This window comes from Eumetopias jubatus, unplaced genomic scaffold, assembly GCF_037043125.1.
Source record: "Eumetopias jubatus isolate StellerSeaLion01/CBP00866 unplaced genomic scaffold, mEumJub1_p1.0 scaffold_16, whole genome shotgun sequence".
Taxonomy (NCBI): Eukaryota; Metazoa; Chordata; class Mammalia; order Carnivora; family Otariidae; genus Eumetopias; species Eumetopias jubatus.
Window position 1 is genome coordinate 49,112,177 of NW_028274822.1, and position 144,179 is coordinate 49,256,355.

General features: G+C 44.3%; 1 protein-coding gene and 2 pseudogenes across 1 annotated transcript; 1 reads left to right on the forward strand and 2 right to left on the reverse strand.

Moving 5' to 3' along the window:
• Nucleotides 1–14,080: 14,080 nt before the first annotated feature.
• Nucleotides 14,081–14,185, reverse strand: LOC114200421 (U2 spliceosomal RNA; annotated as a pseudogene).
• A 5,254-nt stretch (nucleotides 14,186–19,439) lies between these two features.
• Nucleotides 19,440–19,763, forward strand: LOC114200417 (ATP synthase F(0) complex subunit g, mitochondrial pseudogene; annotated as a pseudogene).
• A 23,297-nt stretch (nucleotides 19,764–43,060) lies between these two features.
• GATA6 (GATA binding protein 6) lies at nucleotides 43,061–71,001 on the reverse strand. The gene is made up of 6 exons (XM_028092537.2): nucleotides 69,873–71,001; nucleotides 65,328–65,494; nucleotides 61,554–61,679; nucleotides 60,602–60,689; nucleotides 60,403–60,506; nucleotides 43,061–43,402 (listed from the first exon to the last, which is right to left on the reverse strand). Exons 1-6 carry the CDS (start codon nucleotides 70,999–71,001, stop codon nucleotides 43,235–43,237), a joined length of 1,782 nt encoding a protein of 593 aa, XP_027948338.2. The 3' UTR covers nucleotides 43,061–43,234.
• Between the last annotated feature and the right edge of the window lie 73,178 nt (nucleotides 71,002–144,179).

The following is a 144,179-nucleotide window of genomic DNA, read 5'->3' on the forward strand; positions in this document are numbered from 1 at the left end:
CTAAATTCCACGCCTGAAACTAACGTTACAGTGTATGTTAACTAACTGGAATTTAAATAAAAACTGGAAAAAAATAAAGTGATAAAAGAAGTCACACAAAATATATACAGTATGATACTACTTACAGTTTTAAAAATACTCTGAGTATAGGAGCGCCTGGGTGGCTCAGTCAGTTAGGCGTCCGACTCCTGATTTCAGCTCAGATCATGATATTGGGGTCATGAGATCTAGCCCCAAGATCGGCTCTGCGCTTAGCTCTAAGTCTGCCTGTCCCCCTCTCTCCCTCTGCACCTCCCTCTGCTCACACGCCCTCTCATGCGCTAATAAATAAAATCTTAAAAAAAAAAAAACCTCTGAGTATACATGTATACATACACACATGTATGTGAAGACATTTAAAAAGTTATGGGAGGGGAATGGAGAAGGAGCTTTCACTTTTTATGCTGTGTATTTCTGTATTATTTAAAAGCTGTATTCAGTAACTTAAAATATAAATTTAAAAATGAGGCAGCTCGGGACGCTTTAGCTCAGGTCATGATCTCAGGATCGTTAAGACTGATCCCCAAGCGGGACTCCACACTCCATGGGGAGTCTGCTGAAGATTCTCTCTCCCTCTCCCTCTGCCCCTCTGCACACCACCCCCCAACTCACATTCTCTCTCAAATAAATAAATAAATAAATAAATATGAGATAGCCCTATATGTGCTGGTCAGTTATCCTCTCTAAGGTACAGTGTTAGGTAAAAAAGGAACAAAGTAGTAAATATACTATACAACCATTTGTATGCGGAATTTGCATGTGAATGTAGAGGCTCTGAAAGGCTGTATGTGGGATTGGCACCAACTGTTCCCTCTTGGGAGGGGAAATGGGTGGCTAAGAAACAGATAAATGGGGACTACACCTTTGCATAGTGTATAATTTGCATATTTTGTAATTTTGTGCCATATGTACATGCTACCTGGTATTCTAGTCCAATTTTTTATTACTTTAATTTTTAAATATAGGGCTTCCTTATTAGGCTAGATTATGTCAATAATAAGATTAAAGCCTAGGGGCACCTGGTTGGCTCAGTCAGTTAAGCGTCTGGCTCAGGTCAGGATCTCAAGGTCGTGAGATCAAGCCCGCACTGGGCTCCATGCTGAGCATGGAGTCAGCTTAAGATTCTCTCCCTCTACTCCTCCCCTCCATCCAGCACATGCTCTTTCTCTTGCTAACTTGGAAAATCAAATGGCATTTCCTTCAACACCCATACACAATTCCCATTCTAGAATACTCTGTCTCCTTGAGAGCCGGTGCTCCAAAGGCACCCATGAAAACACCCCCTCAAAAGACCAAAGCACAGCTCAATTCCCTCAGTGGTCAGCATTCTTGTGATACCCAGCCTAGAGACCCCATGCTGCATAAAACAATACTAAAAGAAGACTAAAATCAAACTATCTCAACAAATACCGGCTCTGAGCAAATTATTCTAATCATTAAGAACTGTTTGTCAAGTGCCTACTATGTACATGGGCTGGTAGCTCACACCCCCATTTGTCTCTTAAATGTGTCCGGATCATAGACATTGAGGCCCACTTTTTTAAAAATCAGATTAATACAATTTAATCCTCCCTTCTTCAGACCATGGGTAGCAGGCAGAGTCTGTCTGTCAAAATTTCCAGAAATTTTATGCGTAGGTCCACACCTGACCTAGCTACATAGCTCCTAAAATAATTGCTCTAAAATATCCCTAAAATTGGCCCAAATGTTCAGGAGTCCCAGAGGAAGGTCCCTTCTGTTCCTGTTGTGCCCACCCCAAACCAAGCCCTGGGGGGTCAGCTGCTGCTCAGTCTCTTCCCTGGTCTCTTCACCCCTCCCAGCAATTCCCTCTTCTTCCCTCCGGGCGCCACTGACAAACAGAGTGATTCACAGTTCACTCCAGATACCTCACATTTCTGCCTGGATCAGTCCCACTGGCAGAATGTCTGCCCCTCTCTGCCAGTGTAAGGCCTAAAATCCCTGGTAACTTCCTTTTTCTAACCACCGGTCCTAGCCGGCTCTCTTCTCCCACACTATCATCCTTCAGCGATACTGACCACTGCTTTGGCAATTCATTGTGCACTACCCTGGGACAAACGACCCTTCTCTTATTGTCAATTCCACGACTCGTGTGTGCTGGGAATAATTACAAGGAGAAGGATATAGGCCCTAGGAGAGGGGAGAAAGAAGTGGGCTGGCAGGACAGAAGTCAGAGTTTGGCAGTACAGCCTGGCAAAGAAATGGGAACCTGGTCAGATGCCCCAGGGCCTTTTCACCACCTTCTATGATGGGAAGAACCCTGGAGATGAGAGGGATAGGGCAGCTTTGACTCCAGGGATCCTTCTGGGCCTGGTCAGCAGTCCACAACCCAAGTGCTGGAGTGGGGTCTAGTGGCAGAAATGTTGGTGCTCCAGGTGACCCTCACTTCCCTCCTTCCTTCCATCTTCACTACAATGTGCTTTCAATCCCACAGCAGCGCCATCTCCCCCCCCCACCCCCCCACCCCCCCACCCCCACCCCCCCGCTGCCTCTTCCCTAGAGGACCACCCCTCAGGCTACTGGAACCACTTTACCCAACTAGTAGAAAGCCAGACGGCCTGGGACTTCTTCCTCCAGGGACCCACAGGTGCTGGGATAATTCTGAGGCATAGTTTGCAGATGCAGAGTCAGGTCAAACTACCCCCTGAGGGGCTTCTGAAACCACGCCCTTTCCTGGAGGACCTCAGCTTCCCCATCCTGCTTCTCTCCTGCTCCTTCACCTGTCTCTCCAGGGAGCAAGCCCTTGATAAATCACGTGCCTTCTCTAAGGGCCTGCTTCTGGGGAGCATGACCTACGACAGGCAAGGTGGGGGCTGCAGGAACGCCCTTTGGCACACAGAGAAAGGAAGCAACATGGTTTTGTTTTGTTTTGTTTTTTAATTTCCTAAAATATCCAAGTTCTTTTGTGCGTTGGGAGTAGTAGCAACATGAGGAGAGAGAAGCTTAGAGGATGGTGCTTGACCTCCCTGGTACTTACATCTCATTGACTCAGTGACTGTGAGCAATCAAGGTCAAGAGCCTGGTGTTCGACTTTATTCACAATCATAACCTTCACTGGACTCTCCCATGTGCCAAGCACTGTGCTAAGACTAAGCCCATTCTCTCTCTCTTTTTTCATTCCTCAGACCAACCTTATATAATAGTACCCCCATGTAATAGATGAGACTGTGAAAAATGAAGTACTCGTCCCAAGTGCCAGGCAGACATCAGGCCTGCCTTCCTATGTTCTGTGTATGTTCAACCGTCACACTCACTGGGATCCTCATGGGCCAGCCGGGCCTTAAGATCATAACTGCTCAAAGCTCTTTACTGATGGCTCTGAATTGGGAGCGCACTGAAAAGAACAAGAACTAGCCCTCAAAACAAGCAGACTGCAAGGTGAAATCACCAATTTTCCTAAAATCAAAAGCAATCTCTTTGGGGAAGAAGGGTTTAAAAACAGTTTTGTTTTAAAACACTCTTAAAAAGGGCACAGGTAGAAAATAGGCCTGAGGTCTCCGTGGCTGATGTGATTTCAACTTAGTAACTTTAGTTTCCACATCTCCCCTAGTTCTAGATGAGTTTTACCTTCTTTCCCTCCACCCTCCCAATAGGCCAGGTAAAAATTTTTATAGAAACGTTCCTTGTACGCTTATAAAAAGAAAGAAAGGGGTGGGGGGGACACTGAGCTTTTCTGGCTGTCAGGAAACGGTATCTACTTTTTAAAACCAAACTCAAAACATTGTCAGTCATATTAAGAAACAGTTCCGCACACTACCACATGTGAAATTCTTATTAAAGTAGATTAAAATGCATCCCTTCGTTTGCTTTGTTTATTGGAGAGTAGTTTCATGCACTAGCTTATTAGGTGTTATTAACATAGTTTAAACGTTTTTTTTTTTTAAGATTTATTTATTTATTTATTTGAGAGAGACAGATAAAGAGAAAGAGAGGGAGAGGAGCAGGGAGCCCGATGTGGGGCTCGATCCCAGGACCCTGAGGTCATGACCTGAACCGAAGGCAGATGCTTAACCAACTGAGCCCCCCCCCGGGCACCCCTATTCACATAGTTTAAACAACAGCACAGCATCATTATCAAAATACTGAGCACTGTTCATCTAAAAGAAAAGAAAAAAAAGAAGGCTCCTCTTTATTTAGCAAGCTTGCTGCCCTTCTTACATAGCTTTGTTTGGGGCTCAAATTGTAGGTCTATCAAATAGGACTGAGGCCCTCTCTTCCCTGCACAGAAACAGAAGGAGCCACGCAACCAGTGGCTGAGGAGCAGTGGAAGTCGGCGGGGGGCAGGGCTGGGGGGAAGAAGGCAGCGGTGTGCCCAGGGAGTAGCAGTGACAAAGAAGGGACACTGCGGAGGTGGTGGCATGCCCAGTGGCCAAGCTGGAGGCCAGAAGGGAAAAATGGCGGACCAACAGAAGCAGTTCCCCAAAGAGGCATTTGGAACAGTCAAGAGATTGATGATATACAAGGGGGTTGAACAAATAAGTATATTGGGGCCCACAGGAGCCTATTTCTCATCATCAGAGAAGGAATCTACATACATTGAAAGGGAGAAGACCAGAAAGAAAACTGAGGTATTGGATTAGAATTAGATGTATCAGTGTGCACTCATTTTATAATACAAGTACAGAAACAGATATGTGTGTGTATGTGTCTGCGTATGAACCAGATCGTCCATTAAAAGGAACCAGAGCACCATCCTCCATTGAAAGGAACCAGAGAGCTCCCTGGAGAAATGGCTGGTTCCTGGACTGGGGCAAGGAGCTTGGAACACGTTGTGCCAGAAAATAAGGAAAAGATGGGGCGCCTGGGTGGCTCAGTCGGTTGAGCATCCAATTCTTGATTTTGGCTCAGGTCAGGATCTTAGGGTCCCAGTGTCGGGCTCCTCCCTGAGCCTGGAGTCTGCTTAAAAGATTCTCTCTCTCCCCCCTCTGCCCCTCCCCTCCACCCCCTGGCTCACACTCTCTCTGCTTGCTCTCTCTCTCTCTCTAAAAAAAAAGAAGAAAGTAAGGAAAAGCTAAAAGAATGAATGACGGAGACATGACAGGAGCCAGTTTGAAGACGTTCCCACTGGTCAAATGTCACTTTGAGCATCAAAAATAACTAATGATAATAGTCCCTTAAATAATGGAAATCCATGCATCTCTTCATATATGTATACAGAGCAAATAAATGGAGAAGGGAACATTCTGCTTACAGTAGAATGTCAGTAGTAGGCAGAATTAATGGTAAACCCAGAAAACCATTATTCAACAACCATCATAGTGGTGGTTGATTCAGAAGGGAGTCATCCGTGGAGACAGGCTGGTGAGAACAGGCTATTGTGGTCTCCTCCCCAAATCCTTATCAGTTATGAAGGGAAAAACGGGAATTTATGGTGGAGAAACCAAGTGATGGAGAATAACATCTCCAGTGGTTAGATAGCTGGCAACTTCTCAATGCACAGCATCATTTCTAGAGGATTCCTGCCAAGAATGCATGGCCTGAGTCTGGGCGTGAAGACATATCAGACAGACCCAGGGTTTGGCCATCTTACAAAATGAAAAGCTAGTACTTTTTCCACTCGAGATCCTGAAAGATAGGGAAAGACCAAAGAACCATTCCGAATCAAAAGAGACTGGAGAGGCTTGGCCACTAATAGCCACATATGACCTTGAATTGTACCCTGGACAAGAAAGAAAGAAGTGACATGGTGGGAACAGTTGGCAATATGTAAATGGAGTCTGTGGAGGACATGCTAATGTGTGAAAGTAACCTGCATGGTTGTGTACCGTTTATACAGGAGAGTGTCCTTGCTTCGGGGAAATACATACCTGCATAATTAGGAATGATGAGCGGTCTGTCAGCAACTTGTTCTCCAGCAGTTCCGAAAAAGACTATGTATTCCTTATTTATATATGTACAATATGTACAACCACACTATATATATGAAGAGAGAGAGAGGGCAAGAGAAAGAACCTGAAAATATAAAATATTAATAAATGGGTATCCTGGGGGAAATGGATAAACAAGATTTCTTTCTACTGTTCTTGCAACTTCTACAAGTTTAAAATTATTTTAAAACAAATTATTAAAAAAAAAATGGGATCCAGGCAAAACTTGAGGTGACCAGGAAAGGAATCAGAACAGTGAATGGGAGAGCAAATGAAATGAGAAGTAAAGAGAAGAAAGCAATAAAGCAATTTATTATTCTCTCCCCCAAATGCATTGGAAACTATCTGCAATATAGCTCCAGCTGGTTTCCTCATACATCAAACCTGATTCTATATATGAATATTGTGCAGGAGGACAAGCCGGGGCTTTGCTGCCAGACAGATCTGGATGCAGACACTACTTAGAGCCCCGTGCTTGTGGGCACATTATCGACCTTCTGAGACTCAGTTTCCTCAGGTGTAAAATGGAGGGAATCACACATTATCTCACAGATTGTTATGAAGATTGGGGGAAATCATTTACAGACAACCACAGAGATCATCCAGAAGTAGACGATGTGGGGTCAGTGGTTGAAGACAAGTTCTCACGGAGAGCCCACTATCATTTGGGGCTTACAATGCACATCGGTGACTTTTTTGAATACTGAAAGCTCAACTTCCATTCCTGAGTCTGTCGCTTAACAGTTTGTGTTTAAACAAAATGAAGCAATCCAAAAACTGCTGCAATTAGGGATCAGGGCTGTTGTCGACAGAGAACGGTATCAAAGGGGCCTCAGACACATTTATGATGCTGATACCCAGTGAGACACCCACTGTTTAAACAAATTCGTAACATGCTGCATGTTATTTATTGACCCTGTGCTTGGCAGAAGGTGCAAGGCAAAATTGCCTCCATCCACTTCTGAAACTAGTATGCATCAGTCACAGTGCCTCTGTTACACCTTGAAATTTATTATGTTGCAGAAAAATGTCCAGCCTTGCGATAGGCTTTCAGTATTGACCGATGTTGACTTACGGGCTTTCTTGACTTGTGAGCCCCTCAGATCCCATCTTGGGGAACCACAGAGATTGTAGCCAGTGATGGGTCCAGAATTTCCAGTCAGGAGAAGATGAGGTTAAAAGGAGAGAGACGTAGGGAACTTGTCTTTTTTTTTGTTTGTTTTTTTAAGATTTTATTTATTTAAGGGAGAAAGAGAGAGAGCGCGCATAAGCAGGGGGAGCGGCAGGCAGAGGGAGAGGGAGAAGCAGACTCTCTGCCGAGCAGGGACCCCGGTGCGGGGCTGGATCCCAGGACCCTGGGATCATGACCTGAGCCGAAGGCAGACGCTTAACTGACTGAGCCGCCCAGGCGTCCTGGGAACTTGTGTTGAAGGGTGTTTTTATGGCAAGCACACCTTTGAGACAAGCTTAAGAAAAATAGCAAATTTCCTTTAGAATTTCATACCAAATTGAAAAATAACCATTGTCCAGATCAAAAGACATCATTAAGGCCACTGTCTATGATCCTGGTTGCTGGCTAGCTGTAGCAGGGGCTGACGGGGACAAAGGAAGGGGACAAATAACACCTTTGGCTCAGCCCCCATCCTCAGTCCAGTACCTGGCACATAGCAGCCTGTAATGCTAGCCGACTCCTGTCTTGTCAGCTGAATTTTAGAAACTTCTAGACTCAGCTCTCCATCAGTGACAAGGCAGAGTCAGTCACGATGCCTTCATTGTGCTATCAGGTGTGACTCTGTCTATCCTGAGATTCTATACTTTCAGGTATCCTATACTTTCAGGTATCCTGAGATTCTTACATGCAAAAGTGGGAGACAAGACAGAGAGATGTGAGAAATAAAGGCAAATGTAACCCAAAGAAGGTATATAACTAATCACAGCTGTGTAGTGCAGGGAGGAGCGGGCCACAGGCATGACTGCGGAGACAGGACCAGCCGGGATTCATGTGGGAGAAGAGTGTGGGGTGGGGGAAGGTCAGCAGACCCAGTGCTCATTGTTGCTTGCAGCTAATTGAAAACAAAGGGAAAGGTAAATGTTATTTCAGATCCTCTCACCGAGATAGATGATTAAAGTGGCCATGAAGAGCCCTCTCAATTTTTTTTTAATTGATGACACCACCTCTCCAAGGAGTCTACATGGCTGAGCCACCCCCAATTTCCCAGGTTCAGCCTTCATTCTTTCCAGGGACTGCTAATAGCCTCAACTTGTCTGTCTGTGAATTTTCTTCCCACCCCAAGCAGGCTTTTGGAGGTTTAGGCAAGAAGCCCTGATGGCCAGGCCACCCCTAATGGCTACTCTGCATCCACATTTCCGGTCTGTGGTTGCAGGACCAGGTGCCCTGTGGGAGTCATGAGCCCTCAGGGAGCAGCCTCTCAGGAGCCACAGTTGGTCCCCCAAGGACCTCTGAGTCCGTGGATGCGCTTCTTGAAAAGAACAAACATGTCTGAGCTCAGAATATTCTCTCCTATCCATAGAAGCCATCGTGTAGATCTGAAACACTTAACGAACTGATCATTAATCACGAGGAACAGGCTTTGTGGGCTGGACTCCCGTACAAACACTCAGCTGCCATTAACTTGTATTGCAGATGTCGATATGCAAGAACACTGGTTCTGAATACCAGGAATGTGTCTCTCTCAGATTGGAGGCCGATGAGGTGAAAAGAGAGATTTATGCAATGCAAGCTATCTCTCTCTTCTCTTTCTTCCTTAGACTTTTCTCTATCTTGAGTAAAGTTCGGTTTTCAGAAGATCAATCCCGGTTGTAAACACGGTCTTTAAAACCTTTGCACTACTTTCCTGCAGAATTTATGATTTGTTTACATTTGAGACAAGGAGCAGCAACAGGGGTAATCCTGAAGCCTTTGGTAGACTACGCGAAAGAAAAAAGGGAATGCGGGACACATGAGTAAAAATACTTCCTTGTTCCAGCCATGATTTGTGGGTGCACAATTCTCCCAAAGAGAGAGGTCATGCCCTAAGGAAATTGGTCCAACCAGCCCTTTGTAACCATTAAAATAAGCCCCTCAGAGCTTAAGAGAAAATTCCAGAAATCCACAGATTTCAGGATTTGGAAAATGCATAAGAGAAAATTTAAGGCAGGTGCCTCAGTGGCGATTTGGGGTGTTGCTGGCATGACTGCCTCCTGGGAATTAAAGAACGCTGACCAGCATGGTGTGGAACTGGCCAGGCCACACACTGGACACCTGGAATGAGACTCTTCCAAACAGAAACCCAGTCATGAACTGTCCTTGTGGTGGGAACAAAAGTCAGAGGCCAAAGAGAATGGCTGAGTAGGAATCAAATAACCCAAGGTTTTTTCAACATAAATCACAGAAGATTTAAATTCCTCCCTCATACTTACAGAACTCTTGGTCATCTCCGTAACAGAAGTTTTAATATAAATGAATGGATAAAGGAGGGAAATTAAAAGACCTCAGGTCTAGTGAAGGCTAGAACCTTCTACATACTCATACCTACTGGGTACATGACCTCCAGCAAATAACACACCCGGCCCCGAGCTTCTCCCCAGTGATATGGGAACACTAGCACTTCCCCCTCAAGAGTTAAAATGAGGATAAGATAGTGCATGAAAGATAAATACAGAAAAGTGCTATGAAAAGGTAATCCTGGGGCGCCTGGGTGGCTCAGTCGGTTAAACGCCTGCCTTCGGCTCAGGTCATGATCCCAAAGTCCCGGGATCGAGCCCGAGTCAGGCTCCCTCCTCAGTGGGGAATCTTCGAGTCTGCTTATCCCTCTCTGTCTCCCTCTGCCCCTCCCACTGCTCATCCTCTCTTTCTCTCAAATAAATAAATAAAATCTTAAAAAAAAGTTAATCCTATAACATATAAAATGTTTATCACCAATAATGGAAATAATGGCTGTGATAAATACTTTTGAAATAAACTAACGGGGGCACCTGAGGGGTGCAATTGGTTAGGCATCTGACTCTTGGTTTCAGCTCGGGTCGTGCTCTCAGGGTAGTGAGGTGGAGCCTGTCGTCAGGCTCTGCACTCAGCACGGCGTCTGCTTGAGATTCTTTCTCCCTCTCCCTGCCCCTCCTGCTTGTGTTCTCTCTCTCTCAAATAAATAAATCTTTAAAAAAAAAAAAAGGCGGGGGGAGAAACTATCAGATCCTACTCTAGAGTGAATGGCTGTTAGAAAGGGAAACGTTCTCCTCTTCTTAGCAGGTCTCCACAGTGAAGGCACCCAGGAGGGTAACTGCAGCTTCCACAGGTCAACCTCAGCCCACAAGGAGCACTGTGAGACTTCTTTCTTCAGAAGGAGTGTTGGGGTTATGGCCGGGAGCAGGCATCTTAGCAGGGGAGAGTCAGTGGGGTGGGCTCAGAAAAATCGGGCCATTTCACGTACTATCTCTGAAATTGGGGGATAGTTCTTTGTTCCCTTTGGACCTCCAAGTGTTAGGTCTAAAATAAACCATAGGGGGGCGCCTGGGTGGCTCAGTCGTTAAGCATCTGCCTTCAGCTCAGGTCATGGTCCCAGGGTCCTGGGATCGAGCCCCTCGTCAGGCTCCCTGCTCCGAGGGAGGTCTGCTTCTCCCTCTCCCACTCCCCCTGCTCGTGTTCCCTCTCTCGCTGTCTCTCTCTCTCTGTCAAATAAATAAATAAAATCTTAAAAAAAAAATTTTAATAAAATAAAATAAACCATAGGTTTCCTACATCTTTTCCAGTACAAAATTCCTTTGATTCTCTATCAGGTAATAAGCAGATAAATTTGAAAATAATAAATAGGTGGAGTGCCTGGGTGGCTCATTCGGTAGAGCCTCTGACTCTTGTTCTCAGTCAGGGTCACAAGTTCAAGCCCCACACTGGGTGTGGAGCCTGCTAAAAAATAATAATAATAATAATAATAAAATAATAATAATAAATAGTTGACTTCAGGATAGTTTTTTTTTATTGCAAGTCATATGTTAAGTAACAAAAGGGATTACACAGATCTATTGTGAATCAACATCAGGCAAGAATTAACTTGGGTTTTGTTGAAAAGATTTTTTTAGTTACTTTATAACTCGTATCTCCACTAGGCTTGTCAGCCATTCTTACAGGCTACACTTTCAGTGTGCTGTTTAAAAGACAAGATTAAAAATCTTTAATCATTGATTTAAGGAATTTGAGTAATACTGTTTGGTTTTTTACCAGGCATCTTAAATATTTAAGAGAGAATGTGTCAATATTTGGACTAAATGAAAGAAAGATGCAGGAATACATGCGCCCCGTTGGTTATTGAGATGTTTCCCATTGTAGAAAAGGAGTAGATTTTGTTGCCAGCCTTAAGCTGCCTTGCTGTCAAGCAAGAAGAAACAGAGTGAGAAACAATCTGAATTCGCCTATGTTCTATCTTTGTTAAGGCATCTTTGAGTCTGCTAACATATGTTACATACAGTAAATCCGATTAGATCATGTAAGTTTGGAGGCAGCTGGTTGCTTAATGGCTTTAGCTTGTATCGTATCACTCTTAAACACAAAGGAGAATGTGAGAAATAGTAAACAATAAAGCTCTATAATAATAGAGCACTCATTTTGATATTTGATCTATAGCATGCCAAACTTCCAAATAACTGAAATTTCCAAGCAAACCTGAAAAGATTATAAATGACTTCCGAAACGTTTTCTGGAAAGCCACATCATTCATTCACAAGTGCATGCATTTATTCATGCTTAATAAACCATGTGCTGGGCTCTGCAAGGTCCCTGCTAGGTGACAGGGGTCGGCCACTCCATCCCACCAACTTTCTCTCAGCACTTCAGTGAATGAGAATTTGTTGGCATGCATCGTGTTTTAGGAAAGCAGTGTAGTGGGTGAATTCTCATGTGTTCTGTGCAGATTCTCTCACATGGCAGGGGAAATAAGTAAGATAAAGGCAAACAAGCTGTTGACTGCCCCCCAAGAATATGAAAAGTTAGTCAGTGAGGGCAGGCGGGGAAAGAATGCTAACAATGGAAAACTCTCACTTTCTAGCCCCCAAAGACAACCTTGTGTATTTCTTTTAGTAAAACATGTTCCCCACAATAGAATGAGGGGTTTTGTCTGCCTAGGGCACTTCTAGAAAAATATGTGATATGTTCACTTACGAGATGTTCAAATTTTGTTGAATATTGATAAAACACGGCTATTAAAAAAGTACAATTAGAGCATGGTCTTGGAACTTGATTTATTAACACAAGGCCCCAAGCGCACCCACAGATTCATCAGATGTTACAGCTACAAGGATCTTACAGCTAACGCACTGGAGGCCAAGCTCACTATAGTGACTACGGCAAGAGCACTGAACAGGGAGTCGTGATACTGAGTCTCTGCCATTTAGCTGGAGGGGCCTCTATAAACCCCTCCAGAAAGGAAGGAGGCAGTGCGGTATTTTGGTCAGGACTATGGGCTCAGAGTGAATTCAGGATTCACGATGACTAATGATTGGCCTGAAGTTTCTAATGATTGAGCCTTAGTTTCTCATCTGTAAAATGAGGATAGTAATAATACCTACCACACTGGACTGTTGTAAGAATAAATGAGGGAAGGCGTGTAATCCCACTGGCCCTGAGAAACCAAGAAAAGAAAGACAATTCTCTGCATACAGATATGTTGTACTGTACGTGCCACCCAAGCCTGCTCAAGGAAATTTTGTATCACTTGCACACCACAAAAAAATCATCACCATCCTCAGAAGCCATTAGGTGCACCTGAGAGACGTCAGGGCCAATTTCTGGGGATGGAAGGGACCCTCTACTGGGCTCACAGCCATTGCTTCTCCCTTGGAGGACAGAAGCCAGGAGACTGAGGTCTGGGGAGGATGGGACAGTGTCTCAGTCTCCCCAGCTCTCCCTATTACAGAAACCTGTTTGGGGGGAAAGATGACCCCAAAAAGTGACAAAAAGGCAAACTGGAGATTAAGAGCATAATTGCAGGATATTCCTAAACTCCAACACTAAAGCAAAAGGATTATTGAGTAACAAACTGTATGTAGCATTTTGGAGAAGGGCTCATAGGGTTTCACAGGAGGAAGAGTTTTCATTGCACCCGCCAGGAGCAACTTTCAAAGTCTTCATTAGGCATTTCTCTGCAACCTTCTCATCTGCCACTCCCCTCCACCACCCCGAGCATTTCTGGATCTGCTTCTACCCAAGGAAATTCCTGGTCCTGCATGGCTCCTCTCTATGTTAGATTTTTCCTTTTCCAAACCCCCAACTTTAAATTCTTTATGCCTCCACTGTCTAGAGCTGATCAGCCCCCACTACTTCACAGTCCAAACCTGGCATATTTCCAAAGGCAGCACCAGCAAGATGGCATCCATCTAATGACATCCAGCATTATTAGAAGGCAGCTGTGGTTACAGATGTTAGAGTGTATTTCCCCCAATACAGCCTAACGCATTGCTTGGATCCCATAGTGAATATACATGTTGGTCAACCCAGCATCCATCTGACCTCTTTTCAACTGAATGCATATTCCCCTTCTAGTATCTACGCCCCCTTCATGCAGTCCAATGCTTTCATGGAAGCTGACCTTTACCCCAGCTCCAGTGGTGAACCCTGAAGAATCCAAGCCAATTAGACTATTCCCATCAACTTTGCCAAATTTCTTGATTCAGGGATGGCTGTGTAACTCATTAGGGCCAATGAGAAGTGACAGGGGACTTTCTGAGTTTCTGAGAATGGAATTTCCTTGCTCTTCTGAGCAAGCTATGGGATGCCAGCGCTCTCCCACTGGACAGAGCCATCCTACAGCCCAAGATGAAGCAGCCTTGGGGTTGGCAAAGGGAAATGACTCACAGAACCTGGGTCTTAGCTAATGTTTTTAAGCCTCTGGACCTCTAGCTTAACACCAGTCCACCTCTGATGTCTGGTTCCCTGACTAGCTACTCATTTAAGCCAGCTCCAGCTGAGGTTTTTGTGTCCTGCAGTCAAAAGCATTCTAACTGAGATAGGCCCCATTGTTTCTTATGTACTGATCTTAAAATCCAACTAGACCACAAATTCTTGAAGGACAGAGACTTAGATTTCTTTTGTATTTCCCGCAGTCCTTGGGACAACATGGCAGGAGTTTGAGTTTCAACAATGGGCTGGTTTGTTATGTAAGATCCTTTAAGTAAGGTCCTTGGTTTTTGGACATTAACTCTGAAGTATAAGAATTCAGATTCCTATCAATAAACAATTATTACACTTGATCTTAGCCAAAAGGCCGAGAAGTGATGCTATCAATAAACAATTATTAATGAAAATAATGGCTTTGGATAGTTTGGAATTTTAACCACATGGGAGTCATAATTATAAATTACAACTCAGCCTGAGGGAATTCAAACATTCTTCTCCATCTCGTCCTCCATATTCCTAAGAATTGACTTCTATACAGGCAGCATCTAGTCAAACCCCCAAATCTGTAGAGAGTCTCGGTGGTTTTTAATAAATGTGTTCATGAATTTGGAAGCATAGATTTTTTTGAACATATTAACGAACTTTGAAGAAATAAGCCTTTCAAGAGAAATTCAACTGAAAATTCTCCAAGGTCAAAGAAAGAAAAGAAAAATTAGCTTAATCAAGCAACCAGCCAGTGAGTGGAAGCTCTTCTCACTCAGGGTGTAGACTGTATCGTTTCAGGAATCATACAAAAAGCAGAACATTCAGAAGCCGCCCAGAACTTGTGCCCAAATCACAGCACACAGCAGTGCTGGACAGTATGTATTCCGAGGACCAACTCTGACTGGCATCTATCTTGTTAGCAAATACATTTTTACTTGCAGGGAAACCCTACTCAGAAACCACGCACATTCCTCTTCAGGCCTTCAGTGAGACTCTACTGCACTAAAGCCCTGGCATTTGTGCTGATTTTAGAAAAAGAAAGACATATTTATTAGGATCTCTTATAACATATTAAAATGCTTCTGTGCTAACCCAGGACAGTGTCTTGGTCATTTATGTAAGATTTCCTGCATATTTCAGTGATCAACTTGCAAACTCTCCAAAGCTCCAAGTCCACTCTGGAGCCTCACCCTGTCCCCTACCCCACATCTAGAACTTCCATGCTGTCACCCCGAGAGCTCCTGAAGTCCACTGTCCCTAGGAAGCAGTCCCTGACTCCCTTTTCAGGCACCCTATCTGAAAATGAACTTCACAGAATTCCCCCATCACTCAACACCCCCACAGGCTGCATTTACCATAATGGAAATACTTTATTTATCATAGGTATTTATTAATGTCTTCAATATGTTTATTTATATCTCCATTGTATGAGGTTCTAAATGTCAAGGATCTTGTCAGATTCACTCAAATTGAACAACAAGGAAAAACCATAAGGCAAATGGAGTGCTCATCATTCCTTCTCCTTGGCTCTGGGCAAGCTGCTTTTCAGAATACCTCTAACCACAAGTCATCTGCTGCACCTCCTTCCTTTCCCCTTTCAAAATGCAAGTGTCCCTTCCTCCAGCCCCTCAAAACTCTGCTTCCTGCTAAATTTTCAAATCAGCTGCGTTATAATCAGCATGACTTACTATGTTATCCCATCCAGTTGTCATAAAAGGACAAATGATGGGAATCTGACGTGACCTGACAAGGAGAGGCAGTTTGGCTCTAGGAGGCTGAGTTCTTCCATGAGGCAAGTATCCAACTTAAAGTGTTAAGGCCCACCTTGGTAAAGAGCCAGCCATGACACCCCACAAAAAGCAAAGCTTTAATAAGTGCTGTTGGAACAAGAATCATTTCCTATAGATATTTCTTCCACTCTTTTTTTTTCTTAAGATTTTATTTATTTATCTGACAAACAGAGAGAGAGCACAAGCAGGGGGAGCGGCAGGCAGAGGGAGAGGGAGAAGCAGGCTCCCCGCTGAGCAAGGAGCCTGATGTAGGGCTCAATCCCAGGACCCCGGGATCATGACCTGAGCCGAAGGCAGACGCTTAACCGACAGAGCCACCCAGGCGCCCTTCTTTTTATTCTTTATAAAGCACTTTCACACATATTATTTTGCTAATGATGATGTGATACACACAAGTACGAAAATAGAGCCTTAGAGTCTAAGTGCCTCTCTAAGCATGACACTAGCATGTTATCAGACAGCACAATGAAGGTATTCGTAGTTTCTTTAAAGGCAATTTTTACAAATTTGGGGAAACTACTGTTTTGTTTGTAGGTTCACTCTTCTACTTCCCTGAGACAGGCAGAAAGGGACTTGAAGCCATTCTCGTCTTATTCTCTATTCTCTTCTCTCAACTATTGACCATCCCCACACCTTGGAATGTTCGTGGGAGGGAAGGAGAAGCTATTTCTTCCTGCTAAGAAACCTGATCGCAAGACAAGCAACATGTCAGGAAGCAGTGTTCTTCAGGGGAACTGCTTATGACTCTGATCTTCCAGGACTACAGAAGGGAGATAGCCTTCCTCATCCTCTTCCTCAGGACCCCCCGGCCCTCAGGCCCTCACCCCATCCAGGGTGGGATGAGAGAAGTGACCTCGGCGTGAGGTAGAGGCTGGGGACCCGGGAACTTGGGGATTGATTTCCCCGGGCATCAACAGCCTCTTAGACCCAACCCAAGAGATGAGTTTCTAGCCAGGACCTCTACACCTTCACACAAACATAAACATGGCATGCAGGGGTGTGCCTGCTCAGCCTCCAGGTGGTACTGCAATTCCTGCCTTCTCCCCAAACACGTACGTTCACAACTCCCTGGATTCCAATTGGGAGTAGGAGGTAGAGAGTGGAAAGGCAGGTCAATCAGATACTTAAAGATGAAAGATCCCAGGTGTGAGGCCAGAGGCCAGGTGGCTCTGCATGAAAGGAAGGTGGCAGTTTTTGTTTATCTAGAAAATGCAGGAGGGGAGGCCTGGCATTCTCAGATACCTGTTTCTCTATTCTTTTCATTCAAACTAAAAGTTCAACACCTCGAATCACTGGAGAAAGATGGGCTTTCACAACATCTTGTGTATTTAACAAATTCTAGCCACTGCTTACCCAAATCTTACTCTTTGCAAAATACCCCAGGAGATATATTTATTTATTTGACAGAGAGAGCACGAGCGCGAGCACAAGCCGGGGGGGGGGGGGGCAGAGAGAGAGGGAGAAGCTCTTTCCATGCCCAGCAGGAAGCCCGACACGGGGCTTCAGTCCCAGGACCCTGAGATCATGACCTGAGGTGAAGGCAGATGCTTAATCGTCTGAGCCACCCAGGCGGCCCCTACCCTAGGAGATATAAAGGCTCATCAGGTTAGGGTTATAGAAGAGGCACTGAATGGAATTCAAGGGCATTGCACAGTTCGTTGTTTAGTGTTTCCAAAACTTTGCTCCACAGAATACTTAGGATTCCACAGTGAGACTACACGAGAAAATGCTACATGGGATTCCCCCTCCTGAAAATTCCCAATGTCTGTGAGCATATTCAATGCTTTCTGGATGGATGGATGGATGGCTAAATTAAAATCTTTATATCAAAAAAGTCAAGCGATAACAAGTGTTGGTGAGCACCGGGAGCAAAGGGAACACTTGTGCCCCAATAGTAGGAATATAAACTGGCACAGCCACCATGGAAAATAGTATGAAGTTTCCTCTAAAAATTAAAAATAGAATTATCATACCATCCAGCAATTCCACTTCTGGATATCTATCTGAAGGAAATAAAATCACTATCTTGACGAGATCTCTGCACTCCCATGTTCACTGTGGCATTATTTACAATAGCTAAGACATGGAAACAACCTAAGTGTCCACTGACTGAATGGATAAAGGAAAGAAATATTATCCAGCCATTAAAAAAAAAAAAAGGAAATCCTGCCATTTGTGATAACACAGATGAACTTTGAGGGCATCATGCTAAGTGAAATAAGTCAGACAGAGAAAGACAAGTAATGTATGATCTCATTTTCATGTGGAGTCTAAAAAAATTAACTCACAAAAACCGGTGGTTGCCAGGGACATGGGGTGAGGAACAGGGCGGGAAACGGGCAAAAGTGGTCAAAGGGAACACACTTCCAGTTGGAAGATGAACAAGTCCCGGGGACATACCACACCGGATTGTGACTATAGTTAACAACACTGTATTGTATATTTGAAAGTTGCTAAGGGAGAGTAGATTTTCAAAGTTCTCAACACACAAAAATTCTAACTATGTGAGACGGACGGATGTGTTAACTAACCTTATTGTGGTGATCATTTTGCAATATCCACAGATCACGGCAGTTGTACATCTTAAGCTTACACAATGTTACATGTCAATTACATCTCAATAAAGCTGGAAAATAAAATGATAATCTCTAGGTGGTTGCCTCTAGGTATGCCCTCCTGGAAACTTTAGGTTGCCAATATTCTCTTTGTGAGCTCTAAGTAACAACTAGGGTAGCCACCTTGGAGACAATGATGCTCTTTGTTTCCAGTCTGCCAACCTAAGACCTCTCTCTCTCTCTCCCATGTATTTAAAAGCTTATGTCTTTTTGACACCTGTAAGCTAAACAGGCGCAGAAGAGCTAAATAACGAATTCAGCATTAGGGATAACAGGCACTTACCTGAAGAGTTACACGTTAGAAACTACTCACAATAAACCTGTTCTGGGGGAGGATGATATCATTTTAAGTACAATTCCAGTAAATTCTACAACCAACAAATTCAAGAAACAATCTCAGGGAGCTCGGGGTATGGACTTGCCATTTTTACTAAGTCTGTTTATTCTCACATCCTTATGACCTTCAGAAATTGATCTAAATTTCTGGCCTTGTCCATTTCAAGGAATGCAGTAAGATGACTGAGTTCAGTTCCACGCTTAATCCAGATGTCTAGATTAAGACCTGAGTCATGAACCTCTGAATTGTGGCACATTGCACTTCTAAATGTTCTCTTAGCCACTAATTTGCTGACATTTCAAACAAATGATGTCCGCAAAGTGGATCTGAACCCAGGCCTTTACTTCCCAGGATCAAAGAACTGACTGAGCAAATGAAGCCCGTGAAGTGGATAAAAACAAAGTGGAGAGATGACACGACATAAATATTTGAGTGTCAGCCTCTCAGTTGCTCACAGAACAGTTGGACAACGATTGCCTGGCTCTCCTCCGTATGGCCTAGTCACCCTGCTCGCTCCCTGCACTAGGCTGTGCCCAGAGCAGGACTCTGAATGCTGCAAACACAGTCTCCTCACCCATCCACAACCATGCCTTCCCTGGTCCACTCCCCACTGAAAATAACATATTCTGCACAACAGTGTGAAGAGACTTAAGCCACAGACCTAGACACTTAAAAAGGATCAAGATGGTAAATTTTATGTTATGTATATTTTACCACAATTTTTAAAAATGAAAAAGGAGATGTACTCATTACATTGAAGAGCGCACCTACTATCTACAACACAGTTGAAGAAAAGTTGGCCTTAATACTACTAATAATAATAGTAATAATAGCTAACATTTACTGAGCCCTCACTAGGGCTCTCATTTAAAAAATAATCAATCAGAGGACCTTCTAGCTTGGACCATGGCCCAGTTTGTCCGTAAGCTCGCGGGGAAGGCCCCGGCGCTGCTGAACGCTGCTGTGACTTACTCAAAGCCTCGACTGGCCACATTTTGGCACTATGCCAAGCCTGAGCTGGTTCCTCGCACCCCTGCTGAGATCCCTACAGCTATTCAGAGCTTGAAAAAAATAGTCAAGAGTGCTCAAACTGGTAGCTTCAAACAGCTCACAGTTAAGGAAGCTCTGCTGAATGGTTTGGTGGCCACCGAGGTGTGGATGTGGTTTTATGTCGGCGAGATCATAGGCAAGCGTGGCCTCATTGGCTGTAATGTTTGAAGACCAATCTTTAACATCTGTTTATATGTGGCTCATTATTTGAGTATTCTTGGACCATGTGTGATCAGACTGGTATTTGAATAAAAGAAGATAATGTATCAAAATAATCAGTCAGAGAGGGACAGAGCCATGAGAGACTCCTGACCCTGGGAAACAAACTGAGGGTTGCTGGAGGGGATATGGGTGGGGGCATGGGGTAACTGGGTGATGGGCATTTAGGGAGGGCACAGGTTGTGATGAGCACTGGGTGTTATACACAACTAATGAATCATTGAACTCTACATCAAAAACTAATGATGCACTATATGTTGGTTATTGAATTTAAATAAAATTTTTTAAAAAGAAAAAGAATAATAGAAAAAAATCACTCCACATACGTACACATACATTGTAGAGACTAGTATCATCTCCATATCATAAATGAAGCACAGAGAGATAAAGTCACTTTCCCAAAGTCACACAGTAGTCACAGTGGATGTACCAAGAGACTCTAAAGATATATGTAGGCCATTCATGTAATTTGATTAAAAGGTAATTTGAACACTTATGGATTATCTATTAGCAGTTGAAAAAAAATGTTCGCTCCTGGTAGGGCACCAAAATGTGTATCAAGGAGAACCCAAATCTGGAGATTCCAATTAGCATTCTCAGGGCAGCACGACCTGCAGTATTTCTGGGGCAGTTCTAGCATTCTAAAAAAGACTTCATAGTGCCAACTCACCTTCAAGTCACACGTCAGAATTACTCTGTTTAAACGCGTCACGTGGGCTTCACATGGTGTCTAATGGATGCTTTTAGCTGACTGGGCTCCCCTTTCCTCCCCTCTTTCAGTTCTGTTTCCTGAAAGTCCCTGAGGCTGCCATTTCCAGGCTGCAGGTATTGACTATTTCACTCATACAAAGTCCAGTGAGTTCTCTGGAATTTTAACAACACAAGAATGCCCACGAGGCGGGCGATAAGAAGAGATGATAAGGGCAAATCACTGAAATAAAGACAGAAAAAAGATGAGGTTGCACCAGAAATTACCATTATTTTCCATATCCAGGAGACAGCATGACCCTAGACAAATACATAATGCTGAGTTTAAATTCTGATCCAACAACTTATTGCCTTGAATCCTTTACCCTCGTTTGCCTCCCTGTCCACGTCTATAAAAAGAAGTAGACCTACATCTACTTCACAAGTTGTTATGAGACTTGAGAGAAACGTAGTATTAACGTGCTTGCCGAGCTACCCAACAATATGTAAACAGAGTTCTAGGTGTCCTTCCTATGCAATTTTTTATTTAAAAATTCATAAATTCATAACCATCAACACATTTCAAATCCAAAGACAGATTCTGCATTAAAAAGCACCCATTTGTGGAAACATTCTACTCATCTGTGTTGTTTGAAAACCTGATGTGAAAGGCCATGACCACATAGGATTCTGATTTCTATACTATTTGTAATTCCTATTTAACTAATGAAAGACCTTAGCTAAAACCATCAAGGGAGGCCAGGTATATGTCCCTAATATCTTAGAATAAAGTCAAAAAGGATAACCGTTTACCCTCTGTTGATGTCATGGAGAATGGACAGTCCCAACAAGATATTTTTATACTTGAAACATCCTCTGCCCTCCATTCAGAAACTTCAAATATTAAAACATAGGAACTGTTGAGCAGTTCCAGTCCCATTGTTCAGTGTCACTGAAGAAGTATCTCAGCCGTGTTTTTGTGTCACTCCCTTGTCTGAAGCCCTGAACCCTGAATTTAACTTGGGACACAAAATGCACCAGGAAGTGTGGTCCAAGTGCACAGCACCCCATCCAAGTGCCTACTTGGATGTATCTCCCAGTAGCAGAAACCCCAGACTCTCCTCTGAACATGTGGGTAAAAGCTCGGAATCACCCCCTTCTTGTGAAGACCTTTTCCTTAGTGGTCTTCCCAGGAAGCCCCATTCATTTCTAGCACAGGTTCTACCTCCGACAACATCTACTCACATCTTCCAGGCATTAACACCTTATAGCAACAACACTGTGGGCACCAGCAGCGCGCTCTGTTCTCCATGGTGCATGTAGAGGCATGGCCCTTGCCTTGAGGGCTTATGACATAAGCAGGACAAGAAACAATATTTAGACAAGACATCAGATCAAGAGGCTGGTAAGATTCAAATGTGAGCTGTTCTCCTTCCCTCTCCATCCCTCAGAGGGGAGTTCTTCAAAGAGGAGCCAGGACAGGAGAGAAGGATCGATCATTCAGAGGAGACCCTTCTGGGGATGGAGTGATAGATATTCACAGAGAGTCCAAGGGCTGGGTTGGGGCTGAGGAAAGATGGTTGGGAAAAGGAACAGGAGGAAAAGAAGGCAGAAGTATAAGTAGGAACTGAGGAGGGATAATTTTTTTTTTAAAGGTTTATTTATTTATTTGGCAGGAGGAAGGGCCGAGGGGGAGAGAGAGTCTTAAGCAGACTCCTCGCTAAGCACGGAGCCTGACTCAGGGCTCGATCTCACAACCCTGAGATCATAACCTGAGTGGAAACCAACAGTCTAATGCTTAACTGTCTAAGCTACCCAGGAGCCCCCTCCTCTGAGGGATATTTTAAAGGGACTGGGAAAGTATTTCAGAGAGCAGCCCCTGTGAGATGGCTCAAAAGCACTGAGCATCCCCATCCAGTGGTGACAGAAGCAGAAGACTAGAACCATCTTTCCAGCAACCTTTTTTCAATTGTCACTGCTGTTATTTCCTAGAGGAAACATTTTCAGAGAGGACAAAGTTTCTACACACCAGAATGTTCCTGGCCATTTCAATAATAGAAAAACTAGAGACAAACAAAATGTCCATCAAAGAGATTGGTTAGTACATGGAGGGTGTCCGTGTGGTAAGTATTGTGCAGACACATTGTGGAAAAGATCATTATTAAGACAGTATATAAACATGGAGAATATACGTGGTTAATATCAGAAGATACTAAATTGGTATGTTACAACGAACTTGCCACAATGCCCAACAAATGTATACATGGACAAAGACTAGGAAAAATGCAAATATAAAAAAAAGTACTGCAGTCACGTTAGGATAGTAGCATTATAGGTTTTTACAATTTTTTCAAACTCTGTTAGCATTGTTTTTACATGCATTTTTCCAGTTTAAAACTCTTCAGTGCTATGGTGGTTTCATTAATGGAAACATCCTTCCAGTGTTAATCCAAGTATCTCCGAGGGAGCAGAATGGGATGAGAGTTGTTCTTTTTAAGCATCCACCTATAACCTACACTGCTTCAGCAGGCGGAGGGGTGCTAATGAGTCATTTCGCACATTTGCTGGTGAAAAGAGCCACCTGGGGTGGGGGGCACCTGAGGTATGTAACACAGGTCACTGGGGGGCCCAAGGGAGTTACTGGCTTGGAATGGAAGCTGTGAAAGCCAAAGATACTAAACAGCCACTTGGGCCATTTGCTTGCAATTCTGATAACCCATTGTCAGCAACAAACAGGCATCCCTGAGGGCATCATGGCTCCTCACGAGCCATGGTTTCCTCACTGCTCAGATGTGACCTGGGCTGGGCATCCCTCAGCAGAGCCAAGCTATTTCACTCAGCTTTGTTTTCCTGTGTAGTTTGTTTCTTAAAATGTAGCACTATGGATAAAAATAAGAAAGGCTTGGTTAAGTGCTTGGCCACAACAGCACAGACAAATGCAGGGCGGGGGGGGGGGGGGGGGATAGTCCTCTGAAAGAATCATTTTGCCTACTGTTTTCTACCCGGATTCTAAATCTCCTGAGAAAGTGCTAACTTTGGGGAAAATCCCACAAATGCAAATACACAAGGTTAATTTTCCCCCTCAATGGCTACCAAGAAAAGTATCACCTATTTTGCTGACCTCGTTAGTACTTAAGCAGCATGAGTGAGACCCCAGGGCTTAAAAGGCCTGAAACCTTGGGATGGAAAAGAGTCCCGGAACCATGGTCCATGTTACCCACGTCGCCCTGCGGCACTGAGCTGAGGCAAGTCACTTAGCTCACTGAATTTTTCTGCAATCCGGAAGGCAAGCGTACGACCTCTCTAACACCATCATTCACCCATCCGTTTACCAGATGCCGTCATAAGACTGAAATGAGGTATAGAAATGAAAAGTTTTAAAAAGTTTTAGACATAGGCTAGTAATATTATTAAATAAACCAACCAAACAAACAACAACAAAAAAAACCACACAAGCAAAACACATAAAAGGCTGTGTTTCGGGCATGTTAATTGCCCCGAGAAGCTGCCAGTGAGGGCACAGCTTGGGGAGTGGGCTGGAATGTCTGTACACTGAGATCCAGGGCTCCCCGGTATCAGCAAAGCCCTTGAAAGAGCCACCGCAGATCACAACCATCTATGGAAGAACAAAGGGGGAAACACAGCCCAAAACAACAGAGAGAAGCAAAAGCCAGCGCCTGGCACTTCTGGGCAGGCAAAAGTCCAAGGTGGGAGCCTCCAGGCTCTCATGACTGATCAGCACAACCCGAAAAGGAACAGCACGTCCCCTGCCCCCTCCCACCAACTCCAAACCAGGGGCTGCTCACTGTCAGCGGTGTGGGCCCCTGAGTCACCCACACGTCAACGCCCTGGGTTTCCCTTGGCTCCTCTCCCACCGGTGTTGCCAGATGATGAGATCATGGCACTTGACAAAACCCTCTCTTTCAAAAGCACCTTTTATCCAAATGGATAAAAAAAGAATTTAACAGGCTTTATCTTTCTGGCTGTCCCATCTTTGGCAAGGCCTACAAGCTCACATATTCAATTGTGTTGTTTTGTTTTGTTTTGTTTTTAATATATATTTTTAGAGCCGTTTTGGGTTCATGGCAAAATTGAGAAAGTACAGAGAGTTCCTGTATACTCCCTCTCCCCAACCACCCCCACGATGGACAGCCACGCTGGAATGACACGTTTGTTACAGTCCTCGAACTTCCTCATCACCTAGAGTCCACAGTTTACAACAGGATTCACTCTTGGTGTTGTGCATTCTATGATATATTCAGTTTTCAAGGAAGGAAGTAGGCAAGAGGAGATCAGAAATTCACAAACCAGTCAGTAAGCAAGGACTCCAGGCTCCAAAAACAGAACTTCCCTCTCACTTCCTTAGTAGAAGGCTTTCCTTCAACCATCAAGCAAGGGACCACGTGATGTGTATTAACATGTAGGACAAGTTTTTTTTTTAAAAATCAGCTTGTCTAAGCCAGTGACTCTCAAACTTTCCCATGAATATATAACCCTAAGAGTTTTGTTAAATCCAGATTTTGCTTGAAGGGGGTGGCGCGGGGCCCAAGATGCTCCAACAAGCTCCTAGGTGATATCCATGCTCCTGGACATTGGACCCCACCCTGAGAAGAGAAACTGAATTTGAGGTGTGTTAAAAGGGTTGGGAGCTTTCAAGTTAAGTGTATTTGGATTCAGATCATAGCTCTGCCGCTTCTGCCGCTTCCTGGCTGGCCAGCCAATGATTGGATCTATAAAAATGAGATGATCAAACTTACCCTGCAGGATTTCATGAGGTAATGACTGCAAAGTTCAGTTAGAGCTGGCACCCAATGAACTGAGCAGTAATTACCATTATTTGTTTTCATTGCTTGTATCAGTGTTATATCTGCTTTTTTTTTTTAAGATTTTATTTGCTTATTTATTTAGAGAGAAAGTGCATGCAAGCAGGGGGAGGGACAGAGGGAGACAGAACTCAAGCGGACTGGCACTGAGCGCAGAGCCCAACCCAGGGCTCGATCTCAGGACCCTGAGATCATGACCTGAGCTGAAATCAAGAGTCGGACACTTAACCAACTGAGCCACCCAGGCGCCCGTTATATCTGTTTTGATCAGTTCTGCTTTACCCATCTTTGTATAAAAAGCATATTAACCCCTTTTAGACAAAAGCTATACAATCTCACTAAGAAAACCTCATAAAACCAGATTAGCATATGAGTTAAAAGAATCGTGTAACCCAGAATTTTAAATAGACCCCCCAATTTTTTCTCCCACTGTGGTTTTTGTGAAAAATCAAAAGAGTTTTCTCTCTACCCTTTTCCCTCAAGGCCCTGGTCTGTATATCAGCCTTTCACACTTGACCTCACACGTATTCATGTGAATTACATAGTGTTAGATTTGGACAAAATTTTGAAAGGTACCAGCCCAACTCTCTGATTTTAGTAAGAAAAGTAAGGCCGAGGAAGATCAGGTTATTTTCCCAAAGTGACAGTTACATTTTCTTAGGACCAGAAGAAATTGGGTTTGAATAGGTTAAATTAATTAGAGGCGGAGGCCATTAGACTGAGGTGATTCCTTCACCTTAACAGCCTCCGCAAGCAAACCAATCCCAAAGCCTGGAATGCCTCAAGGTTAAGAAATCCAAACCTGGACAACCAATCACAAATGGCCAGGCAGGGTTTCCACACAAGGCAACCACTTAAGCTTTAACCAATCAAATAATTTCCTTGCTTTGCTTCTGCATCTTCCCTATAAAGTTCTTGCCCTAAGACTTTAGGAGCACTCCTAGCCACTTCCGATCTGTTGTGGCCCAGTACCAATCGATTTTTGTTCAAAGAAAAGTCTTAAAATTTTTAACATGTCTCAGTTTATCTTTTAACCCTTTCTTTAAGACTGCTGTGCACCTAGTAAAAGGTAACTCTCGCATACAGGGGACAGATGGGGGAGGGTGACAGACAACAGCACACTCTGAAACCATATACAGGTATTAACAGCAAGGCTCTAGTAGTGATTCCCAAGATGTGGGAGTTCACCGGTCAGAAAAAGGAAAAGGAAATTATAATTGGGGGTGTTACCGACTTTTGACTTGGTCAAGAAAGAACTTTTTCCTGTAATTATCATTCACTATCACCACTATCCCATGAAAGGACAAAAACATTTCAATGCCAAAAGGAATAGAATGGACACAATCCCAGAATAAAGGGCATTCTTATAATTTTAGATTTATGAAAAATTCAATTATAGCTCCTATTTTTCTCATTTTATCGCAAATGAGCAACCAGAAGCGATCACTGATCCTTAATCTACTTTGAGTCACAAGTGCCTCTGAGAATATGATGAAAATAATGGACCTTTTCCCAGGAAAATGTACATACCTACATACATATATTTTTTTCAAATAAGTCCAAGTATTTGCAGGCCCTAGGTCAAGATCACCTGCTCTTAGCTGGTAATTTAGTCTCCACCTGACTCACTAGTGACCTCAGCCTCTGGTCAGGGGTCCTCTACAAACTGCAGGAGATGGGTCTGAGGGCCTCTACAAACTGCAGGAGACTCAGGACAAGGTCTCACCCTCAGGCTCTAAGGCTCTCAGGACTAACCTTCTGCACAGTGGCCTGAATTTTCATGAGAGGAGTACGAAGGAGTTTCTTCCTTTGCCTGGACTCTGCCCATCAATGGTAACACCAAATTCAAAAATATCGCCCACCCCCAAAAAAGCCCCAAGACCAAAAGTTCCTCTGGGTCCAGGACCAAGAAGCTCCACCTGGTAGTGTAAGGTCATGGGATTCTGGGAAGGAGACTTAAAAAAAAAAAAAAGGAAAAAGTCTCTCTGAAACAAGACCAAGGAATACAGATTCAGGTCTATCTGGGTCTCACATCCAGATCATTCTCAAAGCCCTGTGGAGCAAATACAGCTGAAGTCAGGACAGCTAAAACAGGTCCAGGTTCAGTCCATCAGTCCGTGCTATAGGAATGGGGTGGATGGCACCTAAATATCCTAGAAACAGTATCCGGTGTCACCCAGAAAATGATGTGGGTGACAAAGTCATTACAGCCTGCTTGTGAGTGATGAGCAACGGGAGAAGCTTCTTGACCTTCAGAGGCAGGCAGACTATTCAGAATGACTTCTCAGCCGTGTCTGTCTTAATATGATCAGACCTACCTGCACCATCCATCCACCCAGCTTGCAGTTACTGAGGTTGCCCATACAGAACATATGATATCATTCAATTGTATCCCTCTGAAATGACCCACACAGAACATACGATACCATTCTACAGTATCCCTCGGGAAAAGGCCAAAGAAAAGTGATCTTGGCTGCAAGCCTCAATGACTGTGTATTAAAGAGAGGAAAATCCAGGGGCGCCTGGGTGGCTCACTTCTTAAGCGTCTGCCTTCGGCTCTGGTCATGATCCCAGGGTCCTGGGATCGAGCCCCGCATCGGGCTCCCTGCTCCGCGGGAAGCCTGCTTCTGCCTCTCCCACTCCCCCTGCTTGTGTTCCCTCTCTTGCCGTGTGTCTCTCTGTCAAATAAATAAATAAAATCTTAAAAAAATAATAAAATACAGAGAGGAAAATCTACTTGCAACCTCTCCTTCCATCCCCCTACCCTGAAAGAAAGGCATCTGCTTCTTCCTTAAATCTGTAGAATTCCTAGCTCTAACATCTGCAGACTTTAGGGAGCGTCAGGTAGCTAAGTGGATGTTATTCATAGAAATGGTCTCCCTAGATGGATTATTAACCTGGTTTAGTTGTTTGTTTTGTTTTGCAGACATAGGTTGGGGAAAATCTCTAATGGTGGCTAGGGTCGGGGAGAGGCTAATGAAAAGATTTGGGGGAAGTCGGGAATCCTTCAAATCATTAAAACCAGTTCTTATCTGGGCTGCCTGGCTGGCTCAGTCCTAGAACATGTTACTTGTGATCTCAGGTTTGTGAGCTCAAGCCCCACTTTGGGAGTAGAGCTTATTGAACATAAATAAATAAATAAAATAAAGCCCATTCTTATCTGGAGAATGCCCGAAGAGGTGATAATCTGGCATATTTAAATGTAAATGTATGGTGGATTCAGTTCCTGGAGCCCCACGGGGATGAAAAAATACTGGTAATGCTTTATTTCTAAAGCTGGGTGGTGGGTCCCTGGGTATCTCATGGTTATTCTTTGAACTGAGTATATGCAGATACATATGCTCTTTGGGTTATATATTTCATTAAAATAAAAACATTTAATTAAACTCTTCTCTATTCCCACTGCCTACTCTACCTGAAGTTAACAGAATGAGTCAATTAGTGGATCAGATTTCAGAGTTTATCTTTCCTCTGTGAAGTGTCTCCCTCTGAACTTCTTTCCTCTGTGTGGCTTCCTGTTTCCGGACTCTCCTGGAATGTGAGCAGCAAATCTTGAAGAAGAGAATTTGTGAACAGGACTCAGGCCAGTCTCCATCTTTGTGCGTTCAGGGGTGACGCCCCTGCCCTCCACTGCCTGGAAGGAGAGACAGATCAGGTCGGTGGGACAGAGGACTCCCTCCTGAGGGCACACCTGCCCCAGGCGAGAGACTGGAAGCTAGCTGATGGACTGAAGGGCCACCAACTCAGCCTCTCGGAGCCCAGCCCAGGACCGGAAGGGACGCCAAAGGGCGCAGACTCTACAGAAACAGTTCATTCAAGGCATCGTTAGTGCTATTGCTCTCTCTTTTCTCCTTCTTTCTCTCACCACAAATAAATGGCAGCCATCAGTTTGGATAGAGCCGCTTGGGCTCGAGGCCTAGGGAAGCATCCACTGCAGGGAAAAGCGAGTTTGCCTTTCTACTTTGGAAAAGAAGAGCAAGGAGCTCCAGATCCTTGGCCCCAGGTTATAATCAGCCCTGCCGGAAACAGCTTTGTGTGCTCCATGTGAAAGTGGAATTGAAGCAAGTGGCCGGCCGTGTTGACCTGACTGGTTCGCAGTAATCAACCCAAAGCAGCCATGATTCTAATGGTACACGGGACACCAACTCCCAACTGCAGCCATTCGGGGCGTGTCAATGAAAATCACATTCAGGAAAAGAAAAATCACATTCAGAATGTAGTAAAGTGAACAATTTATCTTCTTTGAAGAGGAGAACAGTTGAAAGAAACTAGTCAATGGTAATTAACAGCAACTTAGAGCTTGAATGAAACCAGGTGCAACTAGAGGGTGAGTATGTCTTGGTTAGGCACAAATGCTATAAAGGAAGCGGTCAGACCCTTGGGCTCCGCTGGAGGGCAGCATGAGCCGGCCTCGGGTTCCAGAAGCAACAGAACTTCCCCATCTTCCCCGGCTGGAAAGGAGCTTTTCTCCAGCAACCCATAGATGCCCGTTTTTAGTTAGTTATTATTTGCCATTATTCCTATTGCTGATGGTATTCTAAGTCTTTTGCTATGAAGTAGCATTGAACAAATTTATTTTTCAATATACAAGCCCGTTGTGGCCTTGGAGACATCATGACAGGGATTAAAACTATGATAGGGGGCGCCTGGGTGGCTCAGTCGGTTAAGCGTCTGCCTTCGGCTCAGGTCATGATCCCAGGGTCCTGGGATCGAGCTCCACATCGGACTCCCTGCTCAGCAGGAAGCCTGCTTCTCCCTCTCCCACTCCCCCTGCTTGTGTTCCCTCTCTCGCTGTGTCTCTCTCTGTCAAGTAAATAAAATCTTTGGGGAAAAAAATAAATAAATAAAACCATGATAGAATTAAATAACTCTTAGGAGGTGAACTCCAATCCTAGGATGCCCATCTCCATTCTGACTTTTCTCAAATGAAGTTTCTAGTCTTAATTACTTTCATCGGTAAGGTACTCGAGGAAAAAAATACAGTACAAAACTATTTCCTCTAATGATTAATCACTTCTTCCTAGAATGGAAGAACAGCTGATTCCTGGAGTACAGCTTGTCTGTTTTTAAAAAAGCAAAGCACCCAACAGCCTAGCCCTCCCCTTTCTCATTTGATAGACTCAGATGGTAACCACACCTGATGTGGGGTCTTGGGGTTTTTTGTGTTTTTTGTGTTCTTCCACAGCCCTGAAAGTAAGCCTCTTGCCTCACACTTCCTAGTGGCACCATTGGGTTCCCGAACTTCAGAAACAACTGAGGGGAAGAGAAAGGGGCTCATCTTTATTTCAAGTTTACTCGGTGTCAGGTATTATGCTTGGCAGTTCACATATAGCATTTCATTTAATTTCACAACAACCCCAGAAGATATCCCATTGCTCTCAAACGGAGGCTCAGGGAAGTTAAATATTATGACCAAGTTCGCACAACTGGTTAAGTGGAAACACAGGGTTTAAGTCAAGATCTATCTTCTTCCAAAGCTTTGGTCCTTTCCAGTATACTCTATAGTTCCCTAAATTTCAAGAAAGCTAATACAGAGGGTGAGTCTGCCTATTGTTACCCTGGAGCTTGTGCGGGTACATGTCTTTTTAATGAGACATACTTTTTAAAAATATTTTTTAATCTAAAAACACCTCTCAAGCACTGACTAGATGAATGACATCATCACATCAGTGATAAAAAGACACCCCTTTTCTGGTTCATAAACATGTGATGCCATATCCAAAAAAAGTGAAGCAATCACAAGCTGTGAATTCCTAACAAGTCTCTGCAAATCTTGTACCAACACTAGAGGAGCAGAGAAATGCGGTGTTAAAAAGTGAGAAGAAAACGTAAGGTTCATCAAGTCTAAATGTCCAAGCGGAAGCCCAGAAGAGCCCAGTGACTTGCCCAGAGTCACAGAGCCTGACCATGGCAAGCCAGGCTCAGGACTTGACTGGACAGGAGTCAACAGCTCCTACACTTCAGGAAAACACCCTTGTACAGAATGTCCCCTGCCCAGTGAGAAGCCTGTGGGAGTCCCCAGTATTAGTCTACAGGTTGCTCTGAAGGTATTTTTTAGATATAATTAACATATAAACAGTAAACTGTGTAAAACAGATTACCCTCCATAAGAAGGGTGGGCCTAATCCAGTCAGTGGAAGGCCTTAAGAGTTTCCAAAGAAAAAATTCCTCTTCGGGAATGCCACATAGAAATGCTGCCAGAGTTTCCAGACTACTGCCCTGCAAAACTGAGACTCAAGATTCCAACATCGATTCTTTTTTCCATCTTCAACTCATTTCTCCTACCTCCCACTCCCTGCCTCTGGCAACCACCAATCTCGTCTGTATCTATGAGCTTAGGTCTTTTGCGGAGGGCTTTGTTTTTGTTTTAGATTCCATATATAAGATCAGATGGTATTCGTCTTTCTCTGCCCAACTTATTTCACTTAGAATAATGCCCTCAAGGTCCATCCATGTTGTCACAAATGGCAAGATTTCCTTCGTTTTTATGGCTAATACTCATAGATACATATAACCACATTTTCTTTATCCATTCGTCCATTGATGGATACTTAGGCTACTTCCACATCTTGGCTATTGTAAATAATGCTGCAGTGAACGTGGGAGTGCATGTATCTTTTTAAAGTTAATGTTTTTGTTTTCTTCACATGAATACCCAGAAGTGGAATCGCTGGATCATATAGTAGTTCTATTTCTAATTTTTTGAGGAAGCTCCATCCTAGTCTTCATACTGGCTGTACCAGGTTGCATTCCCACCAACAGTGCACAAGGTTCCCTTTCCTCCACAGCCTCACCGACACTTGTTATTTCTTATCTTTTGACGCTAGCCATTCTGACAGGTGTGAGGTGGTATCCCATGCAGCTTTGCTTTGCATTTCCCTCATGACTAGTGCCGCGGAGCACCTTTACATGTGCATGTTGGCCATCTGTATGTCTTCTTTGGAAAAGTATTTATTCAGATCTGCCTAGTTTTTAATTGGATTTGTTGTTTTATTGCTGCTGAGTTGTATGGGTTCTTCATGTACTTTGGATATTAGCCCCTTATCAGATATATAATTAGCAAATATTTTCTCCCATTCGGTGGGTTGCTTTTTCATTTTGTTTGAAGGCTTCCTTTGCTGTGCAGAGGCTTCTTAGTTTTTGATGTATCTTCACTGGTGTCTTTGATTTTGGTGTTAGATTCAAAAAATCATCATCAAGACCTATGTCAAGGAGCTTACCACCTATGTTTTTGGGTTGTTTTTTTTTTTAGGAGTTTTATGGTTTCAGTTCTTACATTCAAGTCTTTGAGTTAATTTTTGTGTACGGTGTCAGATAGTGGAAAAGAACAAAAAAGAACAAAACTTGTTGTTCTTTTGCATGTGGCTGTCCAGTTTTCCCAACATCATTTACTGAAGAGACTGACCTTTTCCCATTATATGTCCTTGGCCCCTTTGTTGTAAATTAATTGACCATATATGTGCAGGTTTATTACTAGGCTCTCTATCCTGTTCCATTGATCTACGTGCTTTTCTGCCAATACCATACTGTTTTAATTACTATAGTTTTAGGGCGCCTGGGTGGCTCAGTCGGTTAAGTGTCTGCCTTCGGCTCAGGTCATGAACCCAGTGTCCTGGGACCGAGCCCTGCATCAGGGCTCCCTGCTTGGTGGGAAGCCTGCTTCTCCCTCTCCTACTCCCCTTCTTATGTTCCCTCTCTCCTTGTCTCTCTCTGTCAAATAAATAAATAAAAATCTTTAAAAAAAATAAAGGGAATGCTTCTAAAGTTTAAAAAAAAAATTACTATAGTTTTGTAATATAGTTTAAAATCAGGGATCATGAGGCCTCCAGCTTTCTTCCTTCCCAAGATTGCTTTGGCTATTTGGGTCTTTCATGGTTCTACACAAATTTTAGGTATTTGTTTTATTTCTAAAGTGAAAAATGCCCTTGGAATTTTGATGGCGACTGCACCAAACCTGTTGATTGAGTAAATAGACATTTTAACAACATTAATTCTTCCACTCCATGAGTAAGAGATGTCTTTCATTTGTGTCTTCTTCAATTTCATTTATGTCTTGTAGTTTTCAATACACAGGTCTTTCACCTCCTTGATTCAGTTTATTCCTAGGTATTTTATTCTTTTTGATGCAGTTATAAATGGGATGGCTTCCCTAATTTCTCCTCCTGATAGTTTCTTTTTAGTGTATAAGAAACACAACAGATTTTTGTGTATTGATTTTGTATCCCGCAACTTTACTGAATTCGTTTATTAGTTTTTCGATGGAGCCATTAGGGTTTTCTATATGTATCATGTCATCTGAAAATAATGACAAGTTTTACTTTTTCCTTTCCAACCTGGATGACTTTTATTTCTTTTTCTTATATAATTGCTCTGGATAGGACTTCCAATACTACGGTGAATAAAAGTGGTGAAGATTCATCCTTGTCTTCTTCCTAACCTTAGAAGGAGAAGCTTTCAGCTTTTCACTGCTCAGTGTGATGTTAGCTGAGGGCTTGTCATACACGGCCTTTATTTTGTTGCAGTACATTCCTTCTATACCTGCTTAGTTGAGAGTTTTTATCATAAATGGGTGTTGAGCCAACATCAACTCTTAAACTGAGTTACCAGCTTGCTGGCCTGCCCTATGGATCTCAGACTTGTTATCCCCCACAAACACTGCATGAGCCAATTCCTTAAAGGGAGGGAGGGAGGGAGAGAGAAGAGAAGGTAATATACACACATAGAGATATATACACATGCACATGCAAATACACATATAAAAGTACATACATATGTACATGTACATATACGTATATGGTTGTTTCTCTGGAGAACCCTGACTAATAGATAGTGAATGAATGAATGAGGTTCTTCTAGGCTGCACATGGGAAATAAAAAGCAACTAAATCAGTGTCTATCTCATAAACGCACTGTAGTAGAACCATGCCGAGTTACATACGCGGCTCCTCCCTCCACAAAGCTCAAGCTGAGTGAGGCTTCAAGGCTGATGACAGGGCCATGAGGTGGTAATATCGCTCTCTTTTTTGTTGAACACTGAACACTGCAACCTGGAGAGTTCAAGCAATGTGGTCAAGCCACAGAGCTGGTGTGTGGAGCCGGGATTCAAACTCATGATTGCATGACTCCAAAGTCCACAGTCCTTCCCCCAACATCATGACAAGTCAAAAGGGGAGGTTTCAGGAAAAATGGAGCCGGCCACAATGTCAAATGCTTTAAAGAGGTCAAGGAAGGAAGACTGAACTGAGGAGCAGCTACCTCCACTGCCCCAGTAAAAGATATACAGCCACCAACCAAAGGCCTTCTCTGGTCAGTTCCATAATAAAAGAACCTCTCACTCATTTGGAAAGGAAAGGAGGGACCATCTAGGAATTTCTCTTGGAAGGACTCAACTAAAAATTTCACCCATGAATCTAGTGATATCAAAGTATCAGAAATATTTGTTGTAAACTCAAGTATTCAACAAAATGTAAATGGAAGAACAGAATAAACAAAAAGACATTTCTGGTAAAAGTATATAAGGAATAGTAAGTGTGTAAGAAAGAGTAAAGGGAAGGTAAGAGTTATAGAAATGTTAAATATTACATAATCTATGCCAGTGTGTTCCCCACAGACCAACTGGTATTCAGTATGTCTTATAGATAATACACAACAAATGCTCCCAACATCATTTTCCATGAATAAGATGGCTTGTGTCCTCAAAATGTAGGGTGCTCTGAATTAAATACACAGGGTATACAAAGTTCGTTTGACTGGAGTCATCACTCTCAGCCAGCCAAGCTACTGGTCACTGCCCAGCTGATTGGAGCCAGAGATCTTCCCTCTGCCAGATTCAACAAGAAGGGAGCATAAAGAATACAGTCTCTTATTTACAAGCTGTGAGGCCTACAAAAACTTCGCAGAGTGTATCTGTCCATTTGGTGATAAGTGATCTCCGGGGGCTCAGAAAGGGAAGCTGTTTGGGTTAGCAAGTGTAGGTGTTTGTCCTAATTTCCTGCTCTCACAATGCTTTCATTTATTCCAGCAAACACAGCCTGATGATTCACTGGAGACCAATGGTCATTTGTGCTACTCCCTGGAGGTAACTCTGAGCCGGTGTTTGGGGACATACCCAATCTTTGAACAACTCTATTGGCCCAAGTCTCAGTACCTTGTTAATTTCTAAACTGATTAATGAAGCAATGCTCAGAGTAGTAGAAGTTACTAGCCTCTGCCAAAGGCCAAATTTTTGCTCACAGTGTTTGGTTCTCTAGTTTAGTTTCATTTAGTGACCTCTCAGCCTAGCCCAGAGCCAAGGCCACTGAGTCAGGAGTCTGGAAACCCATGGTCCACACTAACCAGCAGGACTTAACCTCTCAAGAATCTGTTTCCTCTGCTGGACCTCAGGAAGGTCCTTCCATTTCTAAAGTTAAGTGAATCCATGATTTAAGTGAACAAGTACATTAGAAGGTATGTATTTCCTTATTCAAACACCACCAAGAGCAGGGTTTCCCACCAACACCCAAGCCATCAGCAGGGCAAACAGAAACTACATGTCCCCCCAGAAAACACCAGAGAATCAATTGAAAGAAGGTATGAAAATTCAGAATGATTCTGAGAAACAAGCTTAATATACACTTAGCACATGTAACAACCAATTAGAAAAGTAAGACTAACATCAGAAAGTGTGAAACACCTAGGGATAAACTTAACTAGAAACATGCACAGGATCTAAATGAAAAGTTTAAAATGCTAATGAGGGATGCAAAAAAATATCTAAACAAATGAAAAGGTAAGTCAACAAAATAAAGATATTAATTCTCCCTAAATTAATTCAAAATTTTAATATTATCCCAATAAAAATACCAATAGGGTTTTTTTTTTTGTTTGTTTTACTGAACAAGTCGATTCTAAAGTTTGTATGGAAAATAAAGTGAAAATAGTGATCAAGTTCTCATTTTTTAAAAGATTAATGAGAAGGGGTTAGCCCTCTAAGTATATTGAATAGTCAAAGCAATTTGGGATCAAAGCATGAACAAACAGATCACTGATACAGAATAGAAAAATCCAGAAATAGAGCCAAATATATATAAAAATTTATATTATATATATCCACATAAGAATTTATACAAGAATACATATACATAGGAGAATCTACATATTTTTTTAATTCCCATTTTGAATCACTGGGAGGTAAATGGATTATTAAGAAATGATGCTGGGACAATTCGGTTGCCATTTGGAAAAACACAAGGTTAAATATATACTATACATATTACAACCACCAAAAAGAAAAATTCCAGATGGAAACAAAATGTAAACCTCAAAAGCAAAATCATGAAGTACTAGAAGAAAACATGGGATTAAAAAAATCTTAACAGTGAAGAAGGCTTTCCTAAATATTACACAAAACTCCAAAGCCATAAAAGACAAGACTGATAAACTGAAATACCTTTAAAAAAGAAAACATCATGATTTTTTAAAAGTATAAACAAAGTCAAACGAAAAACCAGGAATAAATATCTTTAAAGTATATTTCAGACAAAAGGCTAATGTCCTTCATATGCAAAGAGCTTCTCAAATCAATGAAACGAATAACCCAATAGAAAAAAATAGGTAAAGAATACGAACAGAATCGGGCAAAGAGCTCACATAAATGGAACCACACACATGGCTCTTACTCATTGGAAAAAATGTTCAACCTCATTCGCAATAAGATAAATGAAAACAAAACTCAGAGATGCGAAAATGACAAAAATCAGAATGTTTGGTAACAAACATGTTTGGCTAAGGGAAAACATGCACTCTTGTATGTTGTGCATACAACATACATTGCCTGTGGGAGTGCAAACTGAACCAACCTCTGTAAGACCAATTTGGCAAAGCTATCAAAATTAATAGTAGAGATACCCCTTGAGTCAGTAATGCCAATTCTAGAAACTCACCTCATAGGTATATTTGCATATGAGTGAAATGACACAGATATGGGATAATAATTGCAGCATTGCTCAAATAGCAGAAGATGGGAAACAAATGTTCTTCAGTAAGGCACTTATTAAATAATGAACTACCCAGACATACTAAGTGAAAAAAGCAAAATGCAATGTGTATAGTATGCTACCAGATGTGTAAAAAAAAAAGTATATATACTTGTATATGCTTGTGTATGAACCGATAGTCAATGTGTATAATCAATACAAGAAATAAGAAGTTACATCTGGGAGAAGAACAGAGTGGCTGGGGAATAGGGGTAAGAAGGGCAATTGTTTTTCACTGTATTCCAATTTATAACTTTTGAATTTTGTGCTAGTCAAGAAATTTTAATTAATGCAAGGCCAAAAAATGCACATTCTTCAGCCTTACATGGGACCTGCACAATCAGATTCTTTGGGGAAAGAGTCAGGGGCTGTGCAATTTTAACAAACACTATGCATGATTCTCATGCAAATAGAAGTCTGAGAACCCTGACAGAGAGCATCATTAGTAATGTACACTTATCAAAGTAATAATAGCAACAATGATGTAAGCACTAATGAACACTTATTTAAAAAGATAAAGCCTAAGACACCACTGCCAACATCTTGCACAAGTTTTTCTGAAAAAAATTCCTTGGCACAACCAAGCATAGAAAGATTTGACACCACAATGAAGCATTCCTTGTTCTCTCGTGTTCAGTTTTAACCACTACTAATAATTTTACCAGCTTTTTACACTTTGCAAAATGCTTTAGCCTCATCTTTTGTGCCAGGTAAGGGCATAACAAGCCTTACTTGGAGTTCCATGAAAAGACGACAAGTAAATTGCTCAAACACAGCACAATACCTGCAAACTCCTGCCCTTCCTTTCCGGCTAACAACTACACCCTACCTTCTGTGGGTTCTAAAGAAACCTGTCGTTGGAAGAAACACATATATTTAACTAGGTGTCTTAAAAAGGCATATCTATATTGCAAATCACAATTACGTATTTCTGAGATGCTGGGGGAGAGAGGAAGGACATAGCCTCAAGTCTCAGGCAACTCCGGCTTCCCTTCTGCATTCTCCAATTTCTTCCCCTTTAAATCGAGATGAAAAGACAGTATGATGGAGAGATTAAGAGCATGTGCTTTGGAGCCGGACTGCCCGGGCTCAAATCCTAGCTGTGCCACTCTGTAACCTTGGGTAAGTTACTTCTCTGTGCCTCTGCAGACACATCTGTAAAATGGGGATAGCACCACTTCATTCATGACATAAATCGACATATGTGCAACACTTTGTATAGAAACCGGCACGTAGTCAGTGCTAGATAAATATTTGCTATTTCAGACCAGTGTTAAAGGAAAAGAATTCACAAAAACAGAGGTAAAACCCGGGGAAGGGGTAGAGAGACGGAGGAAAACTCGATGGCTAAAGAGAAGACACAGAAGGCAAACAATGAAAAGTCGATTGTTTCCAAGAAATAAAAAACCAACTACAAGATATTGAAGCAATGGGCCAAGCAAAGCAAAGCTGTTTTTTCCTTGTTCTGCGGACGGCTCAGCTGCCAGACGTTTCCATTTTCCGGTCTGGGTCCGTATCGCTGTATAAGTTTTGTATCAGGGGCCCCAGACCAAGCAGGTTTGGCATGAGGGGGTGGGGCAGCACCTCTTACAAAGCCCTGTGTTCATGAATATGACCAGGATTCTCACCCTCTGTGGCCTAAGGCAGCAGGATGAGCTGGTAAGTGTACCGGAAGAGGGCTAGAAGGGAAGTCGAACTCCACCAGCTTCCCACAGACACACCATTGCCTCTGCCTTGAATCTGCACCTGGGCCCGTGGGCAGCAAATGCAGATGGGAGGGACCTCTGAGCAGCCACACTGCCTGATTTTCTGCATTTTATGGCTGCTTCGGAGACGGAGGTCCAGAGAGAGGAAATGACTTGCCCCAAAGTGAAGGGATATCGAGATTATCATCCTACCACAGGGAACCGCCGATGACTGAAATATAAGCCCTTCCACTAATTAAAACATTATTTCATCTCTAACTGCTATATTTAAGCCATTTTTTAAATGCCCATTCTTTAAAAACAAGCACAAAAAAAAAAAAAAGCTTCTGAGCAAAGTATCTCTTTAACTAGAACTGTGTGAGCAGTCACCTCCCTGGGCCCGCTCCCGAGTGGGAAAGCACAGCGCAGACCAGCCGACCCACCAGTTCTCGGGTGCAGATTTGGGAGATGCCGGAGTACTAGGTGGGAGTGTGGTCGCTTGCTCGAACGTCTAACTCAGGGGTTCGACGTGTACCTGCCACATCCTAACTTTCCTTTAGAAGCTGTGCGTTAAGTATCAACCGTAATTTATTTTATCCAGAGCCCCTGTGAACTTACTTAGGCTTTCAGCCTCCTAGTATTTAACATTTGAATCAGTCACAGACACCATAGGATTCTTTCCCTTTGCAGGTCCTACAGCAGGCTACCACCTTGTCCGGACCTCCCAGCCCCCACCCACCTCCAGGGACCACAGCCGAGGGGTCTGCTTTCGTTGCAGCTAAAGGTTCAGCCACAGAAGATCTATCTCGAATGCCTCAAGGAGCCAGAGCTATAGGTACTGAATTTTTACCACAGACCCTGTTTTGAAAGATTTGGTCTAGCAAATGTATTGATGTTTCTCATTTAAAATATTATCAAATTCATACCTGACTGCCCATTAGAGCTTCCAAACAACAGGTGCCAAGCTGACTTGGTATTTCAACCCAGAAACAAAACGCATTTTAATTAGCAAGAGCTGCCTTACCCTGAATGTTTGATCCTGCTCCCCCACCTGGCCTTGCCTATAAAATTATTTACTCCTCAGAGTTATAGGATCTGAAGACCCCGTGGAAAATGCCAGTACGTAGAATTGAACGCACCAAGCTACCACACTGCCCCAAATTAAAAGCAGCCTGAAATCTGGCATAGCCACCAAAGACTTGCTGTATTGCCCTCCCAGCAGCGAATCTATGATCTGAAATTATTCCAAGGACTGAGGAAAACATTTCCCATGAGCAAGAAGTTAATTTATTTGCAGGGGGAAATGAATGGCTCCCTTTGCTTTCCTGACCCTCCCATAGGCACCAGGAAACAACACAAAGTGACCCCGGAGAGAGACCCCAGACAGAGCCTTCAATTATGTAAGGTGGCCTAAAATCAGCCATGGGTGACAGACAAATTCTGCAACCCACGGTAATGGGTCTGAGGACTCTTGAAGCTGAGATGAACCATCTATTTAAATGCACTCCCTCTTTTGAGATATGGCTTGTTTTTTGTAGGTCACACTTTGGGGGAGCAGTGCTGAGATCATGTATTTGGAACAAATTATCAAACTTCTTTATACAATCACAGGTGAGGTTAGCATTGAAAGGCCTAGTTTAGGAGAGCTCATGGTGTTAGGACAGGCTAGATTACAAGAAGCCCCGTTCCCCTCATTCTTGCCCCTTGTACTTTATTTTATGGAAGCTTGAATTCCTTCCCTTTTGTGTTCTTAAAAAAAAAAAAAAGCTTTAGCAACTCAGTGGTGTCTTGGGTTTGGAAGGAGCAACATCCGAGACCATCCCCAGAAAGAGATTATTCGGAAGCCCCAATTAGAAAAATTCATTTTCCAACCAAATCGTATTAACTCTAACAAACTCCCAACCAGAAAGCACTCAAAGTAATGAGAACTGGAAGAGGAAGGAGGGGGAAAAATTGGGTTAACAATTTTCTTCTGCTGTCAGACTAACCCTTTTCTTTTAAAATAGCCGAACTCAGACTGGTTTCTCTCGTGCGCTCCCTCCCTCCAACTCAGCCACCCCCTGGGCTAGGAGAATCCCTCATTTCACTCACCCCAGCCTTCTTCACAAAGTGCAAGTGAGTCAAGGGACACCAGAACCTCACAGACCATAAACTTCTAAATACCCCACAGGGAGTAAGGCATTCAGAACACCCATGTGGTAAAAGCTCCTGCCACCTTACCTCGAAGTCAACACACTTGCCCAAGGTCACAGAGCTCGTGCATGCCGAGCAGGGACCCAAAGCCTAGCAGTCTGAGTCCACACCCAGACCATGGTTCTAGCCCACCTTAATGGTATCCGGGTACATGTGGGACTCAGTGGCTTCTCCAGACACATATACCCCCCAGCTCTGAGTCTCACTTGCAATACTACCCACCACAAAGCAAGATCTCCCCTCTCTTGGGAGACCCAGACTGGCCCCCATAGAATGATAATCAAAGAAGCAAAAAAATGTCCCACACTTCGGGAGCCAAAATGAAATGCCACCATTGTGTCGTGAAACAGTCTCCTGGTTTTCTGAAAGCCACAGAGACCGTTCAGATCATTTCCTACCTTCTGGTGAGTGTTAAAGGACTTCAACCTCAGATGAGCTGGGAGACTTGGTGGCACTTCGCAAAGGAGGAATTAGAAAGTAAAACTGTTCTGTTGCTGGAGTGTATTTCATTCAGAGGGAAAGGAACTCTGGACTCTTTAAATGTTTTCAAGGATTAGCCCTACACAGAATGCTTATAATCTCAGATATTGTCACAGAATACTAGGTCCTTTTCACTTATAAAAAGTGTCCCCAATGCAAACTGAAGGTGATAACTCCATGTGCCAACTTCAAATAAACCAAGGTACAAAGCAGCTCCAAAAGAACAATTCGTTGAAAGGAAAGCCAAAAGGCAATTTGCAAACATCACATGCACTTGTTTTATATGAACATCTCCAGCCACATACAGTATCCAAATGAAACTAAAAGGGAAGGAACTCACTGTACAGAAGACAAAACAATACCCTTTTTATTTTTAAAACTTTGGCAAAAATAGGTTTCCATAAGACATCCCATTTAAAAAAAAAATTAATGTAAACCAACCTGCCTGTGGGTTAGTCACACTATAGACTTCATCGTAGTGTGTACAGATGCCTACAGTATTTACAAATGTTATCTGTTAGGTAGTAAAGTTTTGTTGCAATTTTTCCAGCACGCATTCCACAGTAAAATAAAGAGGGGATACTGGTGTTCTTGTATAAAAATTCTTAACAGATGGATAAAGGCAATTTTCCTGAGAGAAGATTTGTTCTTGAAGTATTTTTCTTTCACAATTGGAAATATAGAAATGGGATGTGGTTGTAAAAGAAGTATAAGAATGTCTAAGTTAACATTTTTTTCTTTTAAATTATTTAAGTACCATTAAGTTAAAATGTTTACATTCATTATAAAAAATGTTGTTAAATCTTATGCAAATGATTTAACACTGATTGCTGCAACGCAAATTGCACTTTTTAAAAAAATTATTGTTTACATGGAAGAAAAACATCTTGTTTGCTACCCTGTTTACAAATCCCGACTGACTTCAGATCAGTCACACAATATGCACTTTGAGAAACGTCAGTCACAGTGTACGTTACAGTCATAATGCAGTCTTGCAAACTGAGTCACAGTCCTGACTCAGCCTCCAGAGGTGTGTACCAAATGGTCTTCTCCATGAAAGCAGGTGAAATTCAGGTGTGGAAAAGGTACAAAGAAATTCTGGAACAACCAAAACCGATCAGAAGAAGCACATGATTTGGGGCAATACACATAAAACTTTTTTTTTTTTTTTTAATCTCTCTCAATATTCCTTAGCAGGCAAGGCCCCGGTCCTAGTCCCGCTTTCTGGAAGTGGCACGGCGGACATCAGATCCCCTGGCGGGCCCAGAGGCAGGTTGGCTGGCTGGTGGCTGGAAGGGGCCGTGGCCGGGGAGGAGGCGACATGCTGTGGGCTGCAGCGGCCCTTCCCTGGAAGCTCTCCATCTCCTCTCCCGCTCTTCAGAGATAGGGGCAGGGTGAAGGCAGAGCAGGCCTCTCGGGAAATACATCTCTTTCAAAATAAAGGCACGGAAATCACACAGAGGAATGTTCTGTCAGCATACTCGCCCTGGTGTGGCCGGCTTGACAAAATCCCCACAGGCCGCGCGCCCTCCTGCTCCCTGGCAGCAGGCTCAGGCCAGGGCAAGGGCGCACCAGGAATCCTGTCTCACCGAGGATGTGACTTCGGCCGGCGAGGCCAGGCTGACGCCTATGTACAACCCATCTTGACCTGAGTACTTGAGCTCGCTGTTCTCGGGATTAGTGCTCTCTCCCGCGCCAGACATCACTGAGGCGCCCGCCTGGCGGAAGAGAGGGACAGAGAGGGAAAAGAGAAGGGGAGAGACAGTTATCGATAAATTTGTCAGGCGGCACTCTCCTGCAAGGAAAACACCCGGGGACAAAGGAGATGGGCAGCGGGGCCGGCTGTGAGGCGCCACCGGCCTCACCCTGGAGAGCTCAAGGCTGGACCAAGGTAGGAAAGGGCAACCGCGGGAGGCCGATTTGTAAAAACGGCAGCAGAACTCTCAGCTCTCTGACAGCGAAACAAACCACACCACCTAGGTAAACGGGTCTCATGATGCCCACACTGATCCAATCATTTCCAGAGAAAACAGAGCGCCACACACACACACACACACACACACACACACACACACACACACACAGCGGAGCCACAACCTGAGCACTTATGCCAAAGTCTAAAATGGAAAGCTACACAGCTCAGCAATAACTAATAAATGAAATTTTTGAGCACTGACTTCGTACACAGGTTTTAGTATCTACCGCATTTACCTTTAATTCTTCGCAAGGAGAACAGGCCATTTTGAAAGCAAGCCACGTTATAAAGAAAATGCTAACATCCAGTATCTGTCACGGTTGTGGCAATATTTGTTGAAGCAAAAGATCACTGTTCTCTTATTTCATTCATTCCTTCCATCCAAATGAGAAAGGTCAAATAGAAAACATGATATAACTTAGTAGAATCAAACCAAAATAACTAAAATCATGTTTAGACTACAGTTTGAGAAAACAGTTGCCTTTGACTTAAAAAAAAAAAAAAAAAATCTAGCCATGACCAGTATGATGCCCAGGCTGCTCGGTATGCCTCTGAGGACAGGCAGGGGTCAGTGACGTGCACAACACCCAGAGAGACAGTGGCCGTCCACACACAGTGCCCCCGGAGGTTGAAGAAGCCCCAACGTGTCAAAAATAACACGTCTTCCTGGAGCATCCTTTACCAATCTGAGTTCAGGAACATGCCACCTCTGGTGTCAGAACTCCACCGGTACATGTGCATCGGCCACAATTTCGACCTGCAGAACATTCCACTGTTCTCTCCAGTGACACGCAGTGCTGACTGCCAGGTACAGGAAATGCAAGGGTGTCTCCCTCAAGATTTATATGTATGTTGTGCTTGGTTTAAGAAGTTACAGGATCTAGGGACGCCTGGGTGGCTCAGCCAGTGAAGCGTCTGCCTTTGGCTCAGGTCACCATCTCAGTAGCCTGGGATTGAGCGCCGCATCAGGCTCTCTGCTCAGCGGCGTGTCTGCTTCTCCCTCTGCCTGCCGCTCCCCCTGCTTGTGCTCTCTCTCTCCCTCTCTGACAAACAAAAGCTTTTTAAAAATAATTAAAAGTTAGAAAAAAATCTGGCCATGATTCCATACTTAAATCATGGTTTTTTCCTTCTAAAAAGCTCAGGGTCTCTTATTTCTTCCTAGGTTTCAGGGTTTCATCCCGTAAATTACTGGCTATTTGCTTTTTGACACAAGTAGAATATTTTGTGCTTTTCAAAAACATCCCTTTGTCTGTCTGAGCTGATGTGACATCTACTTCAGAGAAACATGGGGCACCAGACACAGGCTGAACTGAACGGAAGGCACCCCTTAACTCCACACAGGGGCCTGGAATCAACGTGGTCCTGGCTCTCTCTGGAACAAAACATCTGCTTTTCTCTCTCACCCTCAAGGTAACTGCATGAGGCTGGGAAGGAGGGCTCTAGGAGGTCTGGCTGTGGGAATTCCTATCCATTTGGAATGTCATCCCAACTTCCCAATCTAGCCCCTCTCAGGTAACCAATCCTTCTCTTTCCTGGTGAAAATGAGGATATATAAAAATCCAGCCACAACAGTACCACCACACTCCAAGTTCTTTTTAAATTAACACGAGACTTAAACTGAGGGCTCTGGGTGCATAAAAAAGCAAATTTCATGAAGTCACTGAGATGCCTAAAACTTAAAAACAGATTTCGAAATGGCTGAAATAATCCTGTCAAACACACCAAAGTGATGATTTGGTTACCCATAAATATGGTAATTAACAAGCCATTAATTCCAGAAACTCCACTGTGAGCAAATCCAACATAGACCCAGATCTATCCCCCAAAGAAATAAACAAAAGGGTGATATTCAATTACAAAAGGACTCATTTGAGAAAGGAGCTACCATACAACTAATAAAAAAGAGTGAGTGCAATTATAAATGATTTATGTCACATCCAATCTCATATTAATCTACCTATTCCCAGAAAAAGCACATGTGCATTTATCCAACTGAAGCTGACTTCACCACAGCAAGTGTTAATTTTCTGAAAGAAAAAGGGTACCTGAATTGGCCCAGGAAGCAGCCCACCTCACCTGGCCAGACATGCTGAGAGAGCAGAGGGGTCAGTCACCACCTCAAGTCAGCAACAGGAAACATTAGCAAGGTGCTTATGAAAGCCAGGCACCGTGACCATGAGCCCCAAAGAGACAGTCGCTCCCTGGATGAGCTCCTAGGCCACATACACACGTGAAAGTAACAATGAACAACTGCCTATCATTAATGATAAAATGAGTGGCCGAGATACGGAGGTGGAGAAATAGGTCAAAAAGGAATCAAGAGGGAAAGGATTCCTGGGGATGGGCCGCAAGCAGACTTCCAAGCACTACCCTGGTTCAGCCACCTACTGAGTAAGGTCACCTCTGCCAGCCTCCTCCTGGGTAAACTGGCCTTCACGTCACCCGTCAGGCAGGGTTTGGTGATTCAGTGATCGTAAAAGCATCAGCATGATGCCTTCCCATGGTCAAGATAGTGGTGAGGACAGGGTTTTCAGCATGGGAGGCACGTAGGACATACCAGAGGCCTTCTGAACCAGAAGGACAAGCAAAGGCAGCAAGGAGACAACGTGGGAGAGGCAAACTAGAAGGCCAGGCTGAAAACTCTCTAGGCCTCAGGTTCCTCACCTAGAAAAATGCAAATTTTTTTAAAGATTTTATTTATTTTAGGGAGACAGAGGAAGAGAACAAACAGGAGGAGGGGCAGGGGGAGAATGACAAGCTGACTCTGCACTGAGCACAGAGCCCAAAGCAAGGCTTGATCCCAGGACCCCAAGACCATGACCTAAGCCGAAATCCAGAGCCGACGCTTAACCGACTGAGCCACCCAGGCGCCCCTAAAATTCATTAACATACACAAAGCATTTCCAACAGTATCTGACAACAGGAAGGATGATACAAGTATACACCACTATTAGCATTTTATTATTCTTATTAAGGAGCATAGACCTAATTTAATCTCCCCAAGTCTGCCCTTCACCAGGTGAGTTACCACCCACCATTTAGTGGGAGAAGTAGAACTCATTCAGAGCTAAGTGAAAACCATCTACCTCAGCAGTGACCTTCTAATTGTTTCTGACAACTCTTCAGAACAAAAACAAAAAAACAAAACAAAACAAAAACCAAGGTGCTTCCTTAGCCCTTCAAAAGGTTCATGGGCCTTCTTCAAATAAACTACATTGAAGAAATCCTAGTACCTTGAACATTCTTCTTAACCCTTGAGCAATAACTCCAAAAGCTAAACTCAACTACCTTCTTTGTCTTCTTTGTTCAGTCAAAAATGTTAAGCTATACGGCAGACCAAGACTCCTGTGCCAAAGGGCAGGCAAACCCCAAATTACATGAGTGACTCACATCAGCTCATTTGAAATCGAAAGCAACATCTGACTTTCTGAGGAAAAGATGGAACAAGTGCTTATGCCAACACTTTTAAGAACCTTATTTGTAGGGCGCCTGGGTGGCTCAGTTGGTTAAGCGACTGCCTTCGGCTCAGGTCATGATCCTGGAGTCCCGGGATCGAGTCCCGCATCGGGCTCCCTGCTCAGCAGGGAGTCTGCTTCTCCCTCTGACCCTCTTCCCTCTCGTGCTTGCTATCTCTCATTCTCTCTCTCTAATAAATAAAATCTTTAAAAAAAAAAAGAACCTTATTTGTAATTGGGGATACATTATTTAAACATGAAATACTGCTACAGCTTTTTTGTTTATCAGTCATACCTTAATAAAAAAAATGTTTATGTAATGATACATAATGAGATCATAGTGATGATATACGATGAGACCGTGATAACCCCAGTCCCCTCATCCATGGGCGGCAGGGCTATATTCTGGTACACGCCTTAGAAGGCAGTTAGCAAAGCCCATCAAGAACTTTATACCCTACTTAGCTCTGTAATCTCACTTCTGGAAATGTATTTATAAGGAAAGAATTCAAAGGAAGGGACAGGCTCCACAAGGGAAGACATCCATTGCAGGGTAACTTATAATAGGGGAAACCATGGAAATAATCTAATGCCTAATAATATGGGATGGTTTGGAAAAGCAAGGTACATCCGCTCAATGAACTATTATGCAATTATTAAAAATAATAAGATCATGTAGCAAAGTGGAAAAAATCCTGTAACGGCAACGTTAACTGAAAAACAGCAGGATATAATTACAATTTATGCACACAAAAGTATTTCAAGGGAACCCAGTAGTGTGTGGGGACGGGGGACCATCTATTAGCCATCAGTACCTTCCTTGGAATATTTTAATTGAATGGCGTAGTGCAGTCTAACTTTGGGGAAGGCAGAAAACATTAGCACCAGAAGTATCACGCACAAGCACTTGAGGGGTAAGCCAGCCTGGAAAGTCGTAAAGTAGCATGAAAAAATAGGGAGGAATCCTAGTGGAGGTACTAAGTGAGAGAAGGGAGAACCAGAATGGGCACCCATGCACCCCGAAGTCACCTCCATCCATGCCATCTGCCACCGGCTGGAAGCTGGCAGATGTGAAACATGGTTCTACGTACGTTAAAACACCCAACACGCTACAATTGGGTGCATCCGTGTCATCTGAGCTCTTGAAACCAGTATTCTGTGTTAAGAAATCTAGAATTGGCACAACTCTCCTTAAGCAACCTGGCTTGTCATATCATTGTTTGTCTGAAGTGCCTTTCCCTCTTTGATGAGGTTCAAGAGCTACCCTATCAAGAATCAGTACACTGCAACTTGGGGGGAGGGGGAAATGAGAGAAAACTTACGACCCTGGGCCCAGTACACACAACAGAAAATTATAAGCATAAATTTCGATTGATGAATATGTTTTCCCACATCTAGTTAAACCCTTGAAAGGACCTTATTAGTTCATATCGAAGACATCTAAACACAGCAAAAGCAGGCATTTCACTGACGTAAACCAACCTAACCCCACCAGCGTTCCTGAACAGGCGCTCGGAAGGGAGCGTTTCAGAATGCCCACAGCTGAACCATCCTTCCTCCTCTTGGTGGGCAGCTCACGCAGGCGGAGGTCCTCGTTCTTTCTCTGATCAAAGTGCATTATGAGGGTGGAGCAGAAATCTGTTCTGGGTTTCCATTCACAGCTTATCTGCCCTCCACCCTCCCACAGACAACTGAAAATGGAGGCACTTCCTGTTGAAAGAATGTGTTATCAGCTCCAGACTCGGCCGGGGCTTAGCACTGAACTCAGGCCAGGTTAGGTGGGAGACCCGGCTGAGTGGCTGGCTGGAAATCTCCCTCTTAAAAGAATAAATGACTTCAGGGACAACCTGGGCTTCTGCGAGGCTGGGACATGGAAAATGTCCACTAGCCTGTGAAGTAGGCATAGTTCATCTTTAGATCACATGGATTTTTTTCTCCCCCTGTGAGAACAACTTTTGAACGTATCTGAAAAGTCAAGAATTCCTTTTCTTTTTTTTAAAAGATGTTATTTATGTATTTGAGAAGCAGAGAGAGAGAGAGAGAGAGAGAGAGAGCGCACACCAGCAGGGGGAGCGGCAGGCAGAGGGAGAGGGTGAAGCAGGCTCTGCGCTGAGCTGGGAGCCCGATGCGAGGCTCGATCCCAGGACCCCGGGATCATGACCTGAGCCAAAGGCAGATGCTTAACCGACTGAGCCACCCAGGCGCCCCCTGAAAAGTGAAGGATTTCTAATTTGATAATCTCCTGGAGTCAGTGCCCAGCAGTGTCTGGCTCACAGTGGGCTCACCAACCCTGTCAGTTCTCTCTCTTTTCCACTGCCTCACAGGCAGGCCCAGAGACAGCTCCTAAGGCACCTCTGGATAGGTGACTCTTCCGAGCGAAAGAAACCCTTACAGGACACAGCCATTCCAGAGAAGCGTAGGTTCTCTAGCTTGTGAACATCAATTTCATCTCTGAGGAAGGAAATCAAAAAGGAGTCAACTGGGATATGTTCAGTCCTCTGTGCTGGAATCTCTCTTAACGGAGCCCTGAGCTGAAGAAACAAAACACAGCAACCCCAGGACGAGTGTGTGATCCTTGCCAGAGCTTAAGACTGTGATGATGGTCACACTGCCTCCTTAGCTCGAATTCAGACCTCCGGCTTCCATGGTCTCTGATCTGTCCTTCCTGCATCTAAACAAGCTTGTGGTTACAGCTTTTTCTTGTGTGAGGGGAAGCCAGCCATCCCTCCCTGCCAATGCTCTCCTCTCTGCTTTTGTAACCTCTAGGTTAGTTAGGCTCTCTTGTGCTTTAGAGCGGCCTGCTCAAAAAATAAATAAATAACAACTGTGCGTAAATTCCAACAAAAGAGAAACACTTTTAGATATTTTCACTCTAAAAAATTATACTCATTTCAGTTTGGAGGGAGACACGAAAGTGCCTCACTAAGAGTTTAGGAAATGGCCTAAGAGTTTAGGAGGGAGACACGAAAGTGCCTCACTAAGGGTTTGGGAAGAAGATACACAAACACACAAAGGTTCTGTCTCCATCAGTACCCGTAAAAGTCGTCCATCACAACAAAACCCTTTTCGTCTCCCCTAACAACTCAACGCAAAAGAACATATGCACCTTTTCTCACAAGAAGTTAAGAGTCACGATCACCGTAGCCAATGACCTAATTCAGGGTTTAGCAGAATATTTTCATTATTTTTTTGTACTTTAACAAGCGAATTTAATGCAGAGCTCACTGGCTGCCCTCTTGGGCCCTTTCACCCCACCCCTCCTGGGCTTGAGTAGGCCAGGTTCAACCCATACTCCAGGATGCTGCCCATTTTTAGGAGGGAAGAACAATTCTATGCACACAATCTACCCTGGGCAAAGGAGCAGATTGTTTTATACATCTGTACACATTCAAATAGCAGGTTTGTTTGAAGAAAGGCATAGCCCGAAGTTTAAGTGCCCTTGGACTAATAGTAAAATGCTGATTACAGGGGCTCCGGCGGGGGGGCCTCAGTCGATTAAGTGCCTTTGGTTCAGGTCGTGGTCTCAGGGTCCTGGGATTGAGGTCCACATCGGGCTCCCTGCTCAGTGAGGAGCTTGCTTCTCCCTCTCCCTCTGCTCCTTCCCCCCTCCTCCTGCTCTCATGCTCTCTCTGCACTCTCTCAAATAAATAAATAAAAACTTTTTTTAAAAATGCTGATTACAAACATAAATGGTAGGGGGGAAGGTTTGTCCCACAATTTAAGTCATTGGCATTCTAAAGAAAAAGTTTATCTTCTAAATCAAAATGGATGACCCTATTCAAGTCAAGTCATAAAAGATCCTGAGGAAAGATTTAAAACCTGGTGAATTATCTTTTTTAACAAAACTGGCTTTTCAAATTGGGTGAGTATCTTAATCTCACCGTCTCAATCAGAGAAAGCAGACCATGGTCCTAGAACCAAGCAGCATTTGCAAGAAAGCATTATGGAAGGACTAAGTGTCACAAGGAACGAAAAACTGTGGCTATCAGAAAAATAAAAATATTTAAAATATGGTTACTTTGGGGGCGCCTGGGTGGCTCAGTTGGTTAAGCGTCTGCCTTCAGCTCAGGTTGCGATCTCATGATCTCGGGGTCCTGGGATTGAGCCCCGTGTCGGGCTGCCTGCTCAACAGGGCATCTGCTTCTCCCTCTGCCCCTCCCCACCCCACACATGCTCATGCGCTTGCTCTCACTCATTCGCTCTCTCTCAAATAAAATCTTAAAACAAAAAACAAAAACCCATGGTTACTTTGTTAACCCAACAGCTCTACATCTCTTAATTTCCCCCATCAGGAAAGTATTTCTTTCTAATGTCTTGGGATGGAAAAAAAAATCCAAAACAGTGCCATGTAAATAAAGCCCATCACTATTAGCTTCCAAGATTATATTTAAATAGTGCTGTTCTCCTTGAGCTTCAAAGAGGTCTGCAGGCATCTCCCACTTATGCTACACAATGCTCTGAAGGACCAGATGGTAGGAATTAGTTTCCCCTTTTAGGAGGAGGAAAACAGAGGCTTTATAAAACCTCGGCAGCTTACTGTAGTCACACACAGAGCTGGAGCTAGCCCCTGGCTGCCTGAATTTGTTTCCTCCCAGCTGCTAATCTGTGAACCCCCAGAATGAACTTCAGACCATGCCAAGGCTTCACCATGAATCAAACAAACAGGCTTCATCAGAGCTTTAAATTAAAAAGTATGTGTCCTTAATAAGATAAAAATAGGATTCCGGAGTGTGTGCCCCCAGCTCTGGTGAAACCATGCCACGTTAACAACGAACCAGGAGCACAGCCATCGGATACTGACTTGGGACTATTTACTCCCAAGACTCATACAGGACACCGAGATCAATACCTGTTGTCTATTTGTCCATGTCTTTCTTAAAATCTTGAGGTCAACAGAATAATCTGTGCTCAGTCCCACAAATTCCAAAGGCCGGGTCCGGGGCCACAGGTCGCTGAATTATGAATTATCGCATATACCAACACCTATCTTTGGAGATGCTTTTTAAAATTATTTTAGTTTCGGGAAAAATTAACAGGTAGATCTCAACATGAACAAAGCTAACAGATTGTATTTAATTCATATCCATTAGATCTTCATATTGCTAGTAACTCTTTTGGCAGACACCCATGAAATGCATAATAAATTACTTTTGTTCCAGTAAAGGAATTCATTTTCTTCAAAATTAATTTAGCAATAACATTTCAGAGCATTCTAAGCCAGGATTTCTTAAATTTGGCCATGTTTTCCCGTAACATTATTTCATGTTTTGTGACAATTTGTATATTCTTACAGAGGCAGGGCTGGGGGGGGAAAAAACTGCAAGGGATCTGTAATCTACAGAGAAACATTGTGTTCTAAAATGAAGCCTTCTAACCTGAGGCCATGAGAAGGCGCAGGACACCCTGCCCACACTTCTTTACCTAGCATTCTGGCTTTCAGATTGAGATAATGAGTCACTTATTAAAAATAGACCACAGTCCTGTGATAAATTGGATGGACATATATATTATAAACTATTTAAAGGACGATACAGTTGCGCTGACTCCTAACATATATATAAAGGCCCTGGATAATTAATCTAGTGCAATGAATCTGTAACTCTTCCTCCTCGCTATCCTCCCCATAATACACAGGTGTGCATGCATGCACGCGCGTTCTGCTGCACGCAAGACAAGCAGGAGGAAGTCTAGAAAAGGCCTTGGAATCAAAATGAAAGTATGCAAACTCCACATGCTTCCATGTTCCCTGCCAGGCTGGCGTGTGACTTTCTCAGCTAAGGCCAATGTGGTCAGACAGGAACGTGAGTTATTAGAAGGAACTGAAAGAAGAAAGGGAGCCTGGCACGTCGGGAGGGTGAAGATAAAATGCCAACAAAATATTTACGTTCACGGCTCTGTAGCGAGTGGCAAGTAGGATATTAATAACTGTGATGACTGGTCAACTCCCTGGGAGTGGTAACAGCCCTGGGACGGGGAGGCAGGAGACATCGGTTCCAGTCCCGGCTTCAACACCGGCTGGTTTTGTGACCTTATGGAGTCACTCTGGATCCTGGCTTATAAATGAGGCAATAATAAAACCTAACTGCAGCACTCTCACAGACCCTGGTGGGAGATTAATGACTTTTTAACTCTCTTTTTATTCATTTAGAAAAGAGTGTCGTGGACCATAAACTCTGCAGCGAAACGGACACTTGCCTACTAAATGCTTTTTCAATGATTTCATAAAAAACTAACTGTATGGCAATTTGAACATTCTGAACAATTCCAACTAACCTGGCACTCACGGTATTTTTGTTTTGTTTTGTTTTGTTTTTTTAAAGCTAATTTTTTTTTTTAAGATTCTGTTTATTTGACAGAGACACAGTGAGAGAAGGAACACAAGCAGGGGGAGTGGGAGAGGGAGAAGCAGGCCTCCCACTGAGCAGGGAACCCGATGCGGGACTCGATCCCAGGAACTTGGGATCATGACCTGCGCTGAAGGCAGACGCTTAACCATCTGAGCCACCCAGGCGCCCATCACTCACGGTGTTTTAAGATTGAAATCACACCATTAGAAGGATGTTAGTACTGCAACCTTGTATTTGCGATTGTGAGAGAGCCTTTTAATAAAATCACATTAGGTACATCGACCACAATAAATTTCACTACCTGTTATCTTTTTATTATCCAACTACCATAGTCTTCGTACTATAACACAATTTATTTAGAAATACATAAAAATTTGTACAATGTTCCTTATATATTTGGTTACAAGCAAATCACTTCTCTGGCATCATTTTCCCACCTGCAGGATGATTTTTGATGCTCAAATTACTAATGACAATTAGTCAGATTTAAGAAAATATTATTTCTTCTCTGAAGATTTCAATATCATTTATCATGTCTTAATCTAGTATGACATACTAATACTAATAATATACTGTATGTTAGTTAGTTGCATTTAAATAAAAAATTAAATTACAAAGTGAAAAAAAAATCTAGTATACCATAGTGACAAAACACTGACCGCCAGACCTGGGTCCAAATCCTGCTTCTTAATACGTACATAACCTTGGGCCTGTTACTTTGTTCTGAGTCTCACTACTCCCCCTCTCCCCAAATCGAAAATGGAAATACAACACCATAGGCTGAGTGGTAATTATGAATAAAAGAGAAAATGTACATAAAACACCTGACACGTAAAAAGTACTTGAAAGAAGCAGGTTTCTGCTTTCCTATGTCCAGTATCTTGTAAATGATAAAAGCATGGAAAAGAGAGAGATCTTCTCAAGAGCAAGAGTACAATGATAAAATGCAAGACTAACACTAATGCCCTGCTCTCCTGCAATCTAAAGGCTTCTGTATCATATTCAACTTAAAGAGATGAACAGTAATTTTTTTGTCCCCCTCCGGGAGTCTCCTGAGTCAGAACTGCTCTGCAGAGTGAAAACAACTCATACTGTATATGTGAGTCCTTCATGAATCTACCTTTCAGCTACTTAACTGTGGGAATCATTAATAACAGGAATTATTATTTGTCACCAACCATAATGCCCTAGTAAATCCAGTGTGATCCAATCACTTGGAGAAAGACAGTGGAGTATAAATTTGCTAATACAGAAGTAAGCCATGTGACTATAAAGCGGTGTTTTCCAATGTTCAGCACAGGATGCAAATATTAACACATAAAATCTATTAAAAAAACTAGATATTAACCTACAAGTACCTAGCCTTTCTTCAGAAGGCCTTCTGAGGACACCCAGAGACCCTACAAGCACTAGGGGTGCACATTAACTCTTTCAAACCACTTATAGCCCAAGATTTAGCACCACACAGCTCAGAGAAGTATTTCTTCTGACACGGTCATTGGATAAAGTTATTACCAAGGAGGGACCACAGTCGGGAAACAGGTCTATCCAGGCACATAGCATCCCAGAGGAATAAATGAGGGAGGAATGAAGACACCTAATTAGGATCAAGAAAATGACCAATCAGCAGGTAAGCCCCCCACCCCCACCCAAAGGCGCAGAACCAGCCAGCGTCAAATCCGAGATGAGGTCCTTGTCTCAGTCTGAGGACGTCTGCCTCTCTTTGTGGAAGTTGTCTATTACCAGCAACGAACCTCAAAGGTGCGGAAATATTTCCTACTACCAACACACCATGCCTAGTATGTCTCCATTCAGAAGAAGGTTCACCAGGCACCACCCCAAACCATCTTGCCCTCAGAAGCCCTGGGGACAGAGGAACAAAAGCCCAGGCCTACATCATACGCCATGAGGCCAGTGCATGCCACCAGCTCCGAGGGGGAGTCCTTTCCTTACTAATTATGAGGGGAAATCCTGATGGTTAAAATGTACAAGCAGGAGCATGCTACCATTTGTTTACATCAGTTATCAAAATACTCTGTGGAGAATGCTTTGTGGGACTTTAGCACAGAAAAAGACATTTGTCACCACAGATGGGGATTAGAGAAGGCCCATTATTTAGAAATGAAGGTACTTCGGGCCCCACTTAAGGCTGACTTTATATTGATGTGAGCCAGTTTCAAAGGTGTACCTTCCACTTACTTCACCCGGCTCACCTCCTGCCTTTGGCTCCACACCCTATGCTCCAGCAACACTGGACACTAACAACTATGTCCTCGAAGTACCACAGATGCCCATGCTCTTCTTTCTGGAGAGCTCCAGCCCAGTGTTTCCTTTGCCCTGCAAAAATCCTCCTCCACTAGCTCAGATGCACTCTGTGAAGCCATTTCCAACTCTGAGGTCCGAATTAACCGCTCCCTCCTTTCGACTCCTACCCCAAGGTGTCCCTCATTTAAGGCACTTCCACATCTGACCAGCCGTGAGCTTCGACTACATGTGCTCCCCACCCCTACCACCACATTATCAACAATTTGAGGTCAGGTGCCTTGTTTTACTCAATTGTAAATAGGGCCTCCCGGAGCACAGTACTTTTTAAATCGAACCATGACCATAAAGCAAGGTTCTCCATTTATTCTAACATTATATGTTTAATGATGACTTCAACATTATAGTTGCAGTTTTAATACAAACTTAAGTAGCTTTTTATTTTTAAGAGTTATTAGGCAGGCAAATATGTTCAGTGATTTCTTATTCTCAGACGTTAAGTCTTACTGCTAATTTCATCCCCAAATTAATCCTTCCTGTCACAAAGGAAATACCTTTTATTTATAAAATTTGGGAACTGAGCTATGAAACATATATAAGCTTATATATGATATATACATATTATACACTATACATCTATTACACACATATTTTACGTATATGTAAAGCATTCTCCAGTTTTACTAATCTTTAGTTACAAATCATAGGAGGGATAAGAATATTTATAGATTTATTAAATCTTATTTGGCAAATAAATAAATAATAAATCTTATTTGGGAATTGCTAAAATAGAACATGTTCCCGTATTTCCCTCCTAAATGACAAAAACAAACCAGTAAAATGTAATTTAGTCAATACATGGAATTCAATGAAAGATTTAAGTATTCTTACAATCCACCAGAGAATATAAATATGAAAGAAAATGTTATCTATTTTAAGTCAACCAAATACGTATTTTTCAGTAAACCTGTATATGTAAGAACATTTTAGCACAGAAGACTTTTCTAGGAAAATCTTTTAAGTTCAAAAGGCACAAAAATTAATCAACTGTCTATCAAAATTTAAGTTTAACACATTCCTTAAACACAAGAATTTGAAAGGAACAAGACAGGGGCTATTTCACTATGAGGCTACATGGCAGTCAACCTTCCAGAACACTGCCCTCCATCTCTGACACACACACACCACATAGAAAACCTACAACAACGAGAAACTGAGTCATAAGGTAGCCAAGTCAACAACCTGATGACCATCAGAAAGAATGTCTTCTTTTTCCAAGAGGTCTAAGTTAAACAAAAATTAGCAACAAGTACAGAAAGCTAAGACACTGTAGCTTTATGACAAGGGAAGATATGAGGCCTCAGAGCACCACAAAAAATGGTTTCCGTGGCCCCGAGACACTTGTCAAGCCTTTGCTCACAGCAGCAGACAACTACCCTCCCTCCAGAATACTCAGCTCCTGCCAGGCTAGCTCAGGAACCAGTTGCCCCCACATGCAGGACAGGGCAGGAACATCAGGATTTTAAAGGAGCAGGCTGGGAATGCCTATTGATCATCTCCTACACGGCTTTCTCAGGGGGGACTTAAAAGACAGCAGGTTTGCTGTGGACCACTCCAAAAATCTGACTTCCTTGCTGTTACAATCGTCATTAAGATGGCAAAGCAGCTATGTTCCACTTGCATCACGTGGCCCCCAGTTCCTGTCTGCCACTGGGAGTATGCGTGAGATTACCCTGTTTTGTAGCTCGGATGACACCCTGCAGGTGAAATCACGCTGAACTACTAATTTCCACCACGTCAGCCACAGGCGCCACTGGAGATCAATGGGATGGACCCATCATCAAAGGAGGCTTAAACGCTGAGCCAGCCAGGGTACTTGCTGTGTGCTGCTTACCAGGCACAACCTTGCAATGCGGATGGAACATTTTCCTCACCTACAGCACTTCCCCAAATCCTACAGTCACGCAGTCACACACCTGCTGCCTTCCAACATCATAGAAACTGTGACCAAAATGGGAAAATGACACATCTTGTCAGCACAGCCACCTTTCACAAATGCTTCCACCAGTGGCTCACAGACGGCTCCCCCAGCAAGGGCCCCCTCACAGCCCCTCGGCCACCGGCCACACACGCCAAGTCTCAACCCACCCACAGAAGGCTCTGAAGGTACTCGGACCATGGGGCACACATGCTGGTACTCCTCGGTAGTCACCTGGGGACACCGCTTGGGTCGACAACAAGTATTCCTGGAGGGGGACAGTTTCCAAAGGCAGCCAGCAGACTGGCTTCTGTCATGGGCGCCTGGTCCCCCACAACAGCCACGTCAAGTCGGGGCTGCTGGAGACATCTGTGATGGACTAACCCGGTGAGAAAACCCTGGGGGAGTGGGTCCCTGTAGGGAGAGGAGGAGAGCAGGCAATCTGTGCCCCCTGCGCTGGGAAGGTGTTGGGAAGCCTTTGAGGCCGCTTGGGCTCTGCAAGCTCACGCACATGCACACGCACACGCACACACACCCACCCACCACCGTCTGGTCAGCAGCTCACACACCCGGCTCCCGTGGAGGCTGCCTGGGCTACGGAGTGCTGGGGACTTACAGCACAAGACCTCGCATGGAGCTGCTCTCAAACTCCACCAACCTCCCAAATCCTTGCTGCTGTGCAGCCTGGCCCCTAGCAGGGAATGGCGCGTTCCACCAAAGGGCAAGGGCCGGCGAGCGGTCTCCGGCGTGCTGGGTCTCAGGTGAGAGATGCCCAGCGAAGCAGCCAGAGGCCGGCCGGCACAACTCCTGAGGTCCCTCTTCCTGGCAGGCCAGGGTCAGACCCAGACCCCGTCACTGACCTTCCACTGTTCCTCCCTCGGAGGAGGACCAATCAGACTCGCAAATGGCCCCATTTTGAAATTTTACATCACAAAACCATGAAAGCAAAACGAACGCGGCGTCCCCCAAAGTCCATTGTTAGGGAAATACCTGTATTTCTGTGCCATTTATCTTTCAAATTTGGCTTTTTCCAGGCTTCAGCTAGCCTTAACAAACAAAAGTGACCTGAAGCTGGCAGCAATTTCCATTTCAGCTAGAAAAGACTGACACCCAAGTCAAAAACCTGGCTGCTTCCCCAGTGCTTTCAAATATCAGGACCTTGTTCTGCCTCACTTAGCTGCTACCCAAGTGCTGCTGAGGACTTAGGGCATAATAAAGAATATTTTAAATAACCTTTATCTTTCCATTTCCACACAAGTAACTGTTCTATTTACCACCTGAGTCCCTTAAAATTACACCAAGCCTTCTGTACCAAAAAAAAAAAAAAAAAACCAAAAACCAAAAACCAAAAACAACACCTTACACCAGAGTCCACCTTTATAAAGGTTAGAAATGTTCTTTAACATCTGCCAACAAACAAAACAACGGAAAGGCTTTTTGCCTTGTGAAACTCTGAACATACTTGTGTCGTTAAAGCAAAAGAAAAAGTCCAAAAGAATTTGGGATGGAGGACCAACAGAAATATCATTTAATTTTTTTAATGTTTCATTTTTGCTTAGTTTAAGCCATTTGAAATACGATGAAGAAACTAGCTCTGTGGTTCCCAAACCCTGGTTTGAAGACACCTCGAGGGCAACAAGCTTCAATTTCACCTGGGTCGCTAGTTCAAAAACACAACTCTCCAAGCCCCACCCCCCAGAGACTCTGACTCAGAAAATCCAGGGTGGGGCCTAGGAATCTGTAGCATTTCAAAGTACCCCAAACAGAGCAGAGATAAATGTAAAAAAACAACTACTAAGTACATGGGGGTTTTAATGCCGGTGTTTTGTCTTAAACTAGTCTCCGCATAATCCTAAAAAAAAAAAAATCACCAGGACCTGCTGTAAAGTCCTGTGGCCCAGATCTCACCCCAGATCCCATGGAGATCTAGGGTAAGGCCCAGTTGTTCTTCAAGAGCATTCCAGGTAAATTTGGAGAACAAATTTAGGGTAGGAATCACACTTTTAACAGAAACTAACTGGGATCCTCACAAAGCCCTGGCATCCCTATCCTTAGGGGCATGAATTACTCACAAACCTCACAAACCGAACTGCTCCCAGGCTTGTGGCAAGGCTGAAATAAGCCGCGGTACCATGAAGATGCGTTAGAAGGCAAGGCCCCCAGCAGGAGGCCAGCAGGTAAAGGAAGATCAGTGAATACAGCAGCACAGAACACATTATGATGAGCTTTGCTTTTTTAAATGATTTTTTAAAAAGGAAGGAAGAGGAGAAGAGAAGGGAAAAAAGATGGGGTCGCTATGATAAGCAAAAGCAATTTAAAGGCCACGGTCACAGAGATGTATAAAACCTCTGAGTTCATAGTTCTCCTGATCTACATCAGAAATACATATATATAGCAGCTCAGACAGAAACCGGGAAATAAAACAACTTCAAGCACTTCAAACCAAACCTTGCTTTTACTTGGGTTAATTTAACCATAAAAAAATGATATAGATCTTAATTAAGAGTTTGTAAAGTACTTAAGTTTGTCATTTTGTTGACATTCAAATGTAATCTCCTCTGAAAACTATTCTGAGGTATCAGCTAACTAAACTAACTGTTGGTTTAGATTATTGTACTACCAGATAAGATAAAATTTGAGATAATATACTAAAGAGCAACCTACTAGCTTAGAAAAGAGTCTATGCTGCTTTAACACTTACCCCTGAGGCTGTTGGTTGTGTTGTAGGGGAAGTATTTTTGCTGCAATCATCTGAGTTAGAAGAGGTGGAAGTTGGAGTCATAGGAACAGAATTATTGCTACTACCTGCAACAGTCAAAATTAACCTCATAAATATACACATACTCTACTCTTACAGTTGGCCAATACTTTACAATTAAATAGCATTCTATTGTATTTACCAGAGCAAGCCTTTGACTTATTAATGTTCTTAGGTTTTCTTTTCCTGGTTTGAATTCCCTCTTTTTTCATAGCAAGCGGTCGAGGCACCTAGAAAAATTTTCATATAGGCCTTAAGTTTAATAAATAAATATTGTATTGAAGAGAAACCCAACTTCAACCGAAGAACTCAACATCAAGTACTGAAAGCCCTCAAGTTGGCATAAATTTCAGTCCAATTTTTATACATGCTCAATAGATCCCAACCTATACAAAGACTACACTTTCCCCCATCAAATGCAAATTCCTTCAGAGATAATGAGATGACTTGCCAGGGAAAAATAAACAACTTCAGTTATAGAGTAAAACCACGGGGTACATATTTTTATTTCAAAGAGATTGTGTATTCTCTTCCTCCTACACATACAAGGTTAATTTCCTTTTTAAGATTGATGTGCTTCTAACATTTCATGCTATCCTTCAAATGAAGGACAGAATGTTGCTAAATATAACTACCAAATATATTATTGCTCCTTTGCATAAATGGACTTGATTGCACTAAAAAAATTTAAAGTTTAAGATATAAACTAGTTGTGTGCATTTCTAGTTGGTTCCATGCTTTTTTTTTCCTTTGAGTATACAGTTTAAAAAAAAAGGTTACTAGGTTACTACTACATTAGATTCTAAAATGCACATTTTTCACCTTTTAGTACTTCTAAACTTACTGAAATTTAGTATTTCTAAAATTCTTACCATGGATGTGCGTGACAGTTTAACTGGCAGCATTTTTTGTTTCTTACCGGTATGTAAGGTAATCGTTTACATTATAACAACATCCTCAATTCAATAACGTGCATAGAAAACATCAGATTCTTCACTTTCATCCCCTCTCCCTGGCTGATTTTTTTTTTAACAGATACCAGGTACAAATGAGAGACTAAACACGTATACACATGAGCAAAACAGGTGGCGCACCCCATGGAGTTTCATGTAGAGTCCACAAGCATTGCACACAGGTTCACCCTCGGCATTTCTGCGCCACAAAGTGGTGGTTGTGGTGTGACAGTTGGCACAGGACAATCCAAGCCGCCGGGAGGAAGGCTAAAAAGTAGCACAAGAAAAGTAAGTGTACAGATGTAAGTGACTATCTGCTACATACATCAATCAATGTATCCTTTCCCTGCCGTCAACAAGCATGGACCTTTTATTATAAAAAAATAAAAGGTCCCCTGAGAAAAAAATGTAAACTATAATTATAGATTGACCTTCCTGAACCAAGACACTGAAGTTTCACATAGGGTGCTCCATCCCACATGTATGTTTGGGTTGCTCCAGCATATTCATGCAGATTATAGAATAATCGGGAATGAGTCACAACGTTGGCCAATAACTGTGCTCACTGTTGTGAGAGGAAATATAAGAGCCAAGAAACTCAATCACAACCCCCCCACCCTGGAAGCCAGAGATAATCAGGTGTGCAGAGGAATAATCCAAAAACTGTAGAAAAGCAGATAAGTAGATAGATGACAGATAGATAGATGATAGATAGAAACAGATCTTGTAACATATACAAAATTTTTATAAAGAAAAATGTATTCTGATACATCTCAATTATCATGGTTCCCTGCCGCCTGAGTTTTTGTATTATTCATTTTACAAAGGATAAGCAAATTTTATGGCACTGTTTTAATGCTGGCGTTGTCTTACAGACATATCAGTGATAAGGATATATTTTCTTTACCCTGTTAGTACAGTACCCAACTTTTGTTCATACAAAGGATTAAATGATATTATCAGAAAAGGCACTGTCATTCTGATTTCCATGTTCTTTTATGCCCATCACATCCTCAGAAGAAATTTATCTCATCTGAATTATTATGTGTGCATTATAAAGCAGAGTTTAAGCTAGTACTGTTAAGTTCCTCCCCCAAATGCCAAAATCTAAATTTGTTTTTAAATTACCTAGATAGGCACCTAAAAAACAGCACCATGACTTCAGTAAAAAAGCTGTGAGGGAAAATCCAAGGACCAAAATAAATTGGAAGATTTTGACAGAATTTGGGAAGGTAGTTACACCGATTATTTTCAGAATAGTTTTAAAGAATGTAAAACAAAAACAGGAACTGAGGGTGTACTGAATATTGAAAGAATTTAGGAAGTTAGTTACACCAATTAATTTCAGAAAAGAATAGTTTTAAAGAATGTAAAACAAAAATGGGAATTGAGGGTGTACTGAATATTCACAGGTTAAAGGACAGATTTATCAAACCCTTTGCTGACATTTAAAATATAAAATTGAATTTTGCGTTTACAATTCACATCCTATTCTATTACTGTACTATTCTTTACAGACAAATCATAAAAACAAAGAGACACTGGAGGTTTTTCAAGTCAATGCTAAGAAAAAATCGATTTCACTTGGCTGAAATGAACATGCTTGGCTCACAGGCAAACCATTTGCGGGATTGTTTTTGTTAAAATGATAAAAACATGTAAAACCTTACACATCGGGATTTGTTTGTTTCTTTTTCCTTTTATGGAAAAAATAATTTTCCTAGGAGAGCACCCCTTTCTCTTCATAAATGTGAAATCAGTTAACTAGGGGACAAGAAGGTTCATTTTATAAACAGGTCATTTATGACAGTTTCCAGTGGAATTTGAAGCCAATGTGAAGTAACCTTGTTATCAGAATTTGCCATTATAACAAAGAACTTTATGACTGTCAACTGCAAATCATAAGTGAAGCCAGTCTCCATAAACATGAGAAATGAAGGTGAATGGGTTATAAAAGTTCCTTGTAACAAGTGATCTCAGTTATATTCATCACTGACAAGGAATTCAAGTTACACCATAAATCTCTTATTTTGCAATGTAGTACAAGTTCAAATTCACAGTGATTGGTTCTGGACTGCTGGCTAAACAAACTTGGGTTCAACATTCTGAGAACTAAGCTAGATCCATCAAAACCATAAATAAGAAGCCCACAAGAACTAATTGATGAACACGCCCTTCAATTGGTATCATTTATAACCCATTTACAAAGCACAATGGCTGACCTTGGTGGGTCACCGCCAAGACACCTGCCACACAGAAGGAAAACCAACAAATGAAGAGATGTTAAAACTTTTCTGGTAAGTGCACAAAACAAATGGCACCATCTAAATATGGATGTTTCTAGATCAAATTCAGAATGCAACTAGAACCTAATCAGCTACTCTTCTACCAGTTTTTCCCTCAATCTCAAGAAAAGGTTACCTTGCTGAACTCAGCTAGAACTCAGCTCAATGTACCTTTCCAAAAAAAAAAAAAAAAAAACAGTTTCACTGTTCAGACATGAGAACAAAACTTCTCGGAATATTTTCTGGCCACTACTTTTTCTTTTCTTAATATGATACATAAGAAATGAAAACCATAGGGAATCAGATACTCAAGTGAAGGGGGATGCCCTTTGAAGACAATTTTAAGCTGGAGGTTGTAACAAGTTTGCTGGAGGTTGTAACAAGTTTAAGGCACATACATTAAATTAGCCTCAGCCACTTTATTTTAAATGCATTAAAAACAAAACAACCATAAAACTAATTGCTTCTCTTTAAGGTGTCAGACTTCCATTGTGATGCAATATCACTCTAATCTATTTTAACACAAACAACATGTGTAGCATTTGTTCTTGCTAATTAGAGTATAACAATTAAATAAATTACTTGGATACTTAAGATGTCTGGCATCTCACTGTAAAATATTTTACTTTAAAAGGTATTAAGAGTATGAGTGCTTGGTTAAACAATGTTAACCCTACAGTGGGACCTGTGAACATTTTCATTTATTTTCTCTAATCACTACAGCAGTAAATTGCCCCCTCCTAAAACCATACCTAACTCTTAAGATTTATCCCTGAAGAAATTCCCATAATTTAAAACAGTAAAAGCGTTTGGATCCCAACTTGAGAAGCACGTTAAGACTGCTTCCCCCCCCGCCCCCCCGCTCAAGTTCTATGTAGTATTCTGAACAGCTAGATTTCAAAATAACAAAGGTTAGAGTAAATTTTCATCAAACTCAAAGACAATCCAAAAGACGGATGGAATTTGGGGCTAAAATCTGTCTCACTCCCAGGAGAAGAGGTAGAAGGGACCCAAAGGTATAAGGAACAGAATCAAAGGAACCCTGAATGAGGCTGTAGAGAAAAAGGGTAAGTGCACCTTTCTATGATTGTGATTCTATGGGGAAGGGGTGGGGGGAGTATAAACGAGCAAGGTTTTTCAAGAATAAAATCCAAACCAGAGCGAACAGTACATAGTTAAGTGAAAAAGATCTCCCTCCATTTGATCTGGGTTGGTATACTCAGTTTTTTTAGCCGGAGGTTACAGTCATTACTAATTTGTGTCCTTCCAGTTTTCTAGTGCATTTACAAGTACGTCTATCAACATAGACTTTTGTATATTTAAAAAAAATGGTATAGCTCCCTACACCTTCTTCCTCCCCCATTTATAGACATGCTCTGGGTGTAAATGTGGGGAGGGGAAAGGCTGTCTCCGTTCCCTAGATGCTGGTTTCTTCGGGACAACCTCCCACTGGGGCGCTCGCGGGTGTGAAGGGGACAGCTGGGTCCCCGCTCTCGGGCAGACCCCGGCGGCCCCCGGCCGCGCCGCACCTGTTGCCGCGGGGAGGCCCGGGGCGAGCCGGCAGCGCCCGGGCCACAGGAGAAGCGCCGCTCGGGGCCCGGCCGCAGGGGAGGGCGGAGCTCGCACTCACCACGCGCTTCTGCGGCTTGATGAGGGGTCGGCTGAGGCCGTTCATCTTGCTGTAGAGGCCGCAGGCGTTGCACAAGTAGTGGCCGGTGCCGTCCCGCCGCCAGAGCGGCGTCTGGATGGAGCCGCAGTTCACGCACTCACGGCTCTCGGGCAGGTCCTCCAGCAGGTCTGCGGTGAGAGCGGGGACAAAAGACCCGGTGAGGCGGCGCCGCTCCCGCCCCTCCCCGGGCTCCCCGGAAGACCCCTGGCACCCCTGGCCCCAGTGCTGGCGACGTGCTGCCCGCCTCCCGGCCCGCGCCCTTCCCCACGATCTTTCTGCTGCTCAGCAGTCAAGCTAGGAGCCGGCCGTTGTCGCTATCGATCTGCTGAGCGTTTGTCGAATACTTCTGCAGCCCCGAGCGCGCCCAGTAAAACCCCAGGAAAGTAGCAGGAGATGATGCTGGAGGCCGAGCCCGAATCATCTGCCTTCAGTCTCCAAGGACCTCGGATCTGAGATGAGCTGTGGGAAGTCGGTTTGGGTCCCCTGACCCCTCCTTTCCGGCTGTTCCCAAGCGTTTCAAAACTGAAATCCATCATAATTACAGTGTGCCACTTGCCAAGCAGAGCAAACCATACAATATCAACACTGATCACTGACCCCTACACCAAACCCACAAATATCCTGGGACACAGTCGGGCTACCTTATTACTTTTATCCCAAGTAATTAGTCACCCTTTTCTCCAATTTAAAAAAATGGACAAGGGAAATTAGAAATACTGTTCTTGGGCAAGTGCTAGAAAGTGACTCAGGTCTCCCCAGGGCAAAAAAAACAGCAACATTAACAAGCACAGAGATATTAAGTTTTCTTTTCATGCTACAAGGACCAAACGCTAAAATATTTTGAGTTCCACATGGGTCTGACTGCTTCTATCTGCAAAATTTCTACAACAGTTGATATTTTATTGATTCAGAACATTACTAAAACCGTCTCGGTGCGCAATAAAACTGTTTCATATTTTCATACACTAAACTTCAATTTATGCAATCTACCTAAATTGTGTTTGTGTCACTTTGCTATTTGATTAGTTTTTGGTGTTTACAGCCTAAACCTGTTAATAAGAAAACAAATCTCGAGTAAATGGTTGTAACATTTATTACTTCCGCTTAAATTTGTTAAATATAAACGAATAAATACTGTCTAAAATGAGATAGGTACTAATTAAGTACTTCTAAAATAGACTTCGTAAATTAAAAATATCCTTCTGTTTAGGGTTACTTATAGAGGATTTAAATGTCCAAATTTGGCTTGCTTTAAGAAACATTTCTGAATTTTTAAAGTATAAATAAACATTACATTTTAAAGCTTTATTTGAAGATGTGTGCTAACAAACCTTTCTATTCTTTCTCATTCCCGAGCAATTTACAGCTTGTTTCTACCATCAAACTACTTGTTGTAAAGATATTTAAATGTGTCTTTGGCGTGAATACTCTAGTTCCATTAGTACTATTTACCCTACAAAACAGGTCTCCTTCCTCTCCTTCCTCCTCAAGAATTAAGTTTAAAGGAAACTACCATCCAACATAACTGGAGTTCAAAGTTGTCACAGGGATACTGCAACTTACAACACATCACAAAGATTTATTCTTCTCCACCCTAAAAGCCACTATTGACTACGGTAATCAGTAAAATGCTCAGGACTTCAAGGACACTGAAGTTAAACAAGGTATTTGTCTTAGTTGTTGACTTTAAAATGTTACCTATCAGAGACCCTCTCGATAGAGGAGTGGGGCATTCCCTGGAGAACCCAGCCCTATGCCTGGCCTCCTTCCCCCAGGCGGGAAACAATAAAGACTCCCTAGAGAAGACAGTGTGAACTCTCCAGGTAAATCTCTTTAGTCATCTGAAAACCCAAAGACAAAACTTAAGTCCACTTTGGATAAATAAAATTTAGGAAGTTTGCTTATGTCTAATTAAATCAAATCTCCAGCTCCCATTTTCTCCCTACTGCTTACCCAGCAGCTACAATCCTACAACGGACTAACGTAAGAAAAACTTTAACAATTAGGAAACCTAATTGTGCTGAACCTTTGTTCATCGTTTCCCCCTACTCATCATCACCTCCTAACATGACTGCTTTGGGTTCCCCTGTAGAAAATAAAAAGCTCTGGGGAGAAGGGCACGGCCAGCAAATGCCGTCCCAGGACCCGAAGAATGGAACACAGTTTAGCGGGAGCTTAGGAGAGCGCTGGGCTCAGGGACTCAAGCGCTGTGAAGACTCACCCCAGGACTCCCTCCCATCCACCCACCACCAGAGAATCAGGGAGAGGTGTATGGAGCAGGTTCCTGGAGGCCTCCACACTGTGTACGTTGAAAAAGCTCAGTGCTCAGGTTTTAGCCCTGCTGTTTGCCCAAATCAATTAAAGAGTGCCTTCAAAAATGGTGTTTTGTTTTTTTTTTTAAACAAAGTGGAGAAGGAGGGAATCTAGCTAAGAAGCTGGGAGGAGAGGGGTTGGAGGTCAAGGTTTCTCCACCCTGAGAACACCTCTTGAGGACAACCACAATTAGGTCTTTTGCCTCCCCCACCCCCAGACTGGTGGATTCTCAGTAGCTTCCTGCCTTCTTAAAAGACTCTATGCAAAAGCTGGGTGTTCCCAAGCCCCTTCCCATTGTTTTTTTTTTTAACATACTCTGGATTACATTAGACTTTCCTAACTTTGCAATGTCCTATCTAGAAGGTGAAAAGTTGGTAAAGAATAAGCTAGGTTTAAAATGAAATTTGTAACTCGCCTGCAATGGCACCCTCCTGCCTCTGAAAAGATTTTTTATACAAAACAAGTTGCGTAAACATTGGAACTCTGATGTCTTTTGGGACTACTCTTTCTCAGTCCTGTGAAATTCCGAAGACTGGAGGAGAGGGATCTGTAGACCACACTAAGGTGTGTCCTGAAACAGGTGGAGCTGCAGGATCTCACTCCAACAGGAGCTGCCCCCTACTCACAGGCCCTTTTGGATTCCCTGCTGGATTCCTGACTGACAAAAGCCTCACCCTAACCCTTCCCATTCTTTGAAGATTCCTCATCTCTCAGTCTCTCAGCTCCAGCCAGGGAACCAGCCATGGGTCCCTATGCTACACAACGGGGTGACAGTGCTCTGTTCTCAATTACTCAACAGAATCCTCCACACCCACTCTACACGATGTTGAAGATGGTCTCCAGGGCCAACTTCACAGAGGGAAGAAGAGGGAATTCTGAGACCAGAATCTTAGGAAGTAAAGATACCAAAAGCCTGTTGTCCCCCCTCCCAGTGTTACCAGGAGGTCTGTTCAAGTCACATCCTTCCCTTTCGGGCCACTGGTATTTCCAGTATGTCTTTTGAACACAAGGCTGGCAATTCATCACTTCATTCTACTAGTTAGGGCCCCTGAAAGATCTCGTCCCAAAACGGAGCACTGAGGCTGGGAGGAGCCTGGACCTGGAATGTGAAGACACCAGGTAGGATAATTTAGGCTGACCCATGTCTCTCTGCCACCTCTGACTCTCACACCTCCCCCCAAACAAACAGCCCCCGCCCCCCCAAAAAGGGTTTGTCTCAGGAGTCTGTCAGGTTATCAAACGGGTTAAATACAAAATTAAGAGACCCACGAAAGCACGTAGAAGGACCAAGAATGCTGCAGCAGCCGAAAGAAGAAGTCCCAGACACAAGAGTTCATAACCGCCTTTGCTTGAGCAGAAAACGTTTTTCAAAATGGGGTGTTTCCAGGTATTTTGACAATTGTGTTTTCCCAGTTCACTCCACATTGCTCCCAAACACTGGAAAGTATGGGTGGCATGGAAAACTTGAAAAAACTGGTGGATTGAACTCTGGAGGAAGAACTGATGCTGTGGGACCTCCAGGACCCCTGGATCCCAGCCTGGCAGGGGCCAGCAGCCGCACAACTCCAGACACCTGGGCCCAGGTGATGTCAAGCAAAAGGGCCCCTCCACCAGCTTTCCCTCGGCATAGTCACGAGGCTGACCAGTCCAAATATCCGCCTTAGCTCCTTTTCCACCGTGGATCTCTTAAATACTCTCCTTGAGAAAAACACAATTCCTCACCTCTGGAGAGTTGAACTGGGTGAGACTGTATTTGAGGAGAGGATGAATCAAGTGCCCAGCATTCTCCTAATTTACCCCCCCCCCAACAGAGTCTCATTCTTCCACTTACGCAAATTAGGCTCGGTGACAGGTCTCGGGGCCCTATCAGTTCCTTCCCAGGACCTTTTGCTCCATTTACCCACCCCATTCACTGTTCAAATCCCTTGAGCTTCTCCAAGGCACTGAGACCTATACGCGCCCTGAGCCTGGAAAGGAACTGAAAAGAATCCACAAAATAAAGCACCTCATCAACACTGCCAGACTCTGGGTGGCCCTGCCAGAGTTCTGCAAATCCTCCCTGGGACCGGGCCGACTTCTAGGAACCCCGACAGAAAAACCCTAAGAACGAAGCCGGAGTCAACTAGCTGTTCCACACCCCCGTACACCCCAGCGCCCCAGGCCCCCACTCCCACGCGGCGGCCCACCCCTTACCTGCGCTGGGGCCCCGTGGCACCGGGAGCGGGGCTCCGGCGCGGCTCTGCAGGCTGTGCAGCACTGGGGTCTCGAAGGGTCCTGCGGGCCAGGCGGGAGTCAGCGGTGCACCCACGTAGGGGGAGTAGGGGTTCGGGTGGTGGTGATGGTGATGGTGGTACGTTCCGTTCAGCGGCCGCGCGGCCGACAGCGAGCTGTACTGGTGCTCGCGGGCGCCCATGGCCGCCAGGCTGCTGCCTCCGCCGCCGCTCACGCCGCCCGCTCCCCCGCCACCAGCTGCGGCGTAGCCCCCGGGGTCCCGCGCCGCGCCGTTAGCCATGGGCGGGCTGGGCGAGTAGGGGAAGCGCGCGGAGACGTGCGCAGAGGCCGAGCCGGCGCTCCCGGGCCCCGCGGCCCCGCCGCCGGCCGCGCCGCCTCCACTGCCGTACGGGGGGCTGTCGGCCGAGGCTTGAGGCCAGCCAGGGTGGGCGCCTGCACCGCCCGCGTGGTTGGCGGGCCCGCTGCCCGCCCCCTGCAGGTACGGCAGGCCCGGCAGCATGGAGCCCACGCGAGTGGTGGGCACGTAAACCGGGGAGCTGGCCGCGGCGGCGGCGGCTGCGGCGGCGGCTGCAGAATGCACAAAACCGCCGGGCGCGCCGTCGTAAGCGGCCGGCCCCTGGCTGGAGAGGGCGGCGAGGGTCTGGTACATCTCCTCGGGCTGCTCGGGTGCGAAGGGGCTCAGCTTGGCGCCGCGGCTGGACCACAGCAACTTGCTGGCGGTCGCGGCCTGGTCGAGGTCAGTGAAGAGCAGTAGGTCCTCCCAGCTCGACAGGGCGCTCCCGGGGCCAGCGACCCCGGGCGCCGAAGGTCCGTGGGGAGCCCCAAAGGGATGCGAGGCGTACGGGCTGAGCAGCAGCGAGCGGGCCGGGGGTCCCGCCGCCGCCTCCGTGTCGAGCTGCGGCGTCCTGCAGTTGCTGGCGCCGCCGGGGCCACGCTCCCCACCCCGGGAGCAGCAGGAGGAGGAAGAGGAGGAGATGGGGGAAGGCGGCGTGGAGGGCTCCCGCGCTGGAAAGGCTCCGGAGTCGCTGGCGTCCGCAGCCGCGGCCCCGAAGCGCTTCGGCAGGCACCAGCCGCCGTCAGTCAAGGCCATCCACGGTCCGGCGCCTCTCCAAGCTAACTTCTAGCTCCTGAGGCGGGGTGAGGGGAGGCAGGGACGGGAGGAGAAAATCAAGAAGGGTTAACAAAAGCGCAGGCCGCACAAAATCTCACTCCCACTGCCTTTTCTATTCCTCAAATATCGCATTTCTGCCCCAGGCGCGGGAGTGGGGGAAGGAGACGGGAACGGAGCCTGGGTAGCTGCCGCAAGGTCCTCCCAGGACCGGGATATCCGCCCTCCCTCGCCTGCACCACCCGGATTCCCTCGCCTTCCCTCGCCTTCCCGCCCACCCCTCCGCAGCATCCTCCATCTGCGCGCGCCAGGTCCCAGCGGTGACGGTGAGACTGAACAAGGTTTTCCTTCCGCCCCCAAAGTGGCTCCCCCTCGGCCGATGACACACAAAAGAATTTTTTTAAGCAGCTGTGCTTGTCGGCGCTGCCTTCTCCCGCCTCCCTACGGGTGCCCCCCGCCCGGAATGCCTCGGTGTGAGGTCTGCCCGCGCGAAAATCATTAGCTTAAGGAAGGCAACCTGTCCCCGAAAACGAAACCGCCGCGTTCTCCCACACTGGCTTTCCCAGAGTTTCCCGGACTGCGCTTGACGGAACGCGAGTTCCAGAGAAGTGCAATTCAGCCCAGGGAAGGTGGGGCGCCGAGGCGGAGACCACAGTCTCTGACCTTCCGGGCCCGGGCACTGCTGGGTGCCCGCGGGGCCGCAGTCTCACGCCCAACCCTCCTCCCCGTGGCGCCGCACACCTTCGACAAGGCTCGTGGCTGCAGCCACCAGCGCGTGCGCTCACGCCGGCTGGGCCACCCCCGCCCACCCCGAGATCTTCCCCAGCCGCGGAAAGGCCGGACCGTTCCGGAATCGGACGTAGCGGGGTGGAGCGGATCGCAGAGAAAAGGAGGAGGGGGAAATGCGGGGGGTGGGGGGGGGGCGTGAGACCGCCCTGGGGCCGAGGCCACCCCAAACGGGAGAGCAAGAAGAAAGACGGGGAGACTCGGAGGGAGTGGGGTAGGGAGGCAAAATGCAGCCGGACGGGCCTGCTCCGAGCTGCTTTTCCAAATCGCTTCGGCTCCTTGGAGATAACCATACTAAAATTAATACCCACACACAGACCCGGACTAGATAGCAAGAAAGAAGTCTCTCTGCCTGCCTGACTGCCGGCTCCCGCCCCTTTGCGCCAGATAACTCGGAGATAAGGTTGCGCGCAGATAAGCGCTTCAGGGAGAGGAAGAAACAGCAGAAGTTGGTCCGCGGTGTCCCGGGAACCTGGGAGCCGCTACAGCCAGCCGCGAAAGGAGGAGGGAGACACCCTCAGAGCCGACGGGGCCCGCAGAGGGCCGGATGGCCCGGGGCGGAGGGGCTCGCGACGGGGTGAGGGTTTGAGGGAAGGAAAGAGGGGAGCCCGAGCAAGCGAGAAAGCAGCCGAACCTCGGGTGCGCGCTGCGCATGGAGAACTGCGGCGGCGGAGACTGCTCTAGACCGAGGAGAGAGGTTGTGGGCGCCGGCAGGCGAGCGCGAGTCCGGGGTCTGCGCGGCGCTGCTGGTGAATAAAAAGGAGAGAGGAGGCGCCTCTTACTGCTCTGCCGGAAAACTGCAGCCTGCGCTCCTGATTGGATTCACCGAGCCCTAAACAAACAGCGCTCGCCGAAGGGTGCCAGGCTGTGGGTCGGAACTGCGCTGTGCGAGCAGCTGGGCGCTGGAGGTGAAGAGGAGGAGGAGGAGGAGGAGGAGGAGGAGGAGGGAGCGAGGGGAGGAGAGAAAAGAGGGTGGGGAGGGGACCGCGGGCGGCGGGGGGAGGGGAGCGCGCCACCCCAGCAGACAATGAGCGCCGCGCAGCCTGCGAGTGTGGGCCGAGCTGCGAGTACCTTCCTGGGAGGGGGCCAGTCCATCGAGGGGGCGCCGAGCCCTGGGACGCCCGGGGAGAGGCGGAGGTGGCGGAACGCTTGACCTGGCTGGCGACCCACACCCATCCGGCGGCGCAGCACTTTCCTCCGCCCCCAGTTACACACGCACTCACGGGGGCGGGGGCCCCCCCCCCCGGTCTGGCACGAGAGTAGTTGGCTGTGCACAGCCCTGCGCAGCCACCGCGGCGGGAGGGACGCGCCAGCTTTCGGGTCAACGTGCCCCCAGAATGAGGGGGAAAGTGCTTTGCTCCGCGGGCCTTCCCCGCTCCTTCATCCACGTTAGAAGAGCATTATGCTCTGCCTTTGTATGTGAACTACCTTAAAGTTTGCCCAACCTCTAATCGAGACCCTCGGGCTCGGGTCCTGGTGACTGTCGGGGATCGAGGCTCCAAAGATACGGAAAAGAAGGAACTCAGGTGCCCAGCTCCCTATCTCTGCCTTGCTTTTTAGAAACAGACTAAATCCCTAGGAGGTTTCGGGAAGTTCACGTCGACACTCACCAGCTAACCTTTGGGAACTTTCAGTTCGGGGTCGCGGTATATGTAAAGGCTAGTCCCCGAAGGTGCGCGTAATGAAAAGGGCTTTCACCCCAGTTGCGCCCCAAGATGCTTTCCAAGTTTTGGTGTCCCGTTTGCTCTGAGCTTATCCTGGAGAACTTCAGGTAAGTCTCGGATAAGGCGTTGGACAGGGGGGGAGGGGGTGCACCTTCACTGGACCCAGCGGGAAATACCGCTTCCCCACCCCCACCCTCACACACCCCTTCTTCGCTCCCTCCAAATGGTTATCACAACTGTGTACAAACTGATACGGTCCTGAGCCGGCAAAGGGACTGGAAATGAACGTCGCGAGGTTATCAGCGCGGATCTGTCAGCAGCGAGGCGCGCGGCCGCAGGTTCGTCCGCCGCAGTAGCGGTGATCTATGTCTCGCTCCCTTTCACTCACAAAAAGATTTCTTCCGACAGACGTGACCCCAGAAGGCCGCGGAGAGAGAATTTTAACTAGGGCAGGAGGAGTTGCTTTGTGAGGATGGATTTTACAATCCCCCCCCCCCAGGTAAATCGAAGTAAATGATTTTCCAAAGGTCAGTCTCCCTGAAAGTATTTGGGCTCCTTTGTATGTGTGTGTTTTTCCAGTTGGGGAAGGGAGAGGAGCCTAAGCAGAGTTGAACCGGCGTAGCTAGGGACATTGTAAAATAATGATTTTTGAGAGACTGTGAGACCTCATCGTTAAAAGTATGTTTCCTCTCAATATAATTGTGAATGTGAGCTTGTGTATCTTAGGGGGAGAAGGGGACAGGGCCTGGCAGTGAGGGGAAGAGCGCTGAATTGAAGAAGTTGGCGAGAATTTTTTTTTTCATTCTTCGTTGTAAATCGCTGCTAAACGCTTCTGAATTTTAAATTGCTACTACGACGGTCCATAAACCGTTCTTATCCAATTTAGTCACTTTTATTACATTCCTCTTTGCTTCCCCCAATCACTGTGGCGGCCCCCAGTTTCAATGTGGCCACAGTTGGGCAGGAGTGAAGGTAGAAAACTCTGGAACAGAGAGATTGGCGACCGGAGCAGGACTCAGGGCTTTAAAGTTTAACCTAGGTTCGATCGAACGGTACTAGCAAAAGAGATGACCCGGCGTCCGCCTCCCACTTAACTCCGACCACAGCTTCCAAAGCCTTTCTCTTTTGGGTTTTTCGTGAGTTCCGACCAAATTTTGAGTTTTTCAGAAGCTCGTTTGTAAGCAGATACAGAAACGTTGTGGACGTTTGCCTTTCTTTTGAGTCCAACTGTTTTTGAAATGCTTTTCAGTTTTATTCTTAAAAGCAGTTTTTTTTTTTAATTCATATCTCAGTGAGGTGATTTCCAGTGGAGACGAGTTTTGTTTTTGTTTTTTGTTTTTAATCCTCTAAGTTAGATTCCACGCTGTGAACGGCCTCCAAGCCTTGAGCCCTTGAGGAGACCTAGCCCCGAACCTGGTTCCTGTTGTGTGTGTTTCTTTATATTAGCAAGTATGAAGGTGTCTGTGTGAATTTCCTTGGACAATAGCTAAAGCCCCAGGGACGTGCTTTTCCCGCAGCTCCACAGCAGCTGCGAGCGGTGCGCTGGCCCTGGCACCGCTGGGAATGAGGTGAGCAGCGGGGCAGACACTGACCACAGCATGCGGCTTCTAAGGGCTCAAGAGGGGACCCGGCATTTTACCATCCAGATTCCCAATCTCTCTTTAACACTGCCTAAAACAAGAGTGGGAGGTTGTAATTTGCTCCTTTCCACAGTCACAATTTTTTAGATTGGTTTTCCAACTAAAGGAGAGAATGGATAGTACAATGTTTTTCTTTTCAGTTAACTTAAAAACAAAACTGTTTAACCCGCAGAGTTTCTTCAGACAGAAAGGCAAGGAAGCCTGACCCATCCAGTTTATCATTTTCCCAATGCACTGGATTTGGCCCTGGGGAAAACTTCCACTCCCAGATGGGAGCGGCACATTTTCAAAGCTACCCCCTAGGGGTTCCCAGGTCCCGTGCTCTGAGTTTCCTTTGAGCACCCCAGCTAGTCCGGGAAGGTGGGGAGAATAGGGGACGCAGAGAGAAGTGTACCCTTAACCAGGGAGGAACCCAAGAACTGGAGAAGTCCCCCGTAGTTCCCCAGTAAATAGGCTCTTAAAAGTTCTATTCGTGTTTTTTTTTTTTTCTTTTCCTTCTGCTTGTCTCCTTTGCGGGGGGGGGGGGGAGGTTGCTAATCTTAAACGAAATTATTTCTCTCCCGACTATTTAGACAAAAGGAGTGGCCCCTCCGGAGTGAGCCTTCCGTCCTCGAGCCGCCCTCCTCATCCTCGAAGAGGTGCTGGCTCTGGGGCGCGACCTGCCCCCAGGGCTGATTTATTTGGGGCGCGCCACACTACTATTCCCGATTCGAATCCAGTCAGAATAGAACAGCCAATTGGGCAGGGGGCAGAGTCTTTGTTGCCAAATGCGAAGGGATGTTTGGGGACCCGGTCGCGCTCTGCTTCCAGGGGAGCTGCGAGACCCGGGCGAGGACCCGCATAACGACACGCCTTTACCCCTGCAAACTTAAGCCCCTTACGTTGTCAATTCCCAAAGCTCCCGGCTGCTCCAGCGACGTTTCAGAAAGAATACAATTTCTGACTTAAAGTTTTAAATTGAGTTTTTACAAAGCCAGATCTCTAGGGCCTTCTCGCCTACACCGGATTTCTTCCTGTCCCTGGGAAGGCTTTGCCGAAGGACAAGGGTCACCCCGGTGCCCCCCACCCCAGCCATCCTCCCGGCCCAATAGGCGAGTCGGGGCGGCCTGTCCCCCGACTCAGCGGCTGTCAACCCAATGCAGTCGCGTCCAGAGAGCCCGGACGGTGTTTGGGCCCACGTGGGGGAGGGCGGGTTGTTTTGTTCTATTTTTTTTTAATTCTCGAAAGCCCAAAAATACTCGTTGGAAATGTCAGGTGGTGGCGGCGGAAGAGCGAAAACTGCGCAGCCTAGAAAACTGGGCCGCCCCCCCCCCTCCCCCGGCCCGGCTCCCCGCCCCCTCTTCCCGCCGCCGGTCACTTCGGGTAAGGAACTCGCTGCGCCAACGGCGGGCCCGGGCGGTCGGCATCAAGTACCGGCGCCCGGCGGCTGCAGGCGGGCCTCCGCCGCCCCCGGCCCCGCAGTCCCGGGCCGCCCCCCGCGCGCCGCCGGCGGCCGCCAGCGCGGCGCGGAGGTGGGCTTGCTGCGGCGGCGCGCGAGAGGTCACCGCGGTGGCATTCCTCCCCGCGCGCTGTTTACGTGACTTAATGTACTTCATACGCCGCGGGTAAGTTAGGGCCGCGATAAGGGGGCGGCCGGAGGAGGGTCGCTGTAAAAGCCCCACGCTGGGCGCCTTCTAGCCCTCCCCTCATCCATTAACCTTTTTACTTTCTTCTTCCCTCTCTCTTTTAAAGCTTGTTATCTAGGCCACCCATGACCGACGAAAGATCTTCCCTCCCGGCTTCTCCCAAGGCCGCTTTAAACCAAATAAATTTAGCTATTAAGGGCCAAGATGTCTGACAAAAGATCGAAAGGTGTCTATCCGTGATCGCTTAAAGAAGCGAAGGAGAAGCTGGTGGTTCTCTGATCCCGATAAAGGCATTCCACACGGCGCCGGCCTCCCTCCCCGCGGCCTGGTTGAGTCCTGACACCCTGAGATCTCCGCTTCGCTGGCCAGATCTCCACCGGCCGGGCGAGACCTGCCTCCGTTGCCCTGGGAATGTGGAGGTCCTCAGGCGACGGGGCCTGGGCGTGCCAGGCCCCGGGGTCCTGGGAGCCGTGGAACTCCAGGCCGGACGGGGCTGGACTCCCAAAACAGACCCCCTGCACTTGGCAGAAAAACTAAACCGAGCTCATTAGGGCCTGAATTACTATCCCTTTTATATTATTTTTTGATGCTTAATAATTAAACTCGAGTCAGTCCAGCCCTACCTTCCCACCCTCACTCCCTGCGGGCTTGCCGAGGGTCCTCGTTACTCCACATCGCTGGTCGTCGGGAACAGACCTTCTTTTGAACCCGGGTCAGAACCTGGTGGGTGGAACTGGGCAGCTAAATCAGACTGAGGCTAATGGCGAGGGTGTGGACTCCGAGAATAAAAGCGTGCAGGTGGGAGGCAGAGGTTCAGTCATTCAGGCATCCCCAGGTTGGGTTTGGTTATAAGTGTGGTATTTATTATCATTATTAATTACTACTGGCATCACTACACAAAGCTGAGGGCTGCCAACTGGGCCGAGGCCCTGCCCCTTGGGGGATCCTTTCCCTTTCACTAAAGGTGAAACAGGGAATATCCACTTTCCTGATCCAGGACTGGGACGTGGTCTTGGGAGTCAGGTGCTATGTTTTGGGGGTTTCTGAACTGAGTCATTTCTTCTCCCCTTAGGTAGCATTCCCCCATACTCTCAACACACACCTAAGCCGTTTCTACCTCTTTGCAGTATGGGTGGATAAGAACCTCAGAGTGTCAGAGACTGCCTGGCTTCCCTGCAGTAGGGATTCTTCCTGTATCTTTGCCATCCCCTTAATGCGCTGTGGTGAAGCTGTAGACAGGACTCTGAATTCCAGAGGCCAACCAACATCGTCAGTTTCTGTCACCTCTGGCTGGGCCCCGGAAGTGAAATCTGCCTCTTTTCTCATTGCTCCACTCCAAATAAGGTGAACTCCAAAACCACCCACCTTATCTAATCCTACCCACCCCCCAACCTCCCGGGATAGAAAAACTCAGAGCATCAGAAGGAAAATTTCTGTGCCCCAAAAGGGAAAAGAGATACAGAAATTTCCAACACACTAGACAGACAGGACCCGGGCTTTCCCTGGAGTTTGCCGGTATCACTAGATGTGCAGACAATGCCAATTCTAGGGTCAGAGTCCAGATGCCACTGCCCCAGAGCTGTCTAAGCTCAGAGACCTTTCTGTTTTTCTTTTCTTGGGGGTGGGGGGTGGGGGGGGTGGGTGTTGCTAAGGGGAAGCAGAAAAGGAGGTGATAAGCTTTTGGAGATTTGCTAAGTAAGTAATGCTCCTTCTTAAGTCAATTAAAGGGGGGGGAAGTGCCCCCAAAATAAAAAATTACTGCCTTTGCCAGCCAGAACTATGACCTCTGCACTCAGTTATGTTGCAAATATGCAGAGAATCAGGACCAAGAGTTGTCTACCCATAGCAGCCCTCCGGTTTCCTGCACTTACCCAACAGCACTGCGTATATACTGCACAAAGAACTGCACAAATAAGGGTTAGCAGCTAGTTTTGAAGTGTTTACAGTCTAGAAGTTTGGCACTTCTGTAGAGCCGGTTAGGCAAAGTACCACAGACAGCTTCAAAGATGGAGGGAGATGCTTGATCCTTTCTCTGGAAAAGTACCCAGGCTCATATTGTCCCCTAGGCTTCACACTGAGTTTGTAAAGAAGGGAGTCACTCTGGCTCACAGACTGAGGGAATTGCCTGGGTTTGAATCCTGACTCCACCATTTTCTGTGCGACAAATTGCCTAATCGCTCTGTGCCTCAGTTTTCTCATCTATAACAAGGGGATGATAAAAGTACCTGCCTTACAGGATTGTTAAGGGGATTAAAAGATTACCAGTATCTCTATTGCAATAGACTCACAGGTACTACGCCAGATTTCAATTCTTGTGTGATCTAACTGTTCCCTGGAGCTAATTAATTTACAGGAAAGAACTTCTTTGAGCACCCATTCAACTTTTAAGTCCTGCCATTCATTAAAGGTCTCAGGCTTTCTCTGCATTCCAGCAGTGAGGATTTTATTTATTGCATTATAATAGGAAGGGGTGGGGTGAGACAAACATGGTTCCTTTACTTGCTTTTGGTTCCTTTGAAGAAACATTCCCTGTCATTCCCCCTTGCAAATGCCAGCCGCAGACTCCAATGTCTTCTACAGGACAAAGAGAGTAATCTTGAGGCTCATCCCCTGAGAAAAGTGTCCCCGTCCTAGCCGCAGCCCTCCCTGCGAACTTCTTCCTGGCAACAGATAGGAGTGAGTTAATAGATGCGACCATGAAGGAGGGCAACCTGTGGGCTGGCATTAGATAAAAGGGTGCGTGGGAGCTAATTAAATGGACCTGGTCATCTGACTATACCCCTCCCGTGCTTTGTACCTTTCAGTTTGGTATCACTGTACATGCAGGAGACTTACTCTACTTTAGCCCCATTTTGTGAAGGAATAGAAAAACAAAGATCACTTAGAAGCTACGGAACACGTTACTGATAGAGTAAAATGTAGGCTGCTCCAGCCATTTTTCAACTGATTTTCTTTCTGGGTTGTTGGTTTTGGGGTTTTGTTTTGTTTTTTCCATGTAGCACCCCATCTTCTAAAACAAGATCTCAACTTCAATAATGAAAACATAAAGAAAGAAATCCATGGGACAAAACAAAGAATACTGTTCTCTAGATAAAATGACAGGGAAAGAGATTTGTTTTTCAGAAGGCACAGTCTGGAGGGAACATAAAAGTTGTCTCCTGCCTGCAGGTTTTGAGCAGGGCTTGTGCCCAGAGCCTGTTTTTCTCTTGTCTCTGACAGTCCTGATCTTCTCTGCATTTGATTTACTGAGTGCTGTCATTTCTCTGCTCTTTACTTTCACAATCACACATTCAAACCTGATAAAGTTCAAGACCCTGAATACTTGCAGCTTTCCCAGATTTACAGCACCCCCTGCTCCCCACCCCGGCCAGCAGCCCTGAGCCTGATTGAATCCTCATGGACAGATGCCTTGGGGGATCAGCAGAGAGCCAGCCCATCCAAGAGGGCTGGGTCCATGGGGGGGACGATAGTGCCCATGCCAGCTCTGTTAGCCAAAGCAACCCTCCGTCTCTTCCTTCCCCTAGAAAAGGATTGGCAACATCCTCTCAGTTTAGTTTAGTTTCAACTTCCGGTTTGTAACCTGCCCATGGGCAGGTACAGGAACTTTAACTTGCAAAATTTAAAATTGGTGAAGAGTTGAGTGCAAAATCATGATTGACTTGCATTAGTGCCTGATTTGCCCGGATCTCTAAATAGCTGTGTGAACGAGGGCAAGCCACTTAACCTCTTAGTGCCTCAGTTGCTCCATCCATAAAATGGTAGAAATATTACTTTCTACAAACATTAATCACAAACTAATGACTTGGGCCATCCTCCCTGCCTGTAACTCTGTCCGGACCCCAGGAAAGACTGCCAGCACATGTCTGATCTGGCTGTTTGGATTCTGTCAGGTTAAATACAAACCCACAAGTTAATCTAAATACTATACCAATGGGCTAAACAAAAGGAATGATTCATCTCCAAAGACTGAACAGTTAACTCAAGCTCAAGTCTGCAAACCACTGAAACGTCTTCGGATGGAAGATGCTATCTAAATAACCTGTTCTTGGGGCACGTGGGTGGCTCAGTCGTTAAGCATCTGCCTTCAGCTCAGGTCATGATCCCAGGGTCCTGGGATCGAGCCCCGCATCGGGCTCCCTGCTCCGCGGGAAGCCTGCTTCTCCCTCTCCCACTCCCCCCTGCTTGTGTTCCCTCTCTCGCTGTGTCTCTCTCTGTCAAATAAACAAAATCTTAAGAAAATAAATAAATAAATAAATAACCTATTCTTTGTCTATAAATATATAATAGGTCAACCTAAGTCACAGGACGTTGATGAAAAGCAACCACTGATGATGAATATTCTTATTTACAATATGGTTAACTATATAGGGACTTCACATTTACTAAATTATTTTTACATGACTTAATATTTTCATTTTTCTTGAACTCTCAGAATTTTAGGCAGTAACGGTTTAAGTAGGTCTTTAAGAAAAATCATTGTTCCAAATCCATGAACTGAAAGAAGTGTCATTTTTTTCCCTTTTATTTTTTTTTCCTAGAGATTTTTTTTTTTATTTATTTGACAGAGAGAGACACAGCGAGAGAGGGAACACAAGCAGGGGCAGTGGGAGAGGGAGAAGCAGGCTTCCCGACGAGCAGGGAGCCCGATGCGGGGCTCGATCCCAGGACCCTGGGATCATGACCTGAGCCGAAGGCAGACGCTTAACGACTGAGCCACCCAGACGCCCTTTTAAAAATTCATTTTCTAAAGAAAGCTAAACTGTTGTAATATCTAAAGGGAAAATTGTAGTCACCTGTTAGGGAAGCAAGCAGAATTGTTCCCTACCGTCTTCAGAAGATTCTTTTTCATTCTCCCAACCTAGCCAGTCAGGAGTCACCCATTAGAATATATTATAATGTTGCTTTTTCTGGACCATAATACTCACCTCTACAGAGGTGAATAAAAATAGCAGCTTGACTTAATGGATATCAAATAACTTTGTCTGGCTACTCCTAAACCAGATTACTGCTCTGTTTATAATACCACAAATTAAAGGCATGCAATTATCCAACAAAAACAGTGTGAATATTACACCATTTTTAAAGACTGACTACCACATAGCCAGTGCCCAGCGGACTCCAGCCAAAAACCGCAGTGTGGGTCCACAAATAAAGCTGTCAACCTTTGCATTTCAAAGGCATCTTTCTGTAAAGAGCTCAGCATGCTCTGGGCCAAAGTGAAACAGCCTTGGTTAAGTAGGACGGAGCCTACCCAGTGGTTGAGCAGGTGAGCCCAAGGCAGAATATATCCATGCTTTAGCACTGTGGCTGGACTAAGCACCCATGTGGAGTTTGGGAGCATAAATCTCTGGGTTCAAATCCCAGCTCTTCAGCTTGCTCTCTGGTTGTGTGTTCTTAAGGAAGTTTTTAAGATCTCTACTTCTCATTTTTCTTATCTGTGAAAAGGGGGCAGTAATGACAGTAGCCACCCTAAAGAAATGTGAGTTAAGTTGATTTTTTTAAAAAGATTTTATTTATTTATTTGACAGAGAGAGAGCGATAGAGGGAACACAAGCAGGGGGAGCAGGAGAGGGAGAAGCAGGCTTCCCGCAGAGCAGGGAGCCCGATGCGGGGCTCGATCCCAGGACCCTGGGATCACGACCCGAGCCGAAGGCAGATGCTTAACGACTGAGCCACCCAGGTGCCCCAGTTAGGTTGATTTTTATAAAATGCTTAGAAGAGTGCCTGGCTCAACATGCAGATTTGAATTGTTTGATAATAAGTAAAAATGCAGATTTCTAGTTCAGGCCACCTCTTAAGGGGAAGGGAGGTGAGGGGGAAGAGAGAAGGTGTCAAGGGCTCAAAAAGTTAGGTAGGAAGGTGATCAAAGGCATAAAGAATACTAAAAATAGGGGGGAAAGGCATTTCCTATTGGGGATTATTTAAGATCATAAACTCACCCTTTCTGTATATATATAGCACCTTCCAATGTGCTGTCTTCCCCACAGTGATAAATATGCCAACAATTTGATCTGTGAATGAAGTCCTAGGATTTTTTTTTAAAGATTTTATGTATGTATTTATCTGAGAGAGAGAGAGTGTGCACAAGAGGTGGGCAGGGGCAGAGGGAGAGGGACAAGCCGACTCCGCACTGAGTGTGGAGCTCCACACAGAGCTCGATCCCACAACCCTGAGATCACAACCTGAGCCCAAATCAACAGTGGGACGCTCAACCAGCTGAGCCACCCAGGCGCCTCTCAGAGGCAAAACTGAAGGTTGCCAAGGCACTGAAACTCTCTCAGGGTGCAAATATTTTAATGTCTAACAAGTGTAAAAGATTCTTCTTTCTGGCAAGTCAACAACCTTTCTCACTTGAGGAAGCACTGCACGATGGCTAAAACTTGGCCCCACGTGTCCACACCTGTTTTGTCCTCGTGAGCGCCTCCAGACTGTGTCCACAGTCACAAGTGGAGTGATTCTAATGATTGTAAAACACATCCCCAAACCAGCAAAGACCATCACAATGTGTCCCTACCACACAGCGGCCCCCTTCTTCCTCCACCCACCCAACCGCGCTCCCACGATCATGGCTGCCGCCTTTATGCCCAGGCAGCATTGTGATCATTGTGACACACAGTGAGTCACAAGTGGCTCAGCTTTACTGCATCTCTATGCTCCTCTAGTCTGTGAGACCTGAAGGGCACAGATCACGTCTAGTTCATTTTTATCTCCCCACGAACACACACAGTGTCTAGCACAAAGCATTCACTAAATACTTGCTGAATAAACTGTTGCGTGTGATAGTACTGAAAATTTCAGATGCAGTGCTCCAAACTCAAAGCATAAAATCCAGCATTATCAACACACATCATTCCACACCAAAAACAATGATCTCTTTATATGACTTCCTAAAATTCAATTTTTTTCTTCTAAGTAGGATCCTCGACCAGAATGTTTGAACATCAACTTTTGCAGGGGGTTTTATATTGAATAGAGCTGATAATCAAGTGATATCTATATGAGTCATTTTCTGATCCAAGAATCCTGATACAAACAAATCATGACTGTACCTAGTGTCAATTTGCTACTCTTTAAAGAATCTATTGTGGGGCTATTATTGCAACTGAGGCTTTGCCTCAGTTTTTATGGACTGGATATTTCACAATATTCTACTATCACCCAACTTGAGAATGTTGTCCACATCTCCCGCCCAATTCAGCCACTTAAGAATATTGCCTGTCCTCAGAATTCTGTATTAGCCATTAATTTATCAAGCCAATTGGAAAGAGCACTTTAAAAGAATTCATGGCTAATTGTTCCAATCAGGAAGAATTTATTAAACATCAACGGCATCTCCAGCACCATGAGCATGAAGCAGAGATCTTTTGTTTCCATCATGCCAATATTAAAGGAACAGATTTCAGTCTTGAGAGCAATGCCTTTTGCCATTAGGTATAACATGAACAGATTTATGACTGGCACACACCAAAAATAAAATAGGATAAGTTCACACCAAAAAGGGGAAAAGAGTAATAAGAGTCACTTCTGAAGGGCTCATTCAAATACAATGTCAAGTTCCTTTCATTTTTGCTGAACTCAGTTTAAGAATACTGTCACTTATGTTTACCACTGTGTTGTTTGGGGTAGTCAAAATTTCTCTTCATTGGAGGGGATGTGCCTAGTGATAGCCCTAGTGTGCTATTTGAAGAAAAACAGCCATCATCCACACCAAGGGTCTTCCCTTCCCAGAAGCCCCCAAATACATGGGAAATAGGGCAAGACCTGCTAAAGAAATTAAGGTCAAAGACATTTCTCCCACAACACCACAAAAGATGGAGCATCTAATGAGAGTAATATAGATAAAGGTCCTGCCCTACAGAATCCTTTTTTAAGGAATTGTCACCATAAAATATCCTACCTAATTAGCTGCACACCAAATAGATTCATTGTACAGTCTCAGACCCACATCAGTTCAACTGTGCTTCTTTTGTTCCACAACATCAAAAACAAACATCAGTATCACATTTTCTCTTACTTGCTTCATCTCTCCATTGATACATGGACTGTGGGCTGGAGATAAGAAAGAAGCAAAAGAAGAACTGTCTCTCACTTCCTCCCTCCATGCACCAACTCAGGGGCTCACTTGAAGAGGCGTTATTTCTGGACATAACCTAAGTACACCATTCAGGGGAGAGAAGCAACATATAAAATCAGCCATTTTCTTGCCTACAGAGCAACTGCCAGGCTACAGAATAGGGGTCCTGGTGAGACTTCTTTGTAGGAGATCATACAATGGGGAACCAAAGGGCAGAGAATGGGAATAAGGTGGAAAAAACAAGCTAATGCAATCCACACCCTCTGAGACTCAAAGAGAATGAGATCTATTGACTTCCTGTGAATGAAGATATACAGGGAAAACCCAAGGCAACAGTTTGAAATAGGCCAAATCATCTTTGGTCTCTCATAACTAGTGCTGTGTAACCAATAGGGGCTCTCATCAGGCTACCCCACAGTCAGTCTTTGTGTCTTCTTCCCTCTCCCACCAACCCACCCCCAAGCAGGTGGCCATGGGGCTGATCTAAGCTAGGGTGGTACTGGAAGCCATTGGGCTAAAAACCAGCTCATCCAAGGTAACATACTATTAGTTTTGTGGGGACTTGTATGATAGAGTTTCTTTAAACAGTGATTGGTAGAGTTTCCAAATTCTTGGTGGTCTTGTGAAGATTTGGAGGAGGAGTCTCTTAGTAATATTTATTTTCTACAACGTAGGCCATCACCTGCCACACTTAGAGGTAAGGTCATTTTCACCTAATCACAATTCCAGGCCTGGATCTGTTTATTTCAAGGCACTCTCTGTGCTTACTTGGTCACTTGTTTTTCAATCTATTATTACTTAAGTGTTGAAGGAAAAGTATTTTGAACCATTGCATTTTTGGATTGAAACCATCTAAAGATGGCAAATATCTCCACTCTTAGAAAAAGTCTCTGCTTTGACAAATTCATGGGTAGAGAAGGAGGAAACTACTATTTGTTCTTGCTTCGAAATGTGAGACTGTTTAGAGCTCTCAGGTTTCCAAAAACTGACAAATCAAAAAATGAGTTTGCTGTGGGAAATAAGGTATTCTGTGTATAAATATTTAGGGGCAAGATGTGAGCAGTATGCTAGAATTTCAAAAATGGCTAAAATAATGATGGCAAATCTTCAACGGCTGTGAAAACAAGATACAGCTTGCTGAATGGGAAATGTACAATCTTCAAATGCCATATTACTCAAGAATGCTGCCCTATTGCCGGGTTTCACTTTTACTTGCTTAAAAAGAACTGGTAGCAAAGAATCATAGAATGTTAAAGCTAGAAGATACCTCAAATTTCATCTAATGTGACCTCCTGGTGAGAAACCTGAGATCCAGAGAGTCCCTAAAAGTTCACTTGTAAGTCGCTTATTTGGGACTTGGAGCAAATATTGTCATAGAAATAATGTGATAAGTGATGATTAGAGCCCAAATACTGTCCTTCCCCCTCTTGTTATACAGTATTATATATGCCTAAATAGTATGACTTTCTAGCATTGTTCACTGCAGATGCATACTGTTTAATCTACATTCTAGGTTAATGTGAGTGAGTGACTACCATTCATAACATCATGTCAGAAGGAAGACAGAGTTGGGGCACCTGGCTGGCTCAGTCGGTAGAGTGTGCGACTCTTGATCCCAAGGTTGTAAGTTTGAGCCTCACAGAGATTACTTAAAAATACAATCTTTTAAAAAAAGAAGGGAGACAATGTCTCTAAAGATATCCCTTATGATGCCTAGATACAAGACACCTGCACCCCTCTATAAAGAGTTAGAATGTTTTCTGTTCCAAGACACAGAAAATCTTCTCTAACGGAATTAAACAATGAGGACATTCGTGTGTTTATGTAACTGGAAGTTCAGAGTGGGGCAAGCTTCAGAGTAATTTTAACCCAGGAGCTCCTGCTCCATTTCTCTGCCACTCACTTGTGTGTGCCTCTCCCGTTTGTTGACTTCATCTTTAGGTCATTTCTGTCAGGTGGCAAAAGGACTGCAATGGTTCCTATACTTCCTGGAGCAAGGAGAAAGAGAGCACCCCAGTCATAGGATTTCAAGCAGGAATCCTGAGATTCACCTTGATGGGACCCTGTAAGCCATATACCCACACCCAAACCAGTGCCTTTGGCTTGGAAGTGGAATGGGCTGACCAGATTGAGCCAACTAAGAGTTAAGGTTGAGATTATTTCACCTCAGAGTACATAGGTAAGGATGTAAACTCAAATGAAAACATGGTCCATTGAGCTGGGTAAAGAGGAGAAAAGGGCAGAATACCAAAAATATCCACTAAACCATCTTTCCCCATTGACCCCAGCCCCAGCCACCAAGGGATGTATTATGTGGCATGGTGGAGCTAGGAAAGCTGGATGAACAGGCGTAGGCATGCAAGTGTGGGCATCAGAGGATGGAAATGGAAATGTTCTACTTCTGTTCACTTCATCCTAGAATACAATTTACCTCCATCCTTTAGGAGCCCTGGACCATAGATCCCCAGTTTCTGTCCCAAATCCCAGCTACTTAGACCTTCACTCCAGCTTAGAACTTTCAGATCTACCACCACCACTAGAAAGGGGAATGTCAATAGAAAAACATATCTTGGGTCACCGGATGGCTCAGTCAGTTAAGTGCCTTCGGCTCAGGTCATGATCTCAGGGTCCTGGGATCGAGCCCTGAGTTAGGCTCCCTGCTCAGCGGGAAGCCTGCTTCTCCCTCTCCCTCTTCCCCTCCACCCACCTCGTGCTCTTGCTCACTATCTCTCTCTCTCTCAAATAAAGAAATAAAATCTTTTTAAAAAAGAAGAAAGAAAAACATATCTTGCATCGCTTAGTAGTGGTTATGTGTCTTTCATCTTCCTCTCCATTCCACTTCCTTGTTGAAGGGAAACATAAGGGCCCTAGAAATATGACTTATTCTTTGTCTCCTGACAAAATAGCTTTGGTATCCATTGACTTCCCAGGATGCTTTGGGACAAAACACTGGTGGCTTTATTCCACTTTTGATGGTCTGTCTTTAGCCAATCGTGCACTGAGGTTACAAGGTCAACCATGAGACTATCTAAAGAAAGATACAAAGAAAGTGGGGTCAATACGGCTTTCCCAAATACCTCACATTAATGAAAGCACATTACCCCAACTCTCTACAGAGTATCCCCTTTTCACTAATGGTGGTTACAGTGTTTATTCATGAGCCACCAGGCTGTAAAATGTAATAAATAGGCTTGTGATTGGAAAATAAGCTGGAATGGGTTTCATGACAATCAGCGAAAACACAAAATAAAATAAAGAAAGGGTCAATTACTCAGGCAAAATTGTCCCGCATAAAGATTGATTTCAGTCTCACTCCCACTGTACTCCAAAAATCCCACTTTCTAAAATGGCGGTTTCCCACTGCATGACTGGCTCAGAGCCCAGAGCTCTATCTCTAGAGCCTTCCACAGAGTTCCAAGTATTACAGCCTTTGCTTGACTGGAAGCCTGGAAATAGAATTGTCCTTCCAAGGGTTAAATTTTAAATAGTTAAGTTCTTTTATTGCAATAATAATACTTTAGATGTTTGTAATGGCTCACAGTCATTTTAAATGCCGACTTAATAAAGAGATGTGTACATCTTATATTTAGGAGCTAAAGGATACTTGACGTAGGAACTGAGCAAAGCTTCCAGTCTAACACCTGGTCAACCAGTCTCTGAGGTGGACTAAGCAGTTGCAGAAAAAGACAAGCACAAGAATGGAACTTTTTTTATGATAATAGCAAATAATGTTTGACTTTTATTATATATTATTTTCCTATATATTCTTTTGGCTGTTATTACATATTATTTTTGAAAATCAAGTTTTTGCTTCAGGATGAAACATCTATTCCTCAGAAGCAAATGTTCATTTTTTTAAATTATTTTTTAAATTTTATTTATTTATTTATTGAATGTTAATTTTTTTTAAAGTACTCTCTCCTTTTTTTTTTTAAGATTTTATTTATTTATTTGAGAGAGCGAGAATGAGAGAGAGAGAGAGAGCACATGAGAGGGGGGAGGGTCAGAGGGAGAAGCAGACTCCCTGCTGAGCAGGGAGCCCGATGCGGGACTCGATCCTGGGACTCCAGGATCATGACCTGAGCCGAAGGCAGTCGCTTAACCAACTGAGCCACCCAGGCGCCCCAAGTACTCTCTCCTTTTGACTGTTTTCTAGCCCAAATATTTTCCTCTTTTCACTGGCATGATTTTACCTTCTGTAAAGAGAAAATAGTTTTTAATTTGGGGCATAAATAAAGTGTCAACAATCAGCATAATGATATTAGTTGTTTTGTGTTATTAATCACTCAGTTTGGGGTATTGGTGCTCCTAAAGGCTTTTTTTTTTTTTTTTTAAGGGCTAATGCTCTCTCTTCAATTTAGGTTGAGGTTTCCAGGCATGTTTTCCAAATTATCCACTCCCCTGTGATTTACCCTACCCTTCACAGGGGCCCGGAATTAAGTCTGCAGGAAAAAACTAGCTCATTCTCATCACAATGGAAGCTGTTTAAAAGGAAAGGAGTAGTTTCAAAACCTTTGTTTCTCAAGTGTCAGCATTTAAAATCTATGGAGCCCTAGCAAGTGGGCCTAAATGGATATAATCTTTTTGGAAAGCAGCTTGATAATCAGCTTTACTAGTCGGAGAGTTTACTGTATAACATTACAACATTATCTCCAATGGTGGCAAATTGTAAAGAATTTATATGACCCACAAGGAAATGATTAAATAGGGCACATCCACACAATGGATCATTTTATTGCCACTAAAAACATGTTTTTGAAGAATATTTAATAAATGGGAAAATGCTCATCTTTATGGCGTAATCAGCTTTATGGCTGGTAAGATAAGGAAGAGCTCTATTTTCTCTTTTGAGTGTGTGTGTGAGTTTCTCTATTTTACAAGTTTCTATAATGACCGTGTATTGTTTTTTGAAATTAGGAAAAAAATCCCAGGAATTCAGGAAGGCCCAGCCGGGCCCTCACCCTGGATGTGAAGTCTGGCTGTCAGTGGGTCTGTGGATCAGTCAGCAAATATTTATCCAGTGCCTACTTTGTACCAGGCACAGGGACAAACACTGGGGACACAAATGACCTTAAAAATAAAACAAAACAACACCAACCAGGAGGGGCGCCTGCTCTGAGACACTGGGTTCACAGTGAGTCTTGATTGTGTGAACAAGTGCAGATGCTTGCTGCCCCATTGGTAAACTCTTAACTACTGGTACCCTAAAGAGAAAAACTAGTTGAAAAGATATATTAGTACATTTTTAAAATCCGAGATACCAATCACCAGAAAGTCCACCTAATCTAAAATTTCTTTCTCATACATGCCATTTTTAGGAAAAAAGAAAATGACAAGAAAATAAAGTAACATAGAAGATAATTTAAGAAAAAATTAGCTTGGGGCGCCTGGGTGGCTCAGTCGTTAAGCGTCTGCCTTCGGCTCAGGTCATAATCCCAGGGTCCTGGGATTGAGCCCCGCATCGGGCTCCCTGATCCGCGGGAAGCCTGCTTCTCCCTCTTCCACTCCCCCTGCTTGTGTTCCCTCTCTCGCTGTCTCTCTCTCTGTCAAATAAATTAATAAAATCTTAAAAAGAAAACATTAGTTTATCTCCCACCTCCTGTTTTAATGGCACCATGCAGTAAGGATTGCTTTCCGTACTAACATACGACACTGTCTGATTTTAAAGAATACTTGCCCTTCATCTTTGTGCTTGGATTCTTTGAAAGGTGGTGGTCCTGCTCCATAGGGTAATGTTCAGTTAACCAGAACCTCTTAACCATTCTGGATAAATGGTAGATTCCATATTTGGAATTTAAGGTTATCACCAAGAATTCAGCTTGAGATGAAAACAGTCAATGAAATTTATGTCTGTAAGAAGCTTATGTTTAAGTAACTATCGTTGTTATTTGCTGATAATAGACTGGATTATAATGGTGAACAGTAAAAAATAGCCAAAAGCATGACAGTCTTATTGATAATAAGTTTGTTCAAAAGCAACGTCTTTTCTTGAAGACATATCATGTTATCCCTACACAAGTAGAAGGATATACTTTTTAGACCAGCCCCAGATAGGAACGAAAAACCTCCAGGAACTGGAAACAAATTCTAGTTGTGCTGCTATCTGATCCAGGCAGTGGATCTACTTCCTTGGGTTTCATTTTTCTCATCTGTAGAATGGAAGTGGCAATTGCTACCTCCTTTGTTACTTTACAGTAATGATCGAAGGGTAAATGATATATGAAGAAGCGTGTGTGAGTCCTTGGCAGAATGAGCTATAATTAGCTGAGGAAGACCCAGAAAATCAGGAGTCAATGCAGGTAGATGAAGATGCTCTGTCCTCTCCATGCCTCTGGCAGCTCCCTTATGTTCTGATAACAGGAACAACATGGGATGAGCCCTAGATAAATATGCTCTTCTTTTGCTTTAACAAAAGGATGATCGAGGGCTGTATGGGTTAAGGAACTCTATAAAACCTGTCCAAGGAAATTACAACTAATAACAATAGAAAGAATAATGAAAATAGAAAGTCATGTGGATTCCTAGAACCAGAGTCTATAAAGAGAGAACTAACAACAACAACAACAACAACAAAAGAAAATCATGTGGAAAACACAGTAATAATTGGTTCAGAGAAGTATCAACAAAAGCTAAAATTTATCAGTAAAAGTATAATGAAAAACAGGATTTTTACAGTCTCAGAGTAGGTCCCCACAATACCTACTACGAGGAAAATAGTAACTTTACAGTGAAGGAATTGGACAGACACCACCTTAACCAGGTGATTAAAGTTAACATTACTTGTAACGGGACAGATCCACATCATGTGCTTCCCTGTAGAGTCTGAGAAGGACACAACATCAGTATGGTGGGGTATTGAAAAATCCATGAGGAAACACAAGACAACCCCAGCTGAGGATCATTCTATAAAATAATTGGCCAGTACTTTTCAAAAATATCAAGGTGTGAAAGACAGAGAAAGACTGAGGAAGTATTCTAGATTAATGGAGACTAAGGAGACATGACAGCTCATACAACCTGTGATTCCTCACTGGATCTGGAATCAGAAAGAGGACACGGTGCAACAATTGGTGAGATCTGAATTGGGCCTGTAGATTTGATAAGAGTATTGTATCAAAAGCACTTTCCAGTTTTTATTATTGTGCTGTGGTTAGGGAAAATGTTAACTTTGGGGGAATCTGGATGAAGAGTGTCTAGAAATTCTTGATAGTCATTTTCCATTTTGAAAATTTTGGAGATACATCTGGGGAAAAAATGTCCAACATAGTCAACTAGATAGAAATTCCTTAAAATTATTTTTATGAAGTGATACTCAGGAAATAAACAGAAATCTGACTTACTTAATGTAACATGTCAGGATATCTCAAAAGGCCCCTTCTTAAGAGTAATTAGAGATGAAGAAGATAATTTGAGAAGTGGTTTTCATTTCCCTTTGTCAAACATAGAATCATAATCTCTCAGTGCTGGAAGGAAACTTAAAGAGAATATTGATAAGGAAGAAACCAGCCACAACCTTAACATCCAACAACAGGGAATCATTCATTATGCTTCATCCACTCCCCAGACTTATGCAACCATTCATAGTCATCTTTATAGGAAACCATGTAGCAAAATAGGAACATGCTTAGACTATAATTTTATTCCTTTAAAAATCAGGATGCAAATTATATGTACACTTACTATATCCAACTACCTATAGTATACATACATGAAGAAAGACAAAGGAAATATATGGTGAATTTGGTTAAGATAGTGGAATTGTGGGAGTGCCTGACTGGCTCAGTCGGTAGAGCATGTGACTCTTAATCTTGGGGTTGTGAGTTTGAGCCCCACATTGGATGTAGAGATTGCTTTAAAAAAAAAGTGGAATCGTGGGGAGATTTTTTTTTCTATTTTACAATATGATATTTTAAATTTCAAATGTTCTTATAGAGGAAAAAGTGAAAGTTCTCTTAATTCTGAGCCAAAATTTATCCTTCTATATAATAAATCTTAAATCTGCTTCCATACAACTGCCTTGCCTACCCCACTCAGACGTGGATACTAGGGACTTCACACACGATGATGTGGCCCAACCACTGGGCCACTCTCTCTGTGGAACCAGCCTTCCTGGGTTCTTACCACCTTGTATTTGATGTAAGATCTTTTATGTTTGGGAAAGCCTGTGACAACAGCTTTAATTCACAGAGTTTGCCCAAAAATCACTAGACATTGTCTCCGTTCCCCTTTTTCATTTTCATTCCTTCTCTGGGACTGAAGTTCCACTCCCCTGCTTGGTTGTTACCCTAACATACTGCCTGGTTCTCACCAGTGCCCCCTCTCTCCTGGGGGCTGAACTCTATTTCCACTGGATGAGTTTGCTCAGGCTACTATAACAAAACACCACAGACAGTGGCTACAGGGGGTTATTAACCTGACTAGAGGGTTATCCCCATTGGCAAGTGGAGTGTATCTGTCCATCACAAAGGATATGTTTGCCTTATCATATGAATTTCAACATTACGTATGTCAATGGGAAAAAAGGGAAGTACTATTTGATTATCCATAGTCCTATTGTACATTTTTAAATAGTTGTAAATAGTACTTTTGTACATGTTTAAATAATTATAAAAACATTTCAATTTTTTTGTTACCCACTTACACAACAAAATTTGTTTCCTTGTTAGAGATTATTGAGAGTTTCAAGAGGTCATTTTTAAAAAGTTTTTGTCAGGGGCGCCTGGGTGGCACAGTTCGTTAAATGTCCACCTCTTGGTTGCAGCTCAGGTTGTGATCTCAGGGTCATGAGATCGAGCCCCACATCAGGCTCCATGTTCAGCACAGAGTCTGCTTGAGATTCTCTCTCCTTCTGCCTCTGCCCCTCACACTTGTGCTCTCTCTCTCTCTAAAATAAATAAATAAGTATTTTTAAAAAATAAAAAGTTTTGTGAAGAACCACGTGTAGCTATTTCAAGCATAAAAACATATAAAAATGTTATGTTAAAAAAATGTTATGTTTGTGAAATCAGGGTCAGATTTCCCATTGAAATTTGAAAGAATTTTATCTGGATGTTTTATACAAATGTGAAATTTAGTCTTTTCCCCATTACCTTCTGGCAAAATGGTATATAGTAATGTTCTGATCCTCTCCTTCTAAATATTCATCTGTATGCTCTTCAGTGGGCTTCTAGCCGGTTCCTCTACAACACACATGAATCCCCTTCCCCACTTCGTAGGCGTGCTTCTTTTGAATAGGGCAGAGGTTTGATTTCATCACTAGGTGTAAGTCTTGAGTCCCATCCACAAGGTTTCCGTGAGATCATCATGTTTACACCTAGTGTTATAATCCCGAGTTGACTTTGCTTGTTACCTATGCCATGTGTGTTTGTATACAGACATCTAAGGCATCAACTATTATTTCTGGCCCCCTTCCCAACTGTTTTCTTATGTGAATCACCAGACACCTCCTGCTCCCTTATTCTTTCTATGTCATGCCTACTGCTCTTCGGAATAACTGGATTCACAGGTTTACCCAGGTGCTTTCCTCCCTTCCCTTATTTATTCTCTTTTCAAGCTCCATGGATAAATTCTTATTTATCCAGTAAACTCCTGGGGTAATTATTATTCCCCAGTGTTGGGAAAGGCCCTCCATCCCAAATCAGAAGTCCATAATTTTCATAGCATAACTATCCAGAATCAAGATCTATAAATCCAAATACAGTAAAACAAAGCCATTTTCATGGCCTGTCACTCATGTCTCAGATCTTCTCCCTTTCAAACTCACAAATGTCAGCAAGATACAAAGAAAATGATGAACTGGGATCGCAAGTCACTCATTTCCACGGGGGGCAGCGTGGTCATTTCTCAAAATCCTGGGTATTATCTTCCAGCAACCAGTCTCTTCACTCGCTTCAGACAATCCAATATCCTGTCAGTTCTTCCTCCCTAAATGTCATTTGGATCAGCCCCATTTCTATCTCTACCGCATTGCCTTAATTGAAGCTCTCGTTATATTCTGTTTGAAACATTGCAGTGATCTGTTCTACAGGTTAGTCTCCCCACTGCCATCAGAATTATTGCTAGATGTTGGAGCGCCTGAGTGGCTCAGTCGGTTAAGCGTCTGACTCTTGATTTTGGCTCAGGTCATGACCTTAGGGTGGTGAGATCAAGCCCCCTGTGGCTCTGTGCTCAGTGGGGAGTCTGTTTGGGATTCTCTCTCCCCCTCTCTTTGCCCCTCCCCACCTCCCCCTCTCTCAAATGAATAAACAAATAAAATCTTTTTTTTTTTTAAGAATTATTGCTGGATGCTTCTCAAAAATTGTCTGTAGCTCTCATTACTACAAAGCAAAATTCATTGCCTTTGACAATATGACCCCAGCTTTCTTTTCTGGCCTCATTCTTTTCTTGGTGCCAAGAATCTTATGCAATTCCCTGAATGCATCATGTACATCCATGCTTCGGGGTCTTTTCTGATTCTTTAATTACTTACCTATCACCCCATCTTTCAAAGTTCATTCAGGGTTCTTTCTCTGGTTCTCCTGCTTCGCCACACCTGCCGAGGCTAATCTGTCCTTCCGCTAGTTCCTCTTTGAGCTTCCTTGCTATATATCTGTCTTGTCTCCTGGCAGATAAGGATTACATCAGACTTTTTTCTCCATCTCCCCCAGTGCTTGACCCAGAACCTGGCACATAATAAGTGCTCAAATTCTTAAATGTCCAAGAATCTGTGAGCTGGTTGGTCCTATATTGGTTGCTTGAATTTAGCCATAGTGTAAGTATTTACACCGTGGAGAACACTACGATAGCAACTTTTTTTCTGAGAGAGAGAGCGAGAACTGCTTCTTAAACATTTGCCAGCACACCACTGACTATACAAGTGATATGTGGGTGCAATAAAAATCAGCAGTCCCCTTTGACAGCCCCCACACGCAACCCCAATCTCCTTCCCAGGACGCGGCACTCCAGCGTGTATCTGCCAGACCGCCATTCGCATTATGTATGTGTTATGTACTGTAATATTTGCCACATTGAAGCCCGCCCATTCATTGTCTCCCAGGCTGCTCCTACCATCATTAGTGTGACTCCCCTGACTTCCTTCAGCCCCAGCTGCGGCATTTCTAACTCTTGTGTGCCTCATGTCAGTAAGATTCTAAGTTGGTTGGAAAGAGTTATCATGCCTATATTTTCTACGGAACAGCCCTTCATTAAGATGAATAAGTTCTAGGGGTGCCTGGGTGGCTTAGTTGATTAAGCATCTGACCCTTGATTTCGACTCAGGTCATGATCTCGGGGTGCTGAGATCAAGTCCCGAGTCGGGCTCTGCGCTGAGCGTTGAGTCGGCTTGAGATTCTCTCTCTCACCCTCTGCCCCTGCTCCTCCTCCCTCCCTAAAGGAAAAAAAAAAAAAAAAGATGAATAAGTTCTGGGGGTCGAATGTACCTCACAGTGACCGTAGTTAACAATACTGTGTCACATACTTGAAAGTTGCTAGAGAGTATCTTAAATGTTGTCACCACACACACAAAAAAATGGTAGTTATATGAGGTGATGGTGTTAGCTAACTTATTGTAATCATCATTTTGCAATATATACATGTATCAAATCATCATGCTGTACACCTTAAATTTATGGAATGTTATATATCAATCACATCTCAATAAAAGTAGAAAAAATCAAAATCAAATTAAAAGAACTGGCCCTTAAAAGTATCAACTGCTTAATTCCTTGATCCAAAGCCTACCAGTGCTGTCTGAATATGCCATTAGATATGGAAGTGTGCAAATAATAATTAGAATGATTGGAGTTTTTCTTTGTTTTTTTTTAATATTTTATTTATTTATTTGACAGAGAGAGAGCATAAGCAGGGGGGAGCAGCAGAGGGGGAGGGAGAAGCGGGCTTCCCGCTGGGCAGGGAGCCCGATGCCGCCGGGCTCTATCCCGGGACTCCGGAATCACGACCTGAGCTGAAGGCAGACGCTTAACGCCTGAGCCACCCAGGCACCTCTTCTTTGTTTTTTGTATAAAGGGCAACTTCAATTTTCGGGGTATTGCAATGCCACAGTCAGGGGATAAAAGACAAGGGAACAATGCTATGTTTTTCTCTGTTTAGTATGTCCTTAGGTAAGAAAGGGTTCCATCTCTCCCTGCTCCTCTCTGGCAGCCTGGAGCCACACAGTACAGGAGAGAACTTTCATGCTCTCAGAAAGCAGAGATTCTGGGGCACCTGGGTGGCTCAGTAGATTAAAAGCGTCTGCCTTTGGCTCGGGTCGTGATCTCGGGGTCCTGGGATGAAAAAGAAGAGGTGGTATCTAATGAGTCTGATGCAGCTGAATTTCTTTATGACCCCCCTCCCCTCCACCAGAAACAGAAAGTAGGGGTTCTTCCAGAAACCACCACCCCACTTTCTACCACAGTCCCCCTTAAAGTGAAACCACCCCACCATCCTATCTGAAAGACGCTAAGAAAAATAGGTAGTATATTTCAGCAAATTAAGCAAGGAAGGCCAGGCCTTTCCACAATAACATGGTACTATTTGAATATCCATGGCGAGGCGACTGAGGTCATAGCTCATTGTCCTGATGAGTTGTTTTCTTAAGTGTTGAATGAAAAAGTTAAAGCAAACGTGGCCATGCATGGAAGGAGTTAGTCCTCTTAATTGCTATTTGACAAAGGCAATTAAATCTTCCCCAGAGATGAGAATTTGCAGGTATGGCCACCCCGTACCTGCAGTCGCTTCAGAGCCATACGGAAAAACTGGGAGATGGTGTTCTCCATGGAAGGAGAAATGAGTCCTGCATCCTTTTAAAAGTCCTCCTGACATTTCAAGTGTCTTCCTTAGCTTCTTTTCAAGTAAGTAAAGAGGGTTCATTCCCTGTCATTTAAAACTTAGTTGTAACAATTTAGGGTAATTATACTACAAGGCCCACTTCTGACAGTTTCCAGGAAATAGGAAGCAAATTATTGCTAGAGGACAGAGGCCCTAAGAGCTCACGAAGGCCAAGGGCCCCCAACATGTGCATTACCGATACCAGGGCTCATATAGCAACAAAGCCACCCCGGGAAACCCAACGCCCTTGAAGCACCAATGCGCTCTTCATGTAGGATCCCTGACAGCCACCAGCCCTGAAGCCACTTTATTTTTCTTTCCCAAATGAGCCTAAGCAATCACCTCACTAATTTCAAAAAACACTTTGGCTTAAAGCTTTAGTGTGGCCAGCTTCAGTATCTTCCAGAACCAGTTGTACATCGTAGACGCATCTTGTGCTGGCTCCCGGGCTTCTCTCTGCGCAGATTCTGCAGAAGAGGTGAAAGATAGCGTGGTGTTCATTGCACTACTCTTTCAACTTTTAGGTAGCCTTGAAGAAAAAAGGTTAAGGGAAGAAGATGAATCGAGAAGAGGTCACTAAATTTCTGACTCACAGTATGTAGGATATTAAGTCTGATTAATTTAATCCTTCCCAAAGCACAGCAGTCCCACCAGGATCTAAAATCCCTTTGAAAGGTTTAAAGGTGGTTCTGCCTGCCTGAGTGTGCACTGGACTGGGCAGGAGCCGCCAGGTGGGACAGGACTCCTGGGGTAAAATATCCCAGCTTCCGTCAGGGGAGGGGATCCCTCGGGAGCCTCAAGTCTGCCCAAGGAAAGCTTGAATAAGGACATTGTAAACTGGGGTGCCTGGGTGGCTCAGTCGTTAAGCGTTTGCCTTTGGCTCAGGTCATGATCCCAGGGTCCTGGGATCAAGCCCCACATCAGGCTCCCTGCTCGGCAGGAGGCCTGCTTCTCCCTCTGCCACTCCCCCTGCTTGTGTTCCCTCTCTCGCTGTGTCTCTCTCTGTCAAATAAATAAATAAAATCTTTAAAAAAAAAATGGACATTGTAAATGGACTGAAAATCTGAGATGCAGAGCTACACACCCTCCACCCCTAGGAGCAGTAGCGCTAGACATCACTCACAGGTGCAGCAAATCCCACCCCTGGGAAGGGGCCCCCAGGGATATCAGCACCTCACCTGTTTCCATGGGGCACCACCGGTCTCCGCCACAGCGATCACTTTCTCAGGTTCAGACCCCACTGCTACGAGGCTGCACCTGCTAATCTGAGTGAGTCCATACCTTCACCCCACTGTAGCCACAGCTTTGATCTGGCCATCCCACCCCCATACACCTGAACCCCCACTTTGGAGCCTGGGAGCCCTTGAAGTGTTTGTCACTTGAGAAAGTGAGAATTCACAGCGTGTCTTTGCTCACAGTTTAGAAATCTTCAACACTCAAACTCCACTTTCACTTAATGTCGGATGGTGACCTTGTCCCAGCAACCCGGCCCCACAGCACCCCCCAAGCCCTTCCTCAGGCAGTTCCCTCATGCAGATAGTGAACATTAACACAGATCATTTCTGGTGAATGGTATCTCATTCCACGCATGAGAAAACTGAGATGTAGAGAGGCTAATAAGCGGTAGAACCAGAATTTGGAACTGGTCTCTGTTTCCAAAAACAGCCCTTCGTACTTTATGTGAAAGGGTTTTTTCCTAAGTAATTTCATTTGAAGTGGAATGAGTAACTTGTGTTCCAAAACAGTGTTGAAAAGCAGGTGAAATTTAGCCTCCTAAAAGGGTGGTATTTCTGGTCCCTTGAAAAGATACGCGTTCTAGTCCTTTCCTTGAAATGGCAATACCGTCCCACGAGGGTGAGGCCGGTGACGCTGCCCCCAGAAACTCCAGTCCTGCCACGTGCTACCTGGGCTGGGCAGGGCTGGGCTCGTCCCAGCAGTTCTGCACCAGAGGCTCTGGAAGGCACCGATGACGGAGCTGAGAACTAGATCATCCCCGCCGCGCCTTCGGCTCTGACATTTCCTCTGTGTCCTCACCGAAGTCGTTAGGCTTTTCTATTCCTTAGCTCCCAACTTACAAAATGGCCTTACTTATACTTGTGTTCATATATTTTGCTAAGCATCTGGAGGAGGGTTAAAAGCTGGTTATAAACATGAAAGTATTTTAAGACTAAACATAACTGTATAGATCTTTGTGTATATAGACATTATTAGAGAAGTTGCTTCATTTATGCAAAGCTATCTTAATGCAAAGCATAAACTCGTTTTCTGGTGCAAAGCCAGTCACCCAGATGATGTCTAACAGTGTGTGTGTGTGTGTGTGTGTGTGTGTGTGTGTGTGTGTGGTTCTGGAAATACAGGGGTTTGTTTCCCTTACTGTACTTCCCATATTATATAGCCCTTTTAAATTTATTTATTTTAATTCTAAAGTCAAAAATGAAAAAATATGTTTCCCAAGTACTTACTAGGTGACAAGTGCTGTGCTAGGGTTACAAAGATGAATAAGGCAAGATTTTGTTCTCAGAATACAGACTAGCAGGGGAGTCAGACATGTAAACCACCTATGACTAACTAGGAAAGAATGTAAATGGCTTTTATTAAAAATACAAAAAACTTACAAACTGATGACAGTTGTATCATACAAGTAGACACCTTTTCCATCTCCTGAAGGAAACTGCCATTGCTCAGTATTTGGGAGGATTCCAGTGTGAGAACTGTATTCAGATTCAAAGGTTCCCTTTCTGAGTATTTTCAGTGGCTGAAAATATTCATCCTTTAAGGATAAATTTGATTTAAAACATTTTTTAAAGATTTTTAAAAAGAATTTATTTATTTATTTGACAGAGAAAAATAGCGAAAGAGGGAACACAAGCAGGGGGAGTGGGAGAGGGAGAAGCAGGCTCTTCACTGAGCAGGGAGCCCGATGTGGGGCTCGATCCCAGGACCCTGAGATCATGACCTGAGCTGAAGGCAGATGCTTAACGACTGAGCCACCCAGGAACCCCTAAAGATTTTATTTTTAAATAACTTCTATACCCAATGTGGGGCTCAAACTCACAACCCCCCAGATCAAGAGTCATATGCTCCACTGACTGAGCCAGCCAGGTGCCCCTAAAACATTGTTTCAAGACCCTGGAACATCCTGTCATATCAGAAAGAAAAGAAGCTATCAAGGAATATAAGGATCATGTCAAAAAGACATGAGAGCCCATTTGATGGGGCCCCTACTGGCCAAAGAGGTGTCCGTTTGTACATCACAAAGAGTAACTACTTTGGAATGAAACACATCAAATCCATTTACGTCTTTGAAATTGAGACATTAACAAACAAAACTCATAGTTCACCTGTGGAAAATAGCAAGGAACCAAGTCATTATTTTGAAAACTAGTAAACAAAGCATTTAATCTACCTTTCCTAAATAAACTGTATCTCAGGGTAATGAAATAGTTGAGGGAGAAGATTCTCTTTATTAAAGTATTCAAACTAACAAATGAAGAAGAAATAGTAGAATTCATCACGATTTTTGCAAGTCCTAATGAATTCATTGTCCAGGCAGTGACCATCAATGGCTACAAACAGCATAAAAAGAGACAACCAGACATTATGTACCTCATAAGGGAAGTACATATACTACCTATGAAGTAATCTTGATTAAAAAAAAAAAGGAATCTGCATTTTATCAAGTGTCAGGTGTTGACTATCAATTTGTAGGAAAAATAGAGGATACATGCATGTGGTTTTAAAAATACCACGGGAATGTAGTCAGTACAAACCAGGCTGCAGGAACCCCTATAGGACTAAAAACCACTCTCTTCAACTTCATCCACAACAATAAACCTATGGTGGGAAAAAAAATAAACAGAAAACCATAAATTAAAAGAGATATCTGAGACATATCAATCAATCATAATGTATGAACTTATTTAGATCTGAACTTAAGGGAAAATACCACTCACACACATTTATGACAATGGGAAAACGTGAATGTTCACTGAGTAATGAAATTAATGAATTATCTTTTTAGATATGATTATGTTGTGCTTACGTTTTTTAAAAAGAGTTCTTTTAGGATGCATACGGAAAATATTTACAAATAACTTTTAAGACACAACTGGCAACAAAAAGGTTTGACATGATTCTTCAAATGTCTGGTCAACATAAGCATTTCTATGCTGGACAACATTATTTGGGTTAAAGACAGTCTTATGTGGATGGTAAATCTGTTTTGCAGACAAATAAATGCAAAAGAGAAATTCAGCAAATGCAGTATTTGCAGAATAAGGTTTTTGTTTTTTTTTTAATTTTTGCAAGAGAGCGTGAGAGCATGAGTTGGAGGAGGGGCAGAGGGAGAAGCAGACTACCAGTTGAGCAGGGAGCCTGATGTGGGACTCAATCCAGGACCCCAGGACCACAACCTTAGTGAAGGCAAACACTTAACTGACTGAGCCACCCAGGTGCCCCCAGAATAAGTTTTGATCTTTGCAAAAGAGATGCATTTTTATAAATAAAATTAGCAAAGATTAAAGAAACAAAAAATAGCATTAGTGAAATATTAGTGAAGTATAATCACATGTTGCTGGAGTGTGTACTGGAGCAGCCCTTTATTTTTTTAATTTTTTATTTAAATTCAAGTTAATTAACATATAGTGTATTATTAGTTTCAGAGGTAGAATTTAGAAATTCATCAGTTGCATATAACACCCAGTGCTCATTCCATCAAGTGCCCTCCTTAATGTCTATCATCTAGTTACCCCATCCCCCACCACCTCCCCTCCAGGAACCCTCAGTTTGTTCTCTATACTTTAAGAGTCTCTTATATTTGTCTCCCTCCCTGTTTCCATCTTATTTTATTTTTCCTTTCCTTTCCCTATGTTCATCAGTTTTATTTGTTAAATTCCACATATGAGTGAAATCATATATTTGTCTTTCTCTAAACGACTTATTTTGCTTAGCAAAATACCCTCAAGTTCCATCCACATCATTGCAAATGGAAAGATTTCATTCTTTTTGAATGGCTGAGTAATATTCCATTGAATAGATATGTATATAGGTACATATACACACATATACAACAGATATATACCACATCTTCTTTATCCATTCATCTGTTGATGGACATCTGGGCTTTTCCCATAGTTTGGCTATTGTGGACATTGCTGCTATAAACATTGGGGTGCAGGTGCCCCTTCAGATCACTATGTTTGTATCCTTTGGATAAATACCTGGTAGTGCAATTGCTGGGTCATAGGGTATTTTTACCTATTTGAGGAACCTCCATACTGTTTTCCAGAGTGTCTGCACCAGCTTGCATTCCCACCAACAGTGTAGGAGGGTTCCCCTTTCTCTGCATCCTCGCCAACATCTGTTGTTTCCTGACTTGTTAATTTTAGCTATTCTGACTGGTGTGAGGAGGTATCTCATTGTGGTTTTGATTTGTATTTCCGTGATGCCAAGTGATGTTGAGCATTTTTTTCATGTGTCTGTTGGCCAGTTAGTTGTATGTCTTCTTTGGAGAAATGTCTGTTCATGTCTTCTGCCCATTCTTGACTGGATTTTGTGTTTTTTGGTGAGTTTAATAAGTTCTTTACAGATTTTGGATACTACCCCTTTAACTAACAAGACATTTGCAGATATCGTCTCCCATTCCATAGGTTGCCTTTTAGTTTTGTCAACTAAAGGTTGCTTTGGAGCAGCCATTTAAAAGAGCAATATAATAATATACATTAAGAGTTAAAAATCTCTATGCTCTCTAACCCAGTAATTCCACACCTGCAAATAATTTGAACTATAGAAAAAAATTATGCCCCAAGATATTCATTGTAACATTTTTAATAATATCCCTAAATTTAAAATTACCCAGTCCTACAGGAGGAAAAGGGTTAACAAATTTTTTTTAAGATTTTATTTATTTATTTGACAGAGAGAGACACAGCGAGAGAGGGGACACAAGCAGGGGGAGTGGGAGAGGGAGAAGCAGGCTTCTCGTGGAGCAAGGAGCCCGATGTGGGACTCGATCCCAGGACCCTGGGATCATGACCTGAGCTGAAGGCAGACGCTTAACGACTGAGCCACCCAGGTGCCCCCTTCACAAACATCTTGAAAACAGTGTCCTTTTCTTTGCTAAATGACATGTTATAAAGTGGATCTTTCTTGACATTTATACACACAGAAGAGTATAAAACCATAGATTTATTGTTCAATAAATTTTCTCTAAGTGAGCACAGACAGGTACACACCACCCAGAACAAGAGATCAAACATTGTCAGCATCCCCAAAGCCCCCTTAGATCCCCTCTCAGTCACCACAACACAGAAAATAACCAAACTTGAATCATCATAAATAAGTTTTGCCTAACTTTGGAGTATATAAGTGGGACCATAAATATGTACAGTTGACCCCTGAACAACATAACTGTGTGGGTCCACTTATATGTGGATTTTTTTCAATAAATGCAGTACAGTGCTGTAAATGTATTTTCTTTTCCTTATGATTTTGTTATTAACATTTTCTTTTCCCTAGCTTACTTTATTGTAAGAATAAGAGTGTATAATGCATATAACATACACGAGGTATGTTAATTGACTGTCAACAGTAGGCTATTAGTAGTTTAGTTTTTGGGGACCCAAAAGTTACAGGTGGATTTTCCACTGCATTTGGGGTCAGGGCCCCTAACCCCTGTTTGTTCAAGGGTCAACTGTACTTCTGTGTGTCTTTTCTTTTGCTTAATTTATGTTTGTGAGATTTATCTATATTGCTACATTTAGCAATAATTCTGATTGCTCTGTAGTATTATCCTCTTACACAAATAAAGCATTTTTATCTATTCTACTGTTGATGGACATTTTGCCCCTTCTAGTTTGGGGCTATTACAAATAGTGCTACAGTGAGCATGACTTCTGTTGCACAAATGTACACACTTCTATTAGGCACATACCTAGGAGTAGAATTGATGGTTGCAGGGTGTTTGTGTGTTCATTTTTAGTAAATTCTGACTAAAAGTTTTCCAAAGTGTTGTGCCAGTTTACACTGTCATGAGAAGTGCATGAGAGTTCCAGTTGCTCTACCTCCTCACCACTATTTGATACTATCAGTTACTTTAATCTTTGTCATCCGGGAGGTATGTAGTGGTTATGTTATTGTGGTTTTAATTTGCACTCCCCTTATGATTAATGAGTTTATACACTTTTTTGTATGTTTCTGAGCCATTCAAATATCTTTTCTTTTCTTTTTTTAAGTAATCTCTACACCAAGGGTGGGGCTCAAACTCATGACCCCAAATCGAGTTGCATGCTCCACTGACTGAGCCAGTCAGGGGCCCCTTCAATATCTTTTTTAGCAATGTACCCATTCAAGTCTTTTGCCCATTTTTCTATTAGGTTGTTTTGTTCTTATTACTTTGTAGGAACTTTTTAATAATCTGGATATGAGGTTTTTGTCACTTTATTGCAAACATCTTTTCCCAAGAATGTCTGCATATTGCCTTTTCACTCTCTATATTATGTTTATGTTGAGTTTTTTAAAAAATCATTGCATGGAAAAAATAGCATAAATAACCTCAAAGTACCATTTTTAATTTTTTCATTGGTTGAAAAATATGTGACATTTTCTTTCTTATTTTTCCTTCTTAATATTTTCCTAAATTTTTATTTCTCATTATAAAACAAAATTTATTTTTTAAAGAGTCATTGTATTAGAGTTCAATGATGAAATCATTAAATACTAATGATGATGATAAAGCAGGGGAAAAGAAATCCAGGAAACAAATGTGATTTTATCATTTGAAATGAAGGTGGAGTTTCTATTCTTATTATTAGAAAACTGAATTAAAATGGAGGGTTCCTAAAATTCCATTGGAAAGTCTCCAGAAGGTAATACTGTGAATGGAAGAGAGTGCCTTGAAGGCTGGTTGACACCTGTCTAAGAGGAATCGTGTGCTCCTCGTCTTCCTCCACTTGACCAAAGGACAGGCACAGACCAGATCATCACTCTTCTGACATGACATGACATGACATGACATGACATGACATGACATGACAGTTGAACACGTCAGCAAGTCCATGAGTTACCGTTTGTTTCTTGGCACCAGAAGGACCAAAAGCAAGTGGCAGTCTGCTGGGTGAGAGCCCTCCTGGTCAAATTTGAAACATCTGTCAGGACCCTGGATCAAACTATTATCTTTATCTATCAGAGCTTTCAGTCTAACGTTGGGACCACGAATTTAAAGCATATAGATGCAAGTCTATTTTCAGTATTCTTTCCTGAAAGTGAAATTGATTAGAAGATACGATTATTGAGGAGGAAACCAGTGGGAATAAAAACTATCTGGATGTTTGGTGAGCCATACTGTTCCATCGGGAGGGATTTTTACTAACATTAACCTTCCCCGTTTGTGCTTGGACATAAGGCATAGCTTCTTTCCTTTGCCATCCCTATAGGGTATTTTTATGTCTTCTTTTGAATGGATTTGTTTTATAGGGACACGATTATTTCCTACATTACTTTCATAACTCTGGGAACATAACCTTGACCTGGAAAATCTTTTTTTTTTTTTAATAGGACATGAAGCATTTTAGAAACTGCAGGTACCTGCTAAGAAATATAGTAATTCCGTTTTGTTCTATCCCGCCCCCCACCCACCAAACACTCAAAAGACATTCACAGATCTCCTTTTTAATATTTCCATATAAATCTATCAAGTTTCCAACTATAAAACAGACAGCATGAGACAACTTTCCTCGGACAATGCATGGAGACCTTAAGTTTACCTTCCCCATGCCTCTATGGTCACAGTAATACATTTCTTAAAACTTTCATGTTTAAAAACAGATGAATGGATAAAGAAGATGTGGTGTATACACACACACACACACACACACACACACACACACACACACACACACAATGGAATATTATGCAGCCATCAAAAAACAAAATCTTGCCATTTGCAACGACGTGGATGGAACTGGAGGGCATTATGCTGAGCGAAATAAGTCAGTCAGAGAAAGACATGTATCATATGATCTCACTGATATGAGGAATTCTTAATCTCAGGAAACAAACTGAGGGTTGCTGGAGTGGTGGGGGTGGGAGGGATGGGGTGGCTGGGTGATAGACATTGGGGAGGGTATGTGCTATGGTGAGTGCTGTGAATTGTACAAGACTGTTGAATCACAGACCTGTACCTCTGAAACAAATAATACATTATATGTTAAAAAAAAAAAGAAGAAGAAGATAGTAGGAAGGGAAAAATGAAGTGGGGGAATTTGGAGGGGGAGACGAACCATGAGAGACTATGGACTCTGAGAAACAAACTGAGGGTTCTAGAGGGGAGGGGGGTGGGGGGATGGGTTAGCCTGGTGATGGGTATAAAAAGGGCACATACTGCATGGAGCACTGGGTGTTATACGCAAACAATGAATCATGGAACACTACATCAAAAACTAATGATGTAATGTATGGTGATTAACATAACATAATAAAAAAAAGAAAAAAAAAGGTTAAAGCAAAGTTCAATTTTGTCCCCCACATATGTGAACTGCTCTTTGAAAGTGTTTGTTTATGAACTTAGAAAGTATTTGAGAAGGATGCAGGGACCAGGCAGCTCAAAGGGGCCTGGGGCCTGCCTGGCACAGTTAATAGCACGAACACCCTCCCGGGAATGCTATACCCATGTTTCAGGGCTACACAACCTGCCCCAGTACCTGGATCATGCCCGGCTCCCCAACCCGAGCCTGGGAGGTGCTGGTCATGCTCCTCTCTTGTGTTCCCAGTGCAATGAGCAGCTCCCCCACCCCTTTCCTCTAGTCTCCCCTCCAGCCTGACCAAACCCTTCCTTCCTACCTAAATACTCACAAAGCACCAGCACAGACTTTGGAAGTTGGAAGTCACATGACCATGGTGCCTTGCAACCTTTTTATATTCCTTACTGACGTCCATTCCGAAGTTTGTGTTTGTTTTTATTTATTTTTAATTTGTTTTATCTTTGGCAATATTTCTATAAGAGTGACAAGATCAAACCTTGTCAATGATTTGGCTCAGCCAGGCCCTAGAGGACAGGGTGTGAAAGCGTCCTCTGTGTGACTTGAATTAAGATTCTCCTAAGTGTCCTACACTTTCTAAGTGACATCGATGCTGGCAGCAGTTAAGCTAAGCGGTTTGTCTCTCTGGTTTTCCTTCACAACATTACCACCAAGACATCTATCAAGCTACATATAGTTACTTAGAGGGACGACAACAGAGGTGTTTTGGAGTGAAAAACACACACTAGAGTCCCAAACCCATCGGAGAGTTTCCCCATATATTCCATCTGGGCTCTACCTTCCCAGGCTGCTCAGAAAAGCAGAGGAGTAAGGGTCTAAATTCCTGTTTCCTTTTATGGACTAACCGCGAAAGAAACAACCTGCAGCATCAACAACAAAAATTGCTTGAGCCTCTAGTTCTCTCAAAACCTAATTTCCCCTCCCCCTTTTTCTTATGTCTTACTCTATAGAAGCACAAACCAAACCCACTGAAAGATCTGCCATCAAGAACAAGTAAGTCCCTAGCCCCTGCTTTCTTCCGATTCTCCAGTCGTCCATCCTTGGAGATTCTTTCTTAGCCAGGATGCTGGAATCTTCATCACGGGAGATTGGACGCTCTTCTTTGGAACACTCCAGAGTCTGGGGTTTGTTTTTTGTTGTTTTTGTTGTTGCTAAGTGCAGAGTGACATTCAGACAATTCCACTTCTGTCACTAAGATGCCTCCCGCAGGAGAAAAGGGCTGTTTTCCTGCTCTTGACTTTCCTTTCCATTGAAGATTCTGGAAGCAGGTGTGTGGATTGGGAGAAGAGATGGTTTAGAAATGCTAGTACCGCAGATTTCTCCGAGCATCCTACATCGGCTTAGGTGTCATCCAGCATGCAAGGTGCCAAGTTTGGCTTCCTAAGCCCTCCATCTTCCTTACTCAGTGAGTGATAGAGTGGGCAGGTGGATGAGATGAGATAGGTTTCTATTTGGGTCAACTCCAATAAATCAATTAAGAGCAAGCAAGGTGCTGGAGGTTGGTTTCCAAAAGGAACAGTCTGTTAGAATCATCTTTTTCTCTGTCTTCAATTCATCGAAGAAACCATAAAATCCCTGAGATTTTGAGCTCTCCGGATGATTCTAACAGGCAGCCAGATTTGAGAACCCCTGGTCTATCCCTCCCAAATAGAAATCCGTCTGTTTATCAATAAGGCTTTTAAAGAAAGTGCATTAAGCCACTACTAAGGCACTATCTGGAACTCACTCTGGACTCCGGAGCCAGTGTTAGAGAAGCAACTGTCCCTGGCGGAGTCCTGGGCACCCAGCTCCCTGCTTCCCATGAATATGTTCCTACAGATGAACTCTGCTGCAAATGAACTATAGGCTAAAAGGTAGGAAAGCTGTCTCAGAAAGCCAGAGAGGTGTGGACAAGCATAGGGGCATTTGCCTCCTGCCCCTGATCCCCTAGACCAGGGTGCCGATTTTTATGGGATGATTCTGTGTATATAAGTTGTAGGTCTTTTATAAGGAAACTATTCCTTGGAACCCCATAAGTTTCCCTTTCTGGCATGCCTCATGGGTAGGGCTTCAAATGCAGAAGGAGAAACCTCAGGATTTCACTCTTATTATTTTGCCACTCCAAGTGACATATGTATCCCCCGCTTCCCCCCCCCCCCCCCCCCCCGCTGCAAGCTTAATGACAAAAGCTAACTCTGAGATCTCTAAACCTCAAGGAAGCCAGGTACCACTCAACTGTTAAGGAAATGAGCCACCACGTCACACAAAGCCACATGCCCTCTTGGTGCTTCTGTGGTGGAAGCACGTTCCCCAGCCTCAGACTAGATCCCCAAAGTGCTCTGGCCTGATGACCCAGGGGTGATGCCAGTCACCCCCAGGCACAGGGCACATCCAGTGTGGCCATAGCAGGTAGGAAACTGCAGGAATCTGGTCTCCTCACTGCTGGGTTCAGCTGTCACACCTGCTATCTTTATTGTTTAGATATATTAATGGTTTCCTTTCATTCACTCACATAAATCAAGGAGGCCCAAATGTTCCAGATAACTCTAGATACAGTAAGTGTGGCAGCAGTCCATACAAGGTAAGCCACAGCACAGTGTAGGAAATTCTCCCTAGAGAGTAGCCATGCATCTCAGACATAAGGAGAACTTCCCAGTGTATTTATAAAGCAGCTGCCTGCACACATATAATGCTAACCCTCAATTTAACACCAGTGTGGGGGCCTTTTAATCCTCAGTGGAAATAGAAACGATTAAAAATATACACCTGAAGAGAAATCAGTTTGATTTATACAATCCCAGATGTGTATTTAAAAGCATAACAAAAGAGCCAACTGTATTTGTTTATTAAAAAATACACCCAGGGGCATATGGCTGGCTTAGGGGGTAGAGTATGCGACCCTTGATCTCAGGGTGGTGAGTTCAAGCCCCATGTTGGGCATGGAGCCAAAACTCTACTTTTGTAAAAATGCACTTTTTTTTTTTAAATGATGACACTACACTGACCTCTACCTCTGAAACCAATAATACGTTATGTGTTAATTAATTGAACTTAAATTTTTTTAAAAAGGAAAAAATAAATCAAGACACTAAGGTTTCTTTAAATTTATTTTTATTTTTTAAAAGATTTTATTTATTTTTGAAAGAGATAGGGAGAGAAAGCATGAGGGGTAGGGGGGCCTGAGGGAGAAGGAGAAGCAGACCCCCAACTGAGCAGGGAGCCTGATGTGGGGCTCAATCCCAGGACCCTGGGATCATGACCTGAACCAAAGGCAGATGCTTAACCAACTGAGCTACCTGGGCACCCCTAAAATGCATTTCTAATATGACCAAATGTATATTAAAATGAACAACAAACTGAAGGCTCAGTTTGTCCCTTGGTTGGACACGTTAAATGCAAGTGGTTATAGTCACAACACTGTATATTGTTTTCTTTCCCTCCCTGGGCGGGGCCCATCTCGCTGTCTATTACATAATTTCAGGCATACACAATGTGGTTCAGTCAGCATTTATTGAGAACTTACATAGGCAGTACTTTTATGTCTTGCAAACAGCTTAAGGAGTATCCAGTTTAGCCCCATTTGAGGCCATGGAGGGCCAGAGAAATGCCTGTGTCCCCATGTCCCCACACATGCCTCACCCAGCCCATGGATGTATTGTACTCTGCCTGATTAGCAGGTGACACGGAGGAGGACAACAGCCTCAGAGGGGGCAGGCCTGCATTCAAATCCTGCTCCTCAGCAGCATGCTCATACAATTACTTAACCCCCCACCCTGAGTCTTGGACCCCGCATCTGTGGAATGGAGATGCGAAAGCCTGCGTTTCCACTTGTGATGAGGCTGAAATTAGATCATTTAGAGTGCTTGACATATAAGTGCTAATAGTAAGTGTTCAAGAAATACACATTCCTTACTTCCATCCTCTACTTCATTCTTTTTTTTTAAAAGATTTTATTTATTTATTTGACAGAGAGACAGCACAAGGAGGGAGAGGGAGAGGGAGAAGCAGGCTCCCAAGGAGCAGGGAGCCCGATGCGGGACTCGATCCCAGGACCCCGGGATCATGACCTGAGTCGAAGGCAGACGCTTAACCATCTGAGCCATCCAGGCGCCCTCTACTTCATTCTCTTATCCTCGTTATCTTTTGGATTTTCTACCCAATGGGTTTTTTAAGCACCTCATAAATACCTTTTTGATGTGCTAAGAGGTCTTCATAAAACTAATGAAATAAGGAAACCAAGTTTTGGCTTATTGTGAAATGAGCTATTAGAAAAATTACTTGAAAGCGAGAGTTCTGGCTATATTTTCACCTGCACAACAATGACCACACTTCCCCATGGAGGGGTATAACACTAACCCTGGAGAGTGTCCCTGTTCTATCCGGTCTGGGTGACCTTGCTGTTCCCCTTATCTTAGAGGTATGGATTCTGCATAGGAGGAGACCAGCAGCTTCTGACTCAGAAGGGGATTTCTGCTGTCCAGTTGCTAAGGATGCCTTGATCCAGGTGGGAACTTCCAAGTGCCCATGGCAGGTGCTGGCCTTGAAGGCACTGGATGAGAGTAACTCCTCCCACTCTATTACTGGACTCCACTGCCACTCCCCCAAAGCTGTAAGAAGCCTACCCATCCCATCTCCCTTGAAGAAGGCCCCACTGACCCTTCTAACATCAGGGTTCTTAGGGTGACACCAGGAGAGGGAGCCCCTGGTTTCAATTTGGGGACATACATCTTTCACAAAGGCCATACCCTTGGTGGCTGGACCTGAGGCGTTGCATTACCTCTTCCCATGGTGCAAGTGAGAACCTAGAGTCAGTGAAAGGTAGGATCCTAACAGAACAAGAGCAAGCAAGGAAATGGCAGGCAGGCCAGGCTCACAGAAAGGGGGAACTGCCCATAAGGACCCTGAAAGTCATCCCGAGTTGGGGACAGGGACATGGTAATCAGAAGAACCAGGTATCTCCTTGGAATTTCATAGAACCATGAGTTCATGAGAAGCAGGAATCATCAGCAGATAGGGTAGATGACAAAAATAAGATAAACCAATCTCCAACATTTAAATAAAATTTTAGTAGTATCTTCAGAAAGTACCTGTTCTCCATGCTCATTGAAATGTTTAACATAAATCTATCTCTCCAAACTCGAAACTGGGCAAAAACATTGTCATCTTGCCGTCTTGGTTCCACATCTTATTTTCACAGTGTTTTTGTGCCTTATTTTGAATGTTTATTAAGTCACCTTCTCTATATACAATCAGAGCATTGCGATGGTTTTGTTGTTGTTGTTTTTAATTTAAAAAAACTGTTAAAAAATAAATAAAAATTAAAAACTGATTTATAACTCATTGGCTTATCATTTTAATGTCTTTTATGAAAAATACTAAAATTAAGTAATAACTAAGGCTTGGCCCTCGAGCAAATATGTCTCCCAAGAAATCAGATGAGTTATTGAATGTAATATTGAGCATTCTCTTTATTCAGTCAACTGGACTTCATTTTTCTAGCGAAAGAACATTTGAATTTACACACACATTTATGCCTGTCATTTAAATATGCCTAGGGGCGCCTGGGTGGCTCAGTTGTTAAGCATCTGTCTTCGGTTCAGGTCATGATCTCAGGGTCTTGGGATCGAGTCCCGCATCAGGCTCCCTGCTCGGCGGGAAGCCTGCTTCTCCCTCTCCCACTCCCCCTGCTTGTGTTCCCTCTCTTGCTATCTCTCTCTCTGTCAAATAAATAATATTTTTAAAAAATTATTTAAAAAAGTACCTAAACGTTTAGAACCTTAAGAAATGCCATCCAAAACAAGGTACCGTTGTTAAGGAGGACTCTGAAGACCAGAAAAAAGAAGTCTGGAGAAGGACTAGAGGAATTATCCTGAAGTGTCAGCCTAGAGAGGATGGTCAACAGGCATCAGCGGGGACAGCACCATTATATGGGTGACTCCCCATCGCTGGGGCCAGCTCAGGCCACTGCACCCTCCTAGCTTGTCATTGGGGCCCTTTTTTTTTTTTAAGATTTATTTAATTTTAGAGAAAGAGAGAGAGAGTCTGGGGGGGAGGGGCAGAGGGGGAGGGAGAGAGAATCTCAAGCAGATTCCCTGCTGAACTCGGAGCCCAATGTGGGGCTTGATTCCACGACCCTGAGATCATGACCTGAGTTGAATCAAGAGTTGGACTCTTTTTTTATTTTTTTTAATAATAATACCTACCTTACAGAGTTGTTATTTTATTTATTTTATTTTTTAAAAGATTGAATTTATTCATTTTTAGAGAAAGTGTGCACAAGTGGGGGGAGTCAGAAGGAGAGGGAGAGAGAATCTGAAGCAGACTCCATGCTGAGTGGGAAGCCTGACGTGGGGCTCCATCTCACGCCCCTGAGATCATGACCTGAGCTGAAACCAAAAGTCGGATGCTTAACCAACTGAGCCACACAGGCGCCCTGGGGCCCCCTTCTAACAGGCTCCTGGCTCCCCTTCACAGGTTATCTTGGGTGCCTACTGAGAGCAGGGAGTTTACCAGATACCTTTAAGTCCCCTCAGCCTCCTAAAGCTCTGGCCCAGAACAGAGGGGGTCAGAGTTCTGCCAACACTCTTGTCCATGCTCCCAAAGGCACGGCTGACTTGGAGCCAGGACAAGTGACACCTTGGTGCCTTATATTCACCATCACTTTTAATCTTTACTACACATCTATGAGGAAAACATTGGGCCTCTCCCTTTACAGATGAGGAAACCAAGGTTCAGGGACCTCAAGTAACTTGCCAAAGCCACAGGTTTCATTAGTAGAAAAGCCAGGATTCCAACTTACGTCTGCCTGACACCAACATCCATGCCTCTCCCACCCGGCACCAGTTCCCTCCACCCAATGCATAAACCGACTTCAGGCTCTCTGATCTTTGAACTTTGAACTGTTGTTGCTTCTTTGAACTATCTCTGAACTCACCTGAGCGGATCCAGAACCTGATGTGATGGCACACTTACACGTTCCCCCGTTTCCTTCCTCTGTTCTTGGGGTGATTCCAGTGGTAACAGTGGTGGTTGGTGGAAAGGCAATGGGAGTGGGCACCTGGATGGCTCAGTTGGTTAAGCGACTGCCTTTGGCTCAGGTCATGATCCTGGAGTTCCGGGATCGAGTCTCGCATTGGGCTCCCTGCTCGGCAGGGAGTCTGTTTCTCCCTCTGACCCTTCCCCTCTCATGTTCTCTCTCTCTCATTCTCTCTCTCTCAAATAAATAAATAAAATCTTTAAAAAAAAAGAAAAAGAAAAAGAAAAAGAAAGGCACTTGGAGTTGAGGAAGATAATGTAACTGGCAGAGCTGAAGCAGTGTATGCTCCAGCACCCTGGGGCTTTCCTCTCTCCATTTCATGAGGAAATGAGATGCCTCCAGACAGAGACAAGTGTATGAAGGAGCGGGCCAGCAACCAGGGCTGTGACTCACCACTTCCACAGGAACCACACCTGGGGCAACATCCAACCCAGTGGTCAGTCACCCCAAAGGCCTTCTTCACCACATGAAGAAGTTAGCAGGCCTGTGTCAGATCCACCTACCACCATGAGATGGGCAAGTTTCCAACACCAGCCTGCAGGGCAGAATTCCAAGGTTCTGGAAGCTCCGCTGACTCAGAGTTAATGCCCAGTGATGGTGGAAGAAGCCTGTAGAACTTTGTGATGGCCTGTGCAGGTCACACATGGGGAAGGTGGGGTTTGGAGGTGGGGCGGGGCACAGAGGAAGAGTGAGCCCACTCGGGTGACCTTGGGAAAGTCACTTTCCCAGCAAGCACCTGCCCTCCTGCTCACAATGGCCTCCCTTGTAGGCTGCTGCAAGAGCTCAATCGCTTGAAAATGGAAGGAATGTTAAAAGCCTGGCATGGAAAGCCGGGAGGAGCCAGCCCTGCCAAGGGGTGAGGATGTTGTTCGTGCCCAGATGGGTCCCAGCAGCACCATCTGTTGGTGAACTCACTTCGTGAAGAGCATTTCACATGAGATGAGTCAGGTGTTGTTTAAAAGCAAGCAGGAAAGAGAAGCTGTTCAAGGACACTTCCTGTGCAGGCTGGTCACATGAGGCAGCCATGGGGAGCAGTAGGGGCAAGAGCCCCAGCCTCCCGGGGGTCAACCCAGGAGCTGCACGGGCTGCAGACGCACAGCTCCGCAGCACAGGACTTTGCTTGACGGAAACTGACCAGCCAGCCCTGGGAAAGCTTTGGAAGCTTTGGGCTCTATCAAAGTTTCTGGATAATCTCTCCCCATATCCCACATCCCTATTTACAAGTATATGAATGCATATGCAGTATGTGTCTGAAGATTTCGGTCACTTTGGGCGAAGGGGGCTGGACCAGGATGGCTGGATGCCCATGACAGCTGTGTCTGCCGTAGGGTGCAGGGGATGGCCAGCGCCGGGAAGAGTGCCGGGCAACGTGTCCTGAGAGACACCCTCAGACAAATTGTGTTTCCATTAATGAAAGAAATACAGTCATTCAAAAGATTACCTATTACCTGTGGGGCAGAACATTCCACAAAATGAAACTTCTTTGAGATCTTTTGCCCCTGCGAGGAAGTGTTTTAGACACACAGCACATTTCCTCTCAATTTTAGCCAAAGAAGAAATAAGCACTAAGATAGAAAAAGCTTAATTTTGCTAATATGCAGGCATAATAATGATAGCAACTCATCCATATTTTCAGGAGAATCACTTTTCACATTGATATAACTTTTATAGCTAACACGCTTCGAACATCTTCGCTGTCTCCTCCCACTCTAAGACCACTAAGTAATCCGATGGAAACACTAGAGTCGGGGCGCCTGGGTGGCGCAGTGGGTTAAGTGCCTGACTCTTGGTTTCAGCTCAGGTCCTGATCTCAGGGTCTTGAGATCAAGCCCTGAGTTGGGCTCCGTGCTCAGCGAGGAGTCTGCTTAGAGTTTCTTTCTCCCTCTCACTCTGCCCCTCCCCCCTGCTCACTCTCTCTCTATCGCTCTCAAATAAATTAACTGATTAAAAAAAAAAAAGAAAACACCAGAGTGTACAACCCTCAATGGCTCCCCATTGCCTAAAGAGAAAAGGCCAAACTCTTTGGCCTGGCCCATACTCCTGCCCCAGCCTAAGTTTCACGTCCTCTTTCCACTGCAACTGAAATAGGCCCTGTTCTTTCTTCCTTAACTGTCAACACACTGTTCCCTATTCCTAGAATTGCCTTTTCTCCCTTATCTGTCTTCTGAACTCTCATCCTTCAGGATTCTGTTCAAATAGTGCCTGTTTTACTGATAATTTTTCATTCCCAGTGTAACTATTCTCCCTTCTGTGCCCCCACTTGATAGGTCAGTGATTTGTTTGCCTGTCTCTGAGACTATATTGTGATCTTAACAAACAGAAGCTTGTTGTTCACTAATGGATACCACTAGAACCTAGCACAAGATATCACAAGTACTATCGACGCATCATTGTGCTGCAAAATGGGGGTGAAAAATACAACCTCTCAGGATTTCCATGAGCTTAATATCATATTAAGTAAGAGGTCTAGTTGCTTAGAATGTAGTACCTACCCATTAAAGGTATTAATATTACCGGTTTGTTAAATAAATGCTTGAGTCTTACTTTAACAAATTACACTCACATGGTCAAGCAGAATACTCAGTTGTTTAAATTCGTCCAAAGCTGATGTGGTAAAAGAAGGGCGTTTGGAGGCAGAGCCTTGGAATGAGTTCTGGAATGCTCGGGCCTCACGGCTGACTCACTTCACCCCTCTTTGGCTCAGCTTCCCAAACGCTACAAATTAGCCCTGAGTATTAGTCACCGGCCTGCGCCACAAGGCAAGCAGGTCCAAGAAAGCCAGTTGGAAACATTTCTGGAGTTCTATCAGCAGCACTGAGGACTTACTACGAGGTAAGGACAATGGTGGATGTAAAAAATAAGTCAGTATCTTCCTGGATCTCAAAGAGCCTGCCCACAATTTCATGTGGACACATACACTAGGGACAGTAACTCAAGACAGAGCTTGGAGAATTGTTATAAGAGAAGGACAAGCAAAGTGTGTGCACAGCACGAGAGAAGGAGAGGGGAATCTTACCTGAGGAGGGAGGGGCTCAGGTGCACTCCATGCCTATCCTGGGCCCTGCATGTGGCATGCACTATGTCATCGAGTCTCCATGATATGGTGAGGTAAAGGGCGTTAGCCCATCTTGGAGAGGAGCACAGAGATTCGGGGAACCTAAGTAACTTGCCTAAACCACACTGATAATACACGAGGCTTCAAATGCACAACTCTCTGGTTCTGATAACCAACTGTGTATTGCACCAGCCTGATCCCCAGGCAAGCTGGGAAGGCTTCACAGAAGCAGTGGTGAGGGTTCCAGTTAGAAGGGACCATGTGGGAAAAGATCCAAAGGACAAAATTTGAAGAAAAGGGATAGCATGCGTGTGCGCGAGTGTGTGCGTGATCAGGGCACGGCAGGAGGGAATCGTGGCTGGAAAAAAGGTTGATAGACTAGGAGGCTAGGGCCAGATCATGGGGTACTTTGAGTTTCTGTCCTAAAATTGCTTTTTTAAATAATGATAATGATACTCTAATAATAATACTACTTTGTGATTATTGTATGGCCTTTCTTGTGACCAACTTAGAGGTATTTCAAATCTATGATGTCACATTCCTGCTGCCATTTACCCCATTTTATGGATTGGGAAACTGAGACAACTTTAGTAACTTGTGCAAAGTGTGACACAAAAGGGACCTCAAACACCTAGTCCCTGCCAATCTTAAAGCACTCCATACAAAACTTAATGGCATATGAACCCCGAGCCTCAGTTTCCTCATCTGCAAAATGGAGATGAATAACATCTACAGGGTTCTCCTGAAAAGCCTTTCAAACTTTACAAGATGCCAAGGGGTAAGATGTGCAGACGCGGAGATAAGCAAATATTTTCTCTAACCCTGGAAAGGTCATTAGGGCCCTTTGGAATAGGGTTCTAATGTTCCGAGAGAGATCTATCTGGAAGAGAGAAATCTTCAACCCAGCAAGGCTGTGCTGGGGGGCACGCGGGGAAGGAAACCACCACCTTTACACATCTCAGCCACTAACAATGACTTTTCTTGCTGAACGTGCTACTTTGCTCCTACTAGTAAAATCTTGTCAAACAGGAAACAGGTTTTTAAGGCAACGGGGTCCCTGTGAGTTCAAACTTCTGCTTTCAAATGTTCTTACAAGATGCACACTTGGCACAGACTTACAGGAAATATTTAATTGGAATCGGAAGGCGCTGGCTCCACGGGCCTTGTTTTATATTGTCTGCAGACTCCTGCCGAAATGATTTTGGTGCATAAGAACCAGTCACTCATTTTTAGACATGCCCATGGGGAGTGGGGTCAGAACAGGCTCCGAGCGGGCTTCGGAGGCACAAGCACCAGTCTCCACGGGGTTACAGAAAGAAAGGGGGAGAAAAAGTGTCATATGGTAATGACTCTTAGAGAAGAGAAGGGCAGGGACTGAACTCCGAGTGACATATTTATGAGCTCAGTATCGGTTGCTTGTGCTGATAAGCGTTGGTCATTCAAGGAAGGAAAAGTCACCTTTGTGTATATAAAATATACAAGATTCATAGTCTGAAAGGACTGAGCAGGAAAGCATTAGGTAAATAGAGGATATCCCTTAAAGTATAATGTGAAAATTTAATTACTCCAAGAAGGAAGAAGGGAGGTGTTTCTTTCTGAGGCAAATGTTGAGAAAACTAATGACTCTTTTAATTTGAAATCAAGGTTAACTGGCTTTCAGCCCTGTGTGGCCCAACTCTGAGACTGCAGGGAAAAGAAACTCCTCCTCCCCCAAAATAGCCCATCAGTCCCCTTTTGTGTGTCCTGTGCCTGGTCTCAGTGGAACAGGACAGGTGTTAAGAGTCCACTGGATGGGTTTAGCCTCTAACTGGCTCCCTAAGATTGGGCAGATCACCTGATTCTCGGAGTCTCCATTTCTTTATTTACAAAATATGGATAATAATAGCACTTGTCTGCTCAGATTGCGTGAGGATTAGCTGAGAAAATGCACTTTAGTGGCCTGCCACAGAGCTCAGCATTTAGCAAGCGTTCCGTAAAGGTAAACCATTGTCATCATTATACCATCGACCCCTAGTTTTCCCAGAGGTTTCCAATCTTGGGACACCCCAGAGTTTGATGATTATCCTAACTAAGTGTCAAGAAATTCTTTCAGGGGCGCCTGGGTGGCTCAGATGGTTAAGCATCTGCCTTCGGCTCAGGTCATGATCCCGGGGTCCTGGGATCGAGTCCCACATCAGGCTCCCTGCTCCTTGGGAGCCTGCTTCTCCCTCTGCTTCTCTCTCTCTCCCTCTGTCTCTCATGAATAAATAAATAAAATCTTAAAAAAATATATTAGGGGCGCCTGGGTGGCTCAGTCGGTTAAGCGACTGCCTTCGGCTCAGGTCATGATCCTGGAGTCCCGGGGTCGAGTCCCGCATCGGGCTCCCTGCTCGGTGGGGTGTCTGCTTCTCCCTCTGACCTTCTTCCCTCTCATGCTCTCTCTCTACCATTCTCTCTCTCTATCTCTCAATAAATAAATAAAAATCTTTAAAATATATATATATTAAAAAAAAAGAAAAAAAAAGAAATTCTTTCAATGCCCTCAAAGGAACAGGTTTAATTTTAAGATGAGTGCCTCAGTCTAGAACACTGTGATAGGTGAGGGCTGGGGGTGAAGGTAGAAGAAGCGCTTTTCCTGGAAATGCTAGCACGGTTTAGTTTCCCAATCCCTAAAGTACATTGATTCATGGAAATGATTCCCTTCCTTCCCGCCCCCACCCCCAACCAACGCCTTGGTTTTCAGAGCATCCAATGGCTTCTGGATTAGGCCTCCCAAAGTAGATAAAGGTCTTTCCAACTCCCCCTAAACCTTCCCCCATTCCTATTCCCTACTTCCTCTAGGAACCTGCAAGATTCTGCTCTGATAAGCATTATCTCCATTAGCAGGCAGGCTTTGCATATCTCAGAACCCACCCTGACCCTTAGAATATCCACCTCCATAACCCGCTAACTGACCTGTCCGCATTCAGGCACAATTGTAGTTTCCTCTGGGACGATGGTTTGTGACAAAATGTTCTTCCCTCAGGGTGGGTTAGGCATGATTTTCTCCAGAAGAAAAAAGACAGGAAAAAGGCCTTATCTTTGAGAATTTCTCTCACACAGAAGAACCTCCTGTCAATTTGCATCCACCAAGTACACTCTCAGAAGCCCCCTTTCAGTGTCTCCTGCTTGTGCAGGAAGGAGACAAGTGCCTGGAGTAAAAGACCTTCACAGAAGCCCATTCTCAGATCTGATGTAAATCCCCTCTGCCCTTCTCAGGCCGCTCTCTGTGATCTCTTCCACAGTAAACTACGTTTCTGGGGGTGCCTGGCTGGCTCAGGCGGTAGAGCATGCGACTCTTGATTTCAGGGTCGTGAATTCAAGCCCCACATGGAACGTAGAGATTACTTCAATCAATCAATCAATCAATCAATCAGTCAAATACGTTTCTGGTTTGACCTTAAGTCTCTGCCTCATAATTCCTCTCCTGGGATCCACCCAAGAGAACCTCAGAGGCATCCTAAGACTTCCCTTTATCCCGTACCCCACAGTCCATCGGCAAACTCCAGTTTACCTCCATTTATTTTCAGGACCCATCCATTCCTCAGACTCCCCACCTCGTCCGAGCCATCACCATCTCTCACCTGGTTTCCGGCAAATGCCTCCTCGTGGGGCTCCTGGCTTCTACCCTGCCCTCTTGAGTCTGTCTTCACGCAGCAGCCAGAAAGATCCTTTTAAAACTGAGTCACAGTGTGTCCTTTCTCTGCTCAAAACCCTCCACTGGTTCCCCGTCTCATTCTGCATAAATGGTGAGGTCCCTGTGGGGCTTACAAGGCTCTCGCTAGCCAGCCTCCATGGGCTCTCTCATCTCCTCTGCCGTTGCCCACCTGGCTCAGTACTTCTGCCGCCACGCTAGCCTCCTCTTCGTTCCTGAAACATGCCAAGCATAGCCCTACCTCAGGGTCTTTGCACATTCCATCTGCTTAGATGGTCCTTCCCTCAGATAGCCACGTGGCTTACTCCTTCACCTCCTTCAGCTCTTTCTTGAATTCTCATCTTTTTTTTTTAAGATTTTATTTCTTTATTTGACAAAGAGAGACACAGCGAGAGAGGGAACACAAACAGGGGGAGTGTGAGAAGGAGAAGCAGGTTTCCCGCCAAGCAGGGAGCCCGATGTGGGGCTCCATCCCAGGACCCTGGGATCATGACCTGAGCTGAAGGCAGATGCTTAATGACTGAGTCACCCAGGCTCTGTGAATTCTCATCTTCTTAATGAAGCCTTCCCTGACTGCTCTATGTAAAGTTGCAACTCCTGCTCTCGTATCTTATATATTCATTTTCTGATTTATTTTTCTCCATAGTGTAAGTCACCACTTAACTAGTATATGTCTGCTCATTTATTTTGCTGATTTTATGTCTCACCTCACTGGACCTCACTAGAATGTAAGCTCTGGGAGGGCAGGGGTTCTCTTTGCTTTGGTTCGGTATCTCCAGTGTCTAGAACGATGCCTGGCACCCAGCAGATGCTCTAAACATCAAACTCAAGCACAATAAATGAGTGAATAAGATGAATGCCCTTCATCTGGTGCCTTGGTCCCATGCAGGACCGACATAGTCATCCCAGTGAGGATGGGAGTCAGACAGAACTGGTCTTGAAGCCCATCATCCCCCATCTCCTCGCTGCATGACCTTGAGCAAGACACCTCACTTCAAACCCTTAGCTTCTCATCATCATAAACACCCAAAGAAAAACTTCAGCCACAGGGTGAAAGAAAAAAGCAGAGAACCCCTTTTTAACTAACTACCAAATGGAAGAGTAGCTGCAATGAAGAAACCTGTTGGATTTCTCACTAGAAATTGCAGCATTCTCATTGTTATAAAGTACACCATCAATAACTTCCTTAGAGAAGCAAAAAAGGGCATGGCAGGAAGTAGAAAAATATTTTCCAACCACTGCAGATTACAAAATAGACTCCCTGCATTAATCAAGTGTTTTCTTCTTCCAGTGGGGTAATCTCAAGTACATGACACAAGATAAACACAGAGCCATGCTCCATTAAATTTATGAAAGGATGTTGTTTATTTTTATCACATTTATTAGACTTGAAAGATACCCCTAAGTTCTCAAATCAACATCAGCATCCATGTTTCTTTCCGGGTTGCTGAGTCTTTAACAAATAATAAAAGGCTGATCTTTCACCTCTTGCAAGCTAGTCACATGCCTGAGGGCAGAGGCTTTCAGATGGGTAGGGCGTGGTGGTGCCCTGCAACCCTTGTGTTGGAGTTTTCAAGCAGCTTTTTCTAGAGGTTTATGACAACCTGCAATTCTGCACAATTCAGAAAATGGGAGTGGTCCTCTCTGCCCGGGGGAGGGAAGTCATCAACTCTGGGGAGGCAGTTTAGAGCCTTACTTCCGCCTCTCGTGAGTGGGAACCACACTGTCCATAATTCAGAGTAGTTTGATGCTCGACCACTGTCTGTGCTCCGTGCAGCTGACAAATAACCCTAATAACCCTCCTCTGGCTGGCCCGCCCCCCGCCCCAGCCCTCACCCCTTCCGTCCCAGGGCTGTCGTCTTCCATACTGGAGAAGTGTAAGGAATGGAAAGGTCAGGGTTAGGACAGGGGAAGGGTGGTCATGCATAGGTTCCTTCCCAGCACTGTGATTCTGTCCAGCGTGCGACACATTCACGCATGCATTTCTGTGTCCTGGGGTCCTTCTGCCCTATTGCTGAGCCAAACAGGGGATCAGGGAGTTGTTAAGCAGCGAAGATTTCTCCATCTTTTATCTTTTACCCTCTTCTTTGTTATCAAAAGTCTCAAAATTACTATTAACTTCAAATAAAAGTAAAACTAGGATCTCAGATATTTTACTTCTTTTTTTAAAGGAAGAGAATTGGGTAGGATTTTTGATGGGAAGGGCTAAAGTATCAGAGGAGGTTTCAAAATATTCTCCAAATCCTAAGAAACGGGCATGGTGTGACAACAGTACTGAGGGTTAAGTGGGGTAAGCTGTTGGTACTGGGAGATTTTTGTGTCTCACCATCAAAGAACATCTGCTGTTAGAGAGGTATTTCCACGAGCTCCACCCCCATGCCGGGGCCATTTCCAGTAAATGTTCTTCTCCTTCCCCAAAGATTAGGTCCAGGACCAGGCCAGCAGCCCCCTTACCCTCAACACACACACACACACACACACACACACACACACACACACACACACACACACACTCCACCCCTGCTAGTGTCATCAAAACTCTCCAACCTACTGCTCGTCCAAAAATCAACATTTCAGGTCATTCGCACACAGTGAAGACAAGCACAGGTCCCTGGGATCAGGCCCCTCAAGAAAGCCACTGGTCCCAACACAGATCAAGTAGTGAGTCTCCCTAAAGATACCCAGACTGTTCCCAGAAAGGGTCCCCCTCCCACCCCGGGCTGGGATAAGGACTAGCTTTCTGGTCTGAAACCTGATTGCCACCACTCCTTGGGAGTTAGGACCATATTAAGGTGATGACCAGTCTGAAAAAGCTAGTCACCTGCCCTTCTGAAAAAAGGCCAGGTCTTTGCATTGCACCTGAAAGAAAAGGTCACCCTGAAGAAGCAAGACTTTCTGAGAAATAGACATTCCTCCACCATGCCTGGGAAGGCTCTTGTCCCTCAGTGAGAGACACTTTAAAACAATGTTTACAGTGGATGAAAGGATGCTTGAAACTTCCTGATCATGCTAAGAATGCAATGACTTGGAGAACTATGCTAGGCAGAGCTTCTAATTTTCCCTTTTGCTCCCTGATGCTCTTGGAACCTACAACATTTGGGGGATAAGCCCTCCCAAGTGCTGCAAAGCACATTAGACTCATTCAGCAGACTTGGGAATGTCTCTCCACCAGCCCCAGCCCCAGTGTCTGCAGCTGTAAAATGGAGACGCTGGGTTTGATGGGCTTTACCATCCAAAATCTTGGGATTCTGAGAGCAGCTCCTTCCCCTGTTATGCTTTCTTGCTTTCTGTCCTGGAATGAGGTCATCAGAGTGGTAATCCGTGGCCCCCAGGTTCTAAAAGGTCTTTTCCAGAGGACACTGTGAGATTACTGCCCCATCATCCCTGGTTTATTGATCAGAATCCTGAGATGGGTCCCCGTTTGTCTAACAGCTTGGTCATTTAATCACACACACACTTTTTTTTTTTTTTTTAAACTACCAAGTTTTTTCCCCGAAACTAAAGGCAGGGAGTAGATGTGAGTCAGAGGTGCAAGAACAAAAGACACCATCCCCCAGAGAGGAAATACAGAAAAGATTATCCTTTTTCAAAGGTGCAATAATGAAATACTTCCCTTCCCCTGGACAGGCGATTTTATCAGGGTTCACTGCAGGGGGAACAAGATGCTATTGTCTTAATTTAATTGGCATAATATCTCCCCCTCCTCCAAAGGAGGGTTCAGACATCTGCTAAATGCTTTCTGCTTGAGGATGAAATCCCTTTCAACCTCGCACATTTCCTCTTGCCCAGGCTTCTCATGAGGCTCCAGAAGGGACAATCCTTGCTTCTGCCCAGCGACCGCCTCCTTCGCTGAGCTGGCGGGTACGGGCTTCTAGGGCTCTGCAGGCTTGCTCCGCTCCTGTTATCTTCACCCCTCACCTCCCCACAGCATGGGCACTAGACCGGTCAACAAGGGATCAGCCTCTACAGTTCCTACAAAAATCGCAGAATTCCAAAAAATTCTTTGCTGAACCTGTGAAGATGTAATGAGAGGAGTCTAGGAGGAGAGTTCTGCCATGAAATCCTGACCGTTTTGCCCCCTGGAGTGGAAGAAAAGGAAGAGTTGAGTAATCGGCAAAGAGTCCTGCTGGCCAGAGCTTGCATGAGCTGATTGATCTCCCTCTGCAGTCCGTCTTCCTTATTGCTCTTTCCATACCCTGGCCAGCCGTGCCCTCAGCCATCAAAGTCAGGCCGGCTGCACCAGGGCAGGGCTGGCCAGGGGGCCACTGCGGGTATCCCTACACTTTCCGGCTAAGAGAACATGGAGGCCAGCTGTCCAGACACCATAGCTGCCTGCCTGCCCCTCTGGTAGCCTTATTTTCAGAGGAATTTGAGAACAGAGAAACTCCAAAGGGGACCAGGGGGTGGGTTGGAAGGTGTAATCTCACAAGGAGAACAATGGGAAGTCCGAATATCAAGCCGACAGATATCGGGAGACACTTGCATACAGAGCCACACTTTGTCCCAACCCTGAGCTTTCTTGATAACTGAATCCATGACTAATGTACCTCCCACCCACCCATCCCTGAATCATGCATATTGTTGAATGGGACCCTTAGATCTCAGGTTAGAACTTCAACCCAAAAACAAGTTAATAAATTCCTGAAGGTCAAATTAAACTTACTCATGGAAACGCTGTTCATTCCCCACCCGTTTTGCCTCTTCCCCACCCTCTGCACCTTCCCCATTCTGCAGCAAGGAAAAGAGGATTAAAATCTCTAGGGTTTGTTTTTTTTTAGCAAGAGCCTCTCTAACCCAGCTGGGCATAACAGTGCTTTGGCCCATGTGTTTCAACAGCCCCATTCCTGGTGTGTCAGGAAACCTACAGAAAAACCAGGTCTGGGTCACCTGGGTGTCTCAGTTGGTTAAGCATCCAACTCTTAATTTCGGCTCAGGTTATGATCTCAGGGTCATGAGATGGAGCCCCATGTTGGGCTCTGTGCTGTGCGTGGAACCTCCTTAAGATTCTATCTCTTGGGCGCCTGGGTGGCTCAGTTGGTTAAGCGACTGCCTTCGGCTCAGGTCATGATCCTGGAGTCCCGGGATCGAGTCCCGCATCGGGCTCCCTGCTCAGCGGGGAGTCTGCTTCTCCCTCTGACGCTCTTCCCTCTCGTGCTTTCTATCTCTCATTCTCTCTCTCTCTCTCAAAAAAAAAAAAAGATTCTATCTCTCCCTCTCCCTCTACTCCTCCCCACGCCCTCTCTCTCCCTCTCTGAAAAAGAAAGAGAAAGAAAGTAGAAAGAAAAAAAGAAAGAAAGAAAGAAGAAAGAAAGAAAGAAAGAAAGAAAGAAAGAAGAAAGAAAGAAAGAAAGAAAGAAAAGAAAGAAGAAAGAAAGAAAGGAAGGAAGAAAGAAAAAAAGAAAGAAAGAAAGAAAGAAAGAAAAAGAAAGGAGGGAGGGAGGGAGGGAGGGAGGGAGAGAGAGAGAGAGAGAGAGAGAGAGAAAGAAAGAAAGAAAGAAAGAAAGAAAGAAAGAAAGAAAGAAAGAAAGAAAGAAAGAAAGGAAGGAAGGAAGGAAGGAAGGAAGGAAGGAAGGAAGGAAGGAAGGAAGGAAGGAAGAAAGGAAGAAAGAAAGAAAGAAAGAAAAGCCAGGTCTCAAGTCAGACTATGAAACCCAACATGAGGGGCGCCTGGGTGGCCCAGTCAGTTAAGCATCTGCCTTCAGTTCAGGTCATGGTCTCGGGGTCCTGGGATCAAGCCTTGGTCGAGTTTCTTGCTCAGCAGGGAATCTGCTTCTCCCTCTGCCCCTCCTCTTGCTCCTGCTCTGTCACTCTCTCTTTCTCAAATAAAATCTTAAAAAAAAAAGAGAGAGAGAGAGAAGAAACCCAAAATGAATTACGCCAAGGACACAACAGGTTTAAATGTCAAGAAACAAGAGGTTCATAGTTGTTTTCTTCTTGTGATTTTGGGTTTTTGGAAGTCCAGGAACTCAGAAAGACTTAGTCAAAAATATCTATAGAAATGGGGGAACTCCTAGCATTATTTTCCACTTTGTCCATTGGAGAGCACCCTTCATCAGAACCAGATTCCAGAAAAGATACTTCATACTTCCAGACCAAAAAAAAGATACAAGAAAATAAAAGCTAACTCAAGAAAAGCAGCCTGTTTTCCCCCATTTGGTTGGAAGAATATAATTCACACTCATTTTTAAATTTTAATTCTGGAACATAAGATTACATACATCATAAGCAGCCCAGGATAAAATCAATGGCATCTACCTGTGTGTCCGCCCACCATGATGCAGGTACTTTGGTCTAGAGGGACTTTTCCAAAGCTCTGGTGAGTCAAAGAAAGGTTGTATAAGGTCCTGCCGACCAAAGCTCTCAGACTTCCTATTTAGAAAGGAATCTTGTCTTTCAAAGCCTTTTCCAGCCTGTGTGAGCAGCTCAGAAAACTGAGTGATGGTCCCCTCATCATACGAAGACCCCTGAGCCAAGAATGACTCAAGCCTAAACAGGCTTCCACCTTCCCCCATGGTGGCGTCTAGCTCCCATTTACAGTCCAACACACAAATGGACACAGCAGCACCAACAGTTGTCAGGAGCTCTGAGAAGGGGTGTTGGGTTAGAATGGAAATAAATCTGAGCTGTAAAATGTGGGTTTGGACTTCCAGTTATAAGATGAAGATGTCCCGGGGATGTAACAGACAGCCCGTACAGCACGGTGATATAGTTGATGATCTGACATTGTATATTTGAAAGTCTCTAAGAGTAGGTCTTAAAAGATCTCATGAGAAGGAAAAAAAATTGTAACTGTGCATGGTGATGGATATTAACCAAACAAATTGTGGTGATCATTTTGCAGTGTTAACCTATATCAAATCATTATGTTGTACACTCCAAATTAATCCGATGTTATATGTCAATTATATCTCAATTTAAAAAAAAAAATGCAGGTGTGGAGCTGAGCTTCATTTCATGAGAACAGTGTTGCCCAAAGAGCTTTTCCCCTCCAACAAACCAGGGGTGGAGGAGGGGTGGGAGGGTGGGGAAGTGCTAATGTTCTCCAACCAAACCCCGCTGAGAAAAGTGTCCACATCTACCCCAGACACAGCTCCAAAATGAAGGGGCTGGGGGCCGCGGTTAGGAGGCATTATACTGACGCGCTGAGTCAGTATTTCACTAAAATGCTCTGATTTTCTTCTGTAATACCTTTTACATTTAACATCTCCCCAATGGCTTTCCTTCAGGCCTCCTCTCCTTAGACCACCACAAGCGAGCCTGTGGGTAAAACCACTGTCTGTTTTGCGCAGAGGGTTGGGCAGTAACCCTCTGACCAGGAAGCTAGGTGCTTGTCAAGCGGCACATCTGCGAAATGAGAAGAAAAACAGCAGACAGAAGGGCAGAAGTGAAAGGTTTACCTTCCAAACCATTGTACAAGCTTTTCTGTATTTCAACCACTGATTAAAGGTTCCTTTTGCAGCCCTGCCCATGAAGAGATGTTAAGTAATTTTTTTAAAAATTTTTTTATTCTTTTTTATAAATTTTATTTTATTATGTTAGTCACCATAGAGTACATCATTAGTTTTTGATGCAGTGATCCACGACTCATTGTTTGTGTAGAACACCCAGTGCTCCACGCAGAACATGCCCTCCTTAATACCCATCACGGGGCCAACCCATCCCCCACCCCCCTCCCCTCTAGAACCCTCAGTTTGTTTCTCAGAGTCCATGGTCTCTCATGGTTCGTCCTCCCTTCCGATTCCCCCCCCTTCATTTTTCCCTTCTTACTATCTTCTTATTTTTAAAAAAAAAAAATTTTTTTTAAGCACAGTGTTTGGATCTGAGAGCCAAATCCTATTGCAGAATGCGAACTATAACGTTACCTGATAATAAAAAGGTAAACAAGGATGAAGTCTCCACAAGCCACAAAACTGTTGGTTGCCACTTGGAATCACGCTGTCCGCCCACTCCCAGACTGGTCTAGAATGGTCTGCTCCACTGCTGAGCAAATGAACAATTCAACCATTCAATGCAACTGGTTATCCGTTATCTACCAGAGATGGGGTGCCCCTTGAATCTTTTCCAAAATTCTGGGTTGTTCCTATGTATGTATTTTTCTATTGCCACTTACTTTTCTACCACCAAACGAAAACCAAAATTTTTCTACCATCTATCTATCTATGTGTATGTGTGCACATGAGTGTGTGTGTGTGTGTGTGTGTGTATGTGTGTGTGTAGGAGAGAGAAAAATAGTATTACTTAAAAAATTATGTTTCAGAAAAACAACTGAAGCATCAGATTTTTCATTCTTTTCTTTTCTTTTTCTCCCAGTACATTTTTCCAGGATGACTGTGCTTTATTCTGCTAACTCTTCTTTTTCACAAGCTTTAGCCTTTCCGCTGTCCTGCAGGGAACGGTCACAACGTGCTTCTCCTTTTGCTTTTCCTTGTAATGACAATGTCTTAGTTCCCCTTTTGGAGACACCTAGAACTACCACTGACCTCTTTTGTCATGAGGTTAAGACTTTTATTTCCTCAAACTATCTTCCAGAGTTCTGTTTTGTTTTTAAAATTCTTCTTAAATCGTAGAAAATTGACTTAGAATCCTAGACATGCTGTTCTAGTCTTTATGTGTTATTTGTAAAAAAAGGAACGTGGAGAGGGGACAGGTAGTAAGAGAAGCTTTAATACTTAAACATAGATTGGGCTTCAGCTGGCATAGTTCTTTTGTATCTCATTGAGGGTCCTAACGTCTTGTTTCCCTCTTCTCTCTCTCTTTTTTTTAACATCTTGTTTCCAAAAACGTGTTCTCAGGAAAGGTTGACAGTAAATTGTCAAGTACTTTTGATGCTACTCTTCGTTAGCAAGTTCCCTAGCTAACCAATGGGCCGGGAGAGTTTATAGCCAACATTTGTTGCTCTCGCTGTTTGGTTATTCAAGGCACAGAGGCAAGGGCTCCGGTCTGCAGGCCTAGCAATGGGGAAGGAGCAGGAGGCTGGGTCGGCAGCCCAGGCATCAGCCCAGTTTGCTGTGTCACTATGAGTAACTCACTTAGCTTATTGGGTCTCTGGTTCTTTATGCAAAATGGACTTTCTTTCTGCCTCCCCACAACTCAGAACCTTTGCAAGATTCATTGGAGAGTACTTGCAAAACTGTTGGCCACATGTGTATCAGGCACCCACCCAGGCCCAGGGATGAGGAGATGGGGTGGGGCCTGGCATCTGAGATGCCTTGCTGTGTCATCCAGTGGGCCTCAGTCAGGTCGGAGAAGGGCGTGGGGACAGCCACAGGGGAGAAGAGAGATGAATATCTCCAGTGACCCCTGCTATGAAGGCACGAGACATTCTGCGTGTGAGCAATGGTCCCAGTTTTAAACCCTTTGAGCTGTCACCCGGATGAGTGTGCTCATCATGACCAGATGATTCTCAAATAAAAAAGGATCGTTAGCAATTTTGGATTGGGAAAACTCAGCCTGGGAGACGACTGGTCTGACCTGTTGCATGTCCAGGTACCGTGGTAAGCTGACTGAATTTATAACGATTGATGTGGAATCACCCACCAGCTCCTCTTGATAGCCACAACCTAGCACATGATATGAAGTGGCAAGCTACTCACTTCAGGGAAGAATTTGATTTTGAGAAAACTGTAAAAGATCATTTCAAGTTGTGATAGATATTCATAGGAAATGCATTTTTTTGCTTTACGATGGGATTCTTCAATTTGCTGTTTTTAAAAAAGCAGTAAAGGGACGCCTGGGTGGCTCAGTCGGTTGAGCATCTGACTTTTGATCTCAGCTCAGGTCTTGATCTCAGGGTAGTGAGTTCAAGCCCCGCACTGGGCTCCATACCGGGTGTGGGACCTACTTTAAAATAAATAAATACAAAGAAAGAAAGAAACAAAGAAAAAAATAAAAGAAAGAAGCAAATTCTTTAATCATCTCAACTGGTGAATTTTCTTTTAAGATTTTTTATTTATTTGAGAGAGAAAGAGTGGGGGAGAGAGAGAGAGAGCATGACAGCGGGGAGGGTCAGAGGGAGAAACAGATTCCCTGACCTGAGCCCATGAGCCGAAGGCAGACGCTCACCTGACTGAACCACCCAGGCGCCCCTCAACTGGTGAATTTAAAAACAAATCTAAACCACAGGCCTGTACCTCTGAAACCAATAATACATTATATGTTAATTCACTGAATTTAAATAAAAAAGTTTTAAAATAAATAAATAAACCTAAACCATTAGAAACTCTGGCATATGCTTTTTTTTAAAAGATTTTATTTATTTGAGAGAGAGAATACAGAAGGGGGAGTGGCAGGCAGAGATGGAAGAAGAAGCAGGCTCCCTCACTGAGCAGGGAGCCCGACGGAGGACTTGACCCCAGGACCCTGGGATCATGACCTGAGTCGAAGGCAGACACTTAACAGAATAAGCCATCCAGGTGCCCCCAAAATGTTCTGGCATATGTTAGGTTATCATTCATGTGTATACCCAAAACCTTTAAGATATATTTAGACAGAACTTAAATAAAACATCGACACTGTTTTTCTGTGGGGAACCCTGCTGTATGCCTCCATGAGAGCATTTCCCCAGGTCATTGAAGGGAATGTGCAGCATCTCTTACCTGCCATATCTAGGATGGAACATAGACATCGTTTGATCAAGTCAGGGGGTTCCAGGTCTCCAAGACCAAAGCAGGGTTAAGAGGCTTTTAAAATATCTAACATACTTATTCTGATATTATCTATCTATATATCTGCCTCCCTCTGCTAGCCTCTCTCCTCGAGGGTAAATATTTCATTCATTCATTCATTCATTCACATTTACTGCTAGCTTCTAGCTTTGTCCCTGGCCTTCGGTAGATGCTCAAAACTGTTGAACTGAACTGAGGTCCAAGGGCTCCCCCGCCGGAGGCCCAGAGTCAGATGATCCCAGCGGGCCTCCGTGTCTCTCCTCCTTCCCCTCACAGATGTTTTAAGGAAGGTGCGGTCACCTGTCTACCGGAACTTAACTCCAGGCCATCCTGTGTCCCTTCCTTGAACATCCCCAGCCTCTCTAACCACAGGACGGGGCTGAGCTGCTGGACAAAGGGCTCCTGGTTCTGTACAGTCACACCCCCATGATTCTCCAGCTCCTACTAGCCTCTGAATGAACGATAGATGGTGGCATCTAAAAAGCTTCCCCTCCCTTGGGCGCCTGGGTGGCTCAGTTGGTTGGGCGACTGCATTCAGCTCAGGTCATGATCCTAGAGTCCCGGGATCAAGTTCCGCATCGGGCTCCCTGCTCAGTGGGGAGTCTGCTTCTCCCTCTGACCCTCCCCCCTTTCATGCTCTATCTCATTCCCTCTCTCAAATAAATAAATAAAATCTTTAAAATAAATAAATAATATGCTTCCTCCCCTTTTCTTTCGGAGCAAAGTCCAAGGGGCACAATGAGAAGCGCTCTAACTTAAGTCCCCTTAGCAGGGCCAGCTTCAGGCACACGCTACCTGTGCCACCTGGTGCTTAGAAGGACCCCATACTTGGCTCAATGCTCTTCTGCCACTCTCTTGAAATTCTTAATAATTTTAGGAACAGGGGCTCTGCATTCTCATTTTGCGCCAGGTCCTGCAATTTACGTAGCCAGTCCTGTCTCTCAGGCATAGGGCGTTAAGAAGGAGTAAATGGAAGGGTGGAATCAAAGTGAGTTTATCAAATAATGTCTTTGAAAAGAAATAAGACCCAGTAGTTACCTTTTATCATTGGCCAGCTTGTAAACAGGAAATACCTATAAATGCAAATTTGGTGGAAATGAGTCTCTTCTTGAAGGAAAGGTGGTGAGCACAGAGAACACATTCTTTGATGCCTGTGACACTTCTTGGGTTTGACTCAGAGGCTTCGTGGCAGGAAGCATAAAGAAATTTAGAAGTTGTAGTGGTAGGGTAATGGGATTAACGGGAAATTATTTTACTTTAAATTTGTTTAAAGCCTACCTAAATTTAGTGGGAAATAAACATTTAATGGGAAAAGTCTCTCTCTGAGGAGAACCTGAATGGAAGTTAATCTAAAATATACTATGAACTTAACCTGAGACTGAGACTTTCTGTCATATTTTATCCTTGCAGTTCAAAAAAAAAAAAAGAAAGAAAGATAAGGGTCCAGGAAAACTTGGCTAGTTATATCTTTAACACTTATCAAAGGAGTATTGAAGGGATCTTAAGAAAAATAACCTGAATTTTTTGGAGGGATTTAGTGAGACATTGTATGTCCGTGTGTGTTTTTCCAGGTTAAATTTCTAAGCTACAGGGAAAAAAAACACAGCCTTCAATATCAAATAAAGGGAGATGAGAGTCAAATTATGAGATGGCCCAGTATAGAAATTCCATCCAATCTGCTTTTCCTTATGCCTGGCCCCGGGGAGTAACTTCTATCAAAGTCACCATAAAATTGTTTATTATCTTCTACAATGAATTTTACAGCATTCACTCATCTTTAACAGCAATTTTTAAATAAACTTTCCACTTTAAAATAGTTCTAGATTTATTAAAAAAGAATACTACAGAGAGTTCCCATACAGTTCTCACCCAGTCCCCCTCATTGCTAACATAGTTTGTCACAGCTAAGAATCCAACACTGATACGAGACTATCAACCAAATTTCATGCTTTAGGGGTGTCTGAGTGGCTCAATTGGTTGAGCATCCAACTCTTGATTTCGGCTTAGATCATGATCTCAGGGTCATGGGATCGAGCCCTGCATCGGGCTCCATGCTTAGTGGGAAGTCTGCTTGAGATTGTCTCTCTCCCTCCCCTTTGCCCCTCCCTACTCCACACATACACACACACACACACACACACACGTTCTTTCTCTAAATAAATAAATAAAATCTTTTTAAGAAAAATTTTCATGCTTTATTTTGATTTCATTAGCTTTTCCACTAATATCTTGTCCCTGTTCCAGGAGCCCATCCAGGATAGCACATTGCATTTAGTTGCCATGTCTCAAGTCTGCGACAAGTCATCAGACTTTTCTTGTTTGTCGAAGGCCTTGACAGTTTTGAGGAGAACTGATCAGGCATCTTGTTGAATGACCCTTAATTTAGGTCTGTCTGATAATTTTCTTATGGTTATACTAGGGTTATGGACCACAGAGGTAAGTGTCCTTCTCATCACATCACATCAAGGGTACATGCTGACAACACAACTTATTGCTGAAGATGTTGACCTTGAGCCCCAAGCCAAGAGAGTACTTGCCATATTCCTCCCTGGTAAATTTACTCCCCCTCCCCATTCTTGCCATACTCTACCTGCTGGAAGCAAGTCACTAACCACAACTCACACTCAAGGTGAGGAGGGGCCGGAGGGGAGCTCAACTCCACCTCTTGGTAGGAGGAGTATCTGTGGAAATTATTTGGAATTCTTGACAAGAAAGATTTGCTTCTTCTCCCCTCGTTTATTGGTATCAGTATGGACACATGGATATTTATGTTATACTTTGGGTTATAATCCTGTACAACGCGATTTCTTTGTTGCTCAAATTGTTCCAGCTTTGGCCGTTAAGACCTCTTTCAGTTTGGCTCCCGTGTCCCTCTGACATGCCCCCATACTTTCTTCTGGGTTGGGTTGGGTTTAGCACTTGCCTACTTTCCAGCACTGCCAGGTGCTTCTGGCTTATCCTGCATTTCGCGGCCCCAGCCTGAGCATCAGTCTCTTCTCCAAAGAGTTCTCGTCCCCTTTCCTGGAGAATGGTATTAGATTTGCATGCTGGGGTCACCTACCATTTTCTTCCAATGCCAGACATCAACCTCAGCCTCTTAGTACCTCCTCTGCAGAAACATCTCTGTAGTTCTGATTATCGGCAGAACAAGGTCTAGGCTCCTTGGCCCCACAATCCAGGCTCTCTCACCATTAGTTCCCAATCCAGCTTCCCCAGGCTTATCTCAACACCCAAAGGTCTCTTACATCTCAGCCAGATACCTTATACTCACAGGTCCTAAACTCTCCTTACTCTCTCCGGCCTCCCCAACTTTGCTTCAGTTCCTGCCACATGGCCCATCCTTTCTCTACAGTCTCAGTGTCAAAAATCTGCCCCCCCCAACACAACACAGGATGATTTGTCTTCCCCCACAAGCTTTCCCAATCTCCCCAAAAGGAAATAATTACTTCTTCCTTTGAGATCACAGAGCCACCAGCTTCAGATGTGAAAAGCATGAGCAACCTACAAATTATTTTGAGATCTCTGGTTTCATTTCATTCTCCCACAACCTATTTGCAGGTGGAGAAATCAAAGCCCGAGATGGTGAAGTGACTTTTCCAAAGTTACACAGCTAATAAGAGGCCAAAACCAAGATTAGAACCCAAGTCTTCTGATTCCAAATCCAATGCTCTTCCTATCAGTCCACTTGACCTTGCATTATCTTTATTTGGACACCTGTGACCTCTCTTACTTGATCATAGCCTCCAAAAGGACAGGGGCTATATCCCACATATTTTTATAGGAGTAGGACTCTTAGCACCTAAAACATACTTGTTTGTTTGTTTAAAGATTTATTTATTTACTTGAGAGAGAAAGAGAGAGACAGTACATGTGCATGTGTGCAAATTTGGGAAGGCAGACGGAGAGGGAGAGAGAGAATCTCTAGCAGGCTCTCAGTGAGAGCAGAGCCCAATGTAGGGATCCATCCCACAACCCTGAGATGATGACCTGAGCCAAAACCAAGAGTCAGGCACTCGACCAACTGAGCCAGTCAGGCTCCTCCTAAAAACATGTTTAAGTATAGTAGGAACTTGATAGTTATTGACTAATAAATGAATAAACAAAATTTCTCTAAAACAAAAATAATATATCAATCTGCTTTTCCACAAAGAATTTTGTGATCCTGACGTCTCTCTCACCTACATGACTACTACCACCAGCATTATACTTTCTGTGTTTTGTTTTGTTTTTAATCTTTGTTTTCTAGGAAAAACAAGGTCACATTGTTGTCTTAATTTCTGTTTCCTTTTTTTTTTAAAGATTTTATTTTTAAGTAATCTCTATACCCAATGTGAGGCTCAAACTCACAACTCCAAGATCAAGAGTCACATGCTCTAAGACTGAGCCAGCCAGGCTCCCCTAATTTGTATGTCTTGATTATTACCAGTGGCTTTGAACGTTTTTCATGTATTTACTGGTACTGAATAATTCTTCTATTTCATTTCCCTGTCTATTTTTCCATTAAGGCAATAGTGATTTTCATAATGATTGAAAAGAGCTCCTTATATATTAAGAACATTGATCCTTTGTAACTTTTTTTGCAAATATTTTCTTCCTCATAGCTTAACACCTCTTAATTTTATTTATATACATTTTAACTTGTTTTAAAGTTTATTATTTTTAAATAATCCCTACACCCAACATGGGGCTCAAACTCACAGACACTGAGATCAAGAGTCACAAGCCCTTCTACTGAGCCAGCCAGGCACCCCAATTGTATTTACATTTTATGGGACAAATGTTGATCACAGTATAATTATAAGAGAAAAAACTGGAACAGTATAAACATCCAATAATAAGGAATAACTAACCTAAATGCATGCAACTAGGATGTTATTCCCTGATTTAAAAAAAATTTTTTTAATAAAAATAAGATACTTCTCTACTTTTACTGAATACTAGATGAAAAAGTATATAACAGGGGTGCTGGGTGACTCAGTCAGTTAAGCGTCCAACTCTTGGTTTTGGCTCAGGTCATGATCTCATGGGTGGTGGGATTGTGCCCTGCATTGGGCTCCATGCTCAGTGGCGAGTTTGCTTGAAGATTCTCTCCCTCTGCCCCTTTCCCCACCTTGTGTGCATGCACGTGTGAGTGTGCTTTCTCCCTCCCTCTCTCTCTCTCAAATAAATAAATCGTTTTTTTAAAGCATATAACAATATATATAGTACGGCCCTAATTTAAAATATATACTCCTTTAGAAAAAAAAAACTGAACGTAAATTCACAAAATGATTAGCACTGGTTACTTTTGGGTTATGGAAGTGTAGGTAATCTAGTTTCTTCTGTAAATATTTCTGTTTTCCAAATCTTCTATGATGAACATGTATTTACAAAAAAGGAAGAAATATGTTATTAAACACCATCAAAATGTGTGCATTTAAGGGGTATGTTTGAGGGCGGTAGAGTTCTTAGGAAGTGCCTATAATTTCCATTTGCCAAAGAGAGAAAAACAAGGCCCAGGGCAGCAGAACATCCTTCCCAAGGTGACCCAAAAGAGTAAACTCTGAAGCCTTGCATTTCCAGAGAGTGGCTTGCAACCTGTGCACCCCCCATAACCTCTCAATGAATATATTCTCACACATCACACACAGGACACATCTAGATAAGAAAGCAGGCAGCGTCTGCACCACTGTAAGAGAGCCATCAAATAAAAGATGCAGAAGAGACCACAGATTCCCAGAATCAACGGTGTCCTCACACCCCAAATGTCACCATAACTCAGCATTTACCATAAGAAGCCAAACAGTTGTGCCTCCTAGTTATCAAGGCATGTCACATTTCTCAGTGACCCCCTGGGGGAATTCATAACCTGCTAATCGCAGCCAGAGCATTCTTGGAAATGCCACCTGCCTAAGCCAGCCCTTCTGAGAACAGAGGCATGGATCACAGTCACTGGTGAGAGAGCTCCAGAAGTTACTCAGGGATGTGAGAACTCTGGTGCCTGGTGAGCCTCCGCCACGGCAGTGTGGCTCTGTCTGCACTTAGCGCAGGTGTGGCAGAGCGTCATACCATTGTCTTTCCAGTACCCTGGCATACCACCCCCCCCACTGTGGTTTTCTGATTTTCAGAGAAGAAAGTCCCAAAGTTTCTAAACACTGGGAGTCAGAAAACCTCACTCTCCCCTGCTTTGCTCTAAATCTTAAGGGTGGGGAGAGAGGGCCTGAACCCTGTAAGCTATTTCCCCAGCTGTGTCACCTGGCTTCTGGCTGGGTTCAGCAATGGGCAATGAGAGCTTCCCGTGGGAGAGGAGGAGGAGGAAGAGCATTGCTCTCCCTGCTGTCCTCCCTCCTTCCTCTGCAAGTAGAGCATGCATCTCCTTCAGCTCCAGCTCGGGCATGATGACCCCAGCCCCTACTTGCAAGTAGTGCCACCTCCTTCCTTTGTCCCTCCAGCCGAGGCGCTGGTGGCTTCCTGCTGTAGCTAACCTCTTTGGCTGCCCCACTCCTCCTTGTTTGGCTTCTCAGCCATTCCTTGGCCTGCATAACCAGTTTCTGGCATCGACGTCCCTCTGCTGTAAATATTCGAGGCTGTCCAGGCTTCACTGTTTGCACACTTGCCCCGGGAGGAACAGCGGATACCCACCTCAGTGTCCTTCTGTCCTGCTTTCAGTTCAAAGATCCAAGAACGGGAAGAAATTGGACTGAAAGAAATGGCTTTATGGACAAGGGAGCTCATGTCTGGAGCGCTGAAAACGGGCTCGAAGCTGCTCACACCACCGCAGCAACCTGCCTCGCACGCAGGGATGGTTTATGTTTTTTTTTTAATATTTTATGTATTTATTTATTTTAGAGAGAGAGAGACAGCGAGTGAGCATGTGCAGGAGCCGGGGGAGCGGAGGGAGACTCCTCGCAGGGTTCAGTCTCAAGACCCTGAGATCACGACCTGGGCTGAAATCAAGAGTCCCACCCTTAACCGACTGCACCACCCAGGTGCCCCCACAGAGACATTTTATGACCTACTTGCAAGAATTGGGCGAGTCTTGGTGGATAAACATGGTTTTTAAAGCCTGTTGAGATTTTTCTTCCAAACCCCGGAAATATCAGTTCTGGGGATGACTGGATGGAGACCTTCGCCTGACTTGAGCCACTGCACAGCCACCCCAGATGAATTTCCCCTCGGGGAATCACCTGTGGCACCTTCCCAAGCGGGGGGCCAGAGGTTGGGCGGCAAAGGTTCGGTGTGTCCTCATGGAGCAGGAAGGAAGGCAAGGGGGTCAGGGAACAATTCCTGACGGCCAAGTCCACTCCGGAGCCTCTGGAGGCCGGAGCCAGGGGCAGCCTCCACCACCTCCGGCCATCTGCGGCCTTAAGAGACAGACTTGAGGGGAGGGTTGGCCCCCCAGTGCAGCCACCCTGGCTCTGGGCTGCGTACTGGGGAGACAAGGGGACACCTATTCTCTGACTGCAGATCTCCTGGGCCAGGAGGAACAGCAAGGGCTGGATCAAATGAGTTTCACCTCCTCTAAAGTGCTCTGCCGACTGAAGACGTTTGAAGCCAAGGCCCAGAGGGCACATTTGTCAAGCTCTCAAAAAATAGAAACCAGGATCAAAGCAGAAGCACTTTCCAAATATAAACATTTGTCACCTACATTCACTTTTGATGTGCCCCATTTTGAATACATTTCTCCTTTATAAGGACAGCTTAATCTTTCCAGTACACACACTTGGGTCCTTCAGATGGAGTCCAGGGACAATTTGGCGGGGGGGGGGGGGGGGGGGAGGTGAGAAAGGAAGTTCCAGCCAGGCAAAATGAAAGAGAGGAGGAGAAAAATCCTCCAGAAGAGCGAAACAGGAAGGAAAAAAAAGGACATTAGCATTTATTGAGCCCCTGGCATTTCATACGTTACCTCAGAGTTTCCTGCAGATTAACTCTGGAAAGACGGCATCATTATTCCCATTTTGTAAAGAGTTTAAGTGCCGTACCCCAAATAGCTCAAGCTTGTAAGAGTAGAGTCGGAATTTCTTCCTAGCTATGTCTGACCTTGCTGTCCTTGCTGTCACCTGTAGTTAAGTGGTCTCGGTAAACAGTAAGCGACCCCAGGTCAGCAGTGCCCCCGCACATCTGTGTATCTGGGAAGGACCTGTGTTTCAGACCTTTCAGACCTGGAAAAGCACTTCCACGGTCCCCTAATCCAAACTCTACCCAAAACCCGCTGTCTGGCTCCAGAAACACAGTGCTGGAGTTCTGCATTGAAAGCTGCCTAACTCTGCCACATGTTTCTACAAAGTGGCACACAAAATCTCCATCTATAAAATAAGCACGTACCTGCCTTCTACCGATGGCATGGCATTTCCCTCATCCAGAACACCTGTTCTGTGCCTGTCCAAACCCTGCTTCCTCCTGAAGGCCCAGCTCAAGGATCAACACTTGCCACAAGGCCTTGCAGACCCTGTCGGCACCCATGGACCACCCACTCTCCTTTGGAATGCTGCCATCTTATCTTGATTCTCGAATGGTTTTCATGAATTAGCCCTTATCCTTTAACTGGATTGTTAAAGCCTTAAAGCGAGTGCAGCCAAGGGACCAAAATTCAGCCAGGGATGTAGGCCATTCCCTTCTCAAAACCAGGCTGTGTGATTGGGAGCTGCGGGGACTTGCTGCTCAATGAACAGAATAAACAAGAGCAGCGGTTGACCGGGGAGGGGACTGGCTTCACTAAGAGTTAAATGGAGTCATTGCCATGACTGGTTTCTCCTCCTACTGGCCTTGGCAAAGGAAAAAGAGAAACTAATTTTCTCTATCATAAATCATGAACCTTGAAAGCCTCACTTTCTAAAAGAAAAAGAGACAAGGAATTAGGATCTAGAAAGAGGAAGATGGGGAGGAGGTCAGGAGGAAGATTCTTCCAACCTGTCTTTCTCACTGGGCACTGGTTCTGGTTTCAGCCTTCCCCAGATGAGAAATTTTCCTCTCTTTGCTTCCCCCAAACTGGGGACCAGCCTGCAGGCTCATTTATTTTTTTTTTAAGATTTTTTTTTTAATTTATTTATTGAGAGAGAGAGAATGGGAGAGAGAGAGCATGAGAGGGAAGAAGGTCAGAAGGAGAGGCAGACTCCCTCCTGAGCAGGGAGCCCGATGCAGGACTCGATCCTGGGACTCCAGGATCATGACCTGAGCCGAAGGCTGTCGCTCAACCAACTGAGCCACCCAGGCACCCCTGCAGGCTCATTTAAAAGCCAACCCAGAGAGCTTCACCCTCCCCTCGTGGATCTATGCCTCTTGATGAAATTGTCAGAGATATAATTATAACAAGGGATCAGGTTTAATTTAGGAAATGTGGGAATTGTTGAGTGTGGCAAATCATCTTTAAAGCAAACACACTTACAGTCTCAGAGATAAAGTTCATTCCCCTGTGATGAAGTTGTTTCATGGAATGCTACTAGGCCCTGGGCAGAGTTTCAAAGCTGTTAAGTTACCCTAGGTGAGACAGAGCTGCTGGGGTTTATGGGAATGTTGGCACCCAGGTGACACGTTGGATAATCGTTAACAGAGGAAGTCTGGTGCCTGCTCTTTGTTCTAACCCCACTTTCATATTTGAGAACCCTTGTGATATACTTGCCACATTTTGGACGGTCACGAGCAAGGGCTGGTGTTGGATGCTGAGCAAATAAAGCGTCCCCAACCTGAGTCTCCCTCCCTGAAAACAGACAAAACAAGGGCAGAATTTGCTCTCCACCCAGGAATATTTTGCAGAGGCAGGGGAGTGCATTTTATCAAACACGTTGTATGTAATTTGCTTATTTTCTTAGGCATAATATGATATATTTGGGGGTTCAGCACATGTTTTGCAAGTTTGGCTGCTGGTGTCACACAATGTATCTTTTGTAAAGGGCAGTTTCTCCAGGAGGACATAAACCCTCATCCAGACGATGTCTTGAAGATTGTGGAGAAGGACGCAGGAGACAAGTCAGTTGTCTTCATAACCAGTCGAGGACCTCAGAAAAGAATGTGATGCCAAGTGATGTTATTTGAAAGCTTCGAGGCATTTTCCCTCCTGCAGGAAGACCTTCTTGGAGATACACAGAGACTGAATGGGTGGTAAGACCGCGAATGGCTAAACCAATGATGACATTTCACCTACACGTTACCAAAAGCCAGCTGAACTTTATCAACAGCGACAACAATGTCTAAGATGACGCTGAAGCCGTTGACTCTCTCCTAGTTCCCCTCTGGTGAAGATGAGGGTCTAGTCCCCATCCCTGGGCCACTGGTGAGCACATTTTGATTGAGCTACTCAATTCTGTTTGTCATATTCGTTCCCTATAAGTCTTTGGAGAGCAAGGACTGCATTTCACACTACTCTGGCCCCCTGCACAATGGGCTCAGCAGCTCCTTACCTCATAATTAGTTGAGATGAAAAGCATATTTGTTTGGTGTTTGGTGTTTGGTTTTCATAGACTTGGATGCCACTTAGCATCACTTCTTGCAGAACATCTATTAAGTGCCTGCCCTGGGTTAAAGCCAGGGATGCAGAGACAAATGAGACCCAGTCAGTGTCATCCAAGGGCTCTATGGGGGCAGGCAGGCTGGGGAGCAGCTATGAAAGGACCCCAGGAAGTCCAGGCAAGGAGGAGAGAGTGTGGTTGGGCCCCTCTCCCTGGAGGGAAACATGGCCAAACTCACCACTGGGTTCCTGGGCCTGCAGAGGCTCACCCTTCTCACAGACAGGGACCCCCCCCCCCATAAACAACATTAACAAAGGCTGAGGCCCACGGCTGGTACCAGTGGACAGAGCCAAACGGGCAGGAGAAGTCAGCTGTCACACACGCGTGTGAGCCACAGACTTGTGCCCTGAGCACAAGAAAGCCAGTACCATCCACATTGCCCCCAGGGCCCCACAATGCTCTCCAGTAGGGGTGAGAGAGACTTTGGGCATCTAGGGGGCAGGGAACCAAACCTAAACAGACAGACCGCCCCCCCCCCCCCGAAAGATCAGCAATAGAGTGAGACCCAGCACAACACAAACTCATCAAATGTTAAACTAGATGGCGGGGCGAGTGGGGAGGGGCATAGAATAAGAACTTCCCCAAACAGCAAACTTTCTATTAGCAAGTGACTTCGCTATCAAAGGGAATAGAGGTCATTTGGAGGTAATTGAAGGATTTCTTTCCTGGGGGCGATGAGGTGTTCATTAGACCAGCAGTTTGATAAAAAATAATAAGTGTCTCTCTTCCATATCATGACACAGGTGAGTCCTGAAATCTCCCGAAATGAGGCTTTGTGCTTCCTCAGGCTGTGCACCTGCTGGGCTCAGTACCCTTGTGTGTCAAATGAAAGATTGAACTGGGTGATCTCTGAGGTCTCCCTCTTAATCTATTAGCCTCTCTGTCCTAACAAATCATTTCCCCAAACCCTCTATCAGCAAAGCCCAACACTGGCTTTTCATTCAACCACTATTTGTCTGCATCACTAAAGGCCTTTCTCATAGACAAAGAAAACTTATAAGGAAGAAAAAGTAAGGAAAAAGGAAAAAAGACCCAATAATCTCCTCACCCAGATATTTCTCCATCACAGTGCTTTATGTAAAGAGTGATTTACCTGTTATATTTAGATTACAATCAAACTGTTAAAGAATTGTTATCTCTCTGTTCCTGCTTTTTTACTTTAAACTCTAAGACCTTTGTCCTCCTGTATTAGAGAAGCTGTAAATACTACAAGAGAATGTTTACATTTTAAAAATCCATTTTCCTGGATCATTTGTAGAAGGAAGAAAAAAAATCTTTGTACTAACATACTAATTCCTCTTGACTTTATAAAAACTGTTTCTCACAGAAATTAGGTTTGCACAAAGTCACCTGAAGGCGGCCCTTCCATCTGGCAGCGTTTCATTTCTCCCAGAAGCTGCCTTTCTCTCAGTAATCTTTCATTTCTCTCAGTTTTGGTCATAAGTCTCCTAGGTCTCTTGCCCAGTCTTTAGCTCTCTTGTCCTTGGCAAGCCTAGGAGAGCTGAAAGTCCTCTCCACGTCGGGAGGCAGAAAGGCAGAACCTGCCCTTATAAACTTGGACAGACCTTGGGACGGATGTGGGGCTTGCAAGTTTGTTGTATTCTAAATTTGTAATGAGGGTTAGCGAGGGATTTGTTTCCAGGATTGTAGAAAAGCGCGTTTGGGGGCACCTGGGTGGCTCAGTTGGTTAAGCAACTCCCTTCGGCTCAGGTCATGATCCTGGAGTCCCGGGATCAAGTCCTGCATCAGGCTCCCTGCTCAGCAGGAAGTCTGCTTCTCCCTCTGACCTTCCCCCCTCATGTGCTCTCTCTCTCTCTCTCATTCTCTCTCAAATAAATAAATAAAATCTTTAAAAAAAAAAAAAGAAAAGAAAAGCGTGTTTGGAAGTCTTCGCTAAGAATTAGAAAAAATCCCAGTCTGGTGAAGAAACCAAACAGTAGCTCTCCCTTTGGTCGCTGGGAAAGCAAAACACCTCGCCCGAAAAGCTTTCGATGGCTAGCAGAAGATGCAGGGGAAGACAAGCAGAGAAAATCCAAGGGAGGTGTTCGGCAAGAGCGTTCAGGTGAATTTCCACCGTCCCAGGAACAGACTGGCAAAGCTTTGTACTTACGCTCCACCCATGCGCAGGCTCCTGGGGAGA

Excerpts from the sequence above, each read along its gene's own strand:
- GATA6 (XM_028092537.2), bottom strand. The coding sequence starts at position 71,001 with ATGGCCTTGACTGACGGCGGCTGGTGCCTGCCGAAGCGCTTCGGGGCC. Across the intron at positions 61,680-65,327 it reads TCAAGCCGCAGAAGCGCGTG|CCTTCCTCCCGGCGGCTTGG; the intron begins GTGAGTGCGAGC and ends GCTACTTTTTAG. Across the intron at positions 60,507-60,601 it reads TAAGTCAAAGGCTTGCTCTG|GTAGTAGCAATAATTCTGTT; the intron begins GTAAATACAATA and ends TGACTGTTGCAG.